Source organism: Urocitellus parryii, chromosome 11 (genome assembly GCF_045843805.1).
Source record: "Urocitellus parryii isolate mUroPar1 chromosome 11, mUroPar1.hap1, whole genome shotgun sequence".
Lineage (NCBI taxonomy): Eukaryota > Metazoa > Chordata > Mammalia > Rodentia > Sciuridae > Urocitellus > Urocitellus parryii.
The window spans coordinates 120265408-120399682 of NC_135541.1; the positions used below are offsets into that span (position 1 = coordinate 120265408).

The window sequence follows — 134275 nt, forward strand, 5'->3', positions numbered from 1 at the left end:
AAGTAAATCAACGAAGATGCTGCTTCCATGTACAACTAAAAATACTAAATAAAATAAAAGAGTTAGACTTCTGAATCCCAGGAGCCTGGCAACTCAAGACAGGAAAGGCCCTACTACAGCATGCTGGGCCCAGGAGGGCAAGCATGGCTCAGGAGGACCTCAGCCTCCTGTGCTCTGCTGCGCCACCTCACCCACCTTTGACACCTAGCAGGGGCGGATCTCACCCTGGCCCTAGCTCCTCTGTGGACAGTGGGCATGTGTTGAGGCTGATGCTCCTAGCTGAAGGCTGGCTGGATTCAAAGATTTGGACAAGTACAGCCTGAGTGTCCCTGTGGGACGCAGGAGCCCTGTCTGGCTCCTACCCGAAGTAGGTCAGATTTCAGATAAGCGGGTGGTTTTCCTGTAAGTGACGGAACCCTCCAGTGTGCTTAATGAGAAACAGGCTCCTCAACTTACCCCAGCGCACACACCAGAAGCACGAGATGCCACCCTCTGCCTCCCCCTCCTATCCCCAAGTACCCACCTCGTGCCTCTTCAAACTGCCCCCTGGCCTTAGCCTTGCAGAATGCTAACTCTCCCTGTGTTTCCCTGAAACAGGACTGGAGCATCAGGGCGTGACTGACCTTCTTCAGCTCTCCTTTCCTGCCGGAAACCTGGCAGCTAAGTTCTCCTGGAGTCCCAGCACCTGACAGTGTGTCTCAGTGGAATCACAGTACGAGTGGCACACTGTTTTTATGACCATCCCCACCTGAAACTTGCTCTGAGATAAAGAAATCATGCCATCTGTCCTGTCCCTTCATCGAAGAGCCCCACAGCTAACTGAAACCTGTAGGCCCTGCCACCTGCACTCCCCAACAGAGGCTGGGAATTGGGGAGTCTCTGAGGTGTGTCCAGCCCTCATGCTTCACCCTAAGCTCTCAGAAGAGCTCAGGTCATGACATCAGTGTAAACTGGATTCACCGTTAGGAAGAGGAACTGTACCACTGCCTGCTGGATGGCATCCCCCATCTCCAGAGGCACCTGAGATCAGCATCGTTTTCTCTATTTGGGATCACAGGCCCCTTTGAAAAATCATCTTGACCCGGATAAAACCTTGCAATTCTAGGGTCTTCGAAGGTCATGAACCCAGTTGTGGCCATTGGGAAAAAGCAAAGCACTTTCCAAGGCAGCTCAAGGCCCTCTGCAGGGACGCTGCACACAGACACCACACTGAGGTCCAGGCGCAGGAGGGCAGCGTCTGTCAGACTGAATGTTTTATTTCAACAGACATCCCTGGCTTAAAAAAAAAAAAAAAAAAAAAAAGGTAGGGGAGAGTTCAACATTTCATCACACCTGACAGGGAGCAAGACTCCCACCCGAGAACTCAGAGCCCCTCCAGCGGCATCACTCAGTCTGCTAGCTCCAACACGGACAGGAGCTCAATTTTCTAACTTGTTAAGAAAAATCTATCAAATATGTTCATTCTCGCAGAGGCGAGGGCTGGGTCCTCAGGGAAAGACATCCTGGGCTTAGAGCAGCTGGGGTCCCAGAGGTGAAGCTGGGGGCTGGGCCAACTAGGCTGGCAGGAGATCCTGGGAGCATCAGTTCCAAAGCCCTAGAATCCGTATTTGGCTTGGGTCTGCCGGCGGCTGAGCTTGTTCTCTGACCAGGTGTTCTTCAGTTCCAGCTCCCGCTCCTTAGCCTGTGGCAAGGAAGAAGGGGTGAGGGCTGTCACAATAGCATCTGTATAGACGTACGGTGCTAGGAACTGGACCCAGGGCCTTATACATGCTGAGCAAGCACACTGCCAGCCCTTAAACCAGAATCGTGAAAGACATTTTCCTCTGGTCTCTGTGAGCTTCCCAACTGAAAGTCTTTCTCCCAGCAAGATTTTCACTGTGCCACACACCTGTAATTCCAGCCACTACAGAGGAAGAGCAAGGAGGATGTCAAGTTCGAGATCAGCCTGGACAACTAAGTAGGACCCTATCTTAAAATTTAAAAAAATAAAATAAAAAATAAAAGGGCTAGGGATGTAGCTCAGTGGTAGTGTCCCAAGTTCAATCCCCAGTACCCCTGTGTGCGCATACACACATGGACTTTCTCCCATAGTAACAATTATGGGAAAAGACCAAATCCCTTGGGCTGGGGCTGGGGCTCAGCGGTAGAGCACTCGCCTGGCATGTGTGAGGCCCTGGGTTCGATCCTCAGCACCACATATAAATAAATAAAGTGAAAAATCCACTGGCAACTAAAAAAAAGAAAGAACAAATCCCTTGAAAGACTTCATTTTCTCTTATCCACAAAGGAGAAGACCACAAAAAAAGCAAAGAAAAACCATCTCTTTGGAGAGCTAACAAGGCTCAAGCAGCACAAGGACTCAAGAATCCTTGTGCTTGCTCTGGTAGAATTAAAACTGAGGCGTTGAAGTGGGAAATGGAAAAAGGAGAACTACAAGCTGGCATCTAAATCAGATGCCACAGTTACCCAACCAGCAGACCAGAAAAGGACAGTCTCAGAGACTTGGAGAGGTCACCAGAGGATGCCAAACAACCAGAACTTAAGTCTAAAAAAGAGGTTTGCTGTTGTGTTGTATATAACACATGTTGCACTCCGAAAATTCGTACCTCCCCCTGCCCCACCCCAGTACTGAGGATTAAACCCAAGGGTGCTCTACCACTGAGCTACATTCCTCAGTCCTTTTTGGTTTTTGAGAGAGGGTCTCACTAAGTTGTCCAGGCTGGCCTGGAACTTGCTATCCTCCTGCCTCGGCCTCCCCAGTCGCTGGGTTTACAGGTGCCCAACCACATCATTTTAAAGTAATCTTTTAGAGCTGTGAAAAATTCTACGGGTACTAGAAAAATGACTTCTCTCTTCTGATCTCAATATCTCCTGGCTCTTCTGGGAATGTACAAGCACCATCCTGATAAGGGGGCTCCCCAATCCCCAATGTTATCTGATGCCTGCTCATTTCTCCTAGACATGCTGGGGAAGACAGTAAGAGTTTGGGTTTAGAAAAGACTCTACCCTCAAATTCATCCCCTAAAAATTACAATATGGGGAAAGAGCACAAAGGAGTTCCTGAAAAGGAAGATAAAACTATGACAAGGACCATGAAAGCAAGATTTGCCATTGAAACCACCAACCAGAATGCACACCCCTTAGAACATAGCCAGGAAGTGCCTCATGTTCTTGTCTGTACCTCTGACAGCTTTCACAGTACTGTGGGTCTCAAAAGGATGTTTAAGGATTTGAAAATAGTACCAAGACATATTCCCAAACACATTTTTTGGATTATCTAGAATTCTAAATTTAGTGTTGGCAAATACAAATGGACCTTTTTAGGTAAATGTCAAATTTGTGAATCAATTTTTTCTTAGGTTTTTAAAAATTATTAGATAAATTTACTATCTAAAAGGACCTTATGATAAACTATTTCACTCTCCCCCCCCCCTTTTTTTTTTGGTGCTGGGGATCGAACCCAGAGCCTTGTGCATGCAAAGCAAGCACTGTACCAACTGAGATATAGCCCCAGCCCTTCACCCTCCTCTTAAACTGTGTTTTGGATATCTGAATTTTCTCTTCTGGAGTCTATTCTTTTTTTTTTTTTGTATCGGGGACTGAACTCAGAGGCACTTGACCACTGAGCCACATTTTGTATTTTATTTAGAGACAGGGTCTCACTGAGTTGTTTAGTGTCTCACCTTGCCTCTGCTGTGGCTGGCTTTGAACTCACAATTCTCCTGGCTCAGCCTCCGGAGCTGCTAGGCTTAGAAGCAGACCCCACTAGACAGGCTCTTCTGGAGTCTGTTCTAAGTCTGTTCTAAGACTGAGTCTGTAACTCAGTCTTCTGTGCAATAAGAGGTAGAACAGGGTGATACTGAAGGACACATCTCCCCCTGGTGGCCACACAGAGAAAAGGGGAGGATGCTGCTGGAAGCTGGTCCTGTAAGTGGGCTTCTTACTCTTAACCCAGATCTCAATTCCCAGGTCTAGGGGATCCTGCCTTCTCACCTGATGAATCAGATACGTGATCTGGTGTTTCCGCCGCTGCTGGCCTGTTGGCTGCTCGCCTTTTTTCTGCAAGGGAAAAAAATACAGACCTTAACAGAAGTTTCTCATGTGCCTATACTGTGCAGGCTGGGGACTGAAAAACAAATTACACAGCCCAAATCCTGTGGGAGAGAAGTCAGTGTAGAGCTGTTTTTATGTCTATATACTTACAAAACAGTTATTTTTACTAAAGCTATTATGCAAAAAGCCCAAGCTCAGAATCACTGCTGAAACAGGCTGCTAATATCCCCATTAGGCTGGAAATACTTTGAGGTCAGGACCATCTTGTTTCTTTGGTAACCCCCACCTCCTCCGCCCTAAGCTCAGGGCACCCGAGACCAGCTTTATGCCAGCAGCTTGTCTGATAGCTAAGTGCCAGGGCACAGGTGGCGATCTTCTGCCCTTCCTCCAAGAACTCCTCACAATCCCTGTGCCCATCTCCTCCTTAAAATCTCTTCGTCTCTGTTCCCTTCTCCCCAGTCAGGCCAGATGTCTAGTCTGTCTCCTACCTACTGCTTACCAAACTCTTCCCATCAATCATCTCTGGCTGAAAACCCCACTTCACCCATTCTAGAAGGTACCAACAGCTTCCTTGGAAATAGAAATTTCACAATAACTCCACTTCTCTCCAGTCCTCCAATCTCTGCCTATCACTGCACTGAACGCCTAGCCAAACTTTGATGTAAACGATTTACTGTCAAAGTCTATGCTGGCCTGGGCTTTCATTCTGTGGTTTTTCTATTCTCTGCCAGAGCTGTCTCAGGCTAGAAGCTTCCTAGCGAGCCCCACCCAACTCTCAAAACTCCTCTCCAGAGTCTCCTCAGCACTTATGTAATCAATTTGCGCTGTAATCATTTATACTCAAGTGTCCTTAAATCTCTTCTTCCCAACTACACTATCAACTCCTCAAGGACGGGGACCATATCTTCATTTTAAAAAGCTAGTTCACTACAATGAGATGATGGGGAGAAAACCAGGAGCTGGGAAAAGAGCATATTCTAACTCCATGCCATTACTGCATGTCATTTAATGTGACAGTTAAAGATGATATACATAAAACATCACTGCCATTCCTGGCCCACGGTGAGTGCTAACAACAACAGCCATTACTATGTGATGATGCTTCTTGGCCCGCAGTTAGTAGAGCATGCTCTCCTAAGTGGTTTTTCCAGTAAACAGTGATGGATCTATGCTGATCTAACCACAATCCTTTGCTCTGTCCTGTATGACCGCCAGCATTCAGTTAAAACAAACGGCTGGGGCTTGGATGGCCATCTGTGGCCACAGAACAAAGCAAAGCAAATGGGCGAGCAGGGGTAAAATCTTTGACTTTGGCCTTGCTGGTGCTGGGCTCAAATCCAGGACTTCCCCACATATTCCCCCCTGTGGCAAGCTCGTAAATGTCCACAGTAGCTCTACTCAGCTCTGGGTGAAGAGATGTTCATCACACTGTAGAAAACGAGCACAGAGAAGGCCAGGCATGGGCTGGGAAACGTGAGGAAGAAAAGCATCTGGAAAGACCACAGCTGGCTACAATAAATAATGGAGAGAAGGAGCGAGGACGAGCTGCATTCTCAGGACCTAGGGACCCCAGCACTCTCAGGCTCTGTTGAGCCCACTCCTTAAAGATGTGCTGAGACAGGACCCAGCTTACCAGGAGGGGGACAGCAATGAGACTACAGGAGAGCACAGAGTGGCTTCGGGCTCTGTCCAGCCCAGGAAGGAGCCACAACACATCACAGATCTTCCCACAGCAGTGCTCCAACCAACCACTCTTAACAACCAGACTCCACCATCCAGACAGAGTGCAGTTAAAATGCTGGAAAGTTCTAGAATCCAGAGGTATAGCTGTGAGGCTTGGTTCATACTCCAGGACCATGTGCAACAAGTGTTTGTTAATGATGTGGCTATAATGGTGCATATGGGGCTGGGCAGCGAGTAGGACAAGATTTTGCTTTGAAGCTTCCCAAACTGGTCACCCAGTAGGCCTTTCCCACTTACTTTGCTGAATGACTTCATGGTTTTCTCTTCTGTCAATGACTTGGTCATCCACTGCTGGGCCCCACTGAGCTGGTCATCACCTTTGATCTCTACAAAGTTGATTTCCTCCCTCCCTCGGTTCCTCTTGCCCTGCAGCCGTTTAAACTGGGAAAGAAGAAGAAAATGCAGGAGTTAAGAACCCAGGTGAGGAGATTAAGAAATGTCACTAAAGATCTAGAGTTTTTGGAGTGACTTTGTTATTTGCAGTACTGGCATTGAACCCAGGGGTGGTCTACCACTAAGCTATATCCCCACCACTAATTTTTTTGGCAGGGGTGTGTACTGGGGATTGAACTCAGGAGCACTCGACCAATGAGCCACAACCCCAGCCATATTTTGTATTTTATTTGGAGACAGGGTCTCACTGAGTTGCTTAGCGCCTCACTTTTGCTGAGGCTGGCTTTGCACTCACGATCCTCCGGTCTCAGCCTCCCAAGCCCCTGGGATTACAGGCACCTATTTATTTTTTATTTTGAGACAGAGTCTTGATAGGTTGCCTAGACTGGTTTGGCACTTTCAATCCTCCTGCCTCAGCCTCCTGAGTCACTGGGGTTACAGGAGTGTACCACATACCCAGCTATGACTTTGTGACTCACCAATCCTACCACACTCTCAATTCCTCTTTGCAACATGTCCTTTCACCTGCCATTTACTAAGCTCTCTTGACAAAAGATGAAAGGCCTGCTTCTCACAGGGTCTCTTGGACCCCAAGAAAGGGAAGACAAAAGGTGTCCCCAAATATGAACAAGTACAGAGACCCAGCAGAATAAATCTGTACTCAAATGATGTATAAACTGTATCTGCCTAAAAGGACTGGGTACAATTTGCACAATAAGAATTTAAGGTAAGGGGCTGGGGATGTGGTTCAGTAGAAGAGAGCTTGAGGCCCTGGGTTCAATCCCCAGAACCATACACACACCCAAAATAAATAAATCAAATGAAAAAAAATAAAAGAATTTAGGGTAAGCTGGGTATGGTGCTACACACCTAAACACCCAACTATCTGGGAGGCTAAGGCAGGAGAACTGCTTGAGCCCAGATCTCCAAGACCATCTGAACAACATAAAGAGACCATGTCAAACACAAATAAGTAGAGGCTGAGGTTGTGGCTCAGTGGCAGAGCACCTGCCTAGTATGTATGAGGCACTGGGTGCGATTCTCAGCACCATATATAAATAAATGAATAAAATAAAAGTCCATCAACGTCTTAAAAAAAAAAAAAAAAGAATTCAGGTTGTTAAAAAAAAAAAATCGGGCTAGGGAGGTGGCTCAGGCGGTAGCACGCTCACTTGGCATGCGTGCGGCCCGGGTTCGATCCTCAGCACCACATACCAACAAAGATGTTGTGTCCGCCGATAAACTAAAAAAAAAAAAAAAATCCAAGATTTCTCCTCTAAAACTCAGTTCTCTTTCCACCTCTGGTACTACTCACTAGTTCAGTATCATCAATCAGCAGTGCACATGGGAGGGAGAATGTGGAGCTGGGTTGGGGAACCTCACAAAAAGGGCCCAGCAAATTCTCCAGGAGACTTTCCTCCTCCTCCTCCTTCTCCTCCAGAAAAATGGCAAGTCACTCGAGTCAGAGATGTGCCTGGAGGGGAGCGTGGAGCAAGGGGAATTAAAGCACCCCAAAACTTCAGTAAGACCCAGGTCCTGATCTGAACATTAGTGATGCCTCCAAGCTTGCTCCACCTACTAAAAACTGAATGTGACCACTGAACGGGTACCCAACTGCCCCTAGGCTGAGGAGCAATAGGACCTAATGAGTACTCTGCACTTGCCAAGAGGCTGTGGAAGAACACAACACCAACAACAGGCAGAAGTATGCAAAGCGCCAGACTCCTTTCTAGAGGAAGGTAAGTAGAGGCTATGTGTGTGAAACTGGGGATGAGCCCAGGGGCACCCCATCACTGAGCCACATCCCCAGCCCCACTTTTTTTTTTTTTCATTTTGAGACAGGTTCTCACTAAGTTGCCCAGGCCGACCTCAAACTTGTGATCCACCTACCTCAGCCGCCCAAGTGGCTGGGAGGCTACCATGCCCATCTAAGAACCTCCACCCAGAGGTTAGCGATTCCCGCGTCTAGATCCCTTCTACTAAGCTATGACTTCCCTACCGAAAGGACAGGGCTTTGAATCTTGAATGTGGTTCTGACAGCTGCAGGACACAAAAAAAGTCATGTGTGCTTTGTTAACTTACTGCTTCGTCATCGATGAAGGAGGCATCTGGGGCAATTTCCTGGGAGGGGACCAGAGCCGGGTCCTGTGCAGGATAGTAGCCACCACTGTAATAGTCCTGTGGCCGGAGGGGAAAAGAACACATCAAGTGAAGACATGGAGACAGACAAGGTTGGCCCAGAAACAGGCACTGACAAGGTGGCCCCTCCAGCCCCTCAGATGAAGCAGCTAAAGACGCAGATCCAAGGACCCACCCGCTAACCCACCAACATTCCTGCACTTTCTGATCTCAACTATCCAGACAGATGGGAGGTTTTTAGGGAAGGACAGCAAGAAATAAAGACATTCTCTCCTCCTTCAATCTGTGCCTGGCTCCCTCATTGCTACCTGAGGCAACTCCCACCCTTCCCTCGCCCAGCTCCCCCGACTCGTGAGACCCACTGGGCCATGGTGTGAGGCCAGCAAGACGAGGTAGGCGCCAAGCCCCCTGCCCCTCACCCCACTGAGGCCCTCTGGACACAAGGAGACCGTCCACAGGGAGGGGGAGGCTGTGGATCTCTGATATTAAATAAATCACTATTGAAATATTGTTGAACTTACAAAGCTAGGACAAAATAGGTTTGTGTTACCATATTTTTGCTTCAGGAATCTAACGATTCCCCTCAGACTTGGGGTGCTCAGTCGTTGCTGTAGACCCCAAAGGAAGACGGGTGGTAGAAACACCCCTCCCAGCTCCACTTTGGCCAAGTTAGGCCACCAGAGAACCCAGAAACTGGGTTCCTCTTTCCTCCTTGCCTACACTATTTTCCCTAATTCTTTCACTTTTGCCCAAAGCTCCAATAAATTTCTATCCATCTAGGAACATTCATTTTCAAATGAGTTAAATGGAAAACTGTTTAATTTTATTCACTACACAAGAATATACAAAAATTCCAGCACAATTAAGAATTATGGATTTTCTATAGTAGCATTCACAAAAAGATACATTTCAATTTCAGGGTCCCTTAGAATACTCAAAAGTGCTTTACCAGGCATGGTGATACACAGTGTAACCTCAGGGACTCGGGAGGCTTAGGCAGAAAGACCACAAGTTCAAGGACAGTTTCAGCAACTTATCAAGATCCTGTCTCAAAATAAAAACTTTAAAAGGGCTGGGAATATAACGCTTGCCTAACATGCATGAGGACCCTGAGTTCAATTCCTAGTACTGCAAAAAAAAAAAAAAAAAAAAAAAAAAAAGCCCAAACCTTCCTATTATCTTTCTCCTTCCTCCTAATAATAGCCCTGAGGGGAGACACAGTCTCTGATCTGTCTACAAGATACAATAAAGTTTAGGAGCAAAGATTTAGGGAACACAACTGTTTTCAAAATCTTTGGTCAGAACAGGGTCCCCCTGAAGCCCTCTTTCCCTACCCACACCCAGACTGAAAATAAGATTAACAGTGACCAATTCAGAGAATCACGGTGGACGAGGGGGACTTAAATCCCCTTCAAACCATCCCAGGTGGGCAGTAAAATTTCCTGCAACTGCCAGTCAGGGGCCAGCTACCCTCCTGCCCAACCATCACCTGAGCCCAACTCTAGGAGCCCCCCCCCCCGCAGCCCCCCTTCTGGGGAAGTTCTGACTGCTGGGAGTCTTCCTTCCCTATTTCTCTTTCTGGTACTGGAGACTGAACCCAGGGGTGTTCTACCACTAAGATTCAGCCCCAGCTCTTTTTACTTTTTTGAGATAGTCTCAGTTGCCCAGGCTGGCCTTACATTTGTGAACCTCTTGCCTCAGCTTCCTGAGTCACTGGAATTACAGGCTGTGCCACCATACCTGGCCTTCCCTGTTGTCTCAAGATTTGCCACACCCCCCGGAGACCCTTCCTGACTGCCATCTGGAAGTGTACACTAATCCTAACCCTCATCCTCCAAATTTGAGGAGCCCATTTTCTAAGACGAGAAGCTGCTCCTCTCCCACCTTCTCCTACAATAAGATTTGGGTTTCAGAATGCTATAGTTTGGGGTCAGGTGCAGTGGCACACACCTGTAATCCCAGGTTCTCAAGAAACTGACACAAGGGGCTGGGGATGTGGCTCAAGTGGTAGTGCGCTCGCCTGGCATGCGTGCGGCCCAGGTTCGATCCTCAGCACCACATACAAACAAAGATGTTGTGTCCGCCAAAAACTAATAAATATTTTTTTTAAAAAAAGAGGGGCTGGGGATGTGGCTCAAGCGGTAGTGCGCTCGCCTGGCATGCATGAGGCCCAGGTTCGATCCTCAGCACCACATACAAACAAAGATGTTGTGTCTGCCGAGAACTAAAAAATAAACATTAAAAAAAGAAATTCTCTCTCTCTCTCTAAAAAAAATTAAAAAAAAAAAAAAAAAAGACTGACACAAGAGGGTCTCAAGTTCAAGGCCAGTCTGGTCAACTTAGTGAAACCCTGCCTCAAAAATAAATAAATAAGGGCTGCAAATGTGGCTCAGGAGGTAGCGCGCTCGTCTGGCATGCATGCGGCCCGGGTTCGATCCTTAGCACCACATACCAACAGAGATGTTATGTCCGCCGAGAACTAAGAAATAAATATTAAAAATTCTCTCTCTCTCTCTCTCTCCTCTCTCACTAATAAATAAATAAATAAATAAATAAGATGAAAAAATGCAGGGGATGGGTAAAAGCACCCCTAGGTGCAATCTAAAGTACCAGGGGAAAAAAAAAAAAAAGAATGCAAATCATTTGAATAAGTTTCCCCTTAAGATCCTTGTGTTTTTGTTTTTTTTTAAAAAAAGCCTGGTGGCCAGCTCCATGGCACTACTGAGAAGTTGTGGGGCCTTTAAGAGGTGGGGCTTAGTGAGAGGAAGTTAGGTCACTGGGGGTGGGCCCCTGGAAGGATACGATATGAGCAGCTTCCTCTGCCACACACTCCCACCATGGTGTGCTGTGCTGTCACAAGTTCAAAAGCAACAGGCTTAAACAACCAAGGACTAAAACTGTGAGCCAAAAATAAATCTTACTTTTTTTTTTTTTTAAGTTGATTACCTCAAGTATTTTGGCACAGTGATGGAAAGCTAACACAGAATAAGGGTGTTGATTATGTTGTCAACTCTGTCAGACTTAGATTCGTAAGGTTCAGGATAAAGGAGTGTTTTTTATGGTCACACCACTGGCTCAAACCTTCTGTGGCCTGCTGTGTGTGGCCCTCACCTGATAATAAGCACCAGCAGCATTGGCATCGCCATATGTGGAAAACTGATTGTAGCTGTAGTCGTCCCCAGGCTTAGGCATCCAAGGGGCCCCACTTGAGCCTGCTGCCATCTTGAACTCAAGGGGGGCATTGGCTGCATCGTCCTGGAAAGCCGGCTCTGGTTCCGTGCCTGGAGGCAGCTCTTCAGGGATGGTGGGGACAGGGTAAGGGTATGGCTCAACTCCAGGTGGCTCGGCCTTGTCAGGGAGGGAGAAAAAGTTCTCGGGGGCCACTTCCTCGTCACTGTCATCCTCCTCTTGCGTGATCTGCTTTGTCACCTGTAGGGCAGCACTCTTGGCAGCAGCCTTGATGGCAGAGGGTGACGGAGTGGTAGTTGTGGTGCCCACGACAGGAGCGAGAGAGGAAGGCTTGGCCTTTGCAGCCAGTCTGGAGGGCTTGGTGTCAGAGGAGCCGTCCAAGGGTTTCCGGGAGAAGGCGTGGGGCAGGAGCAACCTGTTGGTCTCTTTCACAGTCAGGTTTTTAGGCTGGGGAAGCAAGGCAGACAGACCGGTCCCCTCGCTGGATCCCTGGGGAGATGCAGTTGGGGGCAAGAGGAAAGAAAGGTGAAGAGTGAGACTTTAAGTCATGTACTGGTGACACTGAAAACAAAAAGCACAGTTATGTGCTCTGGCCCAACATCCTCCTCAGCCCTTGCTCCTCCTCACCTCCACCCACTCAGGCCAATCTGGGCTCATCAACTCCTGCATCACACCCTTCTGCAGATGCTTCTCCTGACATGAAGTGCCATCCCTCTTCTGCTCATCTCCATCACAGCCCGGCTCCAAGGCCCTCTGCCAGAGTCCCCCTCCACTCTTGTGTCTTTGGCAAACACGCTGCTCTTAATCTCACATCATCCTTAGCCTCCCTCCAGCTAATCACTCGACCTCTCCCCAAGTTCTGAACTCTGAACTCTCCTTCCTTTGAATTGCTACCCAAAGCCAAGAATAAGGCTCTGTCTAAAAAAGGGACATTCATACCTGTTGCCAAAAATCCCCTCCGTCCACCCTATCCCACCCCTGCCCAAGGATAGGCTTATACTTATGGTGTATTAGCTTGTTAATGCCAGAATCAAGCATTTCACCTAACAATTTGTAAGCTAACTGGCTCAGTCATCCAGAGTTTCTACTACTCCCAAGAACCTCTCAGATCCTGCAATGGTGCACGCCTGTGATCCCAGCAACTCAGGAGGCTAAGGCAGGAGGATGGCAAGTTCAAGGTCAGCCTCAGCAATCTAGTGGACCCCCAAGCAACTTAGTACGACCCTGTCTCAAAATACAAAATAAAAAGGACTGTGGTTCAACTCCAATACAAAAAAAAAAAAGGAATCTTTCAGATCCCACTTTCTGTATGACAAAAAGCCAGCTTGGCCTAGCTACGGGGCTGAGGGAGGGACCAACTGGAGAAAGGAAAGTGGTGTGAGGTCACCATGTCAGTGTCCTAGAATACCAGTGCAGTCCACAGGAGACCCACTCATATGGACAGAGGCTCTTTTCCACTGAGCTTATAGATTTGAATCAACTCAGTGTGGCAGCCCCCAGAGGCTCAGGTTCACAGAAACCATGCTGCAGTGTCCTCCTCAGGCCACCTTAGGAATGTGTGGCTCCAGCACCATCTGGGATCATGGCTACATCCCTCTGCAGGGCTGGGTCCTCACTCCAACGTGAGCTCAGAGTTCCTCTGTCAATGCATCTCTTCATGCCACCTGGAATTCTGCCCTTTACCATGGGGTTCTTCAGAGCCAGTCCATCTCCTCCAGGAACACCCTGATAACAGGAGTCTCAGCTTGCTGGCCTCTTCCCTGCCTCCTCTTCTTTTTCTTTTGGTACCAGGGATTGAACTCAGGGGCACTCGACCACTGAGCCACATCCCCAGCTCTGTTTGTATTTTATCTAGAGACAGGGCCTCACTGAGTTGCATAGGCCCTCACTGTTGCTGAGACTGGCTTTGAACTTGCAATCTTCCTGCCTCAGCCTCCCTAGCTGCTGGGATTACAGACATGCACCACCGCGCCTGGCCCATGCTTCTTCTTTAGCATCTACTATAAAAACAGATGCCACAGCAGCCTCGCTTCAACCTGTGACCTATGCCCTCCTGGAGGGGAAAGAAACACCTTAACAGTCAGGGGAAGAGGCAGCCACAGCGTCATAGATTTGAATCCCTAGTCAACTACCTTTTAAAGACAGGATATTTTTCCCTGAGACACAGGGTCCGCATGAGACAGGAGTGTGTAAAATCACCAAGCGTGGAAACAACAGGAAGAAACTCCGAGGCAGGCAGAGTAAACACTGGGACAGGAGAAACAAGCAAACAGCAGAGAGCTCGTTGTCCCGGCCTTGATGACAGAGAAGCAGCCAAGTGCAGCAATCACATGGGCTCCCTAGTGGTCAGACTGCCTGACTCAACTGTGATCTCAGTTCTGCCTCCACTAGCTGCCGACCCGAGGCAGGTTCCTCGGTTCCCTAAGTCAAACAGGGATGATATCAACACTATGGTGTAGGCACTATTAGAAGGATGGTATCCGTAGGTGCTGGTAAAACACTTAGAACGGAGCCTGGTATAAGGTAAGTACTGTTTAAGTGTTTATTTCCAGGTTAAAAATAGGACAGGGAGAAGACGGACAATTTTAAAATATAGATGCTCCCTAACATCATTTTGACTGATCCATTTATTCCACCGTCCCTAAATAATCCTTTTATCTGAAATGTAATGAACTGACTTGAGTTAAGATCCGCCCCCTACCACTGCCTGTATCTAGGAGTTTAACTCCTTCAAGCTACACCAGGAAGCAGCGAGGGAGGGAGGGGTGGGCATGTACCAGGCCTGAAGCTATAAAGGAAACCAAAGCCAGACCTAAACAGTTCTCAAATATTTGTGCTTGAGCTAAACATGCCTTGAAAACTGCTAGGTAGCTAAGTCTTGTCTTTCAGGAAACAATGTGGGGAAAAGAAAAAAATGGCTTACAGTATGTCACCAAGCTTACCTGAAGGACAATTTTCTTCTTGGTGGGTTCATCTTCCTCAGAATCTGACTAAGAGAAAAAGAAATGGAATAAGGCCTCACTGTTTTAAGACAGTGGAGCATACTAATGAATACATAAAAGGTTAGACCACAAAGACCCTCTGACGGGGTGTCCGCTTCTGTACAGAGGCAGAGCCACCTATGCCCAGCCCAAAAGCACAGCTTCCCTGCTGACCTCAGTAACCTTCAGAGAATGGGGTGTACTTTCACTCCCTAGGTCACTCAGTCCCCAACCCCCCCACACTTGCTGCACAGCCTTCTTGGAGTCAATTTCTTTTTCTTTTTGGTATCAGGAATTGAACTCAGGGGCACTCAACTACTAAGCCACATCCCCAGACCTATTTTGTATTTTATTTAGAGACAGGATCTCACTGAGTTGCTTAGTGCCTCGCAGTTGCTGAGGCTGGATTTGAACTCACGATCCTCCAGTCTCAGCCTCCTAAGCCGCTGGGATTACAGGTGTGCACCACTGTGCCCGGCCTTGGCGTCAATTTCTATTCTGTTAAATTGAGACCATTTCCTCCCATTGAGTCCGTGGTAGAAAGAACAAGCTATACCCATTCTACTTCCTATAAATCTGTCCACTAGAAGATGAATGAGATTTGGCCCACAATCTCACCCAATCTCAGCTTCACTTTTAAAACCACTTACATAGACTACATAACCACAGGGCCAAGGAAGTCCAGTGGGATTAAGTGGTGTGTTAACTACTCTTCTATGAGGCATTAAAGGTCAAAGCCATCGAAGAAATCCATTCCCTCTCCAAAGTATGATCTATTGTCTGCCAGACAGAGTTGTTCCTGTCCAGGAAGAAAGCAGGCAAATGATGACTGTTAAGATCTGGGGCAAGACTGGAGGTCATTTGTGTCATCCTTTGACTCAACAGGACTGTTTCCAAGACAAGCTGTCACACTGAAAAATATCTAAACTTTTATTAGCTCAATACCAATTCCTCAGCATCTTAAACTGAGGGAGGATGCAAGGCATATGAAGAGCAAACTCTTAACTTTTTTAACCACTCCCCAAACCAAAAATCTTAAAGCTTTCCATTTGTTCCTTAGTCAGTGTATCTGCAAATAAAGGTGATTAGTCAGGAAGTTAAATGCCGTCCATCTCCAAGACACTATAAGACTTCAAATCCTTATTGGGCATGGGGGTGCACACCTGTAATCTCAGAGGCTCAGGAGGCTGAAACAGGAGGATTGCAAGTTCAAGGCCAGACATGGCAACTCAGAAAGGTTCTACCTCAAAATAAAAAAGGCTGAGGATATAACTCAGAGGTAAAGCTCCTTGGGTTTGATCCCTACTGCTGAAAAAAGAAACAGTAATCCTGACTTTCGAATCTGCCAAGTTCCTTTTTGAATTTGTGTGCTACAAGGATCTTTCAATCATAATTACTGAGAACCTACTATCAAGACACTATGCCTAGGGCTGGGGTTGTGGCTCAGTGGCAGAGCACTTGCCTCGTATGTGTGAGGCACTGGGTTCGATTCTCAGCACCGCATAAAAATAAATGAAATAAAGGTCCATTGACAACTAAAGAAATTAAAAAAGAGACACTATGCTAAGTACTACAGCTTCTAGCTAGTGTCCCAGGCAGGGCTTGAGGCAGCTGGAACACTGGCCACTAGACAGTTCTCTCTCCAGAGGTCCAACCTGGACCATTTATTACCCCAATGTGTAATTTTCCATGTGTCAGTAGCCTCTCCACCAAAGACTCAGAATGCAGCTGAACATGGTAACGCACACTTGTAATCCCAGTGGCTCAGAAGGCTGAGGCAGGAGGATCAAAAGTTCAAGGCCAGCCTCAGTAACTTAGTGAGGCTCTAAGCAACTTAAAGAGACCCTGTCTCAAAATAAAAATGAAAAGGGCTTGGGATTGGATATGTGACTCAGTGGCTAAGCACCCCTGGTACCCAAAAATAAATAAATCAATAAAAAAGACTTACAATCCAGTTAGAATGAGAAGTACAAAGAACTGAAGAACTGCAATAAAAGGTAGTAAGCTGGTACACTGGCACACGTCTATAATCCCGATGACTCAGAAGGCTGAGGCAGGAAGACCCCAAGTTCAAAGCCAGTTTGGATAACTTAGCTAGATCCTATCTCAAAACTAAAAACTAAAAATAATGGGCTGTGTGAACACTGGGTTCGATCCTCAGCACCACATAAAAATAAATAAAGAAATTATATCCAACTACAACTAAATATATATATATATATATATATATATATATATATATATATATATATTAAAAAATAAAAATGGTGTAGCACAATGGAGCCCCCCTGGGTTCAATACTCAGCACTGCAAAATAAATTTAAAAGATTAAAAAATTAAAGGCTGAGGGCATAGCTCAGTTCGTAGACGGCTTGTCTCACAAGCCCAAGGCCCTGGGTTCAATCCCCAGCACCAAAAAAAAAAAAAAAAAATTAAATTGAGGGGCCGGGTTGTGGCTCAGTGGTAGAGCACTTGCCTAGCATGCATGAGGCACTGGGTTCGATCCCCGGCACCACATAAAAATAAACAAAATAAAGGTATTGTATCCATCTACAAGTAAAAAAAAAAATTTTTAATCAAATTGAAATTAAAAAATATTATTTTTAAAAATCAAAATGAAATTCCCCTCCCAAAACTCTGCTGTCCCTGCAGCTATGCTTTTTTCCTGTCCGTCCTCCCCCTGGTCACACCCACCAGCTGCAGTCCTATGGCCGCCACCTCTCTCCTTTCCATCTGAACTCTGGGTGCCCTCCCTGACTCCCAGCTCCCAAGCAGTCTCTCTGGTGACCTCAGCTGCTCTCCTTCACTCAGCGTCTCCACCTCATTCACATTAACGTCACGTTAGCTGGGGCTCAGGGCTGCCTGCTCTACACAGCGTATTCTCACCCTAACTAACGGCAAAGGGGATATATTACAGTTGAATATTGCAGCCCAGCAGTCGGGAGGCATGACTTTAATTACTAACTTTATTAACTGCTGCCTGCTGCCAAATACATTAAAAAAAAAATGCTGGATGCGGTGATGCACACCTGTAATCCCAGCAACTCCAAGAGGCTCAGGCAGGAGGATCACAAGTTCAAGGTCAGCTGGGGCAATTTAGCAAAACCCTGTCTCATGATAACAATTTTTTCAAAGGAGCTAGGGATATAGCTCACTGGTAGAGCATCCCTAGGTTCAATTCACAATACTGTGGGAAAAAACAAGCAAACAAGGAAATCTGTCTCGGTACCTCAACGTGGAAAATAAAGACAGGGGCAGCAAAGGAAAGAACAGCCGGCCACAGCGTACCTGCTACATGTTGGGCAATTTATGCACAATTTTTCACGTAATCCTCATAGTAACATTTCAAAATAGGCATTATGATCAGTTTTACAAAGAAGGAACGTAAGATTCAGTTAAACACTGGCTAGGACGGGGCAGAACCAGGATCTGAGCCAACTCTGGCTCCTATGCTTCTGTGGTGACTCCACACTGAGCTCTGTACTGGTCTAGACCTGAGACCCACAAGGACAAGGTCATGTTAGATCCCACATGGTAGAGCTGGGACGCACATGACACAAAATCAGACATGGGTTTCAATCTCAGTTCTGCCTCTTATTGGCTTGAGAATCCAGCTATGTGATCTCCCAAGTCTCAGTTAAAACCACTACTTCAGCGCGTCAGGGTGATGCTCTCAAGACTGCCGAGCCTCAATGTTCTGATAGCGGCTGCGAACACACAATAAGGGGGCAGAGAACGGAAGTTCACGGGGAATGAAGGGAAGGGAGGGGATGGAATCATCATATGCCACATATGTATAATACGTTGAAATACACTCTACTGTCATGTGTATATAAAAAGAATTTTTTAAAAAGTGAAAAGAAAATAGACTGCCTGAGCTACTGTCCTGACAATGTATACAAACTAAGATTCCTGGCACTTGTGGCTCGGTGGCAGAGCGCTTGTCTAGCCTGCGTCAGGCACTGGGTTCCATCATTAGCACCACAGAAAATCAATTAAAAAAAAAAAAGGTATTGTGTCCATGTACAACTATTTTAATTAAAAAAATTTTTTAATAAAAATTCTAAACAGTTCAAGGATTATTCTCTCTAGCTTACCAAGATGTCAAAACTCATTGAGGGAGAAAGTCTCAAGTACTCATCACCTAAGTATGCTCTACTCACTTTTTTTTTTTTTTTTTTGGTATGGAAAATTGAACTCAGCAACACTGAGTTCAATATTTTTTTTTTTTTTTTGCATCCCTGGCGGGCACAAATGTAGCCCTATTTTTGTATTTGATGATTTAGAGATGGGGTCTCACTGAGTTGCTTAGTGCCTCACTTCTGCAGAGTCTGGCTTTGAACTCACGATCCTCCTGCCTCAGGCGCCTGAGCCACTGGGATGGCAGGTGTGCGCCGAGGTGCCCAGTGTGTTCTACCTTTTCTTTCTGTTCCAAAGGCCACAGCCTCTCTTAGGGGCCACATCCCCATCCCCTTTGTCTTTTTTTTTAAATACTTATTTCTTAGTTGTAGGTGGACACAATATCTTTATTTTACATTTACGTGGTGCTGAGATGGAACCCAGGGCCTTGTGCTTGCTCGCCTGGCACTCTACCTCTGAGCCACAACCCCAGCCCCCTCCCTTTGTCTTTTGACCCCAAAGACCTATGTATCTGCTTTCTGGCAAACCAGAAAGCCTGGAGTCCTGGTCATGGAGTCTTGGGTCACATTTAACCTTTAACATCATGCAATAGGGGCTGGGGATGTGGCTCAAGCGGTAGCGCGCTCGCCTGGCATGCATGCGGCCGGGGTTCGATCCTCAGCACCACAAACAAAGATGTTGTGTCCACCGAAAACTAAAAAATAAATATTAAAAAAAAAATTCTCTCTCTCTCTCTTTCTCTCTCTCTCCCCTCTCTCACTCTCTCTTTAAAAAAAAAAATCATATGCAATAGATCCAATGGCAATGATCTGAAAATAAACACATTTTTTTTCCAAATTCAAGACTTTTTATAAAAATTACACAAGCATATTCTTATTTTTCACTTGCTGAGACAAATAAAAAGTAGCCACTGTGAGAGTTCAGCCAAACTGTCCTACAGCTAATAGAATTGAAGGCCAGATCAGCTGTGGGAAGAAAATTCAATATGACTTTAATGTGACAGGTTGTCTTTATTATACTGACAACTGAGTTTAAAGTCTAAAAGCACAAAAAAGAAAAAGAATAAAACCTGTACAATACTTTAGAATACCCTATGATTTTTGGATTTGCCATGGCTACTCCCAATCATCATTCTTTGAGCATCTTATTGTAAACTTCTACTGAACCCTGTCATAAGCCACTGCATTACACTCACTACACTCACTGTGGCAGACACCCCCACCCCGAAACAAAACACAAAAATAAAAACCTCAGAAGTGTGCTGAGTCCCTAATGTGCTAGCTAAGTCATGGTTACTCACCTTTGAGGGGGTGGTAAAATAAACATTTACCTCTAACAGCTGACAGTCCTTAGAGAGATTCAATAACCCACTCAGCCTGGGCATAGTGGTGCACTCCTGTAATCCCAGCGACTCAGGAGGCTGAGGCAGGAGTCGCTCAAGTTCAAAGCCAGCCTCAGCAACTTAGGGAGGCCCTAAGCAACTTGGCAAGACCCTGTCTCAAAATAAATTATAAAAAGGGACTGGATATATGGCTCAGTGGTTAAACACCCCTGGGTTCAATCCCCAGTATCCCTACCCCACCCTCCAGAAAACCTACTCACAGCCAAGGTGAAGCCCAGGGAACCAGCAAGACAGGAAAACAGAATGAGGACCTACTACTTGCCCTGCACTAACCCCAGCACACGTGTTCCACCCTGAAGAGGATGCTAACACGGGTAGATGGGTTCCCTGCAGAAAGATGTTTAAATGCCACTCAGAGCACTTCTAAGCACTTCTAAGCATTCAGGGACCAGACAGAAGCTAACAGGAAACAGAAATACAGCAAGGAATTATCTTAACACTTCACAAAAGAAAATAAATTTCAGCCAAGTGTGGTGGCACACACCTGAATTCCAGTCACTAGGGAGGCTGAGGCATGAGGCCTCAGAAACTTAGCAAAGCCTTAAGTAACTTAGTGAAACCCTGACCCAAAATAAAAAACAAAAAGGGCTGGGATACAGCTCGGTGGTAAAGCACCCCAGGGCTCAATCCCCAGTACCAAATACAAACAAAAAACAGAAAAAACTTGATGCGGTGGCACACACCTGTAATCCCAGCAGCCTGGGAGGCTGAGGCAGGAGGATCATGAGTTCAAAGCCAGCCTCAGCAAAAAACAAGATACTAAACTCAGTGAGAATCTGTCTCAAGATAAAATACAAAAAATAGGGCTGGGGATGTGGCTCAGTGGTGCCCCGGAGTTTAATCCCTGGTACCAAAAAAAAAAAAAAAAAAAAAGAAATTTCAGTGTAGGGCTGGGGATGTGGCTCAAGCGGTAGCACACTCTCCTGGCATGCGTGTAGCCCGGGTTCGATCCTCAGCACTACGTACAAACAAACATGTTGTGTCTGCCGAGAACTAAAACATAAATAAATATTAAAAAATTATCTCTCTCTCTCTCTCTTAAAAAAAAAAAAAGAAAGAAAGAAATTTCAGTGTAGAGCAAACTCCAAATGCTAAAAGATATGTCATGTGTGATATTTTCCAATCCTCCTGGAGGAATACAGCTGTCTTGGAGCATTTGAAAGGAAATCAATTCAGCTGCTATCGTGAACTGGGCTAGAGGCACCAGGCTTACCCTAAGCACACAGGATTTAATTTAGACACAGAGGAGACATCTTTGGTGATGAATAGTATAGGAACATTTCTAAAAAGTTTTCTTGCTTTGTCACGGTAAAATACATATACATTAAATTTACCAAACTTTTTTTTGGCACTGGAGATTGGATCCAGGGGGGATTTACCACAGAGCTACATCCCAAGCCTTTATATTTGGAGACAGAGGCTAACTTAATTTACCAGGTGGACCTCAAACATGCACTCCTCCGGCCTCATCCTCAGGAGTCACTGGATCACAGCCATGTGCTACCAGGCCCAGCTTTAACCATGTCCAACGGCACAGTCTGTAGGCACTGGGTCCATTGTCAGTGCTGGGCAACCATCATCACCGTCTATTTTCAGAACTTTTTCATCATCCCGACATTCTGTACCTGTTAAGCATAAACTCCCCATCCCTACTCCCTCAGCTCCTGGTGACCTCTCTGCATGAATCTGCATCTTCTGGGCCTCTCTATAAGTGAAATCATAATATTTGGGGCTGGGTTGTGGCTCAAGTGGTAGAGTGCTCACCTAGCACACATGAGGCACCAAGTTCGATCCTCAGCACCACATAAAAACAAAAATAAAGATGTTGTATCCACCTAAAACTAAAAAAAAAAAAAAAAAATTAAAGAAAAAGAAAAAGAAATCATAACATTTTTCCTTTTTTTGAGACTGAACCCAGGGGCACCTGACCACTGAGCCACATCCCCAGCCCTTTCTTCTTTCAGTATATATTTTATTTAGAGACAGGGTCTCACTGAGTTCCTTAGGGCCTCGAAATTGCTGATGCTGGCTTTGAACTTGAGATTCTCCTGCCTCAGCCTCCCCAGCCACTGGGATCACGGACATGCACCACCACGCCCCGCTGACACCTCTCCTCTTGATTGGATTATTTTACTCGGCATAATGTCTCCATGGCCCATGTCACAGTTCTATCAGAATTTCGTCTCTTTCAAAGGCTGAATAATATTCTGGTGGGTGTACACGCCACACTTTGTCCATTTTCCTTGATGCCCACTTGGTTGCTGGCACCGTCGGCTCCTGAGAGCGGCACTGCTATGAACACTGGGGTTCTGATGTGTCTGCGTTCCTGCTTTCAGTTCTTTCCACCTGTGAGTACAGTGGTGGATCACACGGTAATTCTGTTTCACTTTGTGTTACAGTTTGGATCTTTAATGTTCCCCAAAAAGCTCACGGTAGGCAACACAAGAGGTGAAATGATATACTAAGAGAATTGCAATAATCCTTTGATGGATTAATTTTTTTCCCAATACTGGGGACTGAATCCAGGGGCACTCTACCACTGAGCTACATCCCCTGTCCTTTTTTATTTATTTATCTATTTATTTATTATTTTGAGACAGAGTCTTGCTAAGTTGCCTGGGCTGGCCTCAAACTCTCGATCCTCCCGCATAGCCCCCTGGGGTTGCTGAGATAACTGGCACCCGCCACCACACCTCCTAACAGACTAATACTGTGAATGCACTCCTGGGAGGTAACTGCAGGCAGGTGGGGCTGGCGGGAAGAGGTAGGTCAATGGGGAAGTGGCCTAGAAATACACGTCCAAGGTTCCTTTCTTTCTCCAGCCATAAGCCAAGCAGTTTTCCTTGGCCACTCCCTTCTGCCATGAGATTCTATCTTGGGGTCTGCCGACCAAGGACTGAGACCTCTGAAACCATGAGCCCCAAGTAATTTGTCCCCCTCTACATTGTCCTTGTCAGGTATTTTGGTAACAGTGGTGAAAAGTTAAAACAGTGAAGCATCTCCAACCTGCTATTCTCAGGAGTACATTATACAGAGACTGTGGACCTAACTCCTAAAGGTACTCAAGTGAGCTAAGAGGGTGTGCGTCAGTCCAAAAACGAAGGCCGTGCTGGAAACGCCAGAGCTCCAGGGGCTCAAGTTGCCGGGCCAGAACAGGCCCACTTGGTTTTAGAGACACAAACTGATCGTGTCTCTTAGGAACATATTATATTTCTTCTTGGCCTCACAAGAACCTGAGCCTCATGGCCACCACTGTCCTCTCTGCTCAATCTGCCAAGAGTGACAAGACACACACACCCCAGACTGCTGAGCAAGAACGGAAACAGACATATTCCATTAAGCAGGGTCCGGTGGGATCTGCTCATCCATCAGAGCCTCATTCCCCATGGCAGCCTCCCTCTTATCTTCCCAGGCTCTGTTCAGAGACTCTCTCTCCAAAAAGCAATCATTGGCTGCCAGGGCCAGGAGCCAGGAGGAAATAAGGGTCCAAGAACAGACACTCCACCCTCCAGAGGCTCCAACTTCTAATCACTACTATTATCCTGATTAGCTAGATTCATCAACTTTTTAACTCTCTGGTCTCAAGTATCTTCTGCTTACACCTGCCCTTCAGTTAGGATTTCGTTTTCTCTCCCAATTTTGTCTTACTTGCTTGTCCTGCTTTCTCATTTCTGGCTGCCTGTGGTTCTTCCGTCTATCTTTTCAGTAGACACCAGGAACAGAACACCTCTAGGTTCAAATCAACCTCTGCCACTCCTACACTGCCTGTTCCTTAAACCCCTTCCTTCTCAGTAAACTAAAGGAAAGAGCCCAACACAGTGGCAACACTCAGCAGGTACCCAAAATATCAGCACACTCACTCACCCTTCCGTTCAGACTAGGACCAAAACTTCAGCTAAGTCAGCTGCAGGTAACCTGACTACTTAGTTACTACAAACGACAAAAATTAGGGAGAGGGTAAACAAAAATGACAAAAATTAAAGAAATTTCAATCTCAAGAGTTTCAAACTTCCACTATGAAAGTAAATAGTCTAAAAATAGTAGTAATACTAATCCAGATAATTCAAAAATTTCTTTCATTCTTTCTTATTATTTTTCCTCTTGCAGTGTTGGGGACTGAACCCAGGGTCTTCTTGTGCATACTACCCATGAGCTACACTCCCAGGCCCAATCCTAAAATTTCCATTTGCTTTGGAATACACACTATGTGAGTGTACTATTCTAGCAGAATTACTCTAATTTTTTTTTTGGGGGGGGAGGGGAAGGTTATCCTGATTTCAGAAATCTGCATCCCATGAACACATGAAATCAACCAATGAAGCCTGGGTCAGAGCAACAAGGGTAACAAGGGAAAAGAGAAAAAGAAAGATCATCTATTCTATGGATCATTTCTAATTCCCCAATTAAATCAAGCTGACTGGCCAGGCGTGGTGGCGCTTGCCTGTAATCCCAGTGGCTTGGGAGGCTGAGACAGGAGGATTGCGAGTTCAAAGCCAGCCTCAGCAAAAAGCGAGGTGCTAAGCAACTCAGTGAGACCCCTGTCTCTAAATAAAATACAAAATAGACCTGGGGGTGTGGCTCAGTGGTTGAATGCCCCTGAGTTCAATCCCTAGTACCCTCCCACGACCAAAAAAATAAAAAACATCAAGGTAAACTTGGTGTAGGAATGCATCTGTAAGAATTTGGTACTACCTGGACAACTGATGATCCAATAAACTAACCCAAATCAAATCAATCAAATCCTCTAGAAAACCAGAACTGGGACTAGAGATAGTTAATCTAGGGATCTGTAAAAGGAAAAAATAAAAACCTTCGAGGGCTGAGCCTGGTGCAGCACACCTGTAATCACAGGACTCAGGAGGCGGAGGCAGGAGGAGCTCTAGTTTAAGGTCAGCCTCAGCAGTTTAGTGAGACCCTGACCCAAAATAAAAAAGAAAAGGGGTGGGGATTTGACTCAGTGTTAAAGAGTCCCTAGATGTGCAAGTCCTAGTATCAAAAAAAAAAAAAAAGGATGGGCTGGGGTGGTGGCTCAGCGGTAGAGCGCTCACCTAACACGTGCAAGGACCTGGGTTCGATCCTCAGCACCACATAAAAACAAATAAACAAAATAAAGGTATTGTGTACAACTGAAAAATAAATTTTAAAAGGGGGGAGGGGGATCTAAAACTGTGACTTGAGTGTGCAAAGAGCAGCTGCACAGGTCCCCAAAAGATCCCCATTCCTGGGGCTCAGTGGTACAGCGCTTGCCTAGCACGTGTGAGGCAATGGATTTGATCCTCAGCATTTCACACACAAAAAAAGATAAAATAAAGGTACATGTCCATCTACAACTAAAAAAAAAAAAAAAAAAGGGCCAAGCATGATGGCCCATGCCTGTAATCCCAGCAACTGGACTCACAGGGCTGAGATGGGAGGATCACAAGTTCAAAACCAGCCTCGGCAACTTAGCAAGGCCCTAAAAAATTCAGTAGGACCCTGTCTCTAAATAAAATATGAAAAGGGCTGGGGAGGTGACTTAGTGGTTAAGTGTCCCTGGGTTCAATCTCCAGTACCAAAAAAAATAGGCTGAAATCATAATCTAGAGCTTGTGCATTATAATATTAATACTAATGTTATATAATTATGTAATTATTATTATATAATTATATTATATATTTTGTACGATATGTAAGTTTTTATGGGTATTCCCCATTTGGGACAATAGGGCAAAATAGGTTAATGAGGTAGACAGGGGTGAAGTCCTAAGAAACATGGGGTTTTTTGGGTTTTTTGGGTTTTTTTGGTATGAGGATTAAACCCAGGGGCTATATCCCCATCACTTTTTATTTTCTTATTTTGAGACAGGGTCTCACTAAGTTGCTCAGGGCCTGAATAAATTGCTAAAACTGGCCTCTGACTTGGGATCCTCCTGTCTTGGCCTCTTGAGTCACTGGAATTACAGGTGTGTACCACTGCACCCAGCAGAACCATATTTTTATGCCAAGACTTTTACACGAAGGAGGATAAAACATTAAGGTATCTGGGGGAAGAAACCACAAATGCAAAAATAGAAATGACTGCAGGCAGAGTTGGAAAGATACAGAAATTACAAGACCAAGATCAGCTAAGATTAATGTCCCCAGCCTATAATCCCAGGAGCTAGGGAAGCTGAGGCAGGAGGATCCCAAGTTCAAGGCCAGCCTGGGAAACTTAGCTAGACTGTCTCAAAATACAACGGTGTAGCTCAGTGGTAGAGCATCCCTGTGTTCAATCCTCAGTACAGAAAAAAGGTTATCAAAGGTGAGCCAGGGAATGACCAATAAACTTCTCAAAGAAGATAAAGAAAGAGCTCCCTGGCAGTGCTAAACCTGTCCCTGCCCTTGACTTCCAATCACCTTTACCCTCAAGGCCCCAGGTTTTGTGCTATTTTTCTGCTCCAACATCTAGAAACAAGATAAGCATGACAGCCTGTTCTAGAAATAGTACCCCAGCATCCTAACCCGCCAAAGACTGAAAATGCCAAAATGGTACAACCCAGGCAAGGGTCTGAGACTCCCAGAGACCCAGCCTTTATCCCCACTCGGCCCTCCACCATGTAGGACCTGCCCCTCCACCAGGTAGGACCTGTCCCCTCCACCAGGTAGGACCTGCCCCTCCACCAGGTAGGACCTGCCCCTCCACCAGGTAGGACCCTGCCGGCTAAGCCTCCTGCTTCTGGTCTCCAGGGTTCCACAGCCACTGAAGGAAAGGGCCAGTGCCTGCCATCAACAAAGACTCCATTTCTTCTCGAACTGCCTCAAACTCAGTGTCAGGGACCCACTTTCCCCCAGGCCCTGATGATTGAGTTTGGCGGCAAAGGAAAGGCTCGGTCCTGGACATTCGGTGTCTTCAGGTGCCAGACTTCTTCCTGTCCCTCAGCACAGGAATGTGGGAAAAGTGAGCCCGGGATGAAGACACCGACTGGGGACGGAGGGTCCCCAGGCAAGAACCGGGACCTGTCAGTGCCAGGCGATGACGACAGTGGCCCTGTGCAGACAGCCCAGCTCTGATCACCCGCCTGGCCGAACACCTAACCCCCCAAAGCTGACGGACTTCGGCTCAGCGGTTCGCCCGGTTCGAGGGTCCCGGTGGCTTCGGGCCAACGGAGGAGTTTCTAACCAGGGTCCCGTCGTGGCCACCGTCACCTAGCCGCGGGCTGGGCGCCCTCCCCGGATACTCACATCCCCCTTCTGCAGCTCCGGCGCCGCGATCTTCACCGGCTCCGTCCTCTTCTTTGGCTTGGGAAGCCCCAGGGGGGGCCCGGCGCCGCCGATGGGGGGGGGCAGACTGAGGCCAGGGCCTCGGGGCGACGGCAGCCCCAATCCCAGCCCCTCCCCAACTCCCGCCGCTTCAGCCGGGCTCACGCCTGGAGGTGGGGGGAAGCCTCCCAGGCCGAAGGGCAGGGGGGGAGGAGGCTGGAGCCGGGGGTCTCCGGTGGGCGGGGGCAGCAGCAGCGGCGGGGGGAAGGCTGGGGCCAGCATCTGGGGGGGCGGGGGCAGCAAGGCCGGACCCTTGGGAGCGGGGAGCGAAGCGAACAAGCCCCCTAAAGTGGGCCCAGACGCAGGCGCCACCGCCTCCTCTTCCTCCGGCTCGGGCTCAGCCTCGTCTGGCTCACTCTCATCGCTGCTGGCGTAAGCAACCAGCGACATGGCGCCTCCCGCCTTTGGAGCGCCCTTGCCGGCAGACTAGGCCTACGTGAGACCGGGGATGCCCGGAGGCCTAGTAGGCCCCGCCACGGGGCGGGGCGGAGAACCGAAAAGCCCGCCTGCTCCGTATTCTAGGACTAGCCCCGGCAGGAGCCCATGGCCACAGTTGATATCCACCGAATAAGGCTTCCCTCTTCACTTATGCTCCCAGTCCCAGGCAACTACACACAGCTAATGGCCGCCGAGTCACTCCGCCTCCTCCTCGCCTCACCAACATAGGAACTACAACTCCCAGGGAACACTTTGGATACAGCCCCATTCTTCCCCCGCAGGGATCTCGGCGCAAGGCACGGCGGGAGTTGAAGTCCGAGGGCGGATTAAGGGGTGCGCATGAAGACAGGAGGGGAAACCCGCCTCTGTCGCAGGGACCCCTGGGATGAGTAGTTTCTTTTGGTAGGCTGACAATTCCTATGTGACTACAAACCCCATCGGTCACCGCGGTAGTCAAGGAGACAGAAGGAGAGCATTTCGGTACTTGAAGTTCCCTAGGATTGCCCCTTGGTCGCTAAGATTTATGGGAGTTGTGGTGCGCTTAGAAGCTGCAAGCCATGTCGGGTAAGAGAGTAGGAGTCTGGGAAGGTGGCGGAGTGAGAAAGTACTTTAAAGGGAAAGTGACCTGGGGCTCCGGAGTCAACTGGGCCTGGAAGTTAGAACGAAACGCCCCAAGAAGAGCCAGGATCCAAGGGACCTGTAGGACGCTGGGCTGCAAGCCAGAAGGAAGAGAGACTGAAGCCCTGATACAAAACATCTGAGAGCTGAAATAAACACGACATAGGGGGAAGCCATCGCCCTCTGCCACCAGAGTGCTCGTCCAGTGCACGTTACCCCCGGGCCTGGGGCCTGGATCCCAGGGCAGCAGCCAGGGAGACAGAGAATGGACAGGGAGCTGGAAGCCAGGGTCGGGCACTTGTGGCTAATCCCCTCTCGGTTAAGTAGGGCAAAGACGCCGGGGTGTGGCTCAGGCCTCTTCACAGTTCTGAGAAATCACCTGAGACTATCCCTGGCCCCTTGTGCCCCTCACCTGTCCCCTGGGGGTGTCCTTTGCATCCTTTTATGTCCGTGCATGGAGTCTGTTCCGTCTTCGTGTGGGAACTTGTTACATCTGTCTCTTCCAGTGACCTTCACATTCACTGTGGGTGGCCTTTTCCGGGCTCACTTATGCCTGCCCATAATGATGGACCCTGCACCTGGCCTTCCCGGGTCACCTGTCACTTCGTGTCCTTTTCTTGTTTATCCCATCTTTGCTTCTCAGCCCTGAGCATGTGCTTTACATGCTACAACACCTGAACCTTCTCTTGTGCTCAGCCCATGAAGAGGCTGTTGAGCTTTGGGGAGGAGGCTGAAGCGGAAGAGAGGAAGGGTGATGAGGGGGAACAATGATGGGGACAGAAATTAAGAGGGACTGTGAAAGGCCTGGGCTTAAATTCTCCATCTGACAAACCTGATATGGCTCTCCTCCCCACCCCCTGCATGTGCCCAAATTCAACTCAGCTTCATAAACAAATTTAGGGGCCACCCTCTCGGTAAAGCCCACTTGTCTGTATTGCCCAGAACATCTACTTGTGCACCTGTGCGAAGAGGTGCTGTGGGGCACTTCCTGGCATGATGAAGCTGTAGGTCAGATCCCCAGCCCTAAAAATGAAAAAAGCCAGCTGTGGAAGCACAGGCCTGTAAGGTCAGCATTTCAAGAGGCTGAGCCAGGAGGATTACAAATTCAAGGACAGCCTGGACAATTTAGCAAGACCTTGTCTCAAAATAAAAGTTGGGGACAGGACTGGGGATATAGCTCAGTTGGTAGAGTACTTGCCTCCCATGCACAAGGTCCTGGGTTCAATCCTCAGCTCCACACACACACACTAAAAAAGGTTGGGATGTAACTCAGTAATAGAATGCTCCTGAATTCAATCCCCAGTGCCCCCCCCCAAAAAAAAAAGAAAAGAAAAAGGAAAAAGGATATATATATATATATATATATATATAAAATAAATGGAGCTGTATAGCTCAGTTATTCAGTTATTAGCTAGCATGCCCAAAGTCTTAAATATGATTCCCCATACATACATAAAATGTACACTAGAAAAGCTTCCAAAAACTACAAATGTCTGAATCCAGCTGAAGAGTCTCCTATTCTGTAAGAGTGGGGTGGGGCCCAGAAGTCTGGATCTTTAAGAAACACCTCCATCAATTGCAAAGCAGGTATAGCCAGGACCACATGAGAAACTAGACCATCAAGTCCTATCTAGCAGCTGATGTGCCTTGCACAATACTGACTTCTAAAACCTGCTTTGGAATCTAGGTTCCCCAACCTACTCCCTGGTGACTGTGGGCAGTCACTTCTGAGTCTCACTTTCCTCCTTTGAAAAGTGGATGGAGGGCTGAGGCTCAGTGGCAGAGCACTTGCCTAGCATGAGTGAGGGACTGAGTTCGATCTTGAGCACCACATAAAAATAAACAAATAAAAAGGACATGCTGTCCATCTACAACTACAACAATTTAAAAAAGAAAGAAAGAAAGAAAGATGGGTGGAGTACAAGGAGCCCTGTCCTGCTTCTGGGGGAAACACCTGATATTAACACACGATAAAATGGAGTAAAAAATTGCTCGGGAGACTGAGGCAGGAGGATTGCTGAGTTCAAAACCAGCCTCCATGGGCTGGGGTTGTGGCTCAGTGGTAGAGTGTTCGCCTAGCACGCGCAAGGCCCTGAGTTCCATCCTCAGCACCACATAAAAATAAATAAAATAAAGATATTGTGTCCACCTACAACTAAAAAACAAATATTAAAAAAATCCTCAGCCAAAGCGAAGCCCTAATCAACTCAGTGAGATCCTGTCCCTAAATAAAATACAAAATAGGGCTAGTGATGTGGCTCAGTGGTCAAGTGCCCCTGAGTTCAATCTCTGGTACCCACCTCCCCCCAAAAAATGGTATAAAACTAAAAAAGTGATTGTCCTTGCTATTTGTCAACATACCTGCAGACAAGAAGCCCCACAGAGCAGGGACCTGTCTTTGTTTAAGAAATATTTTCTAACCAGGCACCTCTATTCCCAGCGACTTGGGAGGCTGAGACAGGAGGATCACAAGTTCAAGGCCAGCCTGGGCAACTTAGCAAGGCCCTGAATCAAAAAAAAAAAAAAAAAAAAAAAGAAAAAAAAGGCTGGGGATGTGGCTCAGTGGTAGAGCACTTGTCTAGCATGCAGGAGCCCTGCCGCGGATTCCCAGTATTGTAATAAAAGCAAGAAAAAGAGAAATCTGTAACATTACTTAAAAATAACAACAATAATAAAGTCTTCCAGTAAAGGAGTAAAATGAATAGACGTATCTACTAAAGTTTTCTCTACTAAAACTTCAATAAAGGGATTTTTTTTTTTTTATTTAAGATATTGCCCAGGGGCTGGGGCTGTGGCTCTGTGGTAGAGCACTCACCTAGCATGTGTGAGGCACTGGGTTCGATTCTCAGCACCACAGAAAAATGAAATAAAGATATCATGTCCACCTAAAAAAACTAAAAATAAATATTAAAAAAAATAAAATAAAAGATGTTGCCCAGGCTGGTCTAGAACTCTGAGCTCATGTGACCTGGGCCTCCTTAGCCTCTGGAATCACTGGGACAACATTTGTGTCCCACCGTGTCCAGCTTAAAAGATTTGGGGGTTTTTTGTTTGTTTTGGTGGTGGTGTTTTTTGTTGTTGTTGTTTTTGTTTGTTTGTTTGTTTGTTTGTTTGCACAGTTCTGGGGATTGCACTCAGGGCCTTACTCAGGCTAGGCAAGCACTCTAGTACTAAGCTACACCTCCAGCTGTTTTGATTTTTGTTTTCTTTTTTTTTTTTTTTTTGGTTTTTGTTTTGAGATAAGACCTCTCACTAAGTTGCCCGGATGGCCTCAAACTTTCAATCCTCCTGCTTCAGCCTCCTAAGTTACTGGGATCATAGGTATGTGCCCCCCATGCCCATTTAAAGGTAATTTTTCCAAAAAGGTATTAAATATAATTTTGAAAAGACAGACCCCAAAAGATGGGCACTCAGAAGAAGAGAAAGAACAGTGACAACATTATGGAGGGTAGAGGGTCGATGTGCCAGAGGTTATGACTTGGCACAGTGGCCTCAGGGAATGGTAAGAATCAATCTGGATCAATATTATAGAACCTCAAAATGCTCAGGGATGGTGTCATCAAGTGAGTCTGGAAGGGAATGAGAAGGGAGAGGAAGAAAAATAAGAACTGGTTAAAAGCCGTTTAAGAAACAGTGAGCTGCCAGGCAGGCGCGGGGGCCCAGGCCTGTAATCCAAGAGGCTCAGGAGGCTGAGGCAGGAGGATCTCAAGTTCAAGATCAGCCTGGGCAACTTTGCAAGACCCTGTCTCAAGATAAAAAATAAAGAGCTGAGGCTGTAGTTCAGTGGTTGAGTACTCACCTGGCATGTGCAAGGCCCTGGGTTCAATCCCCAGTATCACCAAAAAAAAAAAAAAAAAAAAAAAAGAATTGTAAGATTGGAAGGACCCACTAACTATCAAGTGTAATTAATAAAAATGGTCCACACCTTAAGGAATTTCCGAGCACTAGAGCCAAAGAGAAAATCCCACAATGTCTCAAGGGGAAAGCAGAAACAAACAAAGTGTCTCAAAATGGATGAGGACCCAGTGGCTTTGAACTTCTCAACAGCCACCCTGGAAGACAGGGGACAATGAAGCCAGCCGGGGCCTCACAGGACTAAAGGCAAAGGGAGGGGCCAGGGAGGGGCTCAGCGGGAGAGCACCTGCCTGGCACACCTGTAGACCCCGGTTCCACCCCAGCACTGAGAAGACAAAAGAAAAAAAAAAAAAAAAACTCTGAAAGCAAAGTATTTTCAGCCTAAAATTCTACACGGGGCCTGCTATGGTTTAAAGGACTCGTGTTGAAATTTATTTGGTTTATTGAATTTGTTTATTTTTTGTTATTGGGGATTGAACCCAGGGGCACTCTACTATTGAGCCACATCCCCAGCACTTTTTATTATTTTTGAAAATTCTGAGACAGTCTCACTAACCTGGTAAGGAGGGCCTGAACTTGTGATCCTCCTGCCTCAGCTTCCCGAGTCTCTGGTATCTCAGGCCTGCCCCGAAGCTCCTGGCTCTCAATGTTGAGATTTAATCCCTATTATATGGCATTAAGAGGTAGGACTAGGTGAGACCTTTAGAGAGTGATTAGGTCGTGAGGGATCTGTCCTCATGGAAGGATTAATGCCTTCATGGATTAATGGGTTAATGGGTTATCTTGAGAGTGGGTGTGTTCTAAAAGCCAGTTTGTCTCTGAGTCGTCCAAGCCCTGTTCTCAACGCAGGATGCCCTGTGCGGCCTCCAGTCTGCAGAGTGTCTGCCAGCAAGAAGGTTTCTCCTAGCTGACGTCCCAGAACTTGAGTCTCACAACCTCCAGAACCATGAGCGGAATAAACCTTGATTCCTTACAAATTATCCAACCTGTGGTATTCAGTTATAGCAACTGAAAACAGACTAAGACAGAGCCAAAGAGTCAAGTAAGGATAGAATACAGATAATTTCAGACGGGTAAATTCTGTGTTCTAAGCACACACCCCAAGTTACTACAGGATATGCTCCTTAAAAAAAAAATGATGAAAGGCTGGGATTATATCTCAGAGGTAGAGTGCATGCTTAGCATGTGGAAGGCCTTGGCTTCAATCTTCAGGAAGAAAGAAAGAGAGAGAGAGAGAGAGAGAGAGAGAGAGAGAGAGAGAGAGAGAGAGAGAGAAAGAAAGAAAGAAAGAAAGAAAGAAAGAAAGAAAGAAAGAAAGAAAGAAAGAAAGAAAGAAAGAAAGAAAGGCTGGGGATGTGGCTCAAGCGGTAGCACGCTCGCCTGGCATGCGTGCGGCCCGGGTTCGATCCTCAGCACCACATACCAACAAAGATGTTGTGTCTGCCGAGAACTAAAAAATAAATATTAACAATTCTCAAAAAAAAAAAAAAAAGAAAGAAAGAAAGAAAAGAAAAAGAAAATGAACCACGAAAGAGAAACACCTAGTATTTAGGAAACATAATCTGCAACACAGGATAAAGGGTGAAGGGGAATCCCCAGAATTATGGGCAAGGGAGATTCCAAAAGGACAGTTGTGCCCCCAGATCTAGGCCGTAGACAAAGTGGACCCAGTCATACAGTTTGAGGCCAGCCTCAGCAACTTAGCAAGGCCCTAAGCAATTTAGCAAGACCTTGTCTCTAAATAAAGTATAAAAAGAGCTGAGGATGTGGCTCAGTGGTTAAGTGTCCCAGGTTCAATCCCTGGTACCAATAATAAACAAACAAATATTTGAGACTGAAATAGTGGAGGATTCATGGCTGAACTAGCTAGTGAAAAATAGCCTAGAAATTTAAGCAAAGAGAAAACAAAAATTAGCAATTTAGGGAAAATAAAATGTTCATGAAAAGAATAAATAATCCTGGTTCACTACATGACTCAGATGTGACTGATAATGTGAACACTAAATATCTGTACCAGAAAAATCATGACCTAGGGCAGTTGGTAGAGTGCTTGCCTCGCATGCCCAAGGCCCTGGGTTCAATCCCCAGCACCACACACACACAAAAAAAATCATGACCTAACACTACTGGGACAGTGGGAGCTGGGGAACAGGAAGACTCTACAAGGGAGTCAGAAAAAAACTAAAACGTATGTGCCACAGGTTCCATGAACAGGTAATGCCCAAAACTAAATAAATCAAGAAGGAGCCATACAAAAGCATGTTGTTTAGAGATATACGGAGATAAATTCCCCCAAATAAATTAAGATGGTTTTGGTTTTATATTTTCCTTGTACAACCACCCTAAGATACCATCTCACTCCAGTAAGATTGGCAGCCACTATGAAGTCAAACAACAACAAGTGCTGGCGAGGATGTGGGGAAAAGGGTACTCTTGTACATTGCTGGTGGGACTGCAAATTGGTGCGGCCAATTTGGAAAGCAGTATGGAGATTCCTGGGAAAGCTGGGAATGGAACCACCATTTGACCCAGCTATTGCCCTTCTCGGACTATTCCCTGAAGACCTTAAAAGAGCATACTACAGGGATACTGCCACATCGATGTTCATAGCAGCACAATTCACAATAGCTAGACTGTGGAACCAACCCAGATGCCCTTCAATAGGTGAATGGATAAAAAAAAATGTGGCATTTATACACAATGGAGTACTGCACAGCACTAAAAAATGAGAAAATCATGGAATTTGCAGGGAAATGGAAGGCATTAGAGCAGATTATGCTAAGTGAAGCTAGCCAATCCCTAAAAAACAAATGCCAAATGTCTTCTTTGATATAATGAGAGCAACTAAGAACAGAGCAGGGAGGAAGTGCAGGAGGAAAAGATTAACATTATACAGAGACATGAGGTGGGAGGGAAAGGGAGAGAAAAGGAAAATTGCATGGAAATGGAAGGAGACCCTCATTGTTATACAAAATTACATATAAGAAGTTGTGAGGGGAATGGGAAAAAAAAACAAGGAGAGAAATGAATTACAGTAGATGGGGTAGAGAGAGAAGATGGGAGGGGAGGGGAGGGGGGATAGTAGAGGATAGGAAAGGTAGCAGAATACAACAGTTACTAATAGGGCATTATGTAAAAATGTGGATGTGTAACTGATGTGATTCTGCAATCTTTGTAATGTTTTGAACAACCAATAAAAAAAATAAAATAAAATAAAAAGCCTTGAAACAAACTATACAGCAAGAAAATCAATCATGGTCACCAAATTCAAATCTTCAGAGATATGATAAATTGTGGTACATATGTGTATTAAGAATTGTAATGCGGGCTGGGGATGTGGCTCAGCGGTAGCGCGCTCGCCTGGCATGCGTGCGGCCCGGGTTCGATCCTCAGCACCACATACCAACAAAGATGTTGTGTCCGCCGAGAACTAAAAAATAAATATTAAAAAGATTCTCTCTCTCTCTCTGTCCTCTCTCACTCTCTCTTTAAAAAAAAAAAAAAAGAATTGTAATGCAAAAAAAAGAGAGTACATGTATAATGGCATAATTTGTCGTGAACATACTTTACATACAGTTACGAAAAATTGTGCTATAAATGGGTAATAATGAGTGTAATGCACTCCACTATTGTCGTGTATATAAAAAAAATAAATAAATAAGTAAAGATAAAGAGAAAAAAAATATTTTCCTTGTACAGAAGATTAAACCCAGGGGCACTCTACCATGAAGCTACATCTCCAGCCATTTTTACTTTTAATTTTGAGGCAGAGTCTCACTGAATTGCTGAGGCTGTCCTTGAACTTGGATCCTCCTGCCTCAGCCTCTGGAGTCACTGGAATTACAGGACTGAGCCACCCCACTCAGAAAGTTAAGATGGTTTGAATGTGGAATGTTGTCTTCTCAGGAGAGAGGAAATAGAGGCTGAGATTGCTGTTTATTGTAGAACTCTGTTTCTTTAAATAAGTTCATATGTGGGGCTAGGGATGTGGCTCAGCAGTAGAATGCTTGCCCAGCCTGTGTGAGGCCCTGAGTTTGATCCCAGCACTGAGACCAGCAACTTGGGAGGCTGAGGCATTACCATTGCAAAGTTCAAGACCAGAAGGGGCAATAGAATGAGATCCTGTCTCAAAACAAAAACTATAAGGGTTGGGTGTTTATTTAGTGGTAAGATGCTCTTGGGTTCAATCCCCGGTACCACTAAATAAGTAAATAGGCAACTTGATACAGTGGTGCACTCCTGTAGTCCCAGTGGCTTGGGAGGCTGAGGCAGGAGGATCATGAGTACAAAGCCAGCCTCAGCAACTTAAGGAGGCCCTGAGCAACTTAGTGAGACTCTGTACATAAATAAAATATAAAAAAGGTCTGGGATATAGCTCAGTGGTTGAGCATCCCTGGGTTCAATCCCTGGTATCAAAACAAACCACAAGCAAAGCAAGTACTGGGCCCCACGGGCTGGGGCTGGGGCTCAGTGGCAGAGTGTTTGCCTGGCCTGCATGAGGCACTGGGTTCGATCCTCAGCACCACATAAAAATAAATAAAGGCATGCTGTCCATCTACAACTATAAAAAAAAATTAAGATAAGAACTGGGCCCTAGTGGTCTATGCCCATAATCTCAGGATTTGGAAGGCTGAGACAGGAGGATCACTTGTGCCCAGGAATTCTTTATTTTTTTCCACATTTTTAAAATGGGTGCATTATAATCGCACATAATAGTGAGATCTGTTGTCACACAGTCACACATGCACACCATATAACAGTATTATTTGGCCAATATCACTCCCAGTCCTCGCCTCCACCGTTCCTTTCCTCTACTCCACCGAGCTCCCTCTGTGTGCTCAGTATTTTGAGGCCAGCCTGGGCAAAATATCTCTACCCTTTCTCAAAATAACATAGAAATTCAAAATAAAATAAAATGGCTAGTGTCAGAGCACAAGGTCCTGGGTTCAATCCCTAGCAGCATAAAAAATAAATAAATAAATAAACATGGAAAAATGGAAGCATCCAAACTGGAGCACTGAGGTCAGAGAAAGGGGCAGGGTGTGCCCAGGTTGCCCAACAGAACCCGAAGCTGGAGACCAGCCATCTCATGGGTAAGCTTGTTTTTTTTTTTTTTGGCACTGGAGATTGAACCCACCAAGACACATCCATCCTCAGCCCTTTTGTGTATTCTATTTAGAGACAGGGTCTTACTGAGTTGCTTAGGGCCTCACTGAGTTGCTGAGGCTGCTATTGAACTTGCAATCCTCCTGCCTCAGCCTCCGGAGCCTCTGGGATCCCAGGTGTGGGCCGCCACAGCACCAGGCATGGATGAGCCTCTTCACAGTCCTGGCCAGCCACCTGCCCTTTTCTGGATTTTTTAGGGAGTGGTGGGAACTGAACGAGCTAAGCATGTGCTTGACCACTGGGCCACGTCCCCAGGCCTCAACGGTTATTTTCATATTTAAAAACCTCATACCCCAACATTCACTGGGAGCCTGGTGCCCAGCAATGCCCAAGGGGGGGGGGGCAAATGAGTGACGAGGGGAATGGATGAAGTCCTGAGCCCACAGGTAAAAATGGCCCTTCAGGGCTGGGGTTGTGGCTCAGCGGTAGAGCACTCGCCTAGCACGTGCGAGGCCCTGGGTTCGATCCTCAGCACCACATAAAAATAAATAAATAAAGGTATTGTGTCCAACTATAATTAAAAAATAAATATATAAAAAAGTGGGCCTTCAGTACTCCCACTGCCATCTGTCCTCAACAGAAACCACGGTTATCAGCCTCCTCCTGCAAGCACAGGCCTGCCCCCCAACATGGGTGGAGGCTCGCTCTCCCCAGAGCTGGAGGGCAGAGAGCCCACTCTGGCCCAATCTTATCAGTACAGAAAGGGGGACCCCACCCCTCCTCACCCAGCAGCCCCCAGAGCCCTCTCCTCCCCCAGGGCTGAAGGGTGCAGCCAGATAGGTTCAAGTCTGTCCACCTGGTTCTGGACCCACATCTTTTTAGTTTAATTCCCAGGAACCAAAAAAAAAAAAAAAAAAAAAAAAGAGCAGATGAATCTTGGTTTGTGGCTGTGCAGAATGGTGGCCTGGCCTTCTTAGCACCCTGGAGCACCCTGGTCGGTGGACAGAAGCTACTCCAGCTCCTGTGAAGGGCCTGGCACCTTTTTTTGTTTTGCAAAGTGGTGCGAGATCCTTACTCCCGAATGAGGACATGTATACAGTATCATTCCTACAGCATTATTTGCTTGATCAAAAGAAAGGAAGCAACCTAATTACCCATTAGGTGGAGCCAGGGAAAGGATTTGGGACACAGAAATACTGGGAACTAACTATTACCAGTGGAACCAGTGGGCGGGCGGGGCACGAAGGTCCCACACCTGTGATTCCAGCGACTCTGGAGAAGGGCTGAAGCAGTAGGATCCCCGAGTTTCAAGGCCAGCCTGAGCACCCTAGCAAGACCCTGTTTGAAAAGTTAAAAAAAAAAAACAAAAAAACAGGAAAGGACTGGGCTGGCTCAGTGGTAGAGTACCCCGGAATTCAATCTTCAGTACTACAAGGATTAATTAATTTATTAAATGTTTATATACTAATATGAAGGAGCCTTGAGATATACGGCTAAGTTAAAAAAAAAAGTAAAGTACAATGAATGTGGTATTCTATCACTTATGTAAAAGAAATAAGTATCTCTGCCTTTGCTTAAAAATTGTAAAGAGGACATCATTGGAAGAAGGTGTACAAAATCAGTACTATTTCTGATTTTTTTTTTTTTTTTTTTTTGTGTGTGTGTGTGTGTCTGGTGCTGGGGATTGAACCCAGGGCCTTGTGCATGTAGGGCAAGCACTTTGCCAGCTGAGCTATATTCCCAGCCCCTATTTCTGCTTCTAAGATAAAAATCTGGTTGTAAATAGTAGGGGTAACTTGGAGATGAGTTTTCAGAAAATTATCTCCTTCACCTTCTAAAGTCCTTTCTTTTATTTATTTGTGTGTGTGTTGTGATTGAATATATATTTATACATGTATATTATGTATATATACATATACATATGTGTGTGTTTGTGTGTGTATATATATATATATATATATATATATATATATATATATATATATATATATATATATCCTAGCAACTCAGAAGGCTAAGGCAGGAGGATCACAAATTCAAGGCCATATTCAGCAACTTAGCAAGACCCTGTCTAAAAAAAAAAAAAAAAAAAAAAAGCCAAGTGCAGTGGCAGCACATACCTGTCATCCCAGCAGCTCTGGAGACTAAGACAGGAGGATCATGAGTTCAAAGCTCAGCCTCAGCAAAAAGCGAGGCTCTAACAACTCAGTGAGACCCTGTCTCTAGATAAAATACAAATTAGGGCTGGGGATGTGGCTCAGTGGTCCAGTGCCCCTGAGTTTAATCCCTGGAACCCAAATAAAATAAAATGAAAAAATAAAAAAAGGATTGAAGATGTAGCTCAGTGGTGAAGCACCCCTGGGATCAGTCCCCAGTAGCAGGAATAATAATAATAAATACAGTGACAATCCATTTTATCTAGCACTTTTTAATGTTCCGAACTGTCTTTGAAGCATTTTTAAGTGCTTCATTCATTCAGTCTTCACCACAACCCCATTTTACAGACTGAAAACAAACTCGGGCAATTAAGTAGCTTTCCTAAAGTGGAAAAAAGTGTCACAAAGTGTCCACCGCTGAGCCAGTACAGACCCTGTTATCTCTGAACCCACAGCCCATAGACTGAACCACTCTGACTCCACACAAAGTGCATAAAAGTAGCACTGTTCTTTTATTCTGGGAGGCAAGGGTGGGAGGAAGACATGGATACACAGTTTTGAAAACCAGAGGTCTAATCTGACTATCTTCCTTTCCTTCAGCTCACAGAAGAGTACCTGGGGCCAAGAAGTTGTGCAGGTCACAAGGGACTGAGGGCCAAACCTCTGGATTCCTTCATGAGTTACAGGGAGGGAAGCTGACATTTCCTTTAAACCTACTGAGCAGGTGAGGTTTTATATTCTATTGTTAGAACAGAGGAACATTTTGTTTAGAAATGCAGCGGTGCATGCCTGTAATCCTAGCAGCTCTGGAGTCTGAGGCAGGAGGATTTCGAGTTCAAGGTTAGCCTCAGCGGCTTAGTGAGGCCCTACGCAACTTACTGAGTCTCTCTCTCTCTCTCTCTCTCTCTCTCTCTCTCTGGTAACCTGGATTGAACTTGGGGGCACCCGACCACTGAGCCACATCCCCAGCCGTATTTTGTACTTTATTTAGAGACAGGGTCTCACTGAGTTGTTTAGTGCCTTGTTTTTGCTGAGGCTTGGATTTGAACTTTCGATCCTCCTGCCTCAGCCTCCCAAGCTGCTGGGATTACAGGCATGTGCCACCATGCCCAGCTCTCTTTTTATTTTTTTAATTTTTAATTTTTTAAAAAAAAAATTTTTTTAGTTATACATGGACACAATATCTTTATTTTGTTGATTTATTTTTATGTGGTGCTGAGGATGGAGCCCAGGGCCTCCCACATGTTAGCAAGTGCTCTACGCTGAGCCACAGCCCCAGCCCCAACCCCACCCCCGTGCAACCCTGTCTCTAAATAACATATAAAAAAGGGCTGGGGATGTGGCTCAGTGGCTAAGCGCCCCTGGGTTCAGTTCCCCACACTAAAAAGAAGAAGAAGAAGGGGAGGATGGGAAGGAGGAGGTAGAGGAGGGGGAAGTGGGGGAAAAGGAGGAGGAGGAAAATAAATACTAGTTAAGTCATTTGCTCCTAGCTTTAAAACTGGTAAATGACCAGCAGATTCAAACCCGGGTTGAATGCAAAAACCAGGCTGTTTCCATGACCAGACCCTGCCTCTTCCTCCAGGGCTCTGTCCTGTAGCTGTCAACTGCTTCCTGATACATCCAATAGCTTCACTACCATCTGCCCTGACCTTGCTCCTCCAGAACCCTAGAACCAGATCTGCACCTACAAGCATTATCTGTCCCAAGGCTCCAAGTCCCCTCATTTCTGTCTTGACCTCTTTCCCTGCCACCACAAATTCAGAATCATGCATCAGCAAGCCAGGTACAGTGGCACACACCTGTAATCCCAGAGACTCTGGAGGCTGAGGCAGGATGATCTCAAGTTCAAAGCCAGCCTGGGCAACTTGATGAGGCCCTAAGCAACCCAGCAAGATCCTGTCTCTAAATTGAAAAAGGAGGGGGACTGGAGATGTGGCTCAGTGGTTAAGCACCCCTGGGATCAATCCCACCTTAAAAAAAAAAAAATCATGTACCAGCATCCACAGAATTTTACTGAGATACTTGGGAACTAGTTCCGATTTGGGCTGGCAGGTTGGGGGCCTGTGACTCATGTTGTTTTAGATCCTTACTACTCCAATATCCGTTATCCAAAGTAGCAGCAGCTACAGTTTGGAACTTGTTAGAAACGCACACACCCTAAACCTACTGAATTAAAATCTGCTTTTTAAGAAAATTCCCAGGTGATTTGTTTGTGCATTAAAGTGTGCAAAGCACAAAGGGAGACCTAAATCCCAGGGGAATCAGGCTCATTCCCGCCCATGTAACTGACCCTCTGAGGCTCCTGGCTTGGTTGTTAGGGGCAGCTGTGAGTTGGTGGATGATGTAAGAAGAACTTAGATATTAAATTGCAACCAAGGCCTGGGAGATTATTGCAACAAAGGGAAACTCCGTTTGTATTATTGCAGCCAGCATCTGCAGTGTGCATTGAATGAGAGGCCCAAGAAATTTGTTGCAGTAAGAATTTAGAAGCCTTATTACCACCTCCAAAGTAGAGAAATGAGCAGGACCCTTGGATTTAACTAAATTGACATATGCTCAATTGGAAAATAGTTTAAAATCAGGTTTGTTGCCGTGAAACCACCGATTTATAATACCAACCTGGACACTTGAAGGAAACCTATTGTGGGCTGGGGCTGTAGCTCAGTGATAGAGCACCTGCCTTGCATATGTGAGGTACTGGGTTCCGGGTTCTATCCTCAGCACCACATAAAAATGGTAAGTAAAGATATTGTGTCCAGGGGCTGGGGATGTGGCTCAAGTGGTAGCGCGCTCGCCTGGCATGCGTGTGTGTGGCCCGGGTTCGATCCTCAGCACCACATACCAACAAAGATGTTGTGTCCACCGAGAACTAAAAAATAAAAAAAAAACATTAAATAAAAAAAAAAATTCTCAAAAAAAATTCTCTCTCTCTCTCACTCTCTTTAAAAAAAAAAAAGATATTGTGTCCATCTAAAACTAAAAAAAAAAAAAAAAAAGGAAACCTATTGTGACACTGATTTTACCCTTGAAACATCTTTTTAAGAATTTGTAAACTGGGTGTGGTGGCTCACACCTGTAAACCCAGCAGCTCAGGGGGCTGAAACAGGAGGATTGCAAATTTGAGGCCAGCCTCAGTAATTGAGGGGAGACCCTGGCTCAAAATAAAAAGGCCTGGGGATGTAGCTAGCTGAATAGTAAAGTACTCTTGGGTTCAATGTCTAGTACCAAAAAAAAAAAAAAAAAAAAGTGATTCTCTCCTAACAATAACATCAAATAGGATTAGCCTGGCAATCTGTTCTGTCACACTACTGCATTTCAAACTGGAATGCATTGGAAAGTAAACACCAACTGGAATCTAGTTACTCTGTTGCAACAAGTTTGGATTTGCTATGGAAACAAATTTACAAGTCTGTGTCTGAGGGACTGCTCGGTGCTTTATTGCAACAGGAGCTTGCAGAATGCCACACTGTGCCAATAGGGTCTTATGTGCCGGTGGCCAGGGCCAGAAGGACTCCTATCACAGGGGGAACCATGCTGAGAGGCCACAGTGTTATAAAGGCAACACTTGAGAAATGCACTGCCGTGGGCATGAAGACAGCCAAGTGTTGCACAGGACTCTTGAGAACAAGGGCAGGCCTCCACTAGTGATAAAGTCACTCTGGGCCTCTGATGTTGGCAGGGCAGTCAATAATCCCATCTGACAGTGAAAACAGAGGCTTAGAAAAGTTCAGGGAGTTGCCCAAGTTCTCATGATTGGTGAACCTCAGTGTAGAATGTGGACCTGGGCCTTTGGGCTATATCTTGCACTTTTTTTTTTTTTTTAACAGGGAAACTTTTCATATGCTTTGAAATAAGATCTGGAAATTTGTTGGGGGCCAAATGCATATTTCACCTATTCAAACCTTGCATATTTCGTTGCAAAATTTTAAGGATCTGCATGTGCTGTAAGACCCAAATACCTCATTTCCTTTTCTTATTTTTTGAATGGTGCTGGAGACTGAACTCAAGGGCACTCTACTACTGACCTACATCTCCAGCCCTTTTTATTATTTTGTTTTGTGACTGGGTCTTGCTAGATTACCCAGGCTGTTCTCAAATTTGCTCTCTTCCTGCATCAGCCTTCTAAGTCGCTGGGATTATAGGGGTGCACTACTGGACCCAATTCAAATGCCTTTTTTCTCCCCAGTGTGCTCTACCTGGAATGAAACCCAAGGCTTCAAGCACTCAAACACTGATCCATAGCCCCAGCCCTTAAATGCCTTACTCTCCCGTCCCTTCAGCACCAGGATTGAACCGCAGGGACACTTTACCACTGTGCTACAACCCCAGTTTTCCCCTCCCCACTTTTGAGACAGGGTCTGGCTAAATTGCCCAGGTTGGCCTGATCTTCTGATCCTCCTGCCTTGGACTCCCAAATTGCTGGGATTACAGGCCTGGGCCACCACACCCAGCCAAATACCTTATTTCTAAGAGACTATAGGTATCTAGAATTTGAGCACTGCAAAGATGTAATTACAATAGTCTTATTTGGCTTAATGGGAGGAGACCTGAGTTCAAGGTCTTTTTTTTTTTTTTTTTTTTTTAAGTTGTAAATGGACAGAATGCCTTAATTTTGTTTATTTTTGTGTGATGCTATGGATCAAACCCAGAGCCTCACACGTGCTAGGCAAGCGCTGGGCCACTGAGCTACAGCCCCAGCCCTGAGTTCAAGGTCTTTAACCTTCAAGGACTCTATCACCTTTCAGTATATAACCTAGGCCAAAATGTAGTCTTCCAGAATTTGGCAAAACCCTACTCATTCTTTTTATTTTTTGGTACTGGGATTTAACCCAGAGGGGCTTTAACCACTGAGCTCCATCCTCCAGCTCTTTTTATTTTTTTGAGACAGGTCTCACTAAATTGCTGGGATGGGCCTCCAACTGGCGATAGAACTTTCAATCCTATCTCAGCCTCCAGAGTCACTGGGATTACAGGAGTGCGCCATCAACCCTGGCTACTCTACTTTCTTGAAGGCCAAACTCAAACTCATCACATTTAAGAAATGTGCTCCAACCCCCCCCCCCCCCAGGAGAGATTGCGCCTGGTTCCTGGGACTTCAAGTAGATAAAGTTCTGTCTTTTCTCTCTAGAACGGAGCTCTTTGAAACGTTAGCTAATCGTGCCGCCCTTGCTCTTTTGGTAGGAAACAGCACAGAGAACCGAGATCAAATGAACCCATGAAGTAGCCACTTGATGTCACAACCCTTTGGACATCTGACTACCAAACTCGACCCTTTCCTCTACAGGGAAGGCTGATGTAGGGCTCAAACCCAGACGTCCGCAGTGCCACCCCACAGACTGTAAGCGCATTGAGGTCCAGGATGGACCTCGGCGTGCAGCGGTGCCGTGCCCACGCCTCTCGCCCAGCGCGCCTAGCACGCTGCCAAGAACCGCGGGTGCCAAGCAAATATTAGTGGATTGGGATGGAGCAGAGGGCAGGGTGACGCTGCGACGAGACGTCCAACTCGGCCGCGCGGGGCCGGGGTAGTGAGCACCCGGCGGAGCCGGGGGAGGGGCGAGGGCCGCTCCGTCCAGCCGGGCGCCAGCTCCTCCGGGGCGGGCAGGCACCCACCGACAGCAGGCACACAAAGCCCGCTCGGCGCGCTCGGCGATCAGCTCCTCAGGCCTGTGTCGCCACGCGCCGCCAGGCGGCTCCAGGTTGGGCGCCGGGCTGTGGCAGGCACTGGGCGTCAAGCAGCTGCGCGCATCAAACCACCGCGGGAGGGAGCGCGAAGCGGGGAGGAGGAGTGGGCCCGGAGGAGGGAGGAGGGAGGAGGAGGAGGAGGAGTGGGACCGGGCGGGGGGTGGAGGAAGAGGCCTCGCGCAGAGGAGGGAGCAATTGAATTTCAAACACAAACAACTGCACGAGCGCGCACCCACCGCGCCGAAGCGTTGCCCCGATCCGCGCCCGCCCCGTCCGTGCGGCGCGCGGGCGGAGACGCCGTGGCCGCGCCGGAGCTCGGGCCGGGGGCCACCATCGAGGCGGGGGCCGCGCGAGGGCCGGAGCGGAGCGGCGCCGCCACCGCCGCACGCGCAAACTTGGGCTCGCGCTTCCCGGCCCGGCGCGGAGCCCGGGGTGCCCGGAGCCCCGCCATGTCGCGATCCAACCGGCAGAAGGAGTACAAATGCGGGGACCTGGTGTTCGCCAAGATGAAGGGCTACCCACACTGGCCAGCCCGGGTGAGCAGCGCGGCCCGTCGCCCCCGATCCCTTGCGGGCTGGGGTTGCATAACACGGGGAGGGCACGAGCGCTCCGCGTGGAGCGGGCGGAGGGGGCAGGGGCATCTGGGTCCCAGACTCTTGCAGCCGCCTTGGAGCCCACCCGCGGGTTATATAATGGTGGGGCGGGCGGGGGTCCGACACCCGGAGGGTACGGCGTCGGCGCGTGGAGGCGTGTGCGCGGCGTGGGGCTCCGAGGGCGCCGGTCACTTCCCGGCCCGGTCTCCGCGTGCTCAGTTCCGCCCCCAGCCCCCATAGTGGCCGAGGCTCCGGGCGCGCAGTCTGCGTTCGGGCTGGTGGTGGTGGAGCTCCTCCCACCGCGCCCCCCAGCGCCGCCGCTACCCCCTTTTGGAACTCCCCTCGTGATCCCCACTTTCTCCGTCGACTGTCGCCCCCAGTTCAAATTCCTCTTCTTGGGGAAACTGTTACGGAGGGTCCCAGCCCAGAGAGGGCTAGATGGAGGCGGAGTTCACTTCTAGAAAACTTTGGCTTGGGGCATCTGTCTCTAAAAGGTCTGAAGTTAGGAGGGTCCAAGAATGGTGGGGGGTGGCGGAAGAAGGGACCTAGCCTTCTGGCTCGGAATCTTTCCTCCCGAACCCGTCAGCTCTCAGCAGTACAAAAGTATTCCTCCCAGTTCCACCAACTCAAATTTGGGTCTGAAGGCGTCACGGCCCCATGTGGGTTGGGAAGTCCGTTTCAGACTGCCTTAGTGGGTGGTAGGGGGTGCCTGAGTTGCACCCCCTCCTCGTAGGAGCATCTCCCGCCAGAATCGTCTGTTCTCCGCCATGTGGTTGATTGAGCCCGCCAACAGAAGGGCCTCCCCCCTTCCAGCACCTGGCCAGGTGGGAGGGTGGGGCCCCAAAGCCAAGCATTTGGTGTTTATCACCTTTCCTCTAGGGACTGAGATAGGTTAAGTATGGAGGGTGGAAAGTTGCCAGATGCTGAAGGAGAGTGGGGGTGGCATGGGAGTAGTGGCCCAGCAACTTATTTTGGAGTTAGTGTGGAGGGGCCTTTGGCATCCGGCGAGGGCATGACTCAGCCCCCTATAGGGGAGGACTCTTGTAGAGTGAAATCCAAGGGCAGAAATTGGTGGAGGGAGAGGGCCGAGTACAGGACTGTTTTGTGGCTTGGGGTTCCTTGTCTCAGAGTTGCAGCTCTCTGTTCATCTGGCCCAAACTGCTCTGAGCCTGGGGTGTTGCCCCAGGCTTATCTGAGTCCTGTTCCTTCAGGGTGTCAGGCCAACTTGGTCACTGAAAGAATTCCAGGCCCCCCTTTATTCTGTACCCTCTCCTGGGGAGTCTGTCTAAGCCTACGTTCCTTGAGCTCCTTGTTCCCTGAGACTTGAAGTTACATCAACTAAGGCCTGACCTGCAATGGGAAAGAAGTGCCGAGAAAAGTGGGGCCCTCCTATTTTCCAGGGCTTCCTAATGGGTTGAGGCAGGGGGGCATTGTGAGGAATAGCCGTAGGCAGGAGTGTGTGTGCAAACGTGTGTGGCCTGTGAACACTCATGTACTTTACCCAGCACCCTTTGATCCAACTGCCTTCTTGGCCCTGGTGCCAAGGCCCTGGTGGGCAGGGCAAGAACTGAACCCAGATCCCCGCAGCTTCTCCCTCCTGGGGGTGAGACAAAGTCCAGAGGCTGGGGAGGAGGTAGTAGCTAGAATGTGGGTTACAGGGAAACCCTACTAGGTCAGATAAGAAAGAAAAAGGGTAGGAGCACTTTAGGGGACTCACAGTGACCCCTGTGAGGAAGACTTGGGTTTCTGGTGTCCTTTGGAGTGAGGGCACTGTCTGGGACTGGGGATACCCATCCATTTCATCTCATCCTGCCACTGCCAGGTTAGGATAGGGGAGGCAGAGTCTTCCTCCACTGAGGCCTGGACTTTTTTTTTTTTTTTTTTTTTTTTAAAGAATTTAACATTTATTTTATATATTTGTTTTTATGTGGTTCTGAGAATTGAACCCAGGGCCTCACTCATGCTAGGCAAGCACCTTACCTCTGAGCTATAACCCCAGCTCTAGGCCTGCACTTTTTGATTATATCCCCCCCCACACCTGTTTTTTGAATCCAGGGCTTCAAGCACGCTAGGCGAGCTCTCTGCTGCTCACTGGTCAGAGACCTGGACCTTTTTTTAGATAAAGTTGGGATCGGGAGGTTGGGCTGGATCTCCAAGAGATAAGGCCTAACACTGCATGGCTTTGGCTATTGAGTGTTACAATGGGGGAGGGGTACACCTCAGGCTGTTACCTCCCAGATATATCTCCCTTGATCCCTAAAAGAACAAAGTTTTTAAGATTTTTGTATATTTATTTTTTTGAGTTGTAGATGAACATGATATCTTCATTTATTTGTTTCATGTGGTGCTGAGGATCAAACCCAGCACCTCCCACGTGCCAGGCAAGTTGCTCTACCACTGAGCGAAACCCCAGCCCCAAGAACAAAGCTTTAAAAAGAGAGACAAGGCTGGGTCTCCTCACCATTCCTTGGATCCTGTCTCAGTTGCTCATGGTGGCAGAGCCTGAGGGACCCGGTTCTGAAGGACCCTGTTCTGAGAGAGATGAGGGGAACCTCCATGCACCCCAGCTGCTGGGGTGGGCAGCCAGAATCCTCAGCGCGGACCTTGCCTTCCTCAGTCCCTGCAGTGAGGAGCATGGGTGATTCTGGGAGAGGCTAGAAGGGCCACGTGGTAGCAGGACCTGCCTTGAAGGATGGGGTGACTCCATCTTACCCTTTTCCTTTCCCTCTTCTTCCTGCCCAGCCTCCTGGGGGATCTCCAGGCACTTAACAGTTAACCTCTAACACTCAGGGATTTCCCCCCAAGGCTCCTTCCTCCTCTCTTTGCTTCCTGTTTCAAAATCCCAGAAAACAGTCCTGAGCAGCCCCTAGGGCCTTCTCCCCCACCATCTTCCCTCTGTCTGTCTCCCCCCGCCCCCATTCTCTGCCCTTGGGCTTGCCACACTTCCTGGCCCCAACTGTCTGAACTGCCTTTCCACTCCCCACCCCTGATTTTCTGGTTCCTGGGTCAGGTCGGCCCTGGTCCTGGGTGTGGTGGTCAGAACCTGGCTGGTAGCCAGAGTGTGGTTGGCCTTCCCTCTGCACTCCTAAGTGTTGGGTAGGTGACCCTGAGCCTGCTTTTGGTCTGAGGCTGGGGGTGGGGGGCATGTGCATCCCTCCCCCATTCCTCACTTGAACATTGCAGATCCCTCTGTGGGCCTCGAGGGCTTGGCAGGATGGTGTTGCAGGCTCTCAGGCCTGGATGATGAGGTGGGGCAGTGCCAAGGAGGTGGGGCTGGGAGTGGAAGGGCTGGGGCCTGAGAACTAACTCCCCAGGATCCCTAGAGGAGGCGAGAGGTTGCAGAGCCCCCTTCTCTGTTGTCTGGTGGAGGGGGTACAGTGGGGTCTCCACATCTGGCCCCACCCTGACCCACTTATCCTTGACTCACAGGTTCTGAGTCACAGCCTGGATGTGAAGGCTCCACCTGGAAAACAGACTTATTGGGGTACAGGGCTCCCGTGAGACCTCATATCCTCTCTATGTCTAGGAAGACCTGCCCTTGGCTTCCAAGTATAAGAAAACACTTCCTTTGTAGCTTGAGAGATGGAGGTACCCTTACAGAAGGAATTATTGCATTCCATCCTCTAGTGGCCCTTACCCCCAGTGCCTACATTCAAGGGGGGAGATGCTCATCTTGCCCTGGTCCTTTGCCCTCTTTCTCAGATCCATCCTTTATGTAGCTGCAAGTCAGCAGGGAGGGTGTATCTGGTGTGTCTCATTCTATTTTTAATTCCATCCGTTCTTTTCTTTCTCCCCACCCTTGGGGCTGGGCAGCTGGTGGCCTCCTGGGTCCCCTGCCACACTGCTCATGTTCAGTTATCTGAGTTTGCTTTCCATAGGAAGCTTTGGTGGCCAGGTGCTTTGCAGTGGGTTCTCCTGGATTCTCACGTCTGACCCTCCCCCACCTGTCCCTTCTTCCTGAGGCTGTTTTCTTTCTCCCTCTCTCTCTCTCTCTCATCTTTTTTGTTGTTTAGATGGACACAATATCTTTATTTTTATGTGGTGCTGAGGATGGAACCCAGGGCCTCTCACGTGCTGGGCGAGGCTCTACCACCGAGCTACAGCCCAGCCCCTCAGTTTCTCTTTCGAGCACGTTTACCGTGAGCGCCGTGCCCTGGCACAGGTGTGGACACGACGCAGCAGCGATCAAAGTTCCCCGCTGCACTCCCAGCCTTAGACCCCCACCCCGCCGGCGTCGCACTGATCCTCCCGAGAGGCCCGGGGACCAACCGGCCTTTGCTATTATTGGCCTATCCCTGTCTCCTGGGATCTTGAAGCCCTGGAGGCCCTCATTTTGTTTTTTGCTCCCCCCCACTGAGTGGAGGGTGGGGAGCCTGCTGGTAACCGGAGCCAGGTGTCCTATCCCGCGCCCGCCCCCACTACGGGTCTGGCTTCTGGAGGGCAAGTCCCCCCACCCGGACCTCCAGCCCTAGCTGTGGTTTCAGGCACCGCCGGGACTCAGGTGCCAGACTCCAGGCTTGGGGGTGGGGTGTGTGTTAGTGTCCCCTCCTCCCCAATCCAGATAGAGGGCCTGGGGGGAGGGGCGGTCACATTCCTGGTTGCTGAGTGGCCCCGGGGGCGGGGTTGGGTTGTCATGGCGATGGGGATCGTGTTTGTGGGGGGAACTGCGTGCCTTTCCACCCCCTGCTCTCACACCCCAGCGTCTCCTGGTGTAGGGAGGGCCCAGTTTGTGCTGGGCCTTCCTGGGGGGAGGGGCTGGACCTCTGTCCCCAGAGGCCACGGGGCAAGGGGGGAGGTGCCAGGAGCCTGACGACTGCCCAAGTCTGGGGCCAGACGCCCCTCAGATTCAAGCGAGGGCCCCATCCCCACTCCTGGGTGTGTCTCGCTCACTCCCAGCCGCCTCGTCTCCCCAGATCCCCCGCCAGGCCTTCTGTCCCCGTCTCCGTGTGCTAATCACTGCCTTCGCCTGTCTGTCTCCCTCCTGTCTGCGCCTGGGGCCCCAGTCAACATGGCCACCTGGCCTCTGTCCGGCGGGAAGCCAGGCTGCTGGGGCTGTTGCAAGTGTTGCTGGGAGTTGTAGTCCCCACACAGCCCCCACAGCTCAGCTGGGCTGGAGCTTCCAGGCCCTGCTCTGGGAGAGGCTGGTTAGGACACTGCCTCTCCCATTTCCCTGGCCTCAGACCTCTGCACCTCCTGGAGTGTCCCTCTGGGACCAGGACAGGTAGAGCAGCAGGGGATCAAGTCAGTAGGTACAGGTGTGATATGATATCCAGGCCTCATTAACTTGCCCTCTTATTGGGGGTAGATCATTTCTTTTCTGGGCTCAGTTTCCTCATCTGTAAAATAAAGGGTTTGACTGCTTTGGTGGTTCAAAGTGTTCCCCAGAAGACTTTGGGACTGCTGCTAGAGCTGGGAATGGTAGCTCTCACCTCACCCCTGCACTCCGGCCAGAGCAGTCTGTACAGATTCATTCAGGAATTTTGGTGCACCTAACTATGTGCTGGGGGTAAAAGCAGGCTTGGCCTCTGACCTTGGGGGTGGGTGGGTAGAGTCCACACAGATAATCGGGTAATGTGAGTCAGTGTAAATCTGGGAGCTGACTGGGTCGGGATGGGGAAGCATCTTGGAGGAAGTGATGGTGGGACTGAGGTTGGAAGGCCCATCAGGAGCTAGTGCTGAAAGGACTGTGTCCACAGAACAGGCGGGGCAGCATCTTGAGGGGCTGGTCACAAACACTCATCTGGCCTGTCATGCCAGGCTGTGGTCGTTGAACCCCCACAACCCTGTGGCTGAAATACTTGTGGCTGTCTCAATTTGATGGTTGAGGCAGAAAGGTTCAGTAAGTTGCCCAAGGTCAACAACTATGGGTGGCACAGCTGAGATCAGACCTGCAGTTGTGAAGAAGAGGTGGAACAGGTGGCCCTAGTCATACGAGACCCTACTGGAAGGGGATGAGATGTGTGGGTCAGCATTTTGAAGATTGTAAAGCAGGGCGAAAAAGGAATCTGAGAGAGGAGGTCGAGGCTGTGGTTTTAGTCCAGGCCCAAGAGATGTCAGTGACTGGACCAGGATGGGTGGCGGAGCTGTGGAGCTTTGAGGTAGGGACCTGGACATGTTGGGCAACAGGTGCTGTCTGGTTTTGGAGGCGAAGGAGGAACCCTGGGTTTCCGTTAGACGTTCATGTCTGGCTTGATTTGAACCAAGTTCCATTTCTAAAGCGGTTCACAAAGCTCCTTGGTGACCGTCGGGGTTCCCACTCTGTCTGGCCTTCCACCAGTGGCCAGGCCTGAGAGGTCAGTTCCCCTGCCAGCTCAGACTTAAGACCTGGGGATTCCAGGTCTCACTCACCTCCCTCATCTCACCCCAGATTGATGAGATGCCTGAGGCCGCAGTGAAATCAACCGCCAACAAATACCAAGTCTTTTTTTTCGGGACCCACGAGACGTGAGTGAGGGGTCAGCTGGGTGTGGGGGGAGATACCACGGGGGCGGGGGCCACTCTGGGGAGAGAGAGAGGTGGCGACAGTGCCCCCTCTGCACCGGGCTGTTGCAGCTCAGGGGCAGCGAGGGGCTCGAGAGCACAGTCTCCCATCTCTTACCAGGGCATTCCTGGGCCCCAAAGACCTCTTCCCTTACGAGGAGTCCAAGGAGAAGTTTGGCAAGCCCAACAAGAGGAAAGGGTTCAGCGAGGGGCTGTGGGAGATCGAGAACAACCCTACTGTCAAGGCTTCTGGCTACCAGGTGAGCTGCTATCTGCCCCAAAGACCCTGGAAAGAGGTGTGGCTGCGGGCTCCGGGAGCCAGCCACAGTGGTGCTTAGAACACCAGGACTCGGTGTAGGAGCTCTAGGAGCTCGTGGGGTGGTGGGTGGGACTTCCTGAGGGGTCGGGGTCTTGGGGTGTCGTAGTGGTGATCAGGATCACTGTCTGACAGCAACCTAGTGGGGGGTGGGTGTGTCAAGAACAGGAGGAAGCGGTAAGTGGGGACAGGCCTTTGGTTGGGCCCAGCGTGAGGACAGGAGGACAGGACATGGCCTTACTCTTTCCACGAAGGCTTCCAGGAGGAGGTGCTCGTGAGCCGGGCAGGACAAGGCGGGAGGGCGGGGGGCGGGGGTTGGCGGGGAAAGGGTCCCAGCTCCCTATGGGAGAAGTTGACCCGAGGTTTTGCCTCCTGCTCCAGCCCTCCCCCCTCCTGCACAGAGCCCTGCCTGCCCGGCCAGTGGGTTTACCCCGGGGCTAATCCGACAGAGGTGGGTCTCAAATCACTTGTGAGACTGGGCACCTGGGTGGGGGTGGGGGTGAGGTGGGAGAAGGAAGGAGTGAGTGGCTGAGGGGGTGGCCTGGGGAAGGGGCCCCGCCTGGCCGCTGCTGGTGCCACTCAGCAGCCTCCGCTGTCTCTGCCGCAGTCCTCCCAGAAAAAGAGCTGCTCGGAGGAGCCGGAGCCCGAACCCGAGGCCGCAGAGGGCGATGGCGACAAGAAGGGGAACGCGGAGGGCAGCAGTGACGAGGAGGGCAAGCTGGTCATCGACGAGCCGACCAAGGAGAAGAACGAGAAGGGGGCGCTGAAGAGGAGAGCAGGGGACCTGCTGGAGGTAACTGGGCCCCAGGATCCCTGGAGCATGCTCAGGGGGCACCCCCACAGCATCAGGACCCTGCCTCAGCAGTCCCCAGGCTGAGAGGGACATCCAGTCCCCAGCTGAGAAGACGGGACTGTGGGTGGCAGCCCAGGAAGGAGCCCCTGAGGAGGAGAGGAGGGGACACAGGTGCGTAGCTGGTGGCTTCTCTCCGGCGTCAGCCCTCCTCTCTGCCCATCCTGCCTAGGACTCCCCTAAACGTCCCAAGGAGGCCGAAGAACCCGAAGGGGAGGAAAAGGAGGCAGCTGCCTTGGAGACGGAGAGGCCCCTCCCTGGGGAGGTGGAGAAGAATAGCACCCCCTCTGAGCCTGGCTCTGGCCGGGGGCCTCCAGAGGAAGAGGAGGAGGAGGAGGAGGAGGAGGAGGAAGAGGAGGAGGAGGAAACTGCCAAGGTAGATGCAGAGGCCCCGGGCGCCAGAGATCATGAGAGGTGAGTGAGCCCTTTGGCCCCTGGACTGGGAGGGCCCGGCCACCTGCAGAGAAGGAGAAGGGCCTGCAGTGGTCAGCCTCCCACCCGGGAGGCAGGCGGGCTGGGTTCTCCCAGGAGACCCGCACTGGCTGGGGCGAGGCCAGGCAGAGGCCACACCATTAACCCTTCTCCCCTCCAACCCTCCCCCGCAGCCTGTAGCCACCAATGTTTCAAGAGGAGCCCCTGCCCCGTTCCTGCTGCTGTCTGGGTGCTACTGGGGAAACTGGCCATGGCCTGCAAACTGGGAACCCTTTTCCCACCCAACCCATTCTCCTTCTCCATTCACTGTCCCCACTTTAAGTCCAGCCCCCAGAGATTGACCTGGCCCTCACCTCCAGGTACCCCCACGATCTTGAAGCAGGGCCATGTCTTCTGCTCCCTGGGATGAAATGAGGCCATTGTGTCCCTTCCTGCTTGGAGCTGTTGCCCAGAGCTTCTACTGGGGCCTGGGCCCCTGTTTCCACCTGACACTCCTGTCCTGTCCCCTAGGCATTTTGGACCTCTGGGTTAAGATCAGAGGTGGGAGTGGAAGAGGAGGAGTGTGAACAGCGAGGTGGGCCCCCCCCACCCTGGGCCTGGAAGGGGCAATCCCATGAAGGTGGACATCTCTTGAGCTCCTGTCCCCTGCTCCCACACCCATTTTCCCAGCTGCCTGGATTGAGGGAAAGTGGGACATCTTGTAGGGGAGAGGTCCCAGAAATTCTTGATAATTGACAACACCCATTCTTTCGCTGACCCCAGGAGTTCTGGGGGTTGTAGCTGATTGTCAGAAGACTTTGGGGCTTCCAAGTTGTTTGGGCCAAGAACATGGGCTCTGAAGGGCTGACTTCGCCCATTTAGGTGGGAGTGTTGAGTGTCTGTTCCCCTTTAGATCTCAGGGGTCAGAGATGGGATGCCCTGGGAAGACCCCTTACTGCCCCGTTCCCTCTCCCCACAATGCTCGAGGCCAGCCTTCAGTCACATATGTCACCCAGACATAAAGGAAAAGACACATTTTTTAGGAGATGTTTTTAATAAAAGAAAATTACAAAAAAAAATTAATCCCCCCAACCCTCTGTGTGCTCCCCCTTCTGGCCCTTTCCTCCCCACCACTGCCCCCATTTCTGAGGTGCACGGGTGGATCCCCTTCTGTTTGGGGCTTGATGACTTTCTTTTTGTTGCTGGGGCTTCGGTGTTTCTTCTGGTGTCCTCTCCCATCCACACACCCCGACTCGGTCCCCTCAGTGTTGCCACCAGATCCGATTTGTAACCCACTGAGAGGACAGGGGAGTGCCCTTCCCAGACCAGAGAGTGGTCTCTGCCTCTCTGTCTCTTCTCTCTGCCCCCTCCCTTGGGCTCTCATGAAAAATTGCTGACGGTAGCTTTGGAAGTTTAGCTCTGAGAACCGTAGATGATTTCAGTTTTAGGAAAATAAAACCCGTTGATTACTACATTGGAATACGGACTGATTTCTTTGGGGGTGTATTGGTTAACTGAAGAAGGGGAGTGGGGAAGGGAATGCACTGATTTTCACAGCACTTTTAGGGGGTGTCAGCCTCCTCCATTACCCAGCCATTAGGAACCCAGAATTCTAAAAGATGGGTGTGGAGCACACGGTAATCCCAGCGCGACTTGGGAAGCCAGAGTCAGGAGGATGCCAAATTCAAGGCCATCCTCAACAATTCAGTGAGACCATGTCTCAAAAAAATAAAAGAAGGGGCTGGGGCTGGGGCTCAGTGGTAGCACACTTGCCTGGCATGTGTGAGGCACTGGATTGGATTCTCAGCACCACATGTAAAAAAAGATCTATCAACAAGTAAAAAAATTTAAAAAGTTAATTTAAAAAAAGTGGGGGGCTAGGGGTGTAGTTCAGTGGTACAGCACCCCACAGTTCAATTTCCAGTACCAAAAAAAAAAAATATTTTTCAGTGTTGCACCTGAAGACAGTCCTATAATAAAACATAGTATATTATATTAAAAACACAATAAGGCAGCAGTATCAGCCATAGCCAATATGATCGTGGAAGTGGACGCTTTGAGCTGGTTGTAGAAATAACTTTGACCCCAAGGGCAGGCCAAAGATAGGCGAAGATAACCTCTCCCTCTGCTAATGCTAGGGTTACTGGTCTTGGGCTACTTGCCACATGACAGACCAGTTGAAAAACAAGGGGTTAAGGCAAGGAATGCAAGTATTTGAGAAGCCATCTGGCCAAGAAAATGGAAGGCTCTTGTGCAAAGTCCATCTGGCTGGGAGGCTGGTTTGGGGCAGTTTACAGAGGAGATGGGTGATGGGACTGGTGGGTGCCTTCCCTTAGGGGGAGGTTTATGGCCAAATGACTCACATTTGATCCTAATCAGCTAGTCAGGAGATGCTTTCTCGGTTCTGCACATCCAAGAACAAAGATCACTCTCCTTGGGCTATTGTCACTGACTAGTTTGTCCACTGCAAGTTCCTAACACGAGGGACAAGTTAGAGTGGACAGCTGCCCGGGCCCTGTTGCTGATCACCAATTCCAAAGAAAGAAAACATTTCACCTGACAAGGGTCAAGTCCAGTTAAACATCTGGTCTGGATTCTTAATTTTGTTAGGGATGCCTGCTACCCTTAACTGGTCATATGAGGATAGGGGAGAAGATTGACAGCTGGGATCCTCCCAGTACTTCCCAAATTATGTGGACCCTTTTGAGTTTCCTACCCTATCTGACATTTTGTGTCCAGGTCACGTACTAGCAGTGGAAGGGCTCCTGTCTCATTCCTTCCTCCAAAAAATATGACACTTTTTGGATCTGTCCTAACCCGCTTCAGCAGAGAAGGGTGTGGACAGAAATGACCGGTCTCGCTTGCGGGGGGGACATGTAGTTATCCTTTGAACAGGAAGCCACAACCAGCTAGAAAATGGAGCCATCCTCTGGAGAAACTACAATTCCCAGCGGCTCCACACAGAGCACGCGCAGGCGCGACCCCTCCCTCGCCGCCTTCAACTCCCGGCATGCTCCCTGGGGCTCTGACGCTCTCTGAGCTGCCCAGCCCGGGCGAGCTTCCGGTTCCGCCTTACTTGGCCGCGACGGACTACAGTTCCCAGCCTGTGCGGAGCCGAGATGCCTTATTGGGCTTCCGTTCTGCACTGGGACTCCATTTCCCAAAAGCCCGAGAGGCGGGGACGAGCGGGGCTGAGCACCCATGTGCAGAGGTGACCCACGGAGGCTCAGCAGTGCAATGCAAAGGGAAGTGACCGCCGTTAAGTCCAGAGGGTTGCAATTCCTGGGCTCATCCGGAGGCAGGTGCGGGAAGGGCTTTCCTTTTTCCTGGCTGTGGCATAGTCCCGCTCCCGCGCGGTTTCTTGCCACTGAAAGCTCGGAGCGGGCGGGTGCTGAAGAGGGCTGGGGCGTGATGATTTCTAGGGTCCGGGTCCGCACCGTGGATGAGGCTGGGGGGCGGGGGAGCCGTGACCTGAGAGGCGACCAAACGGTCAGCGCCACGACCGTGCACTGGACATCCAGAGCACGCAGTGGACGCTCCGCTGCGGAAGGTGCACCAGCCTCTCCAGACTGTGGAAGGAACCCAAGGGAAAGTTCTAAGGGGCGTGCTAGCCGCTCTGGGCTGGCTCCTGGCATCTCCCGGAGTCGCAGAACTAGAATGACTGACTGGGCTTCATCCATAAGTTGCACGTTTCCAGTTCTGCGAATATTTCAACAAAGTTGACACAGGTGTATTAAACTAGGTAGGAAATTACAGTCTAGAGCTTATATGATATTATGCTAATATAAAATCATTGCATAGTTACATTCTTCCTGATGTTATTACATATTATATGATTATATAGTATGGCACATTTAAGGTTTTTTTTTTCTTTTTTGGGGGGGGCGGGTACTGGGGATTGAACTCAGGGGCACTCCACCACTGAGCCGCATCCCCAGCCCTATTTTGTATTTTATTTAGAGACAGGGTCTCACTGAGTTGCTCAGTGCCTCTCCCTTGCTGGAGGCTGGCTGTGAATCTCAGTGTGCCACCAAGCCCGACCACATTTTATTGTTTATTCTCATTCCACGTCTGGAATATGGAACAGAATGAGTTAAGGAACTCGGTGCAGCCCTCCATGCAAGTGACTTGGGTCTTATGATTGGCCCTGCTCCCGTTAAGCTGCATGAACTAGGGCAAGCCGTTCTGGCTCTCAGGTCCTCGGTTTCCTAGTCTATAGAAGGGACCTATCAAACTTGAACCCGACAGTCTTTTCTCTGGGCAATGTGAAGACCAAGTATGAGGAATATTGAAATTCCCAGCATTAGGCTTGTCACACAGTAGTGGTGTATCACCATTTATTGAGTCTGAATAGGAATACTTGGGCCCTTACATTCAACCACTATTAATTTATAATAGTATTGGGACCTTTTCAAAGATTTTCTTACTGAGATGTACCTTTTTATTTTTCTGCAGTCCTGGGGATTGAACCCAGGGCCCCACATATGCTAGGCAAGCACTGTACCACTGAGCTACGTCCCCAGCCCTCATACTGAGATATATAAAGAAAAAAAATTTTTTTTTCCACTATTAATTTAAGCCAGTTGAATTTTTAGAAAATGCAAATGTCATGGAAAGGAACAAAATGGAAATTGACAGCCCTCTTATATAGTTCTTCCCCACAACCAGGGCTTTAGTTTATTTCTTTTCCACACATATTAATGCCCACACCAGAATATATATTACATAACATGTATACATATATGCATGATATATATGATTAATTTACCCCAAAGGGATAATACTAGTCACATGATCCTACACCTTGCTTTGTTAAAATATTAAAAATAACATAAATGACACCAAGAGCCCTGAAAAGTTTTATGGATGGTGAAACTGACACTCGGAAGGTAAGTTGTCTAGGGTCACACAGCAAAAGAACAGAGCACAGTGTAGAACCTAGATGACAGTAAGGAGTCAAGTGGTCTGACTCCATCGTCCAGGGTTCTTCATGCCATTAGAATGCATTTTATTAGTATTTGGAAGGTAGGTTCATCCTTCTCCACAAAAGAAGATTAACAGACCTTCTTTATCACTTGTCCTTGAATTTAAATGATAGGATTCAGCGAAGCACCTAGCATGGTACCTAGTGTTCAGTAAACTAAAGATAGCTTTAAATTATTTGTTTATGCAGTATGGGGATTGAACCTAGGGTCTTGTGTAAGCTAAGCAAGCACTCTACCACTGAGCTCCATCCCCAGTCCTTTTTTATTTTTTATTTTTTTGTTTAGGTGTTAGGGATTGAACTCAAGGGATGCTTTACCACTGAGCCACAAGCTCAGCTCTTTTTACTTTTTTTTTTTTTATTTTGAGACAGGTTTTGCTAAGTTGCTTAGAGCTTACTAAATTGCTGAGTCTGACCTTGAACTTGGGATCCTCTACCCTCCATTCCTGGAGTTACTGGGATTATAGTACATACAGCCATGCCTGGCTAGCTGCTATTATTTTTGCCATTTCTTTTATTAGCCCATTAATTTAGTTCACGGCACAAACTTGGGAGGCTTGTAACCCATACTTAATTGAGAAATTTGGGACCTAACAACCTAAGGGTTAGACCCCACTAGCTTGCATGGTACATTGGAGCATACAGTAGGAACCTCGCTGTGGGTCCTTTCCCTTAGAAAAGAAGCCAGTCTTGGGGAGGAGTAGTTATTTCCTGTCTGAGAATAGACCTGGGAAATGAGATAGGGACATTTTAGCTCCTGTTTTTTTCTGCTACCTCTTTGTTCATTGCCTTGTAACTGCCGGCCTTTGGACCCTATGCCAGTAATTTGTTCCATTACTTATTTTCTTCCTATCCTGTGTTTTATATATTTGACTAATAATTCCCTTGTGTACCTAGTATGTGCCAAGCTCTACTTGGATCTGCTGGGGTTTTTTTTTTTTTTTAATATAGTTTTCTGAGAGTCATCATTTATTGCTCTGTACATCAACCCAGAGTTTTTCCGGACACAACATCTTTGTTGGTATGTGGTGCTGAGGATCGAACCCGGGCCACACGCATGCCAGGCGAGTGTGCTACCGCTTGAGCCACATCCCCAGCCCCAGATCTGCTGTATTTTGAAGTGAGCTAGATACAAGGGTCTTTGGCCTCGGTTAATTTTTTTTTTTTTTAATTCAAAGTCAGATGTGGGTTTGAATAATGATTTCCCACACTTTAGCTTTGTGGCCACTGGCAAGTTATTTAATCTCTCTGTCCTTATTTGAAAAGTGAAGATCATAGTATCAGCTTGTGAGAATTCAATGAGATGGGATCCACCGAGCAGTTGAGTTAGTGCTTTAAAAATGTCCCTTTGCTTCTTTGTCCTCTTTTATCTCTATCCCAGAGCTAACGAGCAAAGTTTCTGAGTCTTCACTGGCGAAGAGAATTCTCAAAGCTCCTAGCTATGCGTCTCTCTGTATTGCTGGCCTTGGCCTCCAAGGTCACTCTGCCCCCTCACTACCGCTATGGGATGAGCCGCCCAGGTTCCCTGGCAGACAAGAGGAAGAACCCCCCGGGGACCAGGCGGCGCCCCGTGGTTGTGGAACCCATCTCTGATGAAGACTGGCATCTGTTCTGTGGGGACATGGTGAGAGCCTCAGGCGGACAGAGTGATGGGGAGTCCTGGGCAAGGGTCCCCCTCCCTGAGCCTCTGTCTTCCCACAGGTGCAGATCCTGGAAGGCAAGGATGCGGGGAAGCAGGGCAAGGTGGTTCAAGTCATCCGGCAGCGGAATTGGGTAGTCCTGGAGGGGCTGAACACGGTGAGTCAAGAGGAGGGGGATGCTCAGGAGGTCTGTCCCATCTGTCCCTCTGCATTAAGAGCAGCCCCGGGTGAGAGTGGCGGAGGCAATGGTTGTGAAACTGGACCTTTTACTTTTTAGTTGGGGCCAAATGTGCTGAGCAGCTGTGGGCAAGCCCCCGCCCCCTTGCTTCCTGACACAGTCTCCTCTCTCTTGGACAGCATTTCCGCTACATTGGCAGGACAAAGGATTCTCCGGGAACCATGATCCCTAGTGAAGCCCCTTTGCTCCACTCCCAGGTCAAACTTGTGGATCCTGTGGACAGGCAAGCACGTGGGCTCCGTTAGAGGACTCCTCACCCTCAAGTCCATGAAGGTGTTGACCACAGCTAGGGATGGGCAGCCCATTTATCCAGTGGGAATGGTCGGTTAGGTGCTCTAGATGTTGAGGGGTCCATCACCTAGCCATAATTCCCTGTGGGTAGTCCCAGGAGAAGTAGAGACACAGGGTGGCAGTCTGTGTTTTTAGCATTGACTTCACGTTTGGGTTGGGGTGTGGCTGGGAGCCTGGCTCCTAGGTCGTGCTCATTTTTTTTCCTCCACCAGGAAACCCACTGAGATTGAGTGGAGATTTACGGAGGCAGGAGAGCGAGTACGAGTCTCCACAAGATCAGGAAGAATTATCCCCAAACCTGAATTTCCCAGAGCTGATGGCATTGTCCCTGAAACATGGACTGGTGAGGCTGCATGGGGGTCAGGGAGAGGATGGGGACAGCGGGAATGAGAGGAAAGGATGTTTAGAGTTGGCAACCCTCCCGCGTCCCGTCTCCTTTCCTCTGACTCAACAGATGGCCCCAAAGACACATCAGTGGAAGATGCTATGGAAAGAACTTACGTGCCTCGTCTGAAGACACTGGAGGAAGAGGTGATGGAGGCAATGGGGATCCAGGAGACCCGGAAACACAAGAAAACCTATTGGTATTGAATCTGGGGAAGACAGCTTCTCCGGCTTTTTATCTTAGCCTTGAAGGCCAAAGCACTATTTTCAGACACCAATAAAGTGCCGTTAGTCTTCCTGTGTGCAGCTGCTGTCCAGGCTGGAGTGGCACCCAGCCCATAAGCCATATCCAGGGCCTGCAGGAGGGAGCCTTTGTCTTCCTGTTGGCGTGAAACCCGGGTGAAAGGTAGCCAGCCTGAAGGAAGCCCTCCCAGGACAGGGCTGCATACTCAGGAGTGGTAACCAAGGAAGAGAAAGGTTTCCTCAAAGGAGACCTCCGAGCAGCAGAAGCTGCTACCCAGGCCTCTTGCTAAGGAGGGCACGTGTCTGTTCTGTTCTTTATAAAAATAGAAGAGCTGAGCACCATGGCGCACACCTGTAATTCTAGTGACTTTGGAGGTTGCAGCAGGATGGTGGCAATTTTTAGGTCAGCTTGAGCAATTCAGTGAGATCCTGTCTCAAAAAGAAGGGCTGGGAATGTAGCTCAGTGGCAAAGTGCCCCTGGTTCAATCCCCAGTATCACCCCCCCGCCCCCACCCCCAAAAAAGGAACGAAAGTCAAGTCATTGTGTTTAAATGTTTTTCTTTATTGATTTGTTTCAATGCCAGAGATCATTCCCAGGGCCTCCCACATGCTAGGCAAGTGCTCTACCACTGAGCCACACCCCCAGCCCAGTTTTTAATAAATTAACAATAAAACTTCACACAATATTACATAACGTCGACAGAGAGAGAGTATGAAACGGAGTTGGTAGACAGTTGGGATCCCAGGGAGGACGCAGGCTGCTGTGCACCCCTGGGGTTTCAGAAGGGTCTGCCTCGGGGTATTCAGCTGTCTTCAGTCTCCAGGGCAGAGAAGGCCTGGCCCAGGGGCATCTTGGTGGCCACCAGAACTAGGTTTCTAGGAGACAGCTCTGGGCTGAAAATGGGCAGGAGCTCAGCATGGAAGCCTAGAAGAAAGGGCTAATCAGAAGTGTCTTGAGACATCCACCGCCTTTTCCCCAAGGGGACAAAAGAGACCCTGTTCTCAATGATGGAGTGCTTGCTTAAAATCTGTTCCAGGAAGGCACCACCAGAGGCTCACTTGGTAGGATTTTTTTTTAAATCGTTTGTGTGTGTGTGTGTGTGTGTGAGAGAGAGAGAGAGAGAGAGAGAACCCAGGCCTTGTGCATGCATGGTACGCACTCTATCAACTGAGGGGTATCCCAGGCCGGAATGTGCATTCTTTAACAAACCCCATACCCCAGCCCACCAGCGATGACCCAGGCCCAGCAGATGTGGAGCCTGGGACTTGAAGGACCAACCCCAGAACTCCAGCTCCTCACCCTGCTCCTGAAGGTAGAGCAGCCGGTCCAGCAGAATCAGCGTCTCTACCAGTGGGGCCAGAAGAAGTGCCAGGCTGAAGAAGGCCACCACACGGTTCTCCTGGGCCTGGTGGGCCCGGAGGGTCGCCAGGTTCAGCGGCAGATGGGGATCCAATCCTACTCGCTGTAGCCCACGCCGCACGTATCTGTGGAATCAGCCCCAAACAGCACTCAGTTTGGTTTTAGAAACCTCTACCTCCCACTTGAACTTTGCTACCCTAACATGCATTTTAAAATTTTATTATTATTTTGGCAGTACTGGGGAAGACTGAATCCAGGGGTACTTTACCACTGAACTACATCCCTAGTGCTTTTTATTTTTTGAGACATGGTCATGCTAACTTGCCCAAGCCGGCCTTGAACATGCAATCCTCCCATCTCAGCCTCTTAAGTGTGAGTACCGTATCCAGCCTCATTTATTTTACTTTTAAGAGGTGAGGTCTTGGGCTAGGGACATAGCTCAGTTGGTAGAGTGCTTGCCTCGAAAGTTCAAGGCCTGAGTTCAATCCCCAGCACCACAATAAACAAACAGGTGAGGTCTTGTTATATTGCTCAGGCTGGCTCCAAACTCAGGGACTGAAGAGATCCTCCTGTCTCGCCTCTGGAACTAGAGGCATTCACCATAGTGCCTGACCCAATACGCTGGGTGTTTTTTTTTCTTTCTTTCTTTCTCTTTTTATGGTACTAGGGATTGAACCCAGGGCCTCAAGCATACTAGGCAGGTGCTCTACCACTGAGCTACATCCCAGCCTTAACATACATTTTTAAATGTTTCTCTCGCTGTGAATTCTGCCAATATCAGCTGATACAAAAACTTATTTTCAGCCAGTTTTGTCCAAATTAGCCATATTTTAAGCATTTAAAAAACTATAAAAGCTGGGCCCAGCTGTGCACACCTGTAATTCAGGCATTCAGAAGGCTGAGGTAGAAGGATGGCAAGTTCAAAACCAGCCATGACAACTTAGTGAGATGCTGTCCTGAAGTTTAAAAAAATAAAAGTGCTGCTCAGTGGTAAAGCACTCCTGGGTTCTATTTCTAGTACCACAAAAAAAAAGAAAAAAAAAAAAAAAAGGAAAATACAACTTTTCATTTGGCTGGCGTCTAGCTTGGTGGTGGAGTTTGCCTAGTAAAGCCCTAGGTTCAATTCCCAGTGCTGCAAAAAACAAATTTTATGAACCATACATGGTGGCACACACCTATAATCCCAGCACCTTGAAGGCTGAGGCAGGACGATCTCAAGTTCAAAACAAGCCTCAGCAACTTTGTGAGGCCCTGTCTCTAAATAAAAAATAAGAAGGGCTGGCTCAGTGGTTGAACATTCCTGGGTTCAATCCCTAGTAACAAACAAACAAACAAATAAATAAACATAATTTTTTTCCCTTTCTTTTGGGTGGTAATGAGGATTGAACCCAGGGGTGCTCTACCACTAAACCATATAGCCCTCCCTTTTGACTTTTCATTTTAAGACAGTTTGCTAAAATTACCCAGGTTAGTCTTGAATTTGTGATCCTCCTGCCTGACCCTCCTGAGTAGCTGGGATTATTACAGGAGTGTGCCACTGCTCCCAGCAAATGAACATCTTCTTTCAAAGAAATTTGAAGAAGTCGCCCCAGTCAGAAAACTGAACATCACCTCTCTGGACAAGAGTTTTTCTTTGGATGTGCTAACAAGTGGGGTCTCGAGGTAGTGATCCCCCACCCCCCACCGCAACCTCACTCTTCGATCTTGAGCTCGTGGACCCTGGGGATCCCCTGCACCCCAGGCCGACGGAGCTCAGGCCGGGCATGTCGGATGACCATCTCCAGTGCTGCTCGGTAGCAGTGGGTTCGGAGGCCAGGGCCAGCTTTCTGTAGCCGCTCGGCATACTCCTCCAGGGCATGGCAGGCCCCCTCCCGGAGCCTGTAGGGCAGTTCATAGCCAGTCAGCCCAGCCACCCACTGACTCAGCGGGTAGCCTCCAGGGTCACTAAGCTTCATGTAGCAGCAGCCCACAGAGGCCAGGGCCACCACCTCTGGGCAGCAGCAGAAGTGCCTCAGCAAGGCCACACTCAGATCCCCGCAGGCGTGGAGGCCCGTCAGCAGCAGGCGGGCACTGCCACACTGTGAGCTGTCCAGCGGAAGCAGAAGTTCCCCACACAGGGCTGTGGGGTCCACCCACTGGACCACGTGGTAAGGGGAGTGGCGAGGGCCTGTTTGGGCCACCTGTGGAGGCAAGACAAGACAAAGACAGGTGGAAAGTTCTTGTTCCCAGACCACCTCAGGCCACTGGAAGACCTGTCCACTGTCACTTCCTCAGAAGGAACGTGGGAAAGAAGCTGGGCCATGGGGGAGGGCTGGACCATGAATCCAGAGACAAGATAAACTCTTGTGTTTATCACCATTAATTTTGTAAATATTTTCATCTGTCAAACTCAGTTTTTCTTTTTTCCTATTATTATTATTTGGCTGTGAGAGATCAAACCCAAGTCTTGTGCACGGCGGGCCACACTCAACTACTGAGCTACACCTTCAGCCTCCCCAGGGTTTTGTTCTGCAGTACTGGAGACTGAATCAAGGGCCCCCCATGCACACTCTGAACTACATCCCCGGCCCTTTTTATTTATTTATTTTTTTTTGAGACAGGGTTTAAGTTGCTAAGGCTGGCCTTGAACCTGTGATATTCCTGCCTTGAGTTCCTGAATTGCCACCATACCTGGCTCTTAACTAATAATGATTCTAGTATCTGACAGGACTGGGGATGTAGCTCAATGGTAAAGTGCTTGCCTGGCATGAACAAGGCCCTGGGTTTGACCCCCAGCACCACAACCAGTAATAATGCCCGACTGGCCACGTCTGGCTGTTATGAGAAGAACATATTGGTGTGAAAAGCATTTTGTCATTTGGGGTACTAGGGAATGATTCCAGGGACTCTTCACCACTGAGTTATATCCCCAGCACATTTTATTTTGTTGGTACTGGGGATTAAAACTAAGGGTGCTTTATTCCTGAGCTATATCCTTAGCCCTTTTATTTTTTACTTTTTGAGACGATGTCTTGAAGTTGCTTAGAGCCTTGCTAAGTTGCTGAAGCTGGCCCCAAACTTCCAATCCTCCTGCCTCAGCCTCCCAAGTTGCTGAGGTTATAGGCATGTGCTACTGCACTCAGTGGGGAAAGCACTTTGTAACTAAAAAGTGCCTTTGAGATGTGGGGAGGCTTTGGGGAAAGGAAAAAGAGCAGCAACAGGGACATAACCATCTCAAGCCAAGAAACTTAAAAGTGGGGATTCAATCTCCATACCCAGTTCTAGCCAAGCAGACCCTGCTCCTGCAGCCCAGGTTTCAGTAAGGGCTAACCTACCTGTGGGTTCTTCTTCTCCTCTTTTTCTAGAGCCTGAAGGAGTTCCTGGTCCAGGCGCTGGGCTCTCTCCACCAGTCTCTGATTCCCTTCAATGCTCTTCACCTTTAGTCCCAGCCCCAGAGACATGAAGCGGGAGAGGTGGCCCTGAAAGCATGAGGAGGACAAAGGCAGCCCCATTCAGTGCCCTATCCACTGTTATCCTCAGTGGTCTGGACACTGGGATTTCAGGCCCTACAGAAGGCTTAAATTCTGCCCCGCCTGGTGCACCATTTCTCAGCGCCTGCCTCTCTGGGCCTGAGGTCTGATTACCTGCCTTCTAGATATCCTCATGATTCAAAAAGACAGTGAACCAGGGGTTTGTCTCACCTGGCCTGAGCCCACGTCCACAACCTGGGTGCATCCTGTGAGATCACTCAGCTTCTTTACCAACTGAAAGAGGAGGGAATAAAGGTCTCCTGGCCATCGGCTCTTGACTCCCTGAGCAAACACCAGGGAAGAGTGTTTGGGTATGAGGGTACAGGAGTCAAAGATGGAAATGTAAGGTGGATAGAGGGTGCCATGGAAGATAAAAGAGATGGAAACCAGTCAAAGATGAGGGTGGTGCCCCTTCCAGGTTGAGGCCATTTTGCTTGCCCTTTAGGTCAGTGACTCAATCTCCTCCACAGAATAAGAGCATTGGTGAAGCTAAAACCAGACTGAAGATGCAAAAATGGGAATAAGAGTGATTGAGATATAGCTTGTCAATCAATCCAGCAAAATGATGGAGATATGATTACAGTATAACTGCTCAGAGAGGAACCTCTAGGGCTTCCATGGGAGGAAAGGGACACATACTTGTAACCCATGGACTTAAGGAGTGCCTGGGTTCCCAGATACCATCTACATTCCAGCCATCTCCTCACCTCTCCCAGTCTCCGAATCTCATGCTGCTTTTTGGGCCTGACGTGTTTCCGGAAGGGGGCTGTCAGTCGGGAGCTCTGGCTGGGGTTCTCCAGGAACTCTGAGGGGGTTTGAAAGCCAGGCGTCCGGGTAAAGGCCAGGGCATAGGCTGTGGACTTCAGGGCCAGCAGGGTGAGTGGCCACACCGACCTGTACCTGAGATATTCCAGCCCAGGCCACCAGTGAATCACCCTATCACATTCCCAGGGCACCAGTTTATAACCCAAGGACCCAGGAAAAGCTCAAGAGACTCTGAGCAATAGCTTGTTGCAGGACCGAGTGCCTTGGGCTCCCCAGCACAGGACCCCTTTGGCCATACCTGACCACCTCCCCTTCCCCAGGCATCCCCAGTAGCAGTGCGGCCAGCTGTGGTGGGTTCAATCCATCCAGCGCTTCCTGCCATGAGCAAGGGAGTGTGTCCCACAAGTTATCTGTGAAAAATTCCTGTAGGAAAAGGAAAAAAGCAATCAGCAGGATACTATCTTGCATCATTCCCACTCTCCCCCACTCTTCTCTCCCTGGTGATAACCTGTTGTTGTATGTGCTGAACATCTGTATTTTTGCTCATTGATTTATTCACCACAAATTCTAGGGCTAAGTGGGGGTGGTGGCCCACACCTACAATACCAGCAACTTGGGTGGCTGAGGCAGGAGAATCACAAGTTTGGGGCCAGTCTCAGCAGCTTAGTGAGACCCTGCCTCAAAATTAAATAAAGGGCTGGGGATGTAGCTCAATGGTAGAATATTTTAACCACAAACCTTACTATTATGTACAAATATAATGCACTATTTAAAAATGGAAAAAATAAATAACTTGTTTCATTTTTTAAAAATGGTAGGGCTGGGGATATAGCTCAGCTGGTAGAGTGCTTGCCTCGAATGCACAGGCCCTGGGTTCAATCCCCAGCACCACAAAAAAAAAAAGAAAGAAAGAAAGAAAGAAAGGTAGAGTACACTTAGGTTCAATCCTTAGTATCACAATAATTAACTAATTAATTAATTCTGGGCTTTGTTTGGGTCATGTACCAAGTTTCTAATCTAAGCTCAGAAAATACAAAAATAAAGCAGAGATAAAATTTTTGTAGAATTTACTGCCTCCTTCCAGCACTGCTGGCCCATATGGCCACTGGCTGCAACCAGCAAATACCTCCTACTCTTTAGAATCAGCTCTTTTGTCAAGCCTGCTCCAGTGCCCTCAACTCCCAGGTGGTTTACCTGGGCACAGTAGCATACACCTTTAATCCTAGCAATAGGAGGCTGAGGCAGGAGGATCCCAAGTTCAAGGCCAGCCAGCCTCAGCAACTTTGTGAGAACCTCAACAACTTCGAGGGACCCTGTCTCAAAAGTAAAAAGGACTGAGGATGTAACTTACTGTCAAAGCACTCCCGGGTGCCCACCCCCTCCCCCCGCAAAAAAAAAAAAAAAATTTAAAGGAAAAAAACAAATGACTCAGTTTCTTTTTTTTTTTTCCTTTTGGTACTGAGGATTGAACCCAATGGTGTTTTATCAAGGAGCTACATCCAAAGCCCTCCCCACTTTTATCTTGAGACAGGGTCTCACTAAGTTGCTTTAAGGCAATTTAAATTGCAACCCTCTTGTCTCAGCCTCTCATGAGTATTACAGGTGTGGGCCACCTCTGGGGCTTAAGGTAGATGCTATTTTAACCCCCATTTTACAGATATGGAAACTGATACAGCAATTAAATAATTTGCCCAAGTCAAAAAACTAGTTAAGTAGCAGAACTGGGACTTGAAACAGGTTTTACTCCAGTCCTTGATCTTAACCAGTCTGCTCTATTGCCTTTCTGTGGAGGAAAGCATTCCAGACAGATCAATAATTGCAACTGTAAAGGCCCAGATGCCTGCCACATTTGTGGAAAAGAAATCAGGCCAATTTGAAGTACAGCAGAGTGAATGTAAGAGAATGAAATCTGATGAGGATTGAAGAGGCAACAGCCAGATCATATACAGTGGGTCTTTAGGTACCAGGTATTGAAACCCAGGGGTGCTTAACCACTGAGCCACTTCCCCAGCCCTTTTTATATTTTATTTGGAGACAGGGTCTCGCCAAGTTGCTCAGGACCTTGATAAGTTGCTGAGGCTGGCTCTGAGGCTCCAAATCTGCTGGGATTACAGGTGTGCACCACCACACCCAGCTATATACGTGTTTGTAGATAATAAAATTATTTCATCAAAGGATCCAGATAGCAAGAAATGTCATGATACAACTTACATTTGAAAGGCTTCTTCAGTGAAGAGCTGGTTATGGAGGAGCAGAAGTAAATACAGAGAGTCATTAAGGAAGTAGTTTAGGAGAGAGATGGTGGCTTTCAGGATGATAGCAATGGATATGGAACAAAACAATTTAGAATCTATTCTGAAGGTAGAGAACTTGAAGTATTAGATTGTGGATCAATTAAGAGCTGAATCAAGGATGGTTTCTGGTTTGGGGTCTACACAACTCAATGGATGTGCTGTTTACACATCATCTCATTTGTTCTTCACAATGATCCTTCAGATAGAGATCCACTTTGCAGATTAAACTGGGGGTAGGAGTAAAAGGAGGAGAAAGAGGAGGAGGGGTGGGGGGGAGAAGAGCCTAAGATTAACACAGTAGAGGAGGTAAGATTCTAGTCCTAGTCTGTCTGATGCCCAAGTTGAACTATCCACAAAACAAGGAATTTATTCAAGGTTTGAATGAATGAATGAATGAACACATGACTTCTTGGAACACTTCTTGTATTTCTAGGAGAGTTCAACGCACCTCCAGCCCAGCTCAAATAAATGTCCATGTATTTTATTACCTTGGATTTTAAGAAACTTAGAAAAACAACCTAAGTATTAGAAAAGGGGGGGGGGTAGCCCCAGGTTTTTTGAAATTATTATTATTTGTAAATGGACACAATGCCTTTATTTTTATTTTTTAAAATTTTTATGTGGTGCTGAGGTCGAACCCAGTGCCTCACACGTGCTAGGAAAGCGCTCTATCACTAGGCTACAACCCCTGCCCCAAATCACCCCAATTTTAAGCTTTTCTTGTACAAAAACAAACTCAAAGAACTCTCCAAATTCTCTCCCTGTCGTGGGCACCAAGCCAACCACACGACCAGCAGCACCCCGCCCACAGCCCTGTGGCCTCACGATGATGTAGGCATCCAGGATGGAACGGTAGAGTGCCAGGACACGCGTGAGGTTCACAGCTAGCTGCCTCCTCTCCTCCGGAGAGAGGCCCCGGGCGGAGATACCCGGCATCCCGGGATGCAGCCGGTGGCGCAGCGGGCGAGAATGCGCGGGAAAGTGGACCCAGGGTCTGAACTGCGCTGGCCCAGGACCCGGGCCGGGCTCATCCGCAGGCAGAACGGGAAGAGTTTCGAGCCCGGTGTCGGACGCAGCTTCTCCGGGATACCATACTGGAGTTACAAATATGAGGCTCAGCCCCGGACCGCCCGACGTCACAAGTCAAGACGTCTGACTGCGCGGTGTCTGGCTGCAAGGCACGCGGGGCGGGGTGTCGGCGCGGTGACGCCACAGAGCCGCGCAGCCGCCCTATGTTCATCAAGTGGGCGGGCGAAACTTAAGTCCCGCCCCTTCCCGTGCAAGGCCCTCCCCTCCCGGAAGTGGGGCCTTGAGTTCCCGGCGCGCTGCAGTTCGGACTAGTAGCGGCTTCTCCTTACCTTCGAGTTGTACCTCCACGGAGCTAGAGGGGCCGGGGAGCGAATCCCGCCCCCGCCCCCACCCACACCACCGCCCCCGCCGCCGCCGCTGCCGCTCCTCACACACTCGGAATCATTGGCTTCGCTACCGGAAACGGGGGCGCTGCGGGCGCGCGCGCGCCGGCCCCCGACACGTTCCAACCCGCGCGCCTGCTGTCGTCCCGGGGCTCGTCGGCACGTGCCGACTTCCGCCTCAGGCTCGGGACGCTTCCGTTCCTAGAGGGGCCCTTCTTGGAGGTAGGTATATGGGCTTGTGGGGACGGTCCCCACCGGGAGAACCGTCGGAATGTGCTTGCTGAGGTGGGTGACCTCGATTGTTAATTCCCTGCCACCCGGCACCGCTGTCGTGTGGTGTCAAAGGTCTCTGCCTGGGAGGACTTGGGTAAGATGCGCTTGGAGGCTACTTCCTCCCAGCAGATCCGAGAGAGGGGTGCCTGGATTTGTGTCTCTATTCGTGGGCTCACGACTCAGATGCCACCTGTGCCGTACTCCGGTGTCACACTCCTCACCTGAGCATCTTAGACTTTGTCTTTCTGGTCGGATTACAGCGCTTGCCTGTTCTGGCTTCCCGGACCTCAGGCTTCGAACTCGACGGGCCCTTTGGGTCCTTCTTTTTCTTTGGTGCTGGTGATGGAACCCGGGGCCTGCGTCCTGCTAAGCACTCACTCCACAGCTGAGCCCAGCCCTTTCATTTTACAATGAGACTGAGACCTTAAAAGGTGAATGACCGCGCAGTTGTGAATCGTGGGACTTCCTGGCTCACACCAGTACTCCTTCCATCATTTCATGATACGGTTTCATTTCCCCTCTGATAAGTTGTTTTGATGCCTTCCCTCTCTTAAATCCCACAGAGATTGGTCTTATCTCATTTCTTCCTCTAGGCCTATGGGTGCAGGTACCAGGATCGCTTTCTTCCCCAGGGTTTTCTGCAGACCTTCTCATGTTGGACAATGTGATTCATTAGAAAAAGAGCCCCTCATCCTCTTCCTATCCATGAGCCACTCTTCCTAACTGCTGTCCCATCATCCACTGCCTTCATGTCTGCTATACTCCTGAATCTGGATTTTGGGAGATCTCCACCCAAAAAGGCATTGGAAGGAAATGCCAAGCATCGAAAGTTTGTTAAGAGGCGGCGGCTCTTGGAACAGAGGGGCGTTCTCAATAAAAAGAAGCAGACTGCTAGCAGGGTGCCTAAATTACACTCAGAACCTCCAAAGAAAGGGGAAAATGTGAGAGTAGATGGTACTTGCAAGATCCCTCCCCTTTCAAAAAAGAACACAGCTGCATCCAGCAGTGGGTCAGGATTGTCCCTGGACAAGAAAGCTGGAGTGTCTTGGCTGACCCCTGCTCCTTCAAAGAAGGCTAATTCTGTTGCAGCTAAAGTAGATTTGCTGGGGGAATTCCAGAGTGCCCTTCCAAAGATTCAGAGCCACCCAACTTGCTCCCAAAAGAAGACCCCCCAGAAGAAGAACCCTTCTCAGAACAATGCCACACAGAATTCCACCAGAGCTCACTCAGAGAGTAAGTGCTCTGGAATATCCCAGAAGTTTCCAGGAAAGATGGTGGCAATTGACTGTGAGATGGTGGGCACAGGACCCAAAGGGCATGTTAGTTCTTTGGCTCGATGTAGCATTGTCAACTATGATGGAGATGTGCTTTATGATGAGTACATCCTTCCACCCTGCCCCATTGTGGACTACCGGACCAGATGGAGCGGTATCTGCAGGAAGCACATGGTGAATGCTACACCCTTCAAGACCGCTCGGAGCCAGGTGAGAGGCATGGGTCTTGATGATGACAGTGAGGTGGGTAGGAGTAGTCTGAGACATTTTTTCCCCTGGTACTGGGCTGTGAACCCAGTAAATACTGTACCACTGAACTATATCCCCACCCCTTTTTGTGTTTTGAGACAAGTCCTCACTGAATTGCCCAGGCTGGCCTTGAATTTGTGGTCCTCCTGGCTCATTCTCCCCAAGTCTAGGATTACAGGTGTGTGCCACTGCGCCCAGCTGTCCGAAATCTTCAGCAAACACTGAAGGACTGTGGAGGGAGAGAGAAAAGTATCAGATGGTTTAGAAGGCTAATTTTTCCTGGGCACAGCAAACTAAGCAACTCAGTGAGACCAATAAAATACAAAATAGGACTGGGCAAGTGGCTCAGTGGTCAAGTACCCCTGAGTTCAATCTCTAGTACCCACCACCCCCCCCTCACAAAAAGTGCTTGTTTGGGGAGTAAGAAGGGTTGAAAGGAATATACAATGGATTTTACTAACAAAGACCTATTTTAAGTATCAAGTGGGATGGACTGAAGTATGCATAGAGAAGTAACAGCCAGTAATGAAGTGCTTTTTTTTTTTTTTTTTTTTTTTTTTTTTTTTTTTTTAATTTTTGGTGACCCAGGTCCTTGTGCTCAAGAGACAGGAACTCTACCAACTGAGCTATGCCCCCATCCCAATAGCTAGTAATGAAACTGAGCAGAGTAGCAGGCATGAGGGTCCAGAGAAGGTGCTATTGGGGAATGCCTTATGGAATTGGAATCTAGGATTGAGAGAAGCCGGGTGGAGAGGGCTTCCCAAGGCAAAAAAGCGGCCTGGGAGCTGGGTGCAGTGGCACATGTCTGTAATTTCAGTTATTTTGGAGGCTAAGGATCCCTAGTTTGAGGCCAGCCTGGGTAACAGTGGTAGATTGCTTGTCTAGCATAAGGAAGCCTTGGGTTCCATCCCCAGTAACGCAAAAAGAAAAAAAATGCAGCCTGTGGGCTGGGGTTGTGGCTCAATGGTAAAGCACTTGCCTTGCATGTGTGAGGCACTGGGTTTGATCCTCAGCACCACGTAAGACTAAAGACACTGTATGTTCACCTACAACTGGAAACATATTTAAAAAATATAACTTGTGTTCAGCACTTCTCTAATAAAAATGAGTCAAGTTTATTCCTTTAAAAAAAAAATATCCTGGGACACTGTATAAAGTGCTGGTAGGGGAGAGCAGACAGCTGTTAGAGCTAGGGCGTCGGGTGCATAACTGAGGCAGGCGGCCGCCGGGTTTCTGTTCTCACGACTAAAAGGCTCAGGGGTCACTCTAGTTAAACTGGGCTAACTGGGCTGCACGAAATAACCACACAAGAGACACAAATACCTTTTTCTTTGGGGTCGCTGTGACGGCTCCTCTGACCTTAAGGGTCCGCAGAAAGAGAGCAGAGAGAGAGCGAGAGCACGCGCTGACCCCTTTTATTGAGGAAAAGCTATTCAAATGAGGCAAGGGGTCAGGTTTCAGGGGGCTGAGTCTGTCTTCATGATGTCCACTGTCAGCAGGTTGACTGACACCTGGGTAGGCCACACCCAAGGGCACAGTAAGAGAAGGGGACACACACAAGGCACTTCCATGGAAGATTCTATCCTAAACAGGGCAAGGGGTTATATTACAAAGGAACAGGTGAGCATAGCTTCACCCATGGGGCTGTAGCAAGACACACCCATTTCTGTGACTGAGCGCCTCAGCACCCAGCTGGGGAGTGTAACTCAGTCACCCATAAGGTTGGCTTCCCACAGGCGGCCTGTGGTGAAAGGCTTAAGAAACACAGGCCGGTGCACAGGAGTTCTCATGCATTCAGCCAACCCACTCATCTGACTCTGGGATAAATCTTTTTTTGATGGGCCTATATTTGCGGTGCTGAGAATTGAACCCAGTGCTTCACACATGCCAGGCAAACGCTCGAGCCGCAACCCCAGCTCCCTGTGGTAAATTTTGAGAGCCAATAGGAAACAAAAAAGGAGATTGAGCTGGGGCCAGTGAAGGAAGAGGAGAGTGAAAGATGAATCTGCTTAGGAGTCCACCAGAGGGCACCCTGAGTCCATTTTGCAGTTTTAGGTTCCTGCTCTGCTATAATAATTCCTTAAATGCCAGAGGAGTCCTTGGAGGAGGTTCGTCAGAGGTCAGACGACTGGTTATTAGACAAGACATGGGAGAAAGAATTAAAGGACATCCTCTTCACAGGGGCACAGTTGAGTAAAGGCTTGGGAGAAACAGAAGATGGGTCTTAGATTTGTCTCACCTTTAGTGAGAGCTTATGTTGAAGGACATGAAAAAAGGTGGTCGTAGACAGGAAGCTGCCAGGAGCAACTAAATGCTCAGTTAATTGGGCTGCCTGTGGTTTTCATCATAAAGCACTATCCCGTGACCAGGCTGGGATTAACTAAGGTATGCTCGCTGAGTGTGGCCTTTTTGATTGGGGTCTTCTTAGAAGGCCCTGCAGGACTATTGCTCTTGTTCTCAGTCTGTTTGGAATGCCATTGGGGAATGGCCTTCAGAGCCCGCAGGCATTCATTGATTGTCCTCCTTGGTAGTATGTCTTCATGCTTTAAGACCATGAAATGGTGAGAAGTTACTTGATTCCAAGACTAGTGTAAATAAGGTTTTCTCTGCAGTTTTAGTTTATAGTGGTTTTGTCTGTTTGGGTGTTAGGAATTGAAGCCAGGGACACTTTCTTTACCACTTAGATACATCCCCATTCTTTGTTATTTTCTTATATTTTGAGACAGAGTCTTGCCTAGGCTGATCTTGAGTTTGTGATCCTCCTGCTTCAGCCTCCCAAGTTGTTGGGGTTATAGGGGTGCCTCACTGTGCTCGACAGTTCTTAAGCCTCGGCAGTTTCATCACTGCCAGACCCTTCTCCCCAAAGCAACCATACTCACTTATTTGCCTGTAATCTGAGGGCTTCTCTAGTCTCCCTGGAGCCCATCTTTGACTTTGTGGGTCTCATCCATGTGTATTTCAGAAGAAGGAAAATGTGGAGAGAGTATTTCAAGGATGGGGAGGTGGGCTGTTGGTGAAAAGAAACCAGAGGGAGCTGGGCACAGTGGCACGTGCCTGTTTTCTTAGCAGTTTGGGAAAGCTGAGGCAGGAGGATCCCAAGTTTGAGCCAACCTGGGCAACTTAGCAAGACCCTTAGCAAGACCCTATCTCAAAATAAAGAAAAGGGGCTGGGGATGTAACTCAGTGGTAAAGTGCCCCTGGTTCAATCCCAGTGTCACATTTGGGGGGGGGGGCAGGGACTGCTGGGCATGGTGGCACTCTTCTGTAATCCCAGCACCTCCAAGGCTGAGACGGGAGGATCACGAGTTCAAAGTTGGCCTCAGCAACAGCGAGGTGCTAAGCAACTCAGTGAGACCCTGTCTCTGATAAAATACAAAATTGGGCTGGGGTGTGGCTCAGTGGTCGAATGCCCCTGAGTTCAATCACTGGTATTCCCCCAAAAAATAAAAAATAAAAAAAGAGGAGCCAGTGGCCATGCTGGACTTGCTGGCTGCAGGATTCCAGCTGTGTCTTGTTTCTTGCCACCCCCTCCTTCACTCCTCTTCCAGATCTTGAAGATACTCTTGGGGAAGATAGTGGTAGGGCATGCCATCCACAATGACTTCAAAGCCCTGCAGTACTTTCACCCCAAGTCCCTCACCCGAGACACCTCCCAAATCCCCCTCCTCAACCGGAAGGCCAACTGCCCGGAGAATGCCACCATGTCTCTGAAGCGCCTCACCAAGCAGCTGCTACACCGGGACATACAGGTAACCTGTCCTTCAGCGCTACCCCTTCACACACACCTTGGGTGCACTGCAGGCACTCATCACTGCCTCTCTGCAGGCTCTGACCCCACAAATGCTCAGGCTGTAGGGCTCCAAATGGCTTCTCTGGTGGGGAGAGCTTTGGGGTCAGGGGCCTAGTAGTTTCTCTATCTGTGCATCAGATATAGTAATTCCTGTGGATAATAATTCCTCCTTCACAGAATGTTCCAGGTAGTACTTTGGAAAAGGAAAAGAAAGTCCAAAGGGGCTACAGAACCCTAAACAGAAGGAAGAAGTAGGCGGTAGTTTAAAAGAATAAGGAGCACACATGTGTGGCCCCATCTGCTTGGGAGGCTAAGGCAGGAGGAAGTTCGAGGCCAGCCTTGGCAGTTTGGTGAGATCCCGTCTCAAAAAAAATAAAAAGTTCTGGAGGTGTGGCTGAGTGGTAGCACACCCCTGGGCTCAGTCCCCAGGACCAAGAAAATCAAAGATAAAAAAACATGAAGCCCATGTAAGGACTGTCACATGCTGCACGTGCTTAGCATTCGAGGAGGGGTCTCCCAGGAGGCAGCTGTGGGCGGGACTGGGAACAGGGAGAGTCTCAGAAGGCCTGTCTTTCATCTGGTCGTGTCCTTCTCTGTAGAACTTAGAATGGTACAGGTGCACACGCCGCTACAGAAGTGACTGAGGTGACGGTAGCAAGAACCTTCTGGGAGGACGGGGACATGGCTCAGTTGGTAGAGCGCTTGCCTCGCGTGCACAAGGCGCTGGGTTCAATCCCTAGCACCACAAAAGGGGGGAAAAAAGAATTTCCTGGGAGTTCAAGCCCTGAGATTAGATAAAGAGTAAGGACCCAGAGTTGTATCTTTGCAGCCCGCCTGCTGGAGGAAAAACAGCATGGAGCGGCCGCCAGGGGGCAGGATCACCAGGAAGAACATGGTTTTTGTGGCCTCATGCTCTTCTCTTCCTCCTGTTCAGGTCGGGAAGGGCCATTCCTCTGTGGAAGACGCCCAGGCCACCATGGAGCTGTACAAGCTGGTTGAAGTTGAGTGGGAACAACACCTGGCCCAGGATGTCCCAAAAAACTAGCAGCTGTGGGGAGACAGGCCGCACCCAGGAGAACCATGGCAGCAGGTCCATGCCTGCCTCCGCTCGTTTCACACCTGTGGAAGCTGGACTTGCTGGGGAGACACTCTCCTCCCCAGACCTAATATCCACTGAAATCTCACCTCAGCTCAGTGTCCTGTATCTGGTTAAGTGTCCCATGGAAGCAGGAGACCTTCACTTCAGATTCTAGCCCTGGATTGCTTATATGGTGCTAACCATGGGTCCCAGGGTGCTTTGTGCCAGTCAGGCTTTTTGGTTTCCAGGGCAGGGCATACTGGGAAATGTAGTTTCCCACATTGCCTTATCACTAGGGTGGCCATAAGTCTCTTGCTTTTTAGAGACAGGTTGGGGTTGGGGGGTCATCCAGGTTAACCTCAAATTCCTGGGCCCCAGCAATCCTCCTTACCTCGGCTTCCTGAGTCACTGGGACTGGAGGCCTATGCTCCCATGCCCAGCATTTTTTATTCTCAAGTAATGAACAGCATCCTTTCACTTTCAAAAGTGTCCTGATTGGATACAGAATGGTTGGTCACATTGTGGATCCCAGACCCTGCTTTTACTGCAGAGTATGCATCCAGCCTGCTAGGGTGCCACCTACCAACTTTGAGAAGAGCCACTATTAGTGAGGTTTTGTTCTTACTGCTAAAAGACAGTGAGGTAAGAGTGTAGCTTAGAAATCAACTTTCCTGATTTACAAAAGCAGTTTCTTACCTAAAATAGTAGAGGATTTATTTAATTTAGGTTCTTCTTAGAAGGTTGAAAATGAGTTAACCTGGTTTTAATGTTTTTGTTTTCTGTTTTTAGTCTTTTACCTTTGCTAAACCAAGCGTCTAAAACTCAGATGATCTCTTTGATAAATTTTTATAATGGAAAACAGTTGTGTGGTCATTTCTCCCCCGACCCTTTTTGTGGTGCTGGCAATTGACCCAGCCTCACGTGCGCTGGGCAAACACTCTACCACTGGGCTATGTCCCCAGCTGGTGGGGTTTGTAGTTTGTTTTTGACTTCACATTAAATAGCATTGTCATAGGGACTGTGGCATTGTATAGTTCTGTGAGGGCCCCGGGTTCCTTGTGGGTGACACTAACTGAGGCCTCTGTCTGCTGGAAGTCATGGAGAAGCATTGACCAAGCCTTGGTATGTAACCCAAGTCACACACATGATGCCTTGTCCTGGTCCCAACCACACATCAACCAGCACACCCAAAATGACACCCGAGCCATGAAAATATCCTGACATGGACGATGCATGACCAGGACAGGAAGGCAGAGAATGATTCAGTGGGCATGAGGGAGGGACAGAGTGGGGGAGGAAGGATGCTTGGTGACGCCAGCCTGGTCCTGCTGCCAGCTCTTCCGGGTGGTACACACCCTCATCTTGGGAAGGTGAGTCATGGGTCTGACCTTGTGTCTGGGATTACTGTCTGCATTCTGTCTTGAGAGAATACAAGGCTCCCAATGGACAACCAGGACTTGTGCTCTCTTGAGAAGCTGGTCTGATGCCAGGGGCCAGAGGCAGCCAGGACTGCCAGTGGAAGGGAAATTGCTATAGCCAAACCAGCCCCAAGACAGCCTGGTCCTTGTGTGCTGCGCTATATAGGGTTCACTCGCACAGGAGCAAGTGGTTCCTGTGAGGCCTGACCTGTAATGTCCTAGCTTCATGGAGAGGTGCCAGCCCCCCGCCCCCTACACAGCTCTAAGTGGGAATGATCCAGGAAAGTCACAGCAAAATCTAGAAGCGCATGTGATCAGCAAACCGGGAAAGTCTTTAACATCAGTCTTCAGAATTCTTATCAGCTAAAACAAAACTGGCTTTGTGTCATGGTAGTTACACTGACTTTTCTGCCCCACCCGCCACCCACCCAGTGTGTAGAAAGGCACCTGGTTTCTCTTGAGTACCCTGTTGGAAAGAGTTCAGTCTGCTTGTGCTCACCAAGAACCTGGAAGATGGAGGGCCTCGCAGAATTTAATTGGTCACCCTCAGAGGGTGCCTGGGACCGACTATATTTTAGTTCCTTTTCTTTTCTGTCACTCTGCCCAGGGTCCTGACTTCATCTAAGCCCCATTGTGGATTGCTGTCTGAATCTCAACAAGTCCTGTCTGCCTTATGCTGTCACTTCTGACAATATGCAGGACAAATCCAAGCTCTCAGTATGCTTACTTTGCATGACATAAGGAGGTTTTCTTTTTTCTTTTTGTTTTTTTGCAATACTGGGATTGAACCCAGTGGTGTTTTACCACTGACCTACATCCCCAGCACTTTTTGTTTTTTATTTTGGCACAGGGTCTTGCAAAGTTGCCAAGGCTGCCTTCAACTTGCAAACCTCCAGCTCAGCTTTCTAAGTAGCTAGGATGACAGGCTGGGATGACTGGTGTGTGCCACCACTCCTGGCCCATATAAGGTTCAAAGAACCTTTGTTGCAAATGAGATAGGAAAAGAGAGGGTGAGAGTCACATCCTACCAAACATATTTGCTAAACTCCGTTTGGCAAAATGGTTCTTGAAAGGGTAAAGGGGACAAGTATTTTGGGATGGCCCTACTGAATCCTCTACTTGAAGAACCTCTGATCTATGGGCAGAGGCTCCAAGGAGGACTCATTTGATTCCAAGTTTAACAGATGATTAGAGCTGACAATGGGAAAGATCAACAGTACTGTAATTATGATCTTGCCTCAAGGCACATTAGTCCAAATTCAAATTCAGAGACAATTGTGTGAATGCAATGTGCCAGGTTATATATGAATGCCTCCATCTATAGTGCGTAGTACAACATCCTCTTGTAGTCCACAAAGCATTTTTAATTTACCTTATACTGTAGTTCAAGTCCACCAGCTGGGCACGGAGGCACACTCCTATAATCCCAGTGGCTCAGGAGGCTGAGGCAGGAGGATCATGAGTTCATAGCCAGATTTAGCAACTTAGTGAGGCCCTAAGCAACTCAGTGAGACCCTGAATAAAGGGGAAAAAAAGGGCTGAGGATGTGGCTCAGCTTAGTAGTTTGTCCCTGGGTTCAATCCCTCATACGCGGTACCAAAAAAAAAGTCCAGCACACAGCTTAACAGCAGAGTGTGTTGCATTGATACTGGGCTCCAAGTGTGATTTTGCAATTTAATAAGTTTGTTTTGGGGAGGGGGGTGTGGTATTGTGGGTTGAACCCAGGGGCACTCTACCATTGGGCTACATCCCCAGTCCTTTCTTTTTCTTTCTGAGGATTTTTAGAATTTTATTTTATGGACAAAGAGCTAGCATGTTCTCTTTCATTGAGTAGCTATTCCTGGTCCTTTCGGAGACAGTTCAAGGCCTGGGCTGGCCTTGAACTTGTGATCCTCCTGCCTCAGACTCACGAGTTGCAGGATTACAGGCGTGGGCCACTGTACATGGCAGCTGCACTGGTGTTTGTGGTATTGTCCTTTTGCTCTCTCATCACTTAGCTGCAGGGACTTCCTGGTGTTGTCTGTCTTTCTCCTTTTTTTTTTTTTTTTTTTTTTTTAATACCAGGGATTGAACTCAGGGGCACTTGACACTGAGCCACACCCCCAGACCTATTTTATATTTTATTGGGAGACAGGGTCTCACTGAGTTGCTTAGTGCCTCGCCATTGTTGAGGCTGGCTTTGAACTTGTGATCCTCCTGCCTCAGCCTCCCAAGTTGCTGGGGTTACAGGCATGTGCCATGTGCCCGTCTTCTTTATTTTTCTTTATGCCTTCCAATCTTATTAGGGTTGCCACCAACTCTATGCTTTCTTTGAAGGGGTGTATATGGGGGCTGAAGCTCAGTGGCTGGGCACTTGCAGAGTATGCAGGAGGCTCTGAGTTCAAGCCCTAGCACCACACACACAAAGATAATGCCCAGGATTTTGAGAGAGGTGGGGGAGGGTGAGAGAAAGAAGATATTTTTAAGAATCTGGCATAGAAAGACAAGCACACCTTAATCCTCTCTCAGCTCAACCAAATTCCATTCTGAAATGTTTAAGAACAATGTTTTGGAATCCAACAGACCAGGACAGCACATGGAAAGCTTGTGCACAGCGGAGGACACTGAATAAGTGCCACCTCCCAGGCCAGTGCCTATGACCAACCTTGCCCTGACCTGTCAGAGCACCTGCAGCTTTAGCAACATACATCCTCCGGCACCCCAGGCCACAGCAGCTCCTCAAAAGCCAGGCCCTTCACTCCCTTCTACTCTGTGGAATCCTGCTTGGTCGCTTCTTTGGAAAGATTCCATGAGAAGGATCCAAATCATAACTGAAGGAGGAAGAAGGCAATGACTGCCTGTGCCCTGGGAACTGGGAGGGAAGGGAGCCCACACCCAGGACCCACAGGAGGCTGAGGCAGACAATCCAGCCTGGCAGCCCGAGACACGGCCTGGGCTGGCAGAGTGGGTATTTCTTGGGAAATTTTTCTGAAGTGGGGGAGGGTGGACTGGGGAAAGGGCTTGCTCTTGGACTAGGTGCATGTACATGTACACACACACACACACACACACACACACACACACACACACACTCCAAGGCAGGGGCTTCCTCCACCCAGCTCCCTGGGGCTCCTAGGAACCTAGCACCTGGAGGGTCCAGCTGTGTACCAGGAGACTTAACCCACAGGGACAACAAGTGCCCAAAAGCAACCAGAAAGTTGCTCCCACTGAGTGTCCTGTCCCCAGCATGGCTCTGACCGTAGGCCAGTTACTGCTGGCTCTAGGGGAGACTGACTAACAAATATTCTGGATCATCTGGAAACGTGGTGCTAGTCCCTGAGCTCTGGGATTTGGGAGGTGTGAGACCATGGCGGTGAGGCCTATAGCTGTGAAAGGCAGGTATTGCTGGCTTCCTTGATCGCTCAGGAGCAAGTCCCTGCCCATCCCAAGTTCCAAACTCAGAATACACTGCTTGCCCCAGGATGGGGGGAGTGGTGGTGGTGGAGGGGGTTTCATCAGGGTGGGCACCTACAGCCTGGCTAACTGAAACCCACAGGCCTCCGCTGGAGTCCTCCGGGAACCTGGGCAGGCGGGGCCCTGGTGGATGGGATGGGGCAGGAGTCCTGGGTAGGGGGAGGCAGGGGATTATTCCTTCTTGTCTTTGACAGCTGACATTTTCCAGAGCTGGCGCCCGCAGGGAAAGGAAATCGGAGCTTCCCACCTCACACATCTTTTTCCCATTTTGTTTGAGCTGCCCAGAGAAAGCCATTAGGTCTAGGTCAGTCTGGGGCCTCCCCCGCCTGCTGTCCATCTCTAGCTCTGCTAGGAGGAGGGGTGGGGTGGGGGTCATGGGAAGGACAAGGGCCCACCCTGGCTGAGGGGCCAGACTCTGAACTCCTGTAGCCCTTCTCATCCCTGCCTGTTGAAGACGGCAGGATCTGGGCAGGGGATGGGAATCAGGGCCCCTGGGGGCCTCCCTGGAGGCCTCCCTCATCTAAGCCTTCTATACTGCAGACTGCTTCTGGGGAGTCTTGCCCTCTGGCCTAGGTCTGCTCTGCAACAGGCAGGGCCTGGGGTTAGGGAAACTGTCCTTATTATCAATCCTGGGAACCCATTCTCCTTCCAGAGCCACCAGCCGGTCTGGTTGGGGAATAAGCTACAGGGTTCCATTGTCTGCAGACAACGGCTGCTTTTGGGGGTTTGAGAGAAGCAAGAAATAGGAACCCCAAGGAGTCCTGGAGAAGAGCTCTGCCCAAGCTGGCTGAGCTCCTTCCAGGGGCTGACTTGTCAGCCCTTCTACCCTGTCCCCAGGGACGGTGAGTCTGATGTCCTTTTTTCTGTGCCCCGTCCAGAATTTCAAAGCCCAGAGCCTGGCCCCTCTTAGTCCTCCTCCTGGAAGGACTGGCCCTGCTCCCCTCCTGCTTCTCTTTCCTCTTCAATTCCAGTATCTGGATATCTGGCCCTGTGCCCACCAGCCTGCGGCCCCCTCCCCCACCCCTTCTTCCTCCAAAAACTCCAGATCATCTCAGCACTGCACGGGATGGAGAGGCAGATCCCCAGTCTCCCTCCATTTCCCATCCTCAGGATGGCAGCGTCTTGGGAAGGAATGGCAGCCGGCTGCAGTCTGCGCATCTTTTCCACGGTGGCCGCTTTCCCAGGTGCCATGCAAACTCCGGCATCCCGTCTGCCAAACTTGTCCCTCCTGCCCCGGGCTGCCAGGGGTTAAGGGGCAGAGGTTGGGAGTGGCACAGGGGTCTGGCCCTAGAAACTGGATCTTAAAGCCAAGCAGAGTTTAACGGCAGGTCACAGTCTTCATCCAGGGGACTGAGTCTCAGTCCGGACATGTCCTCAGCCAGTGCAGTGCGTCCCCACCTCCTCCCTCGGCTCAGCCAGCCCAGCCCAGCCCTGAGGAGAGCGTTGGCAGCTGGGGCTGGGAAAGCGTCACCGAGCCAAGAGCAACAGAGGCTCCGCCTGGGTGCTGGCTGCGGGGACCCTCTCTGCCTGCCTGCGGCCCCTCCTTCGCACAGTCGGCCATGCTGACCCTCCTGGGCCGCACTTGCTTCCCTTTGCCAGGCTCCAGGCTGGCCCTGGAGGTCACCGTCATCCCCTGTCTTTGAGTGGACTTTCTCTTTCTGGGTCCCTCGGGATTTTCTGCCCTTACCCTCCCTAGTCCGAAGGATCTCCTGTACTCAAATGTTTCTAGGAAATGAGTTGCCTTCTAGGTCTCTGACCCTGTCTCCTGACCCTTCACTTCCTGTCACTAGAGACTTTTTTGGTCTAACTCCCATCCAATCTGCTTCAATGGCAATTTCCGAGGGGTGGAGGTGGGATGCAAATCAAAATTTGAAAAGAGCTGGGTTCCTGAACCCAGAGAGACAGGTAAGAATGTGGCACAGGGCATGGTGGCCCATGCCTATAATTCCAGTGACCCGGGGAGGATGAGGCAGGAGGATTACAAGTTTGAGGCCAGCCTGGGCAATTTAGTGAGACCTGTCTCAAAATAAAATTAAAAAGGGCTGGGGATATAGCTCAGTGACAGAGGGCCTCGGATTCAATCCCCTCTGTACAAAGGACAAGAGCAGACCTGGCAGCAGAATGTGGCAGTCTGTGCTCTGCGGCACGGAAGCCTCAGGGCTCAGGGGCCAGGAGACAGCAACCATCTCGTCCCAGTGGCTTCCTGGCATCCCTATCTTCTGTAAAGTCTGCTTTCTTGCCAGCCCACTTGGCTGAGTGGCAAGCCCCAGGTGTCCAGCCCCACCTGGGTTCAATTTCTACCTGAGTCTCAGCCAGCAAACCCTCTGACCCAGCAGATGCAGTAACACTGCTGGGGTGAGGCTCTCTGCAAGTGCTGACTTTGGCCAGAGAATCTCCCCGTCCTGGTTGGGGGTGTGGGTGGGGGCTTCAGGACTCGCCCACTCTTGCCATCTGCAGTCAACCCTTCCCTTCCCAGTGCTGAACTGGGTGGTCCCTCTCCCCACACCCAGACTCAAGGGAGTGATGAGCGGGGTGGGGGTGTCTCCTCTTAGAAGCTCTGTACCCCTCAATCTTGTACACGTCTACCCCACCCACACACCCCTCACCCTGCCACTCTGGCTGGCCAGTGCAAAACAGGCAAAACTCTCTTCCCAGGCACTTTACAACGGAACAAAGCTCCCCAGTGGCCCTTGTAACCCTCCCAAGTGTCTGTCTCCTTGCCTCTCCACTCCCATCCTGCCTCGGCTACCCCTACCCGGCTTTTCTCATCAGCTTTGAACCCTTCCCCCCACTTGAGTCTCCACATTCCTCGGGGAGCCCCAAGAGGGGCATGACCAAGGCTCCTAGAAGGGGGGAAGAGTCGCCTGGGGCAGGTCTGCAGCAGATTTGGTTGTAATTAAAAGGCCAGGACACGGGGAAATTCCTTCTCCTTATTGATCCCAGCGGGAAATTAAAGCCAGTTGTTTGTGACTGGCTGATGCTGGCCTGGTCCTCCCCACTGCCAGGTTCCAAGCCCCTGCCCCTTGCCCCTAGGCTCTCCCATCCATCTCTGTTAGTTTCCTCTCCCCGGCCGGCCCCCCACCCCTTTCGTCTCCCACTCCTCCCCGTCCCCCAATCCCCTTCCCCAGCATCTACCCTAAACACCTCCCTGTGCCTCCTGTTCCCCTGGGGTGATAGGGCTGCTAGAGGCTGAGACCTCCAGCTCCAACTCGTTAGCACCCTTCGCCAGACCTTCTACCCTCCTCCCTCAGCAGGGTTGGGGTGCTGGGGCTGGAGCTCAGGCCGGGAGCTGCCAAACCGCAAACACTCACATCTGGAAAGAATTCCCCTCCCAGCCCGACTTCTCTTTGTCTCACTTCTGTCTCTTTGGAAATCCTGGCCAGTTGGCTGGTTGTGGGGGAGAGGGGAAGTGAAGGGAGGGGAGGGGAGTGGGCCCAGGCCTCCCTGCCCCCACCCCAGGGAGCCCCTTCTCTGACTCCAACCTCCCCAGCCAAGCCATCGCGCCTGTGCTCCCCTGTTCGAGCCTTAAGGGACCAGAGGACATACCTCCTAGGGATAGGCATCCTTGGGTGAGGTTTTCTGTTTCTTTGTTTTGCCACACTGGAGATGAACCTGGGGCCCCAACATGCTGGGCAAGGGCTCTACCACTGAACTACCCCCCCAGCCTGGGCTGAGCTTTCAACATCCTTAGTCACAAGGCTAGGGGGTGGGGGCGCTGCCCTGGCTCTTCTGCAGGAGGGGTGCCCACTAGGAGACTAGACTCTTCCAGCTGGGGGCTTCAGGGGCTAGAGTGGACCAGAGTGGACATAATGACCTTGGGAGAGACAGAGAGGAGACAGGAGGAGTGAGGGGAAAGGAGGGGCAGCAGGAGTCTGTTTTCCACAAGTTCCCTCCTCCACTCTGTCCTCATCCCTTTGGCTAGGAGCCGGATTTCACTGTCAGAACCTAATCCCCCTCCCTCCCTTTACCTACAGCGACGCTGAACCCGGAGGGTGGGGGAGGAACTCGGTTGTGCCTGCAACCCCAGGCCCTAAGCCCTCCCCAGGGGCCCCCTTCCTTCCACCACCTCTGTTTTGTCTGTCTTTCCATAAGCCCAGACACCCACCTCATCTCAGAATCAGCTCCCCCACACAAAACCTGGACCTCTAAAACCAGGCCTAAGAGGAAGAGACAGGCTTCTTCCAATCTGCAGGGTGATCCGCTATTGCGGGGCGGAGGGGGGGGGCAGCTAGAAGTCCTTTTGGCACCACAACCTCCATCCCTCTGCTGCCTTAGTTCAACACACCCATTAGTGAGATTTCCCTCTGTCGCAGAAGCCCTATCCCCAGAACACCGAAAGGCCTCTCCTCTGGTTCCATTCCTCCCATCTCCTCCCCAGTCCCGCACAGGCCCCTGGTCCCTAGACTGTTCCTGCGTCCTAAGGGTGAAGGCTGCAAGATCTGCCAGCCTTCCTGCTCCACCCTTGGCCACGCTGGCAAGGAGGGGCCAGGCAGGGACATAGTTGTGGGGGTTTTCTTCCCGCCTTAGAAAGAGCTGAAGAGCAAGCCCTGGAAAATGGGGTGTGGGGGCAGTGGGGTGCAAGCAGCTGGGCAGGAGCGCTGCAGGGCCCTTGGGCGCTGGAGGAGGGGACGTTCTTCCCGCTCCAGGCTCTGCACCGGTCCTGCTCAGCTCCTCTGCTGTTTCCGGCCCCGGGTCTCCGCGCCCATCTCCGAGGCTGTCCGTCTCTACGCAGCTCGTTTTCTCTGTCCTGCGGCGCTCTCCAGGGGTCTCGCCACTACCCCTCGGGTCTCCGCGGGAAGCTGTGCCCCACACCCCCACCTTTGATCTCCCACTTCAAAGTCGTTCGCCAAGGGGCCGACGCTCCTTCCGCCAGATTTACAGCTCAGAACGGTGACACCTGAGACCCTACTCCGCCCCCTCCCTGGGCACCCAGGCTTTTTCTCCAACCTAGGTGGTAGCGCGACTCTGCACCTCTGTCTGGGCTCCCCCTCCCTGGCCCCTCTCGGGCAGGGGGAGCGCAACCGCAGAGAAAGCGCCTTAATAAAGAGCTCGTGTCAAGTGATTGGTGGTGACCTCTGCCCTCCCCAGCCTCGCTCCCCCGGCTCCCGCTTAACCCCTGGATGTCCGTCCAGTGCATTAAGAGCAGTGAACCTCCTTTCGCCCATTTTGAGGGTCCCCAGGCACTACCCAAAACCAAGGCCGAATCTCGGGGTGGGGAGACCTTGCAACCCCCTCCGAGCCTGGTCGCGTCGTTCCAGCAGGGGGCGCCGTTGCCTCGCTCAGATGCCTGACCCCAGAACCCCGGGCTGTACTGACCTCCAGGGCTCCCCAGGCCTCTGGAGCTGGAAACGATCCCGAATGAATCAGTTCAGGCTCCACTGGAGGCCAAGTTAGGTTGCCCGTTTCCTTCCCCATCTCTAGCTTAAAAACTGGGGCTCATTCTAGTGGGGTCGTCGTGTGTCAGGCATGGGGACCAGTACGGAAGAGGCGAGAGTCCAGGGCTCTGAGTCAAGCTGGGGACCGGTGCGAAACAGGCGAGATGTGACCCTTCGGTTGCTCTGCAGCACGAGAGATCCGAGCATCTGGCGACCCCTCCTCCGCCAGAGATCGCGATGCAAACGCTCGCCTTCCATTCCCTGCGCCATCCTCCTACTGGCGGAGGAGGCTAGCTCAGCCTCCAGAAAACTCACCCACCGGGCAAGAAGGAGACTGGGTGGGAGGGTGGAACGAGACTGGAGGTTGGCAGCGGGGGCTCAGGGCCCCCCAGGTGGGCGGGAGGGCGGAGCGGGGGCGGGGCCACCTAATTCCTGGGCAGGGGCGGGCCTCGCGCGGGGTATAAAAGCTGCCCGCGCAGGAGCCCAGGCCAGCTTTGGGGTTGCCCTCGGACGTGTCTCGGTGATTGAGTCTCACCTTCCGGCGAAGGCGGCGGCGACGTCTATTTCGATTAAAAGCGACTCAGCGTCCAGGGCTCTCCTCGAGGGAACCCCCGCCCGCACCACCACCATGCCCAACTTCTCCGGCAACTGGAAGATCATCCGATCGGAAAACTTCGAGGATTTGCTCAAAGCGCTGGGTAAGGAGGTCTCTGAGCACCCGGGAGAGGCCAGGGGGTCGCTGGAGTCCTCGGAGGTGGAGAGGTAGGGACGGGAAAGAAAAGGAACCGAGTCAGGGCGCGAGCGCCTGGGCGCCTGCCTCCGGAGAAAGGGGCATCGGGTCGCCTGGGCCCCGGGGCACTGAGCCCGGCCAACTAAATCCTGCTTTCTCCGGCGGGGCGCCCACCCGTGCCAGCTCCAGCTGTGACTCAACGTGTGAATCAAGGAGAAACCAGAAACACGAGGTTGGTCGCGGGAGGGGGTTAGCCAAGCCGGCTCCTGGACCCATTCATTGACCGGGACATCTGCCTCTGGGAGGGAGACTGGGTCCTTGGAGACCTTCCAGCCTCCTTCCCCAAGGCTCCGCCAGTAACCCAATCCTCGGGACAGGTTCTGTACCCTCCGCGCCGGCCCGGCCACCCGGTGATCCGCTGCCCCAGCGCCCCCTCCCCCTCCCCCTTTTGCGCTTTCCGCGGTCCCCAACACCCCACCCCGCCCCCATCTGTGAGACAAATATTTTCCTATAGCAAGCAGTCCAGAGTCCTAAAATCGCTCTGGATAATTATCACTTTCTTGGATTTCAACAAATGGCTTCGTGTGAAACCCCAATCTCCCATTTCCGAAAATCCGGTTCCCGCCTCCCCGACTGCAGCCCAGCGGGCTGTGGTGGTCACAGGTGGGGAAAGCCCAGTGCACCCAGAGGGGCCTGCCAATTTTCCAGGCCACCTTCTGCCTATCGTCCGGGGTGGGACTGGGCCACAGAGTCTGGGGAAGGGGACAGAGTCGGGGCTTGATTCCTGGGAGCTCTATCCGGGAAGAGCTGGAGTTTTATTAAGGGACCCTGCAAGTGGGAAGAGAGCCAGGAGCTCTGGAGCCCAGGGAGGGTAGGAGTGCCTTCCACTGCTGGACCCAATAGAGACCCTGGTTGGGCTGAGGTGGGGGAGAGGGCACTCCCTGAAGGGCCGGAGGCTGTGGGAAGGAGTCTGGACCTCAGGATTGCTGTGAGGAGAGCAGGGATTTCCATCTTTCCCAGCTGTTACTTTGGACTGCTATCTAACTGCAATATTTTTTTTTTCAGTGTTAGGAATTGAACCCAGGATGGCTTGAACCCCGTGTTAGGAATTAAACCCACAGAGTTTCATCTCAGCCTGGTTTTAATTACTATGTGTATGTGTGTATAAATCTATCTACACACACACACACACACACACACACACACACACATTTATTTATTTATTTATTTGAGAGAGGGTCTGACTAAGTTGCACAGACCAGCCTTGAACTTTCAATCCTCCTGCCTCGGCCTCCCAAATTGCTGGGATTACAGGCGTGCACCGCCTTGCCCAGCTTCACCTCAATACTTCTTATATTCCTATCAGTCTTCTTGCTCTGCCCTTGATAAGATTGAAGAGCAGAGCATAGGAGTTCTCCCTTTGCAAACATAGGTGCCCCCCCTCCCCTGGCTGCTCTGGATTCTGGCCCCTCTCTCCCCAGTGGCTGGAGGTGGAGGCCCCAGCTGGAGAATGAGATCCAGAGCCCAGTCCTGCTGTCTCTTCAGGCTGTTTGTTCTCCCCACAGGGTCTCTCAGAGCCACGTGCCCTCCTCAGACCTCCGTAGGGGGCAGATTGAAAACAGACCCGTTAGGAAAACACTGTCCTGAGTCAGCCAAGGTCGACTGGGCCAGGCCCAGCGCCCTGGCCACCAGGGGCTGGCTGGAGGGCTGCTTCCTCTGAACCCAGCCCTGCCCCTGCAGGCCCCCAAGTCCCTTCCCATCCCCGTGTCCATTTCCTGGTGAGGGATGCTCAGGTATTTGGGGAATGTTTGTCCAGACCATCCAGTATGATGGCCAAGGCCTGCACCGCTGATTCTGTTACTCTAGCAGTAAAGATAGCAGTGAGATCGCAGGTGGACTTCCTAGGTAGCAGCAGATAGCAAAGTAACTTCTTTGTCTAAGAAGATGGGGTGGGGTGTGTCTCCTCTACAAAGTCAACTGGACCTGGAAATGTACCAAAAGTGGGGCTCTGGGGATCCTGAGGCGCTTCCTCCCTTCCTCTCCTTCCGTTTGGAATAGGATGAATCTGCTTTGATGCTGGGGAAAGAGCATTTGCTTCTCCAGGACCCAGATCTGGAGGAGGGAGGGTGTGGGCCCTTCCCTATGGCATCCTTCAAGGATGGAGGAGTCCACCCGGCCAGGTGCAGTGGGCGTGGGCTGTGAGGCTTGGACCTGGGCCTGTCCTTGCAGAGGTGCTCCCGCGGCTTGGCTTCTTGTTGAAGGGTGCTCTCTCCTGTCCCCCCACTGCTCTTCACAACTGGGGAGCAGAGAAGAGAGAAAGCACATGGGGGCCCAAAGAGTCCACAGAGGCTGAGCCAGAAGGCCTGATCCCAGGGTGGCATGGGGGACGGGGGCAGGGGACACAGCAGGATGGAGGTCCCTTTTTTCGTTTCTCTGGCGAGAAGGGAGCTCTCCTGAGGGCCAGAGGGCACGGCTCCCTTCCAGAAAGGCCAAGGAACAGGAGGCTAATGCAGGGAACTTTGAGCCCAAGATCTGACTTTCTTGGCGGGGAAGGGGAGCCTTTCTTTTATCAGAAAAAAATAATACAAACAGTAACAATCGTTATCACTTCCTGAAGAAGATTTTTTTTTTGGTATGTGGTGCTGGGGATTGAACCCAGGGCCATTTTACCACTGAGTTATATCCCCTGCCAGGCTTGTACCTGGTGGGGGTAAGGGCAGGGCACACCCAGTGACTGAGGAGCCACCCTACGGGAGGTCTCCAGCCAGGGTCAGTGAAAGGCCAGATGAGGGGAGCAGCCTGCAGCAGGAGGCTTGCCGGGTGGGAGCCCAGGCCAGCTGTCCCTGGAGATTCTGGGGCACAGAGCTGGGAAGCCCCATCAGGCCTGCTGACTCAACAAGGTGTGGCCACAGCTGAACAGGACTCTGGGCAGGACACACTTCCCTGCCCTTCCTCCCCGAATCTATCATCTTTCACCGCCAGCATCTCCTGCAAGCTGCCTCCCCAGGTCAAGCCCCAGGTCGCTGCTCCAGCTGTCTGGGGTGTGTGTGTGTGTGTGAGACAGTTGTCCCCTTCCCTCTCCTGCAGGGGTGAACGTGATGCTGAGGAAGATCGCGGTGGCCGCAGCATCCAAGCCCGCAGTGGAGATCAAACAGGATGGGGACACTTTCTACATCAAAACCTCGACCACCGTGCGCACCACGGAGATCAACTTCAAGATCGGGGAGGAGTTTGAGGAGCAGACTGTGGACGGGAGACCCTGTAAGGTGAGTGCTGGGAAGGGTCCTCCAGCCTGTGGCACCTCTTGCCCTGTCCCTCCACGTGGCACTGCCCCAGATTTCCCAGATTCCGAGTCACTTGGTCACCTGTTCCTTGCAGAGCCTGGTAAAATGGGAGACCGAGAACAAAATGGTCTGTGAGCAGAGACTTCTGAAGGGAGAGGGCCCCAAGACCTCCTGGACCAGAGAACTGACCAATGACGGAGAGCTGATCCTGGTAAGTCCCCCTCCTCCCACGACGAAAACCCAGTGCGGCCTTTCGAGATTCCCTGGGAAGCTCTAGAAAGAAAGGACCCACAGGGTTGGTCCCCTGCCCTCCAGATGGGGCTGCTTGGATGGGCCTAAGCTGCCCCTGTCGTACACAGCGTGCCTTAGAAATGGGGCTCCTTACGGGGCTCCGTGGCACCCCTCTGTAATCCCAGCAGCTCTGGAGGCTGAGGCAGGAGGATGGCAAGTTCACAGCCAGCCTCAGCAACTTAATGAGGTGCTAAGTCACTCAGCAAGACCCTGTCTCTAAATAAAATATAAAAAAAGGGCTGGGGGTGAGGCTCAGTGGGTAAGCAGCCCTGGGTTCAATCTCTGGTACAAAAAAAAAAAAAAGAAACGAAAAAGAAATGGTGTCTCTTTTGTGCAGAGCACAAGATGTGCATCGAGGGGCCCTGACAGTCTTGGGGGGGCTCTCCCTGGGTGGGGAGGAGATGAGACCCCCTGCTGCACTGCCTTCTCCCTCAAATGATGCAGGGCCTTCTGGTCCTGGGTGGGGGTGGGGGGAAGCATCCAGACCCCAGGGCGAGCAGCGTTCCCTCCCCTGGTCCTCCCCTTGCCAAGCCCCAAGCTCCTCCCAGGCTAACGACCTCTCGGGTTCTTTCAGACCATGACAGCGGACGATGTGGTGTGCACCAGGGTTTACGTTCGAGAGTGAGCGGCCCAGACCCGCCCTCCCCCAAGCCACCCCTGCTTCCCGCCCCCTCGGGCACTGCCTCCCCCCACGCTGTCCTAGGCTAGCTCTCCCTCACCCACGTCACCTGAGGTGGCTGGGATGCCTCTTGCAGGGTCTTGCTTTCTTGGACCCCTTGACCCCTCCCTTCTGCCAACAAAGAGGGAGGGATTGCGAGAGCCCTGGTCACCCCTTCCGGCCCCACCGCCCCCCCCAGATCCGCAGTCCCAGCCCCCACCCACTCCCCAGCCGTTTATTTTCCTATGAGGGGACCTGAGGGTCTAAGTGACAAGGCCTGGCCCTCTGGCGTCCACTCTTTGTTCCTGTAGCCAGTAGGGTTTAGAATATTTATTTGTTAATTTTATTAAAAGCTTTAAAAAAATAACTGTCTCTGGCTCATGCAGCAGGGGTCAGTGAGTGACCCGGACTCCTTCCCCCGATTCATGTTTCAGTCGCTCAGGTTGGGACCCGACTTCTCATGTTTTCTACGGTGATGACACAGTTCCCAGTTGTCCCTTTCCTCTTCCAGTCTCAAGCATGGGCCTGGCCTTGGTCTCCCACTCGGTTCCAGATAAGCTCATCCACACCCACAAGCTGGCCCTGCTCCTGCTAGGTCTCTGGGCAAGAGGTTGTCACCCTGCCACTCGGCCCTTCAAGACAAGCCCATTTCTGCCACTGTCTCTCCCTGCCTTAAAATCTGCATGTAAGCCAGGTGCGGTGGCCCACACTTGCAATCCCTGCTACCAGGAAGGCTGAAGCAGGAGGATCACCAGTGTGAGGCCAGCCCGGGCAACTTAGCAAGACCCTGTCTCCAAATGAAATAGAAAAATGGACTGGGGATGAAGCTCAGTGGTGGAGCACACTTGGGTTCAATCCCCAATACTGGAAAAAAAAATCAAATAGACAAATAAGAATTAAAAACACAGGTTAGCCAGGCGCCGTGGCACGCGCCTGTAATTCCAGTGGTTTGGGAGGCTGAGGCAGGAGGATGGCAAGTTCAAAGCCAGCCTCAGCAACTTAGTGAGGTCCTAAGCAATTCAGTGAGACCCTGTCTCTAAATAAAATACAAAATAGGGCTGGGGATGTGGCTCAGTGGTCAAGTGGCCCTGAGTTCAATCCCTGGTCTCCCCATGGCAAATTAGCTGGGCATGGTGGAATAAGCTTTGTAGTACCAGCTACTCTGGAGGCTGAGGCAGGAGGTTCACTTGAGCCCATGAGTTTGGGGCCAGCCTGGGCAACATAGCAAGACCTGTCTCAAAAAAAAAGACCAGACATGGCAGGCATGGGTTCACATACCTGTGATCCCAGCGACTCAGGAGGCTGAGGCAGGAGGGTCAGGAGTTTGAGAGCAGCCTCAGCAACTTACGAGGCTCTAAGCAATTTAGCAAGACCCTGTCCCAAAATAAAAAGGGATAGGGATGTGGCTCAGTGGTTAAGTGCCCCTGGGTTCCATCCCCAGCACCCCCAAGTAAATAAATAATGAAATCCACCTCTTTAGGTCCAGAATAAAGTCCAGCCTGGTATTAGAGGCCTTTGAGACGTGGCCTCCACCTCCTGCATTCATTCCTCTCTACCTCCCGGACGCCTTGGCACTCAGTGTCTGCAGAGCTTAGCTCCCTGCATAATGGCCCTGAGTGGCCACTCCTCGGCCAGTGCCACCGTGGGCATGCTTCATGGCCTCTGTGTCAGCGAAGAGTCTCCTCTCCTGCAACATCAGGGGGCCCTGGGGCTAGGGCCACCTGCTTCTGCCCCTGGAAGGTCACGCTGTAGAGGGTGGAGGGCCAGAGAGTGGGGACACCACCCAGAGCTCTTGAGGAGGCTTGGGGGGATGTGGGGCTCTCTCATTTATTCATCCGGTTTGTTTCCTGAGAGCCCCCTAAAAGCCAGGTACCCTGCTGGGTCCTGGGAGCCCAGAATAAAAAGACAGGCTCTCTGGCCTCGTGGGGCTCGTCGGGGAACATGGGCCTTTCGTAGGGAGAGATGAAGATTCTAATAGTAAGTGCCCAGATAAATGCATAATTGAACACGTGGTCAGTGTCCTGAAGAAAATGCAGGAGATGGGGAGACAGAAGAACGGAGTAGCTGTCATTTAGACTGGCGGTGAGCAGAGACGCCAGCAGAGAAGATACTGGAGGGACTCAGGGAATGAAGAGCAGAGGAGCCACAGGGTACAGGCCCAAGGCAGAGAAGCACTTAGGGTCCAACCAGTGTCCCTGGGCAGGAGTTCTGGGAGGCTGGAGTGGTGGGCGGAGCTGGACCATGCAGAACCTGAAGGCCATGCTGTGTTTTATTGATTGATTGGTACCAGGGATTGAACCCAGGGCCGTCTAGCCACTGAGCCACATCCTCAGCCTTTCTTATGTTTTGTTTAGAGACAGGGTCTTGCTGAGTTACTTAGGGCCTTGCTGGGTCACTGCGGCTGGCTTTGAACCTGCAAACCTCAGCCTCCTGAGCCACTGGGATTACAGGTGTGCCACACTGCACTCCTCAAGTGTTTCTGATTTAATTCCAAGTGCAGTGAGAAGCCATTGAAGGGTTTTAAAAAGTGGACGGTGCCCAGGGCCAGGCATGAGCCTGAAATCCCAGTCACTGGAGAGGCTGAGGCAGGAGGATCGCAAACCGAACCCAGCCTCAGCAAGACCCTGTCTCAAAAAAAGCGGGGAGTGGGCTGGGGATGTGGCTCAAGCGGTGGCGCGCTCGCTTGGCGTGCGTGCGGCCCGGGTTCGATCCTCAGCACCACATACCAACAAAGATGTTGTGTCCACCGAGAACTAAAAAATAAATATTAAAAAATTTCTCTCTCTCTCTCTCAAAAAAAAAAAAAAAAGAAAGAAAAAAAAAAGGGGGGGGAGGCTAGGTGTACAGCTCAGGGGTAGAGCACTCCTGGGTTCATCCCCACTGTCCCCCCTGTGGCCTTGGGGCCTCCGGCTTTGGTTGCTGAGACGGTCTTCTGTGTGCCAGTTTTTCTGTTTGGTCTAGAACTCCCCCCTCCTGTGCGCATGACCTCCCCCCACCTTAGCCATCTCTGACTCCCACCTGACCCACCCCGGCCCCACGGACCCTGGCCTGCCCTTCCCACCTTACGGTGCCCCCACCCCAGTTCCCTGCAGCCCAGGTCCCAGGCCCAGTCTCTTCCTTCTCCGCCACTTTGTCTCTTTCTGGAACCAAGTTGTTAAGGACACAGAGGGACACTTGCTGAGAAAGGCCAAGAGCCTCTTTCTTTCTCCCAGGCGGTCCCTGCCTCTGCTGGGCTCTGTCCTCTGTCCTCTCCTGTGGGCAGCCTGGGAGCTTCAAGCCGGGCCTGGAGATTGGATCAGGGAGGGGCACCTTGCCCGGCTGGCCTGCCTGGCTCCACCTGGAGAAAGTCCCTCCAGCTTCCCCGCCCGCCTGCAAGGCCCTCCTGGGCTCCTCTTCCGTTACCTACGTCGTCCTTACTCTGCACAGCATCCGGGAGAAGATTCTAGAACCCCGTCTCCTACCTGCACCCACAGAACTGCAAGATCTCGGGAGCAGCCCCTCCTGTTCTCTTTGTTTGTTTGTTGCCAGGGATTGAACCAGGGGTGCTTAACCCCTGAGCCACATCCCTAGCCCTTTTTTATATTTTATTTAGAGACAGGGTTTCGCTAAGTTGCTGTGGCCGGCTTTGAACTTGTGATCCTCCTGCCTCAGCCTCCCAAGCCGCTGGGATCGCAGGCGCGTGCCACGGCGCCTGCCCCCTTCTCTTCTTTGAAGCACATAGTTCCCAGAGCCCAATCACAGGAGGTGCTGAAGAGTCTTGGGCCCAAGGCTGGGAGTCTGACACCTACAGCAGGGATACTGTTAGGCTGAGGGAGTAGACGGTGACATCTTGGGGAAACTGAGGCACAGACAAACCCTCTTCTCCCACTCCTCGAAGAAACCAGAATAAGTAGCTTGGGGGTGGCAGAGGTGGGACTGGGGAGGCTCACTGATGTCGAAACCCAGAGATTCCCGATGTAGCTGAGAGCAGAGAGGATGGAGCCTGGGGCAGCAGGACACTGAGGTCTCCCAAGTCCCTGGCACAGAGAGCAACTCCATGCCTATGATGTGGCCCGGAAAACCATCTTAGGAGCCCGCAAGGGACAGAAGATAGGGCGGTCCTCTAGAGACTGAGGGACATGAGGTGTGGGGACCCACGCCAGCAATCCCAGCACCGGGAGGCTGAAGCAGGAGGATTCCAAGCCGGAGGCCAGCCTCAGTGACTTAGTGAGGCCCTGTCTCAAAGTCAAACATCCAAAGGGCTGGGATTCAGCTCCGGTTAAGCACCCCTGGGGTCAATCCCCAGAACCAAAAGAGAGAGAGAGACAGAGAGAATTCAAAAACGAGAGAGACAGGCTGGGGAGGTGGCTCAAGCAGCAGGGCCCTCGCCTGGCAAGCGCGGGGCGCTGGGTTCGATCCTCAGCACCACATACAAGTAAAACGAAGATGTTGTGTCCACCGAAAACCGAAAAAAAATATTAAAAAAAAAAAAAAGCAAGAGAGAAAGCTGAGCAGGGAGGAGGCGCCCAGGGGAGGCCCCAGAGGCGGGTTGGGGGAGAGGGGGCCGCCCGCCAGGCCCCTGACCCCGGGTCCCTCACAAAGAGCTGCCTGAGCACTGTGGCCGGAACAAGATGGATGGGCCTGGGGTGCGGCCTTTGTGGCTGGCGGGGGATGAAAGGGAGCTGGCTTTGGAGAGCCCTCGAGGGTCCCCTGCCCCTGGTTGGTCCCCTGCCCCTCCCCGTGGTGACCTCGGCAGCCCTCCACCGAGTTGGGGGGTGGGGAGCGAGGAGCTGAGTCCAACCAGGTGTTTCTCCTGGCTGGGCCACTCTACCTGGGCGAGATGGGCGGAGGGACACTGGGGGACCTGGGCTGGGGGTCCTCCAAGTGGACAGAGAGGAAAGTCCGTCCATGAGTCCTGGGCAGAAAAGGGGCCCCTGCAAGGCTGAGGGAGGCCCCTGCAGAGGGGCTTGAGAATGTTCTAGTAACTGCCTGGGGTCCCCTGGCCAGGTCTTGGCTGGACACTGTCCTCCTGACCCTGGGGCTTCCTCTTGTCCTGTCCCCCTTGGCGCTGCCAGTCGGGAAACCAGTTCTGTCCCTGCCCTGGATAAGGATCTCTGGGCTGGGCGCTTCCCAGGCAGGGACCGCGCTCTGCCCTCGGCCCACGCAGACCGCCTCACCTCCTGCCAGTGCCTCTCACGGCCCAGCACCCCTTCCTGGGCCCTGCTGTCTAGCTGTGGTCTCTCCTGCTTCAGGGTGAGTCCTGTGGAACTTTCTAGAAGGATGGACCTCAGGAGCCCTGTCCCCTCTTCTCTAGCTCAGCTCCTTGGAAGTGCTTCCTATTGCTAACTGCCTGCCCTCCAGCCCATCACCCCCGCCACAGGGAAGTGCTCCTCCAAATAGCCTCCTGGGGGGTCCCTCCCTCCTGGGGCCCTCCATCCTGGGGTCCCTCCCTCCTGGGGTCCCTCCCTCCTGGGCGACCCAGCAGCCCCAGCTCTTCTCCCACCCCTCCCCCGTTTCCCATCAGCACTGGCCTGAGTCACCTCTGTCCCCACCCCTGCTCCCCACCGCTCTCCTCAACTGCCCCCACCCCTGGGCCTTGCCCAGTCACCGGCACCAAAGGGCGTCCAGTGAGATAAGGCTGACCCCACTTAACCCCGGCCCCCGGTCTCCTTCTGAGTGATCACTCATTTCGGGTGACATTCTTGCTCTTTCCCATCCACTGAAGTGGCAGCCCCACGTCCTTCCCAGGGAAGGTGAGAAAGGTCACCTCCACCATCGGATGCCTGCCTGACCTCTGACCTTGCCCTGCACCCTGAAACCTCAGGCCAGGGCTCCGTGTTCCAGCCCTGACACGGGGACAGCCGGCCTCTCCCGACCTCCCCAGGGACCTGGGACTCACAGGGGGACTTCGGAGGTGGACAGCAGAGGGGGGGCAATTCCAGGTGTGGCCTCTGGAACAGTCTGGCTGGCCCCCACGCCCACCTCTCAGGTGAGTGGGTGTGTCCACCGCTGAGACTCAGCTGGTGACCCAGACTAGCTGCAGTCTGACAGCTGCACAGTCCTGGGCAGAGCGCCCCCACCCCGTCACCCAAGACCCCTCCTTTGTGTGAGAGGAAACCAAATTAAAAGAGGACCACAGAGAGCCATGGGCAGCTTGGGACAGGGGTCTCCCAGGTGTGAGGGACATCCTTGGTCACCTAGGAGGGACTGTGGGACCCAGCTTGGTCCCAACCAGTGTGGGACAGGCCCCTGCACAGCCTCTTTCTGTCCAGCCAGGGGAGAGTCCTTGAGGTGGGGTGTAGAAGAAATGTCAGTCTTTCCCATCATCTGACCCTCAGCTTAGCCTGCAGTGGACAAGCCCCTGCCCTGTGAGGCTCGGATGGGTGGCTGGACCCTGCAGGCCCAGATGGAGGATCCTAAAGGCTCTCCAGTCTGGACTCAGTCTATAGAAGCAAGTGCCACCCCTCCCTGGCTCATCCTGGGGTAGGAAGGGATCCGGGATATTCCTCAGAGGTCCAACTCAGTCCCCCCAAACCATCTCAGCCACCTGGGAACATGCCTGATGACATAAGAAGCCCCAAGAGCTGGGCGCAGTGGTTCAGTGACTCTGGAGGCTGAGGCAGGAGGATTGTAAGTTGAGGCCAGCCTTAGCAACTTAGAGAGGCCATGTCTTAAAATAAAAAAAATAAAAAGGGCTGGAGATGCAGCTCAGTGGTAGAGCACCCCTGGCTTCAATCCCCAGGACCAAAAAAAAAAAAAAAAAGGAAATCTCCAAGAGAAGCCAGGCTCCCCCTTATTGGGTCACACATGGACACAGGTGCATTACAGGTTTCGATGTCCACTTGGGGTACCTGGTCTTTGGCACATTGGATGCATTTTATTCCCCTTTACAAACATTTACTGAAGCTGGGTGTGGTGGTGCACACCTGTCATCCCAGCAACTCGGGAGGCTGAGGCAGGAGGATCATGAGTTCAAAGCCCAGCTCAGCAACTTAGCAAGACCCTATTTTTTGGGGGGTGGGGTACTGGGGATAGAACTCGGGGGCACTCAACCACTGAACCACATCCCCAGCCCTACTTTGTATTTTATTTAGAGACAGGGTCTCACTGAGTTGCTTAGCACCTCGCTGTTGCTGAGGCTGGCTTTGAACTTGAGATCCTCCTGCCTCAGCCCCCCAAGCAGCTGGGATTACAGGTGTGTGTGCGGCACCTCGCTTGACTGAGACTTTATTTAAATAAAGTATAGAAAGGGGCTGCAGAGGGGCTGGGACTGTGGCTCAGTGGTAGAGGGCTCACCCAGCATGCACGAGGCCCTGGGTTTGACCCTCAGCACCACATAAATGTAAAATAAAGACATTGTGTCCACTTACAACCAAAAAATAAATATTAAAGAAAAGTGGAGCTGGGGATATTGCTCAGTGGTAAAGCACCTTGGGTTCAGTCTAATAATAATAATAATAGTAAAATAAAAATGTACTGAGCACCAGCTGGGAGCCAGACCTCATGGTGAGCAAGGCCAGTGTCCCCCCTCAGGGCTCTGTCCTCCGGGGTGGTGTATTGAGGAAATGTTTCCTGAGCTCCTACTAAGCTCCAAGCACCCTTACCCTTCCTTGCAGAGCCAGGAGGGACCCTCCAGGACAAGCTCCATGGGACCAGGACCCCCCACAGCCCTCTCTTGCACTACCAGGCTCTGCCACGTACAGACAGGCCCCTCTGCAGCTAATGTTTGCCTAACTCTGGGCCAGCCCCTTCCTCACAGCTAGGAATAGAGGTAAATCTTTCAGTGAAATTTTCCTGCAATTGTCCTTCTGTCACCAAATCGTCTAACTCCGAAATCAGCCAAGGATCTGTAGAAACACAGAAGCAAAAATATGAGGTCATCATGTCCAACACCCTGTTTCAGGCAAGAACATGTTACCACCCAGCCAAGGCCCAGGACTCACCAAGGAGAGAGTCCACCTCCGCAGCCCTCTTTGGTTCACTCCTTTCTAAAATTTGCTTCTATTCCTCTGGGAAGTCCTTCCTAAAATCTGATTTAAGTGCCTCCTGCTGTAGCTTCAGCTCCTCATGGGGATAAAACCCAGAAGACAGGCTCTTTTCCTCCAGGGGCTCAGGGACTGGGAAGTGTGGGGCAGGGGGTAGTGCTGGCACTTAGGTACAGAGACTTTTCTACCTCTTTCACTATCTTCTCCTCCCTCATTCTTTCCCTTTTCGGACTCTGTCCTTAGTCTCCCACTCAACGCACAATTCCTGGCGGGAAGCCAGCATTGTTCCTGCCTGGTCCTCCTCTCCCCTCCTCCCTCCCTCCCTGCCCGCCTGCAGCCAGCCCTTGGGCACCAGCCTGCCCAGTCCCCGGCCTGCAGCAGCCGCAGCTGGGGGCAGGGCAGGACATGGACCTTTCTCGCTCTGTCCTCTGATTCCTCATCCCTCTGCCCTCCTCGTCCCCAGCGATGGCCCCCACCGTGGCCTGGAAGGCTGAGGAGCTTGGGTTACTCGGGCCCCCAGTTATTTTTAATGCAATGGCTCAGGGGATAAATATACCTCCCTCTCCCCCAGCTGCCCTGGGTAGACCAACGGCCCCTCGGACCCCTCCTCTCCGGCCATTCAGTCACCCTTACCACCCTCCGCGTCCGCCTCCTCTTCCCTCCCAGTCGGTCCCCCGGAGCCTGCGCGTCCCAGCAGGAAGACAGCGCGCCCGGTCCCGTAAATACGGTAGGAAGGAGCGCCTCTGTGTTGTGGCGCCATCTCGCGGCCCTTTGAGACATGACACCTAGCAGAGGGCCTGGAGGGGGCCTGGCCCTCTCGGTCCCGGGCTGGACAGGACTTCAGAATGCTCTTGGATGGAGATGTGGACGACAGCCTGGTCCGCTTCCTGCGCCCCGGCCTGAGTCCCCTGTCCTACTTGGCTAGGGGAGTGGCTGGTGGTCAAGCCAGCTCCCTCTTCCTCCTCGATCCCCCTCTTTTCTGCTACACCTCACGAAGCAGGGCAATCCTTCCTTAGAGTTAACCCCAGGCCTTTGCTTTGGCTTATAGAACCCTCAGGCCAGGAAAGATAAAAGGAGGACTGTGGGCTCCCAGCTCTTGGGGGGCTGAGGCAGGAGGATCACAAGTTCGAGGCCAGCCTGGGTGATTTAGCAAAACCCTGTCTCAGAATAACATAATAAGAAGGTCTGGAAATGTAGCTCACGGCAGAGCGCCCCAGGTTCAATCTCCAGTACCTCCAAGAGATGGGGGGCGGGAGGGAGGGAGTGTGGGGAGGACCCAGGGGTCACTGCTCCTTTCTAGAGTCCTTGGGTTTTTCTGGATTCTAAAAGGAACCTCCCAAGACAGATCCTGTCTGGACCTGAGCGCTCCAGGAACGGGTCCTCACTCCCTCTGGCGGCAGCTCAGCCAGCCCAGAAACAAGTATTGTGCGAGCTCAATATTCTGGGCTGAAACCTGTCCCTGTGGCCCTGGCCTCTCAGGGCTGCTTCAGCCTCCTGCATACCTGAAAAAAAAGAAAAAAGTCTGAGCCTTTTGTTTTTGTACTGTGGGTCAAACCCAGGGACGCTCTGCCTCTGAGTCACGTCCCCAGCCTTTTTATTTTGTAACCTTTCTTTTTTGTGTACCAGGATTGAACCCAAGAGCACTTAACCACCAAGCCACATCCCCAACCCTATTGGTTGATTGATTGATTGACTGATTGAGACAGAGCCTCACTAAATTGCTTAGAGCCTCCCTTAGTTGCTGAGGCTGGCCTTGAACTTGTGATCCTCTTGCCTCGGCCTCCCAAGTCACTGGAATTCCAGGCGGGCACCACCATGCTCAGCTTTTTTTTTTTTTTTTTTTTTTTTGAGACAGGGTCTACCTAAATCACAAACTCAGCCTCTGGGTTACAGATGTGACACCACGCGCAGCTGTTAACTTTTTTTGAGGTAATAGCGCCCTCTGGTGGCCATGCCCTATGGCCAACCTCTGCAGGATGGAACCGAGCTGGGTAAGGAATTGGGGGCAGATTGCTTCTCTCCAAGTTGCCTATCAAAAGCACAGGCCCAGAAGCTTAGGGTTAGAAGGGAGCACCTCCAGTGCTGTGTTCTCACCCTCTCTTTCTGTGTCACCTTGTGCATGTCCAAGGTCGCCCTTATCCACTCGAATCTTTTTTTTTTGGTACTGAGGATTGAACCCCCCAGGGGTGCTTATCCACAGAGCCACCTCCCCAGCCCCTTTTAAATATTTTACTTAAAGAGCGGTTCTCGATGAGTTGCTCAGTGCTTCATTAATAGCTGAGGCTGGCTTTGAACTTGAGATCCTCCTGCCTCAGCCTCCCGAGCCGCAGGGATTACAGGCGAGCACCAATGCGCCGGACTCCTCTAATTTCATCCACTCTAACTGTGCTTCACCCTTGGAACTCCAAACCCAGCCTGAGCCCCAGCCCCGCACATCTGGTAGGGCTGCACGTCTTCCTCAGCCACTGTCCCCTCCCGCATCCGGAACCATTCTCACGTTCCTACCCTCTTTTCCCAGTGTACTGTCCCTGAAGAAGAGGGGGACAGGAAAAGGCCATATTCCTAAAAGCCCCTTTTCTGGTACCCAAAAACCCACCAAGTTAAGGGATCAATGACCCCAACCTCGGGCTGGAAAGTCCAATATGTATTCTCTCTCTCTCTCTCTCTCTCTCTCTCTCTCTCTCTCTCTCTCTTTTTTTTTTCTTTTGATACCAGGGATGGAACCCAGGGGCACTTAACCTCCAAGCCACATCCCCAGCCCTCATCCCTTTTAAAAAACTCCCTGATTAATGAAATTTATTTATTTATTTAGGTGCTGGGAATTGAGCCCAAGGACTCATGCAGGCCAGGCACGGGCTTTACCACCGAGCCTCATCCCCAACCATTTTGATGTTTTGAGACGGGGTCTCAGTGACTTGCTTAGGGTTTCACTAAATTTCTGAGGCTGGCTTTGAACTCAAGATCCTCCTGCCCCAGCCTCCCAAGTCTCTGGGATTACAGGCGTGTGCCACCACCACGCTCAGCAAAAGTCCAGACACAGGGGCTGGGGTTGTGGCTCAGTGGCAGAGCACTTGCCTCGCAGGCGTGAGGCACTGGGTTCGAGCCTCAGCGCCACATAAAAATAAATAAAATAAAGATGTCCCTAGCCCCTGATCTCCACCCTGTTCCCTCACTTCTACCCATGTCTTGTGAAAAGATAGTGACTAGCTGGGTGAGGGGGCGCACACCTGTCATCCCAGCAGCTCCAGAGGGGGCGCACACCTGTCATCCCAGCAGCTCCAGAGGCTGAGGCAGGAGGATCTTGAGTACAAAGCCAGCCTCAGCAACTGAGTGAGGCCCTGAGCAATTTAATGAGACCATGTCTCTAAATAATATTAAAAATGGGGTGGGGATGGGGCTGGGGCTCAGTGGTAGAGCGCTCACCTAGCATGCATAAGGCACTGGGTTTGATCTTCAGCACCACGTAAAAATAAAAAATGAAAAATAAAGATACTGTGACCACCTAAAACTAAAAAATAAATATTAAAAAAAGGCTGGGGATGTGGCTCAGTGGTTGAGTACCCCTGGGTTCAATCCCTGGTATCAAAAAAAAAAAAAAAGACTTAAGCTGACCTTATTCCTTTGCCACACATGTCCAGCCCCGTCCACCCAGCTGGGGAGTGGAGAGGAAGGGAGAAGAGATAAAGGAGGGCAATGTCAGGGATGAGAACCCAGCGATTTCCTGTCCGGCCCTGGCCCCAGCCCTGCATTAGGAGGCAAAAGGTGGGTTCAGAGAAAGAAACAAAAAAGAAAGGAACTTTGCTTTGCGGTACTGGAGTGGAACCCAGGAGTGTCCTACCTCTGAGCTACATCCCCAGCCCTTTTTAATTTTTATTTTGAGGCAAGGTCTCACTGGGCTTCAACTTACAATCCTCCTGCCCCAGACTCCTAGGTTGCTGCGAACGGCTTTCATCTTCATCAAAGCTCTTTGTACCTACCCTTTGGGTAGGTACAAAGAGCTCCCCAGATCTGGTCTCATTTGATTCCCAGAACAAACTTGTGGGGGTAAAGCGGTTCTAATCTCTTTTACAAAGAGGTAACCAGGCTCACTTAGAGAAGTTGTATGACCTGTCCAGAGCTATTCAGCTAGAAAGTGCAAAAGTCACAGCCACTGCTCTTTGCATGTGACACAGAACCAAACTCCCCTCCTCACATGGACCTGCTGCGTGTTTCCAGGGCTGCTGCAGAGTTCTGCCATCTCTTTGGTGCTGACACATAGTAGAAGCTCAATGAAAACTGGTAGAACTAAACAGCATCGACACGAGTAGAAATTCCTCCTCCAAAGATCCGCCTGTGTCCCATGATCCCTGAGCTTCCTCCTCCAGCGCTCTTCATACCCCAGGCTTGGAGCAGCCTGTAATCCCAGCAACGCGGGAGGCTGAGGCAGGAGAATCACAAGTTTGAGGTCAGCTTGGGTAACTTAGCAAGATCCTGTCTCCCAAAACAAAAAGGGCTGGGAATGTAGCTCAGTGGTAGGGAGCCCCCGGGTTCAATGGCCACTAAAGCAAAATAAACACCCCAAATCCTTTGAGTCCCTCACCACCCAACTCAGAGACTGCCCGCCCCCTCCAGAAGGCCTTCCCGGCAATTCTTAGAGAGTTCTCTGCTTCCTGAACTGTAGGATCTTCAAAAGGATGCTCCAAAGACCAAGTCAGATAATGGAACCCAAATGTTAGAACAGGGTTCGGAGCATCCCCAAGGCCCCATCAGCCCGGGCTGCTCACCCAGAGGAAAAACAGGCGGTTTCTCCCCCGGCTTCTCTTCTGGATCCGACTTTTTACACCACCAGGGGGCGCCCTCGGTCCCCCAGTTCCTGACACTCGCCAGGCGCCGTCCCCTGAGAGCTGGAGAACTCCCTAACGGTGTCGAAGATGTCAGCGGTCGTCCACGAGAGCTGCAGGAAGGATGGCAGCGAAACGGGTCGGTGGTCTTGAGCCTAGGACGTCCCTTCCCTTGGTCTCGTTAGGCCGAGGCCAGGGTCCTGGTGGGCGCACCCCACGGGCGCGCTCCTCGGGTACCCAGCGTTGATCCTGTTTTCCCGACGGTGCTCTCCAGCGGTGGCGGTCCTGCCTCCTGCAGAAGGTGCCATGTACAAAACACACACGGCCACCTCCGTCTCTTCCGCAGCCGGTGGTCATGGGACACTGAGTCTTGGGGGCCTAAGTGATGGGTGTGCTGGGTGGCAGACGGCGCCCCTGCCGCAGCCTCAGTTCTGTGCGTCGTGTGCCATGAAGGGGGTTCTGACCTTTGCTCACAGCCTCCTCCCGAAGAAAGCCACCGGGTGGGGTTCCCCAGGGCCTGGCTCCACTCCCCAGCCCCCGGGGACACCCAGGAGCAGGGGCGATCTTGGGCTGAGCCCTAAAGGGTTAAGCCCGGGTCCCGCCCCTTTCCCGCCCGGCTGGCGGGAGTATGAATAGCCTCGCTCCCTCTCCCGGACTCCCAGTCGCTCGCGCTGCTCCCGCCCCGCCCCGCCCCGCCTTGTCATTGTCCCCTCAAGTCTCTTTCTTCCCAAAAGCTCCGAGAGCCGCTCCCTTCTCCCCGGTGCCCCACGTCCTAAGAGTGGTTCCGACGAGCAGGATGGAGGGCTGCCTGGGGGAGGAATCTTTCCAGCTGTGGGAGCTCAACCGACGCCTGGAGGCCTACCTGGCCCGGGTCAAGGCGCTGGAGGAGCAGAACGAGCTGCTCAGCGCGGAGCTCGGGGGTCTCCGGGCACAGTCCGGGGACACATCTTGGCGGGCCCGAGCCGACGACGAGCTGGCGGCCCTGCGGGCCCTCGTGGACCAGCGCTGGCGGGAGAAGCACGCGGCCGAGGTGGAGCGCGACAACCTGGCCGAAGAGCTGGAGGGCGTGGCGGGCCGATGCCAGCAGCTGCGGCTGGCGCGGGAGCGGGCCTCCGAGGAGGCAGCCCGCAGCCGGCGAGCGATCGAGGCCGAGCAGTGCGCCCGGGGCTGGCTGAGCGCACAGGCGGCGGAGCTGGAGCGCGAGCTGGACGCCCTGCGCGCCGCGCACGACGAGGAACGCGCCAGTCTGAACGCTCAGGCTGCCTGTGTCCCCCGGGTCCCCGCTCGACCCCGCGGTCCCCCAGCGCCGGCCCCGGAGGTGGAGGAGCTGGCCCGGCGGCTGGGCGACGCGTGGCGCGGGGCAGTGCGCGGCTACCAAGAGCGCGTGGCGCACATGGAGACGTCCCTGGGCCAGGCCCGCGAGCGGCTGGGCAGAGCCGTGCAGGGCGCTCGGGAGGGTCGCCTGGAGCTGCAGCAGCTCCAGACCGAGCGCAGCGGCCTCCAGGAGCGCAGGGAGGCGCTGGAACAGAGGCTGGAGGGCCGCTGGCAGGAGCGGCTGCGGGCCACTGAAAAGTTCCAGGTGAGGTTGTGACCTGGTCCCTTCTGGGGAAGGCAACAGGCAGGGGTGGCCTTCGATGCAGGCAGGAGACACCACTCAGAAAACCCGCATCGGGTGCCAGGGGCCCTCGACCTTCACAGCCCGTCTGGGGTGGGTGGGAAGGATGGGGATGTAGAGGCCTCCAGAGCGCATGCCTCTGAAAGGCAGGCAGGCAGGCCCAGGACGCCCTGCAGCCCTCCCTCGGCTGCTGTCACTCAGAAGATGCTGGGCGCTTTATACGCCAGCTCCAGGTCTCTAGCCTGGCCTCTCAGAGCCTCTACCTGGCAGGAGGAGCCAGGGCCCCAGACCCTCTCCCATGTCATGGCTTCTCAGCTCCTTGGAGCACATTCCAGAGGCCTGGGACAGCTGCTTCCTCAGGAACAGCACAGATGGGACCAACAGCTGAGAAAACAGCCTCTTGTCTGGGCCAGACCGAGGTCTGACCACGGCCACCTCCCCACTCCTCCTCTGAAAGATTCCAGAACGTGTAGGAAGTGGAGGGGCGGGGCCTGGGGTGAGGAGCTAGACGTGATGGGACCGGGCTGTTGGGCTCCCGGGCTGCAGGCTGCAGGCTCCAGGCTCTTGATTAATCGTTTTTCCTTCTGCTTCCACTTTCCCCCCTTTCCTCCTCTGTAACCCATCTCCTCTCCCCCCTCACCTCCCCCTTCCTGTGGGAGCTGAATTCTCAACAACATGTGCTCCCAGTTAATCAGCATCCTCCCGAGGAGCCAGGCATGGGAGAAGCTGGGAGGGGCCATGTGCTTATTTGGGGGGCCCAGTGGAGATTCCCTGGCAGGAGGGGTGGGGGAAAGGGGGAGGCTCTGCGCTAGGAGGAATCAGGGAGTAGGAAATCTGGGTAGTTAGCAGGGGGACCCCGCCGCCCCACTGACTGCCCCCCCCCCTTGCTCTGCAGCTGGCTGTGGAGGCCCTGGAGCAGGAGAAGCAGGGTCTCCAGAGCCAGATCGCCCAGGTCCTGGAGGGTCGACAGCAGCTGGCACACCTCAAGATGTCCCTCAGCCTGGAGGTGGCCACATACAGGTAAGGATTGTCCCCGCGCAGGCACACAAACATACACACTCATCCAGGGCGGTCACTCTGTGGCTGGAAGGGCCCAGGGGTAGGTGGTGGCTGCTCTGCTCTTACTGGGTTTTGTGACCCTGAACTGGTCATCTCCACACCAGGACATCTCCCATCTGAGCCCCCTGCGCTCCCTTGGGCTCAGGACCAGAGAAGTTTCCTGAGCCCAAGAAGTCCTGGAAGGAGGGGTGAAGGGCCAAGTGGGACCGCCTCAGCAGAGGGGCTGGACACTTGTGGGCCATCTGCATCCTGGCCCTTCCCCCAAGGGGCTGAAACCCATCATCTGAGTGTGTGTGTGTGTGTGTGTGTGTGTGTGAGAGTGTGTGTGAGTGTGTGTATGTGTGTGTGTGTGTGGTCGCACCAGGGGGAAATGTCCTCAGGCAGCCTCAGAGAGGAGACCTTGCAGCCCATCAAAGTGGTGCGTGCCTGTAATCCCAGGGAGCCTGAGGCAGGAGGATCGCAAGTTCAAAGCCAGCCTCAGCAACTAAGTGAGGCCCTAAGCAACTCAGTGGGACCCTGTCACTAATAAAACACAAAACAGGGCTGGGGATGTGGCTCAGTGGTTAAGCACCCCTGGGTTCAATTCTTGGTACCAAAAGAAAAAAGAAAGGAGTCCTTGCCTGTGTGGGTTGTCATAGTGACTTGTCACTTGACCAGGATCATAGCCTTGATTATAGGTAAGAGCTGAACTGGGTGACATCTGTCTGAGGAACCTTTTAGCCTGAAGATCTGGGGTCCGACTCCTCTGTAGCCCAAGGGCACCGCCCCTCTGTTGCCTGGAGAGGCTGAGCAAGGCTACTCCGCCTGGGGCAGAGCCCACATCTCTTCTGCAAGCTCTCTGCTGCCTGAGGATCCAGTGACATCCACAGGGTGGGAGTTCAGGGCTGGATGAGCTTTTAGGATAGAGCCCAAGAGTCCACTGGCAGAAAGGGCAAGGGGCTCTGAGACAGGCCCAGGAAGGGAAGGGAGCCAGGCCCCAGAATAAGAAGGGTGGGGAAGAGAGTGACCCCACGTCCACAGAGCATAGAGAGCCCATGCTGCCTCGGGAAGGATAGAGGTGACACTCCAGTGGATCTGACAGCCACCGGATCATGGAGAAGAGGAGAAAGTGAATGTTCAGAATAACTTGTTTGAGCCAGCACGTGGCGCGCGCCTGTAATCTCAGTGGCTCTGGAGGCTGAGGCTGGAGGATCAGGAGTTCAAAGCCAGCCTCAGCAACTTAGCAAGGCCCTAAGCAACTCAGTGAGACCCTGTCTCTAAACAAACAACAACAACAAAAAAATATATATATATATATATAAAGGGCTAGGGATGTGGCTTGGTGGTTTAGTGCCCCTGGGTTCAATCCCTGGAACAAAAAGGTAATAATAATAATTTATATGATTGATTGGTCCTCCCTTCCCCAGTCAGCCCGATGCGGCACTGAGGCAGAGGCATGGGCAAAATGACCTCCATTCCCTGAAGGGGCTTGGGATCCAGAGCCCTGAGAGAGCCCAAGATAAGGGCCTTGACCCCATACCACTGAGGGGAAGGGTCTGGGCTCCCCTGAGGAATGCAACCGCTGGTTTTTGAGGCCTGAAAAGTATTTGCAGAGAAGGAGCTGAATTCATTTGCTTTTGTCTGTCGCCAGCTCTGGGGGACCCCCAGGGGAGGAGGAGAGAGCCCATCCCCTGGGAACAGACTGAGAATTCCCACTTCCCCTGAGAAGCCCCCCTTCTCAGACCCTCCAGATGGCCGCGGGGACAAAGGCAGGAATTAGCATGAGAATTGGCCCCCCAACCGGGGATGAGGTCATGGGCTGGGATGGGAGGGGGAGCCCGAGGGAGGGGGAGGGAGGGGGAGACGGTGAAGCCACCAGTGATGTGCTGGTGGCCCTGCGTCTGACTGTGTGGGAATCCACTTGTGCATCTTTGAGGTCCCCAGAGTGCCCCAAATATGTGTGTGACTCTGTGTGACCAAGTGTGTGATGTCTGTGACTGTGGCTTCACCCTGTGGGTGGCTTTTGTGTGACAGTGGTTAAAGGAAGGGGGAGCCTGCAGTGGCGGGAGCCCTCAGCTCAAAGCTCAGCCCTGAGCCTCTGGAAGGCCAGCCGCAGGCCTCCTGAGGACCCAAGGCTGACCCAGCTTCTCCTCCCTCTCCCCAGGACCCTCCTGGAGGCTGAGAACTCCCGGCTACAGACCCCTGGTGGCAGTTCCAAAGCTTCCCTCAGCTTCCCGGGTAAGAGAAGGGGCCGGGTTCCCCCTGAACCCCTAGCTTCGTGGCTTTTCTTGCCCAGGCAGATTTTTCTAAGTCTTAACTCCTTGGCCCCCAAAGCGCTGCGCTGGACATACTCTCAGCCTAGCCTGTCGTCCCTTGCACTCCTGCCGGAAGTGATGGCTGCCTGGTGGCTCCCCGGAGGACCAGTACATACTGACACTGTTCTTCCTCCTCTACCTTTCCAGACCCCAAGCCAGAGCTGCATTTCCCCGGGACCCCAGAGGGCCGGCGTCTGGGACCTCTGCTTCCTGTTCTTAGCCCAACTGCCCTCCCATCTCCCTTGCCTAATGCCCTTGAGACACCTGTACCAGCCTTTCTAAAGAGCCACGAGTTCCTGCAGGCCCGTACCCCCGCCTTGGCCAGCACCCCCATCCCACCCACACCTCAGGCTTCCTGTCCTGCTACAAATGTAGCGGCCAGAGCCCAAGATGCTCCTGTCTCCTTGGTCCAGCCGCAGGGTGAGAGCCAACAGGCTCCAGAGCTTGTGTGGGCTGAAGCCAAGGGGGCTGTCCCTGCCAGCATCCTCCCAGGACCACAGGAGCCAGGGGGCAAGCAGCCAGAGGCCAGTACAAGCCAGTCACCTGAGAATCAGTCCTCTTTGGCCCCACCCCTTGGCCTTGATCATCCCAGTTTAGAGGCTAAAGATGGAGAACCCAGTGGATCTATAGCATCCAGCAGATTCCAGGAAGAAAGTGAAGAGCAAGTATGGGGGTTAGTAGAGAAAGAAGCAGCCATAGAGGTCCACGTAGAGAGAAACGTGCAGCAGAAAACATGGCCAGAAGAAGGAGACTTGGACATGAAAGAAATTCAGGATCGGGATCCTTTGGAAAAAGAAACCCTGCAGACTGGGGGAATTGAGATTCCAGAGCCACAAATGTCCTTGGAAAACCAGAGTCATGAGTCACTAGAGAAGGAAGATCAAGAATCTCTGAGGTCTTTAGAGGAAGAGAACTTAGAAACACGAAAAGATCTGGAAAACAAAAATCCAGAGCTACTGAAATCTTTAGAAGAAAAAGACATGCAGTTGGAGAGACCTCTAGAAAAGGAGGCTCCTGAACTACCCAGACTTATAGGAAAAGAGGACTCACAGACATTGCAATCCTTAGAAAAGGAGAACCAAGAACTAATGATGTCTCTTGAAGGTAATCTAGAGACAGTTTTATTTGCAGGAAAAGAATATCAAGAATCAGTGAAGTCTCCAGAAGAGGAAAAATTAGAATCATTGGGAGCTTTCAAAGAGGAGAACCAACAGCCTCTGGGATCTGAAGAACCAGAGGACCAGGGATCATGGGGATCTCTACCAAAAGAGAATCAGGAGTTCCTGGGGGCTCTTGAAAATGAGAACCAGGAGACATTTAGACCTTCAGGAAAAGAGAATCAGGAACCACCAAAGGCTCTAGAGGAAGAGGATCAGAAGATTGTGATGCCTCTAGAAAAAGAGAACCAGGAGCCACTGAGGTATCTAGAAGAAGAAGATCAGAAGACTGTGAGGCCTCTAGAAAAAGAGAACCAGGAGCCATTGAGGTATCTAGAAGAAGAAGATGGGAAGACTGTGAGGCCTCTAGAAAAAGAGAACCAGGAGCCACTGAGGTATCTAGAAGAAGAAGAAGATCAGAAGACTGTGAGGCCTCTAGAAAAAGAGATTCAGGAGCCACTGTGGTCTCTAGAGGAAGAGGACCAGAAGGTTGTGATACCTCTTGAAAAAGAAACTCAACAGCCCCAAAGTTCTCTAGAAAAGGACCAGGGGAGTATAATGCCTCCAGAAAAAGAGGATCAGGAGTGTTCCTCTCAGGAAGAGGACCAAGAGACATTGAGACACTTAGAGAAAGAGACTCAACAGCCATCAGCAGCTCTAGGGGAAGAAGAACAGATGACATGGAGATCTCTAGAAAAGGTGGATCCAGAGTCACTGAAGTCTCTTGGAAAAGACCAAGAGATAGTTAGGTCTCTTGAAAAAGAGAACCAAGAGTTATCCAAGTCACCAAAAGAAGAAAGTGGAGAGGCAGTGGGGTCCTTGGAAACAAAAAATCTAGAACCATTCGAGTCTGCAGAAGAAGAGAACCTGGAAATATTGAAATGTCAAGAAACTCAGGAGCCACTCTGGTCTCTAGAAGAAATGAATAAGGAGACAATGAAAGCTGTAGAAATGGAAATTCAAGAACCACTGGCGTCTGTGGAAGAGAACCAAGAGACACCGAGACCCCTAGAAAAGGAGACTCAAGAACCACTAAGATCTCTGGGTGAGTGGGACCTAGAGAATCCGGGATTTCCAAAAGAGGCAGAGAAGGAAAGTCCAAGGGATCTGGAAGAGGAAGAGAGGCTGGAGAAGGGAGAGACTCAAGAGTCACTGAAGTCCCTGGGAGAGGAGGGGCAGGAGCTGCCTTGGTCCACAAATCAGCAGAGGTGGGAGGACAGGGCTGTGGGGGACCAAGCACTGAGCCAGGAAGCCCACCCTGGGAGGCTTGGAGTGGGAAGTGAGGACGAGGCAGAGCCGGACCTGAGGGAGCAGGATGGGGAGGAGGAGGTGGCGCAGCCAGGAGCGCCAGAGCCCAATGTCACGGGAGACACAGAGAGCACAGGGAGCCCTGGGCCCGGGGAGCAGAGTGTCCCAGCGGAGGGAGCCCGTGGGAAGGGAGACTCCGAGGGCCTCCAGGACGCTGCGGGGCCACCGGAGCAGGTGGGAGCCCCAGGCCTGGGAGCTTCCCCAGGAAAGCCAGGGGGGACAGAGCCCCCGAGGGCAGAGGAGGGTGAGGCCTCAGAGGGTGACCTGGAGGTCGCCTGGGGATCAGAGATGGCCAGAGGCGAGGCTGCTGTAGGAGCCAAGCTGGCACCTGAGCAGGAGGTGATAGGATTGGAGGACCCAGGGCACCAGGCTGGACAGGAGGTGACGTGGCCACCCCTGGGGGAAGAAGGCTCGGGGGCAGAGAGAGCTCCACTCTTTGGAAAGGACCTAGAGGAGGCAGATGTCCTGGGGGCAGCTCTCTCCAAACTGCCCGGGACAAGCAGAGACCCTCCGGAGCCTCCCAAGGACTCAGAGGGGTCAGAATCGGAGGTGCCCTGGGGAGCAGAGGAGGGGTCCCCTGTGGAGACCTCAGGAAGTGGGACCTTTCAGCCCCAGGTTCAGGGCTCAGAGGAAAGCGGGGATGTTCCACCAGTGCTGGGGCCCCCCAGCCCCAGGCCCCCTGAACCCTGGCGGCCCACCCCAGTCCTGGGAGATGCCCCTGGGCCTCAGCCCCAGGATAAGGGGAACCTGGGGGCTGACTGGGGGCTGGAAGCGGGGGCTGAAGCCCTGAGAAAGGTGGAGGGTGAGCAGGAGGAGTTAGGTCCTGGAGACGTCTCTGAAGACCCCCAGGAGGAGGGGGAGGAAAGCCGAGAAGAGAGCGAGGCAGATGAGTTAGGGGAGACCCTTCCGGACTCCACTCCCCTGGGCCTCTACTTCCAATCCCCTGCCTCCCCCAGATGGGACATGGCAGGAGAACAGAGGCCCTCCCCACTAGGGGAAGCCAGGAAGGAGGGCTGGGATCCCACTGCCCTGGTCTCCAAGGGCCCCGGGGCCCAACCCTCAGAGGAGGAGGTGGAGGCGGAGGAAGAGGAGGAGGAGGAGGAGGCCGAGGAGGAGGAGGAGGAAGGGCAGGGCCAGGACTCCGACCTGTCAGAGGAGTTTGAGGATCTGGTGACTGAAGCGTCCCTTCTTCCTGGAGACCCCCGGGAGCTGGCAGAACCTCTGGGCCAGGTGCCCCAGATGCTGAAGCCGGAGGTCTGGGACGGGGATGGGGAGTCCGATGGGTTTGCAGATGAGGAGGAGGGTGGGGAGGAGGGAGAGGAGGAAGAGGAGGAGGAAGAGGAGGGGAGGGGGCCGGGGGCTCCTCGGTGGGGGCCAGGGGCCTCTGTTAGCAGCCTCCAGACTCTGAGTAGCTCTCAGAGAGGGGACCTCTTGGAGCCTGAGACCGTGGGTGTCAGTGTCCCCTGGGACGATGGCTCGAAGGCCTCTGTGACTGCCCCGGAGACTGAGTCCCAGGACAGTGCTGAGCCCTCGGGCTCTGAGGAGGAGTCTGACTCCGCTCCTTTGGAGAGGGAGGACCCAGTCTCCGGGCCTTTACAGACTCCCAGAGGGGAGGAAGACCCGGGCCCCCGGGCAGGGGACGCCCTCAGTGTCAACGGTGGAGACCACAGCTTGGAGGAGGAGCCAGAGGACGGGGATGGAAGGGTGATGAATGGGCTGCAGCAGTCCCAGGGCACAGGGCAGGGGACGCCTGAGGCCCCTGATGGGGACAGAGAGATCCCCTTACAGGAAGAGGAGGGGGTTGCCCTGAAGACCCCTCGGGCAGGGGCTCCTGTCCACCTGGGCCCTGGCCAGTTCCTGAAGTTCGCCCCCAGGGAAGGAGAGGGGGATTCCTGGTCCTCCGGGGAGGACTAGAAGTGTGGCACTCAGGACTTGGTGGTGGGCGATTGGCCCCAAGTCCCCTCCCGGCTGAGGTCACCTTCATGGACAATCCTAGGTCTGTGGTTTCTGAGGGACGAGATGCCCGGCTGGCTCAGGTGAAATGGGTGTGTCAGAGGAGCCTGTCCCCAAAACAAAGCCTTGGGGAGTAAACACTTCAGATTCTGCCATCTCCCAAGGGAGGGGACAGTGGTGGCCTCCACCAGGGCTCCCCAGCCCTGCGCCACCCGCTGCAGCAGCCTCGTCCTCCTGGGAGGCCTGCCCTGTGGCTCATGGACGTGAAGAGTGTGCCCGTGTCCTGACCCCTCATCCGGGCCGTACTGTCACCCTGCCCGGCTCACCCCTGCTTGAATAAAACCATGCCTCCACCTACAGCGTCTGTGCTCCTCCTTCCCACACTCAGGGGGTCCTCAGGGCGGGCAGAAGAGCAGAAATAGGGGGGAGATTTGGGGAAGGAAGCAGGAGAGGCCAGCGTGAGGGAGGGGCTGCCTCCCGGGAGGCCTGGGGGGGGGGGACACTAGGTGACCAGACCCACGGACTGGGGCAGCGGGCAGCAGCCCTGCAGAGGGCCAGCCTGGGTGACCTCAGTGTCTGCAGACGCCGGCCCCTGTCATCTCTGCCTGCAGCACTGATGACAATGATTAGGTCTTGGGCCACCCCACCCCTGCGCGTCCTCCCCAGCAGCCCCTCAGTGCCGCCAGCATAATAAGCCCCCTTGTCCCCAAACCCAAACAGTTGTCTGGCCTGTGATAACCGGCTGAGTCGGAATGGGGCGAGGGGGGGGGACGTCTGGTCTGCGTCAGCCTGGCTGTGTGGCCTGGCTCAGGGCTTTCTGCACCTCAGATTCAGCCGTGCAGGGGGGAAGTCGCACCCCATGATTCCATGACTTTGGGGGCCTCCTGGTGCAGGGAGAAAGGGAGAGAGGCTCGGGAAGCCTCTTAGAGTTTTTGGAGGGGGTGGGGACTGGGAATTGAACCTAGGGGTGCTTAACCACTGAGCCACATCTCCTTTGAGACCAGGTCTCACTGAGTTGCTTAGGATCTTGCTAAGTGGCTGAGGCTGGCTCTGAACTCACAATCCTCCTGCCTCAGCTGGGATCACAGGCCTGAGCCACTGGAGCCAGCTTGAGATCTTCAGCTTAGATCTTCAGTAGGACTTTCCTCACAGGCTAAGCAGGAGAAGGGAAAGTGGGGAGGAGGGGAGTAGACCAAAGCCATCGGGGGTCAGAGGGAGGGAGTGGGATAGTTGGGCTTTGTTATCAGTGGGCGACAGCCACACCAAGCCTCTGCTGGTTCCCCGCCCCCCACTTCTCAGTTCCTTGGGTCCTGGTACAGGCCAGGGAGGGTCCGGGAGTTCCTGGATTAGGCGGAGCCCGAGGCCTTGAAGTCAGGATACCTAAATAGACCAGCTCTGTGCTCAGTGCTGGGGGGACGGAGGACCCGGCGACCCCTCTGTACCCCGGGTGGGGTGGCAGGGGCTGCCAACCAAGGTTCCTCACTTGGAGATGATCCCACGCCTGGGAGTGGGCTCTTCCGCTCCTCGGGCCCAGGGCTGAGGGCTGGGGAAAGAGCAGGGAGTCAGCGCCCTGCTGGCCCTGAGTCGGGTCCTCTGGCCCAGGAGGGGCGGGCGGGAGGTCCCTGGCAGCCTGGCTGGTCTGCCTCTGTCTCATCCAGACCGACCTGGGCACCAGGCCCACTTCCCACTCTCCTGCCCTGGAGGCCCAGGATTGCCCCCCCTCCTGGCAACACAGGCCTCCTGGCTCTTCCTGTGCCCTGCTAACAAGGCCCTATCGGATCCCACCAGGCGGCCAGACATTGGCAGGAGGCAACAGGCACATCCCTGCCCCTCTAATGGGACAGGCGCACCCTGTGCTTGGTCCTGCCAGGCCCGTGGGCACCCCTGCTTGGGCGAGTGCCCAGGACAAAGGCCCAGCCAAGCGGCCCTTCCCTGTGCCTGGGAGCACATCCCGCCCCGCTCCTTAAGTACCAGGGTCCCCTGCAGCGTTACCCAAACAATAATCCCAAACAGGGGTTAGGGATGTAAGTTAGACAGAGGAAGGACTTTTCTAAAGGGCATCTGTAAGGTCACGTTGGAAGTCAGAGTGTGTCAATGCAGCAAGAGAAACGAGGCTTGGACAGTTTCAGGGATATAGGTTGTGATAATGGGAGTGATTGTCACTTTTAAGATTTTTACTTGTTTATTTATGGTGCTGGGGATTGAACCCAGGGCCCTGTGCATGTGAGGCAAGCACTCTACCAACTAAGCTATATTCCCAGCCCATGACTGTAATTTTCATCAGCTATATTTTTTAAAGAGAGAGAGAGAGAGAGAGAGAGAGAGAATTTTTTTAATATTTATTTTTTAGTTCTCGGCAGACACAACATCTTTGTATGTGGTGCTGAGGATCGAACCCAGGCCACACGCATGCCAGGCGAGCACGCTACCGCTTGAGCCACATCCCCAGCCCCTTCAGCAGCTATTTACTGAGCAATTAGTATGCACCAAGCACTGTGCAGGCCTTGGGAATCCAGGGACAAACAACAACCTGCTTCCTCTCTCTGAAAGCCTTACCTATTAATTGAACAAAGTCTTCCATGAGGAAATCTTTTTTTTTTCTTTTTGGTACCAGGGATTGAACCCAGGGGTGCTTAACCACGGAGCCACATCCCCAGACCTTTTAAAAAAATGTTTTATTTAGAGACAGGGTCTCTCTGAGTTGCTGAAGACCTCCCTCATTTGCTGAGTTTGGCTTCAGACTCGCAGTCCTCCTGCCTCAGCCCTCTGAACGGGTGGGATTCCAGGTGTGTGCCCGGCATGGAAATCACATTTGAAAAGAGAGAAGTCCCCTAGGTTTGGGGACCATAGAGCAGGTCACCTCACCTGACCAGGCCTGGGGTATTTCGAGAGGGAGCGGTCCGGGAAGGCTGCCCCGAGGGCCTGGAGGATGAGCAGAAGTGGCCAGTGGGTGGAAAGGAAGGAGGGGCGAGGGGCCTAGTCAGTGGGAGCGGCATGTGCAAAGTCCTGGGGCCCTTGAGGGGCAGGGAGAAAAGGGCATGAGGGAGGGGTCCTAGGGGACTGAGGAGAGCCAGGGGCTTCCTCCCAAGAGAAACGGGGAGCCTAAGTAGGGGCCGCATGGCCAGAGGGCCAGGTTCGCATTTGGGAATGTTGCTTTTTTTCCTCCCTCCCTCCCTCCTTCCCTCCCTCCCTCCCTCCCTCTCTCCCTCTCTCCCTTCCTTCCTTCCTTCCTTCCTTCCTGTCCTGGGAATGAACTGGGGGTGCTCCACCACTGAGCCACATCCCCAGCCCTATTCTGTATTTTATTTAGAGACAGAGTCTCCCTGAGTTGTGTAGTACCTTGCTTTAGCTGAGGCTGGCCTTTAACTCGAAATCCTCCTGCCTCAGCCTCCTGAACAGCTGGGATTACAGGCGTGGGCCCTGCTCAGGTTGTCATTGTAAGTAAAGCCTGGTTGCTGCAGGAGAATCTATTAGAGCCGGCAGCAATGCTTCAAAAAGACCAACCAGTGGTCCAGGCCCAGAGGGCAGCAGCCAGGATGGAGAGGAGATGCGGATGGGGAGCAGGGTCTGCTCCTTGGTGCGCCCTCGGGGGAGGTGGGGGACACAGGGCAGCAGAGCTTCCCAGGGTGTTATCCTGGGCACCTGGGAGAAGGGGGTCCCCGTGGCTGAGATGGAGAATCTGGTGGGGAGTTGTGACCTCCAAGATAAGGTGCTGTGGGCGAGGGTACCGATGTGGATCTGGAGCTCAGGAAAAGCTGGAAGTAGGAGTTGGGTCTCCCAGGACAGAGCTCGTAGGAGGGGGAGAGGCCAGACAGAGCCCCTCGGGGACACGCAGTAGAGAGCAGAGGCATGCGGAGGCCTGGAGGAGCCACCAAGACCAGTCGGGTGGCTCTGGGAAGCCAAGCAGTGCAGCAGGAAGATCTCAAGTTCAAGGCCAGTCCTGGCAGCTTAGCAAGGCCCTTGTATTTAAAAAATAAAAGGACTGGGGCTGTAGCTCAGGATAAAGTTCACTTCCCAGTGTCCGTCCCCGCTCCACCCACCCCCACCCCCCACAAAAAAAGGACAGGAGGAAAACGGGTCGAGTCCCTGTCATTGTGGAGAGCTTGCAGAAGGTCAGGACTTTGTCCTGCTCTTCACCTCGAGGCCAGATGGGTGCCCCGGAGCCCACTGGATGCGCCATAAACACAGTGAATGACCAGGAAACGGGACACACTGCTGGGGTGGAGTCCCCAGGGAGGATCTGAGGAGGGACTGAGGAGGGACAGCACCCCCCCCCATGCACACAGCAGGAGGACAAGTGGGAGGCTATTCTGGGGCCTCCTCTGGGTAAATATAGCTTCTGAGTGGGGCGGGGACAGGGTGGGGGGCCGGAGGTGGCTTCCCCGGTTTGTTAGGGGCATTTCCTTATAAGGCAGCGCAGGCTGAGGCGCCTCTGAGGGTGAGGTCAGGGGCTGAGCTCTCCATTCAGCCCAGCCTCACGCTGTCCCCTCGCTGCCACTGCGGGCTGTTGCCAGAGTCTCAAAGGAAATCAAAGCCCAGGCTTTGGGATCCGGCCAAGGTTGCTCAAAGTGTGGCTCTTAAAGGGCCCCTCTGCTGGCCTGTCGTGTGGGAGCTCAGCCCAGAGCCCCGGGCGCGTTCTTGCAGGGTCCTCTCAGAAGGAGAGGTTACAAGGATGGCTCCCGTGGGGCCTCGGTTCTCCCATCTGGTCCAACTGGATCACTCCCCGAGGCTCCATGCAGAGTGGGCGCCCCTTGGTCTAACCCTTGCCCCTCCTGTTGCCATGGCTACCACGCTGGCTCTGGCCTCTGGGGCCAAAGAACCACAGCTGAGCAGGAACAGTGGCCCAGGCCTGGAATCCCAGTGGCTGGGGAGGCTGAGGCAGGAGGATGGCAAGTTCAAAGCCAGCCTCAGCAACTCAGCCAGGCTCTCAGCAACTTAGTGAGACCCTGTCTCTAAATAAAAATATAAAAAAGGGCTGAGGGTGTGGCTTGATGGTTAAGAGCCCCTGGGTTCCATCCCCAGTACCTCCACCCCCCCCAAAAAAAAGAACCACAGGAGGCAGGACCCTCATAAATTTGAGGCCAACCTCGGCAACTTAGTGAGAGACCCTACCTCAAAATAAAAAGGGCAGGGATGCGGCTCAGTGGTCAAGTACCACACACAAGATCTCAGCTCAGCCGCGGCCTCCAGAGGAAAGTCCTGGCCCCTCCACTCACGGCAGCCCCGGCCCCCACCCAGGGGGACCAGCTGCTGTGGGCCTGACCCTCTGGTGTCACAGCTGCTGTCAGTGATGCCATCCTCCTGGGGAGGAATGGAGGAATGTGATTTAATTTCATCTGGAATGTGCCCTCTCTGGCTGCCCGGAGGAGGGGGAGGGCACAGAAAGCAGGCTCACCCTGGCCTCCTGGAGGCCTGGGAGAGGCCTCTGGGTTCCTAGTGGACCCCCACCCACCCGACCTGACAGGGGAGGGCCAAGCGCCAGGATGGGTCCTGCAACAGGCTGGATGGAAGTTAGACTGGAGGGTCTTCCTAGGAGGCAGAAAAGAGAAAGTGTCTCCGGAAGGCAGTAGGAGGGGATCAAGGCGAGCCCACAGACCTACCTTAGGAAGGAAAGGAGGGAGCACCGAGCAGAGGACCCTGGGGAGGGGCTGCGTGGCTCAGGACGGGGGGGAGAGAGGTAGAATGCCCTCAGGTGAGGGGCCTCAGAATCCGCTTTTGGAAGCAGAGAAAAAGGTGATCCCATTTTTTTTTTCTCAGGGCCTTTCCCTCTCCCCGTCCTTCTCCCTGTCTCTCCTGTCCTCTCGGGGCAGGGCTAGGGACCGCACACATGGGCACTCCACCACCGAGCTACGTTCCAGCCCTTTTCATTTTGAGATAGGCCCTTGCTAAGTGGCTGAGGCTGGCCTTGAACTTGCAATCCTCCTGCCTCAGCCTCCTCCGTCACTGGAGTACAGGGGAGTGCCGCTGAGCCCGGCTCACCTCCTTTCTAACCCAACATCCCCGTCTGGGCCGGCCTCTCTCTTCTGCCACCTTTCAGGAGCAGCACCTCTGCCTCCTGTGGCCAGACCCCTTCCCCAGCCCCGCCATCCCGGGGACTCCTGTGTAGACGACCTGCTGTATCTAACCCCCATTCTTGGCGATCTGCTCTCAGGGATGACCCAGGCCCTGAATCCCAAGTCCTGAAGCCTTTTCCCCATCCCCAGCCTCTTCCTCTTCCAGCCAGACTCCCCTCCCCCGACTCAGCTGTGGCTCCAGAAATAGACCCAGGCAGGTGCCAGGGGCCTCTGTCGAGGAACCCCCTCCCGGCAGCTGTGGCTCAGCTGCTCACAGTCGGCCCCTGGGCCCCTGCAAGGGTGGCTGGGACACTTTGTTTGGCTCTGGGCCCTCCTGCGTCCTCCAGGACTCTGTCCTCCCCACTAAAGTCAGACACCCCCAGCTGTCAATCTCACAGGACTCTCGGGAATCCAGCTCTCCACCTGTTCTCACCCACCTTCTGTCTTTTCTAAAAGGGGGCACCCTGCAGTCCCTTGCCCATGTTCCATAGACCCTACGCAGCACCTCGGGACTCCTTGGATCATCGGCCAGGGACATCTCACTGCGCCTCAGTTTCCCCAGCAAAGTGAGCTGAAGTTCACTCTGACATAATTTGGAACCCAGGGGCGCTTAACCACTGAGCCTCATCCCCAGCTCTATTTTGTACTTTATTTAGAAATAGGGTTTCACTGAGTTGCGTAGGGCCTCGAAAACTGCTGAGGCTGGCTTTGAACTCGCCATCCTCCTGCCTCAGCCTCCTGAGCGGCTGGGCTCACAGGTGTGCGCCAGGCACCTGGCATAGCCTCTGTCTTGACTCACTCTCCCCCTCCCCCCTCCTGAGCCCTTGGCTCTTCAGGATTCCCTGTGGTTCCAGTGGCCTCCTTCGCCAGGAAATTATGTCAGAGTGAACTTCAGCTCACTTTGCTGGGGAAACTGAGGCGCAGCAAGATGTCCCTTGCCAATGATACAGGAGTCCCGAGATGCTGCTTAGGGTCTATAGAACATGGGCGAGGGATTGTGCGTGGCCCCCCTTAAATATGAGTGCAAAGTGCCCGGCTTGGTGGCACCTGCCTGTAATCCCAGTGGCTCAGGAGGCTGGACAGGAGGATCTCGAGTTCAGAGCCAGCCTTAGCAACAGTGAGGCGCTAAGCAACTCAGGGAGACCCTGTCTCTAAATAAATACAAAATAGGGCTGGGATGTGGCCCAGTGGTCAAGGGTCCCGAGTTCAGTCCCCTGTGTGTGTGTGTGTGTGGTCAACAGCTCTCCTTCTGTCCACAGTTCATCTAAACAGCAAGGAGGATGCATTGGCTATAAACACAAGAAGCCACAGGTCCACCCACCGGACAACGAACTGAGTCCAGAGTCTTCTAGCGGGGACAGTTTTACGTGCATCCTCCTTCCCTCTCAACACAGCTTGTTTCTCCTCCTCTTCTTCCCATTTATTTATTTGTTTGCATTTGGGATTGAACCCTATTTTGTATTTTATTGAGATATAGGGTCTCACTGTGTTGCATTAGCACAACACTTTTGCTGAGGCTGGCTTTGACTCTTGATCCTCCTGCCTCAGCCTCCTGAGCTGCTGGGATTACAGGCTTGTGTCCCCATGCCTGGCTCAATCTTTTTATTTTTATTTTTTTTTAAAGAGAGAGAGAGAGAGAGAGAGAGAGAGAGAGAGAGAGAGAGAGAGAGAGAGAATATTAATATTTATTTTTTAGTTTTCGGCGGACACAACATCTTTGTTTGTATGTGGTGTTGAGGATCAAACACAGGCCGCACGCATGCCAGGTGAGCGCGCTACTGCTTGAGCCACATCCTCAGCCCCTGGCTCAATCTTTTCTTAATGCTCTGTAGACCCATCTTTCAGTTCTCTCTTCCAGAAGCATGTAGGCAGCTTTGCAGCAGGCGGAATAGAAGTGAGACCTCAGGAAGAACCTTCAATAGGGGAAGGAAGGAACTGTGCATCGCTGGGAGAAAAGGCACCTGGGTCCTCACCCTGGGCAGGGATCTAAGGGCAACCCCCACCCCAGGAAAGTCCTCCCGCCCACCGGGGTCTGAGGGCTGAGCATTTCTGGAAGTCTTCGGGAGCTGCTGTGTCACAGCCGGCAGCCAGGACAATGGGGTCCTTTCATTTACTGTGCAGGAGACAAGCCCACAGACAGGGGTCTCAGCACTGGGACAAAGGCCCCAATGAGGTCAGGGCTGCGGTGTGAGGGAGGAATGGGGAGGTGGGTGTGGGTCAGAGCTGCCTGGGGAAGCAGGACCTGTGGATGGGGACTTCCGGAGGGCCCTCTCCCGGCTCAGGCCTGGGGCAATGCTTCCACCCAGTCTGAGTCTTTCCACCGACACTCAGACACCCTGACCCTCCTCATCCCCAAGGAACAGGGTGGGCCCCATCTTAGACAGTGGGAGGGGGGTAGAGCTGAACTGAAGGGGCACCCCCTTTCTCCACCGAAAAGCCCTCTTCACCATGGCTGATCAGCCACGGACTGTCATTAAAAGAGTTAGGACTGTCAGCCAAAGTCTCTGAGAAAGAGTCCAATGTAGATAAACTTCCTATTTTCCTATCGCCCTGTTTACTTGGCCACTGGCGGAGAAGATACCAGCACTCCAGGTGCTGGACACCCCTTACTAGCTTTTCACAAACGTATCCAGTATAGTAGTTTGTAGAAATGTGCAAACAAGGCCTCTGGCCTTGAGCTGGGCTTCACAGAGATGTCTACATTTTTAAGATAAATTACAACTGGGCTCCATGGTAACAGCTGGCAGGGGAGGAAAGAAAGGGGAGAAGAAGCTCTCCCCTTCTCAGGTGCTGTCCTTGAAGAGTTAACTTGCCCAGAACAGTGAAAGAAAAAGCTGCTTTTATGTGAACTTCTGCAGACTGTGAACTTCTGAGCCCTCCCCTTACATACTGGGTATAAAACTCTGAAACTCCCTGAACTCGGGGTTCAGGGGATTGATGGATTACAGCAGAAGCTGTGCCCTCTGCACCTGGCTGCAGCCAAACAAAACTGTCTCCTGCTGTTTTCGGTGCCTTGCCTCCTTTGACCCTACAAGGGAACCACTATCTAGGGCCTTGGGGCGGGGTGGGGTGGGTGCTGTGCAGAGGCAACCCCAGGTGTGGCCCTTGCTCCCCCAGAGGGGCCAGGACCTTTCCTCAGGGACAGGAGACACACGCTGGACGGCTGGGATTCTGCACAGGCAGCTCTGCTGAGTCATCCCCAGGCCAGCTCCCCTTTCCCCAGGAAGCCCAACAAAGCCAGGCTTCCGTTTCCGGCCAGGCCAGAGCAGCAAGCAGGTGTGGGGAAGGTGGGGGGGTAGGATTCTAGTTCCAACCCTCCATCTATCTCTGAGCTCTCCTGACCAGAGGGTCAGGGAAGACCGGGACCCTGCCTAGATGGGACCAGGTCCCAAAGCCTCTATGCTCCCAGAGGGAGAACCTCCCCTAAGACCCTAAGGACAGTCAGGCTCAGTGACATGCCTATAATTCCAACCACTCTGGAGGCTAAGGCAAGAGGGTCACAAATTTGAGCCCAGCCTGGGTAACTTGGTGAGATCCTGTCTCAAAATAAGTAAAGTTCAGTGGTGGAGTAGAGGGAGCCTAGGTTTATCCCTAGAACCACAAAAGAAAGAAAAAAAGGACACATCCTGCCCCCTCTCCCCCTGCCTTTTCCTCTTCTGGCCTCCTTCAAAGACTCCCCAGGGTCTTCACTCATAATCCCAGCTACATACCTTTCAACCCTAAAAGGAATCACAAGCTAATACAAGATACAGCAAGGGGTCTACTGTGGCCCCAGCCTCACCCTCTTTCTTGTAGCTCCTCAAGAAAACAGCCTTATTCCCCAGGCATGCTGGGTGGGGTTGTGCGGGCAAGGGCAGAAGGTGAGCCCTGTGAGGAGGGAATGTGGGGGTAGCTGGGTCTAGGAGGTCAGTGCTGGAATCTCAGAGACCAACTGTTTGGGGTTTAATATAGGGTGGGGAAGGCTCAGGAGTTAGTTGAGAATGGTCTGGAGGGGCCCTTAGTTCCCCCAGCACACACCTGTCCCGAACTGTCCCTGTCTGTCTGTCTGGCCCTGCTGTCTCTGGGCGTCTCCACATCTCTCAGTTTTACTAGATCTTACTGACACTTAGGGAAATTAGTAAGAATTGCACACGTTGGTGCATGTGGTGTGAGAGGGCACAGAGGAGCGTGAAGTCATATGAGTGTCCACATGTGTGTGCATTTGTGCCTGAGTGTGGCTGGGTGCCAGGATCTGCAGAAATGACTCATCCGCATCAAGACTGACCACATCCTGATACACACTTGACCCAAGGCACAATTCTGTGTTCTGTGATGAGGACCACGGAAGAGCTTACACACACACACACACACACAGTCATTCTCCAGTTCTCAGAATGACCTCATCATCTCAATCTCAGCTGACTCACAGTCCCCAGCCCTGGCCGGAAGCCTTACCCTCTGCAGCCAACTACCCGCCTCCCCCGCCCCGGAAGAATCGGAAAGAAAGTCCGCAGCGCCCCCTGGCGGCCTCCTGGGACTCTTCACATATCTCCCGCCTTTGTCCACTCACGCATGCGCACACGGCTCTCTCGGAGCATTCGCAGCGCCCTCTGCAGTCCACACCGGTTAGTACGCAGAATCCTGCCCAGGCTCTTCACCGCCCTTACCTTGGTCTCCTAGTTCCTGCATCTGTGTCTTCCCGGCTGGAGCAAGCCTTCCTGCCATTTCACCTCCACTTCACCTCACTCACACCGCCCCCCACCCCAGAGTAGCCCCAGATGCTGCCTTCCTCTCCGGGACCTCAGCTCGTCCTCCTCCCCACTGAACCAAACATCCTCATTCTGAGCCACTCCTGCTGTCCCCACCCCTTTGGCTTCTTTCATTGCGTGAATGTTTGCTGGGCATCTAGTCTGTGCCGGGCACTGTTCTGCCCTTGACATGGCGGGGACCTCTCCCACCTCTAGAAGCGAATACCCGGATGCTCTACTCTCTGAGCCCTGCCCCCCGCCCCCCACAAAGCAGCATCCGCACTTCTTGGGGCTGAGCACATCTTTATTTCCCGCTGGCTTTACAGGTATTCCATCCTGCAAATCCATTTCCTTGGAAAATCGAGACTGAGTGGGCACAGTGCCCTTTAGAAAAATGGAGGGGCCAGGGTAGCTGGCAGGGAGAGGGCAGCTGAGGCACTTAGGGACTGACCCGTTGCCCTGAGGGGGAAACCTGAAGCCCAGGCCCATCTTGCTGGGGAAGAGGGCCTGGGCTGGGCTGGAGGCCCCCAGGTATTTCCCAGAAGCCCTTCAGGCTGTCACCTGGGCTCCAGCTCCACCCTCTCATGTTTTCACTTCCTGTGGCGGGAAGAGCTCAGGGCGTGAGGGACCTTGGAGGCCCGAGGGCAGTGCTGGGGACAGCAGCATTCAAGGCTTTCCCACTTGGGGACCGGGAGGAGGGCCGGAAGGAAGGGTCCACAGTGCCTTCCAGCGTCCTGGCAGGCTCCCTGGATGTCCTTCTGGGATCTTCACGGCATGCAGAGCCCGGGCCTGGGGACACACACACACACACACACACACTCAGCCTCCACCTGGGCTCCTCTTCCTTCCCAGCCCACCCTGGGTGTGGTGTTCCTGCTCCTGGGCCCTGACCTCACCAATACTTGCCCCATTCACCCCTGAGGAGCACAGAGTGGCTGCTTGTGCTCAGGCACGACCCCTCCAGGGCATTCAGCCACTTCCCTCTACCACTGATCACCCAGGTGTCACTCCAGTTTACACAGCCAGCTGACCGCCGCGCAGAGCTGGGATTGGAGCCCAGGGCTTCTGTTGGCCATGTCCCCCACCAGCCTCCTGGCACTCACAGGCCTGCGGGGCACGCAGGAGATCTGAGGGGGCTCCCAGCGACCATTCTCCTGGCAGCGAATCAGTGGCAGGTTGCGCTGAGCCAGCCCCTCGCGGCACCGATAGCGCAGCACCGTGTCCACTTCGTAGCGCAGCCGTGGGCGGCCGAACACTTGAGCCAGAGGCAGCTCCGGAGGGGGCCCACAGGACACTGCATGGGGAGCACAGTTAGGCGTTAGGAAACTTGCTCTGTCAGGAGGGTTCCCAGAATCCTGATAGGGAGAGGAAATGAGTGGCCACAGCATTACCACCAGGGATGATTTTTTTTTTTTTTTTGGTACCCGGGATTGAACCCAGGGGGCTTAACCTCTGAGCCACATCCCAGCCCTTTCAAAAAAAATATTTTATTAAGAGACAGGGTCTCGCTGAGTTGCTCAGCACCTCGATAAATTGCTGAGGCTGGCTTTGAACTCGAGATCCTCCTGCCTCAGCCTCCCCAGCGCTGGGATTACAGGTGTGCATGCCACCGCACCCAGCTCCCCCTGGGGATTGCGAGTGGACTTCTGTAATTCATTATCCACCACATGGTCAGCCTCCTCTGGGTAGCTTTGTACCCTCCTTCCGTAAGCAATCCTTGGGACCCCCTGGGAAAAGAAAGGCCACCCCTCCTGCAGGGCTTGGACCCTCCCTTGCCCATCCTCACCCAGGCCCATCTTGCAGGTGTAAGACAGGTGATAGTTGCAGGGCACATCACTCCATTGTCCCTCATCGTGCCACACCATGACCACGCAGTTTTCTCCAGACAGGAAGTAGCTGTCAGGCTGTCCAGGGTTCCAGTTCTCGTAGAGCTGGGGGGACGCAGGTGGGAAGAGCCACCGCACCGTGAGCACGGGGTGGGGGAGGGGTAGAGGACTGGGGAGGGTTGGGAGGGACCTCAGGGGAGGGAAGGCTAAGGGCCTGGGGGTTGGAGACACCCGAAGAGGGAATAAGGGGCTTTGGGAGAGGGAGAAGGGGAGCCAGAGAGAGGAGAGAGGGACCTAAGGAGGGGAGGCGGGCCCGGGAGAAGAGGGAGGGGGCCTGGGTAGGGAAAGGCCATCAGCAAAGGAAGGGGCGGAGGTGGGTGACTGCTGGCGGAGGCCAGGCGTGCTTCGAGGAATGAACCAGAGGGAGTGAGGGCCAGCTGAGGCCTCTCACCAGAGGGACGCCGTCCGACCACAGGAAGTCGCCTTCAATGGTCCTGTCATTGAGCCCGATCCACTGGTACTCCCGGTATCGATCTGGGGAAGAGCCGCCGGAGACGGGGCGTGCGGTGAGCGGCACTGCCAGCAGATGGCGCAGATTCCCTGTTACCGGGTGGCCTGCGGGGAGTCCTCGCAGAAATCCGAAACCCACGCCCTCCCCGGGTTTGGCTTTTTGTTTTGTACCCGGCGCTAAGGAACTCGCGTCCTGCGCAACCTCTCTACCACCGAGCTGCATCCCCAGGCCCTCGCTATTTTCTTTTTTGTCTCTTTCGTGGGGGATTGAACCCAAGGGCACTCTATCATGTACCTGTAACTACAACACCAGCTCTTTTAATTTTTCATTTTGGGACAAGGTCTCTGTAAATTGCTGAGGCTGACCTCGAATCGGCGATCCTCCTGCCTCAGCCTCCTAAGTAGCTAAGATTACAGGCGTGGGCCACCGAGCCTGGCCTATCGCTGTTTTCTTTTTTGATCCCTCCAAACCCGGCACGAGGGCCAGAGTGGGGGCAGAGAGCGGGGTGGGGGCTGATACCGCCGTAAGTTCCGGTGGAACCCCAGCCTTCCCCTCCCTAAAGCCCCCTGCCTACGCGTAGAGAGGGAAGGAGAGAGAAGGAAACCGTGAAGGAACACTGGCTGAATGAAGGCAGCCAAGTGATGAGGGTGTCAATCTCGAGTGTGTGCGAGGCGATGGCGAAGGTCCCCTCCCGCCCGGCCCCAGCCCACTGTTGATGAAGTCCTGCTCCTCGGGCGTGCTGATGCTGGCCAGGTGCGCGCCGTACATCCGGCACTGGGTCTCCGCCTCCTCCCAGCTCCTTCGCGTGGAGAAGTGCCTGTAGCAGGCGCCCTGGAAGGCGTCCCAGCCCGGGCTGCAGAAGCGGAGGCCTGGGGCACAGAGGGACAGACATCTTAGGCCGGAGGACCCAGAACGCAGCGAGGTCAGATCTGCAGGCGAGGGACGCGCCTTCTCCCCGCGCCGCAGACCGCGAGGGGCGGGACCGAGGGACAGGAGGGCGGTGCCAAGAAGCTGGCTGGGAATGAGGGGGTCCTGGGCAGGGGTATCGGTGTCTTCAGAAAGAGACAGGGACCATGAGTGTCTGCAATGCTCCATCCTAGAGAATTCGGCTGTCCTCCCTTCCAAGGAGGAGGGCAGGTGGCGTGTACAGAAGGCCAGCAGTGTGCCTCCAAGAGCGACAAATGAAGAACAGGGCTCAGAAAAGTTGTGTCCCCAGGCCTAAAGCGGGGACTCATGGCCCAAACTCGTGCCCTCCCTCTGCCCTTCAGCACTAGCATATTGGGGCAGGGTCCAGGAAGCCTTCAGGGCAGCATGGTATGCCCTCCCCGCCCCCCTCAACACACTCACCAACATCGCACAGGTCCCCCCCATAGCCAGGCAAACACAGGCAGCGGACCCCCTCCTCCTCCTCCAAGCATGTCCCACCATTGTGGCAGGGGCTGGGGACACAGTCACCTGAGGGGGGGAAAGAAGTGAGGTGGGGGAGCAGGGGAGCACACCCATGCAGTCTGAGCCCTGTAGGGGAGGGTCCAGGGGGTCCCCCAATCTTGACCTTCCTGTCTTGGGAGTTGAACGTGGTCCCTGGAGCCAGCCTCTGGCCACAGCCCAGCTCTGAATCCTGGGGCTCTTCCTCCCCTTTCCTCCCGCCCTTCCTTGAGCTCATCACTGGCTCAGCCTGTGCAGGCCACTGTCATGCCCACCTCTGTGGGCCCAGTCCACGAGGGCCCGAGGGGAAGCGGCCAGGAAGGCTCCAGAGTCACTATCGGGGAAGATCCTGGGCTGTCAGTTGTGCGACACTGGGCAGGTCACTTCCCCTCTCTAGGCCCTTTATCTTTGTGCCAGGCCCCAGCAGACTTCTGTATAGTCTAGGTGGGCCACTGGGTGGGACTGCAGAGACCACCAGCAGCAGTGGGTGTGGCCTTCCTGGACTGTCCCTGGCACCTGATATGGGTGTGGTCCAGGCGACTGCTGACCATTCTTCCTGATGTCCACTGGGCAGAACCTTCCAGCCCACTCTCTGTCCTCACCACCGGCACCATCGCAGCAGGCATCTTGGGCCAGAGGACCCCAAAACCCAGAGGGGCTAAGGCTGCCCACTGAAAGGGGTGGGACTAGGCAACCTCTTTGCCCCCCTTCTTGTCTCACCCAGACTTTCCCCCTTACCAGCCTCCACTTGGGGCCTCCTGTAGAGTCTCTAGCCTGACCCATCTCGCCCCCTTTTCGGCCCCCCCTGTTCCAGACAGTCCTCTCAGGCCAACATGCTGCCCTGAAGGCTTCCGGTTTGGTGTGGGGATCTGGCTCCACTTGGCCAAGTCACCTGCCTTCTCTAACTCTCTAGATCCTGGGGTGCAAGGGGGCTGCTCTTAGGTCCAGTCCGGGTGCTGGCTACTGTCAGTTTCTACTCCTTTCCTCACAGGACCCAGGGGACGATGGTTCCACAGACCACCAGTGCTTGCATCCATGACAGGAGGAAACCACATTGAAGCCCAGGCCCACAGTGCTTCACACTGACCGGCCTGCGGTGTCCACTGCCTGGTGGGGTTCGGAGCAGGGACTGGGGAGAAGCTGGAGTTGATTCAAAGAATTACACTGGGATGACCTTGCCGTTTGGGGTAAAAATGAATCAGCTTTTCTAGCGCCTCTCCCTCCCTGGTCTCCCCTCCTGCCAGTAGTTGCTGCCCAGCTGGTCACGCCGCCCCTCCCCCACAGGTGTTTCATTTCATCCATTAAGTGCCAGGCCCAACAGAGAGGCATCCTGGCCACCCGCTGTGCCTCACACTTTCCGCTGCTCCTGCTCTCTGGGCTTCCCGTCCAGCCTTCCAAGCTGGGGAACAGGACCGTCTCTGGTCCTGCCCCACAGGCCACAGTTCCTAGCCCTGGCTGTGACTGCAGGACCTGAGCCCAGGGTACACACTAGGGTGAAAGGACGTGTCCTGGGGCTTTCTCTCCTTCCTCCCTCCCCCTCTTTGAGGCCAGCTACAGTATACGCCTGAAAGCTTTGCCTTTCCTCTTGTTGCAATAGCAGGTCTGGGGACCACTTCCCCCCCTCTAGCTGGGGTAACCCCCCCAGTGGTCTTTTCCCACCAAACCCTTTCCTTACCCTGCAGAGGGCCCAACTCCAGGGCCAGCTGAGCAGAAAGCCCACAGTTGAAATGGGTGAGCCTGGCTTGATGCTGGGGTCCTGAGCCCACCCTGGACCTTCTAGGAGGGGGGCCCGGTTCTGGCCCAGCCTTCTCCACGAGCCTGCACTGGGATCTGAACCTTCTGTGAGCAGGTGGGCTTCTCCCAGATCCCCGAACCTAACTTCTCGCTCCTTCTCCCTCCACATTCCTCCTCTAGCATCTTCTCCAGAAGGGGAGACTCTGAGATCCTTTGGGTTCGGGGAGGGGAAACCATTCTTCCTGGGGGCAGGGGTGGTGATTAGTGCAGGGGTTAGTGGAGGGGAGGTGAGGGCAGCAGCTGGAGTTAGACAGTGTCTCCTGCTAAGATGTGGGGGTGGGGATGAGGGGCCAGGGCACCTGAAGGCCAAGGAGCTGGCCCTATGGTTTCTCGATCAATACTCTCGACAGGAGCCACCCGAGTGGACCAAAAATGAACAGAAATGCTCAACGCACGGCCCCAGGCTGTGGGGTCCCTCCCCGTCAGGAGTGAGGGACCACAGCTCTCAGTCCCCCTGCAGATGGACAGCTGACCGCTTCTCTGGGGCAATGTGTACAGTCAAATCTGGGATGTCAGCGGTCAAGAGGGGGAGTGTAGACAGGTGTGAGGAGGAGCTGGGGGGGGGCAGCAAGGGGCGGTTAGACCATGAGGACAGGAAAGCCTGGAGCCGGAAGAAGAGACCAGGAGACACAGAGAGGCCATGACACGGAGCCAAAGAGAAGCTCCCGACACAGAAGCATGGGGTGAGAAGGATGGGCAGCTTCAGAGGGAGACAGGGGGCCACAGTTTGGTTACAAAGCAGTTTAATAGAGATTTATTTCCAAGGCTTGTTTTCCATGAAACAGTCGGAAAAAAAAATACTTCACAGAAGTAGTCGCTTAAGGCTCTGTAGGGGGAGGGCTCTCCTGGACCCCAGAGGGCGAAGGGCAGGGATGGACTCCCAGGCTTCCCTGAGATCAGTGGGAGGTGTCCAAAGGGGACAGCACGGGAAAGGGGTCGGGAGGGAGCAGAGGAAGACAGGCCTGACCCCAAAGGATGCCATGGGTGACCAGGGCATCCTGAAGAGGCATGAGGAGGTACTGCGGGGTCAGTGAGATGTGAGTCACAAGTAGAGTTCCCGAGGACAGAAGGGTCACGGGTGGTCAGCAGTGGGGCTGGGGTCACAGGGTGAGGACTCAGAGAACTGGGGTGGAAGTCACCGGGTGGGGTGCCGAGATGGGAGACCCACAGGGAAGAGGACGAGGAGAGTCGGGGACAAGGGGGATTAAAGGACCCTGGGCCGGGTGATCCCGAGCTGCAGGAGGGGGAAAGGGAGGATCACGAGGAAGCTGGAGCCCTGGGCAGAGTTACCTGATGAGGGGGCCACGGCCACTCCGCCGCGGCTGGCGCTGTCAGTGGGCAGCACCGGCTGGGCCTGCACCGAGGTCCCTGCGGGGATGGTTCTCCCAGAGTCCTCTTCAGAGGGGGCTTCCAGCTCTCCGGTCCCCTCGGGGGCCTGTGTGGCTGGAGGCAGGGAGGTGGCATCCTCGGAGCTCCCTGTCTCTTCGCTCTCTCCTCGAGGGACCTCAGAAAGCTCAGGACCCTCGATTTCCTCCCCAACCAGAGTGGAAGATGGTGGGGACGCCAGGGTCCCCTCCCTGGGAGTGAGCAGAGTCTCGGTAGGCGGTCCACGGACCCTGGGAGGCCTGGGAGTTCCTGACTGTCCCTCGGGAGGTGGGGACGCTCCGGGCTGCAGGACTGCCCTTGCTGGCGGGGAGGCCTGGGACGGCGAGTCCTCCACTTCCGGCTCCGTGGGGACAGGGCTGCTGAACTCGCTGGGCCATGCCCATAGGTCCTCGTCCTCCGCCGCCTCCTCTTCCTCCTGCTCCTCTGCCTCTTCTTCGTCCTCGTATCTCTCTTCTTCCTCCAACATCTGGTCCTCGTTAGAGGACCCGGTGGGCGGTACAACGGATTGGGTTTCAAATTCTGGGCAGAGAACAGAGTTCAGCACCAGGGACAGCACCCCACAGTCTTGTGGGAGGAAGGACGGGAGGGAAAAAGGGGGGGGGCTGGGGAAAGCGGGTGGGGGAGAGCCTGGCCTGGGAGGGCTGGTCTGTGTTCCACACAGGGGGACTGCAACCTGAGCCCCACTGTTGGGGCGTTTTTGTTTGCTTGGTTTTTGGTCCCTGGGATTAACCCCCTGGGCCACATCCCAGCCCTGTTTTCCATTTCATTCAGTGACAGGGTCTCATTGAGTTGCTTAGGGCCTCACTAAGTTGCTGAGGCTGGTTTTGAACTTGCCATCCTCCTGCCTCAGCCTCCTGAGTCGCTGGGATCACAGGTGCGCACCGAGTACCCGGCTGTTGGAGCCATATTTAAGAAGGGCTGCGAGCTGTCAAGAGCTCAGGAAAACAGGGCGGTTGTGTCCCCCTCTTCTAGTCTGTCAATCCTCTGTTTCAGGTAGGAAAGGCCAGGAGGGGCCAACGAAGGGACAACTCTCTTTCCCAGGGGCAGCCCCTTAGTCCAGGCATCTCTAGCCCCAGAGAGTCAGGGGTGGAGTTGAGCAGAAAAGCAACATTCAGGAGAGGGACAGGGCAGGGACAGGGGAGAGGCCACGCACCACTAAGCCCAGAAAGGACAGGCCCAACTCATGGCAGCCGCGCCCCCAGCATCTACCTGGGCTGTGACCCTCTGCCCTCAGCCTCTCTGAGGTGGCAACATCTCCCCAGGGTTAGGGGACGTTTGAGTTACCTAGGAGGGTTCTGGGGGCCTCGGCTGGGTCCTCTGGAGTGGAGCTTCCGCCTCCTCCATCCTCCATGACGGGAATGGAGTAGATGGCTCCACGGGACTCACTCTCCACTGCCTCCGGAGGCAACTGCAGTTCCTCCAGGGTCTCTGTCACTGTGACAATGGCCTCTAGTCCATCAGAGGCTGGGAGGGAGACCTCGGGCGTGGCAGAGGGCTGGGCAGCGTCTGGCAGGAGGAAAAGTCCAATGGATGACTGAACAGACCCTGGGCCCCCCAGGGTCGTGGTC

General features: G+C 52.2%; 8 protein-coding genes and 1 non-coding gene across 18 annotated transcripts in view; 5 read left to right on the forward strand and 4 right to left on the reverse strand.

Annotated features, from left to right (window-relative positions):
* Positions 1 to 1223: 1223 nt before the first annotated feature.
* Prcc (proline rich mitotic checkpoint control factor) lies at positions 1224 to 27997 on the reverse strand. Its single transcript, XM_026404936.2, has 7 exons — positions 27240 to 27997; positions 14460 to 14507; positions 11440 to 12006; positions 8272 to 8367; positions 6034 to 6177; positions 3994 to 4059; positions 1224 to 1681 (listed from the first exon to the last, which is right to left on the reverse strand). The coding sequence occupies exons 1-7, from the start codon at positions 27705 to 27707 to the stop codon at positions 1595 to 1597; spliced, it is 1476 nt and encodes a 491-aa protein (XP_026260721.1). The 5' UTR covers positions 27708 to 27997; the 3' UTR covers positions 1224 to 1594.
* Positions 27998 to 45325: 17328 nt separating this feature from the next.
* On the forward strand, positions 45326 to 55294 carry Hdgf (heparin binding growth factor). Of its 2 annotated transcripts, none has more exons than XM_026405052.2 (6): positions 45326 to 45708; positions 52133 to 52209; positions 52367 to 52505; positions 53169 to 53354; positions 53584 to 53825; positions 54017 to 55294. In XM_026405052.2, the coding sequence occupies exons 1-6, from the start codon at positions 45622 to 45624 to the stop codon at positions 54021 to 54023; spliced, it is 738 nt and encodes a 245-aa protein (XP_026260837.2). In that variant the 5' UTR covers positions 45326 to 45621; the 3' UTR covers positions 54024 to 55294. The 2 variants fall into 2 exon arrangements, with proteins under 2 accessions (XP_026260837.2, XP_026260838.2); XM_026405053.2 differs by lacking the exon at positions 45326 to 45708 and adding an exon at positions 50864 to 50986.
* A 1690-nt stretch (positions 55295 to 56984) lies between these two features.
* On the forward strand, positions 56985 to 61655 carry Mrpl24 (mitochondrial ribosomal protein L24). 3 transcript variants are annotated; one of them, XM_077803631.1, is made up of 7 exons: positions 56985 to 57124; positions 59758 to 59870; positions 60188 to 60430; positions 60508 to 60603; positions 60804 to 60907; positions 61188 to 61318; positions 61430 to 61655. In XM_077803631.1, the coding sequence occupies exons 3-7, from the start codon at positions 60248 to 60250 to the stop codon at positions 61564 to 61566; spliced, it is 651 nt and encodes a 216-aa protein (XP_077659757.1). In that variant the 5' UTR covers positions 56985 to 57124; positions 59758 to 59870; positions 60188 to 60247; the 3' UTR covers positions 61567 to 61655. The 3 variants fall into 3 exon arrangements, with proteins under 3 accessions (XP_077659757.1, XP_077659758.1, XP_026260793.2); XM_077803632.1 differs by having other exon boundaries at positions 59800 to 59870; XM_026405008.2 differs by lacking the exon at positions 59758 to 59870 and having other exon boundaries at positions 56986 to 57124.
* Positions 61656 to 61748: 93 nt separating this feature from the next.
* Positions 61749 to 70717, reverse strand: Mettl25b (methyltransferase like 25B). Of its 3 annotated transcripts, XM_077803630.1 has the most exons (9): positions 70356 to 70405; positions 69448 to 69473; positions 67535 to 67659; positions 67179 to 67371; positions 66643 to 66705; positions 66277 to 66420; positions 64658 to 65142; positions 62903 to 63087; positions 61749 to 62527 (listed from the first exon to the last, which is right to left on the reverse strand). In XM_077803630.1, the coding sequence occupies exons 3-9, from the start codon at positions 67558 to 67560 to the stop codon at positions 62406 to 62408; spliced, it is 1218 nt and encodes a 405-aa protein (XP_077659756.1). In that variant the 5' UTR covers positions 67561 to 67659; positions 69448 to 69473; positions 70356 to 70405; the 3' UTR covers positions 61749 to 62405. The 3 variants fall into 3 exon arrangements, with proteins under 3 accessions (XP_077659756.1, XP_026260740.2, XP_077659755.1); XM_026404955.2 differs by lacking the exon at positions 69448 to 69473 and having other exon boundaries at positions 70356 to 70717; XM_077803629.1 differs by lacking the exons at positions 66643 to 66705; positions 69448 to 69473 and having other exon boundaries at positions 70356 to 70717.
* Positions 63618 to 63689, reverse strand: Trnat-agu (transfer RNA threonine (anticodon AGU)). The gene has a single exon. It is a non-coding gene; the product is annotated as a tRNA-Thr (tRNA).
* Positions 70718 to 70971: 254 nt separating the features above from the next.
* On the forward strand, positions 70972 to 78456 carry Isg20l2 (interferon stimulated exonuclease gene 20 like 2). 5 transcript variants are annotated; one of them, XM_026404953.2, is made up of 4 exons: positions 70972 to 71646; positions 71809 to 72699; positions 76287 to 76487; positions 77463 to 78456. In XM_026404953.2, exons 2-4 carry the CDS (start codon positions 71965 to 71967, stop codon positions 77571 to 77573), a joined length of 1047 nt encoding a protein of 348 aa, XP_026260738.1. In that variant the 5' UTR covers positions 70972 to 71646; positions 71809 to 71964; the 3' UTR covers positions 77574 to 78456. The 5 variants fall into 5 exon arrangements, with proteins under 5 accessions (XP_026260738.1, XP_026260735.1, XP_026260736.1 ...); XM_026404950.2 differs by having other exon boundaries at positions 70972 to 71164; positions 71476 to 72699; XM_026404951.2 differs by having other exon boundaries at positions 70972 to 71164.
* Positions 78457 to 88363: 9907 nt separating this feature from the next.
* Crabp2 (cellular retinoic acid binding protein 2) lies at positions 88364 to 92808 on the forward strand. Its single transcript, XM_026405073.2, has 4 exons — positions 88364 to 88550; positions 91670 to 91848; positions 91961 to 92077; positions 92732 to 92808. Exons 1-4 carry the CDS (start codon positions 88481 to 88483, stop codon positions 92780 to 92782), a joined length of 417 nt encoding a protein of 138 aa, XP_026260858.1. The 5' UTR covers positions 88364 to 88480; the 3' UTR covers positions 92783 to 92808.
* Positions 92809 to 106283: 13475 nt separating this feature from the next.
* Nes (nestin) lies at positions 106284 to 115326 on the forward strand. The gene is made up of 4 exons (XM_026404998.2): positions 106284 to 107178; positions 108110 to 108234; positions 110417 to 110490; positions 110715 to 115326. Exons 1-4 carry the CDS (start codon positions 106396 to 106398, stop codon positions 114944 to 114946), a joined length of 5214 nt encoding a protein of 1737 aa, XP_026260783.2. The 5' UTR covers positions 106284 to 106395; the 3' UTR covers positions 114947 to 115326.
* An 11105-nt stretch (positions 115327 to 126431) lies between these two features.
* Bcan (brevican) overlaps positions 126432 to 134275 on the reverse strand; it is a 12026-nt gene continuing 4182 nt past the window's right edge. The window contains exons 6-13 of the mRNA XM_026405044.2: positions 133992 to 134213; positions 132612 to 133226; positions 129450 to 129557; positions 128813 to 128971; positions 128043 to 128125; positions 127552 to 127696; positions 126869 to 127059; positions 126432 to 126554 (exon numbers count right to left, since the gene is read on the reverse strand). Coding sequence (XP_026260829.2) covers positions 126432 to 126554; positions 126869 to 127059; positions 127552 to 127696; positions 128043 to 128125; positions 128813 to 128971; positions 129450 to 129557; positions 132612 to 133226; positions 133992 to 134213 — 1646 coding nt within the window. The remainder of the gene's footprint in view (positions 126555 to 126868; positions 127060 to 127551; positions 127697 to 128042; positions 128126 to 128812; positions 128972 to 129449; positions 129558 to 132611; positions 133227 to 133991; positions 134214 to 134275) is intronic.

Excerpts from the sequence above, each read along its gene's own strand:
- Mrpl24 (XM_077803631.1), top strand. The coding sequence starts at position 60,248 with ATGCGTCTCTCTGTATTGCTGGCCTTGGCCTCCAAGGTCACTCTGCCC. Across the intron at positions 60,604-60,803 it reads TCCTGGAGGGGCTGAACACG|CATTTCCGCTACATTGGCAG; the intron begins GTGAGTCAAGAG and ends TCTCTTGGACAG. Across the intron at positions 60,908-61,187 it reads CTTGTGGATCCTGTGGACAG|GAAACCCACTGAGATTGAGT; the intron begins GCAAGCACGTGG and ends TTCCTCCACCAG.
- Isg20l2 (XM_026404949.2), top strand. The coding sequence starts at position 71,965 with ATGTCTGCTATACTCCTGAATCTGGATTTTGGGAGATCTCCACCCAAA. Across the intron at positions 72,700-76,286 it reads TCAAGACCGCTCGGAGCCAG|ATCTTGAAGATACTCTTGGG; the intron begins GTGAGAGGCATG and ends CTCCTCTTCCAG. Across the intron at positions 76,488-77,462 it reads TGCTACACCGGGACATACAG|GTCGGGAAGGGCCATTCCTC; the intron begins GTAACCTGTCCT and ends CCTCCTGTTCAG.
- Nes (XM_026404998.2), top strand. The coding sequence starts at position 106,396 with ATGGAGGGCTGCCTGGGGGAGGAATCTTTCCAGCTGTGGGAGCTCAAC. Across the intron at positions 107,179-108,109 it reads GGGCCACTGAAAAGTTCCAG|CTGGCTGTGGAGGCCCTGGA; the intron begins GTGAGGTTGTGA and ends CTTGCTCTGCAG. Across the intron at positions 110,491-110,714 it reads AGCTTCCCTCAGCTTCCCGG|ACCCCAAGCCAGAGCTGCAT; the intron begins GTAAGAGAAGGG and ends CTACCTTTCCAG.
- Mettl25b (XM_026404955.2), bottom strand. The coding sequence starts at position 70,466 with ATGCCGGGTATCTCCGCCCGGGGCCTCTCTCCGGAGGAGAGGAGGCAG. Across the intron at positions 66,421-66,642 it reads TGGACGTGGGCTCAGGCCAG|GGCCACCTCTCCCGCTTCAT; the intron begins GTGAGACAAACC and ends TCATGCTTTCAG. Across the intron at positions 62,528-62,902 it reads GCTCTACCTTCAGGAGCAGG|GCTTCCATGCTGAGCTCCTG; the intron begins GTGAGGAGCTGG and ends CCTTTCTTCTAG.
- Hdgf (XM_026405052.2), top strand. The coding sequence starts at position 45,622 with ATGTCGCGATCCAACCGGCAGAAGGAGTACAAATGCGGGGACCTGGTG. Across the intron at positions 45,709-52,132 it reads ACCCACACTGGCCAGCCCGG|ATTGATGAGATGCCTGAGGC; the intron begins GTGAGCAGCGCG and ends ATCTCACCCCAG. Across the intron at positions 53,355-53,583 it reads GAGCAGGGGACCTGCTGGAG|GACTCCCCTAAACGTCCCAA; the intron begins GTAACTGGGCCC and ends CATCCTGCCTAG.
- Crabp2 (XM_026405073.2), top strand. The coding sequence starts at position 88,481 with ATGCCCAACTTCTCCGGCAACTGGAAGATCATCCGATCGGAAAACTTC. Across the intron at positions 88,551-91,669 it reads GGATTTGCTCAAAGCGCTGG|GGGTGAACGTGATGCTGAGG; the intron begins GTAAGGAGGTCT and ends CCTCTCCTGCAG. Across the intron at positions 91,849-91,960 it reads TGGACGGGAGACCCTGTAAG|AGCCTGGTAAAATGGGAGAC; the intron begins GTGAGTGCTGGG and ends TGTTCCTTGCAG.
- Prcc (XM_026404936.2), bottom strand. The coding sequence starts at position 27,707 with ATGTCGCTGGTTGCTTACGCCAGCAGCGATGAGAGTGAGCCAGACGAG. Across the intron at positions 14,508-27,239 it reads CGGAGCTGCAGAAGGGGGAT|TCAGATTCTGAGGAAGATGA; the intron begins GTGAGTATCCGG and ends TTTTTCTCTTAG. Across the intron at positions 6,178-8,271 it reads CCTTCATCGATGACGAAGCA|TTTAAACGGCTGCAGGGCAA; the intron begins GTAAGTTAACAA and ends CTTCTTTCCCAG.